At 38.2% G+C, this 120,398-nt stretch overlaps 3 protein-coding genes across 4 annotated transcripts; 2 read left to right on the forward strand and 1 right to left on the reverse strand.

Moving 5' to 3' along the window:
- Nucleotides 1–9,615: 9,615 nt before the first annotated feature.
- TMEM209 (transmembrane protein 209) lies at nucleotides 9,616–64,107 on the reverse strand. 2 transcript variants are annotated; one of them, XM_058297354.2, is made up of 15 exons: nucleotides 63,950–64,107; nucleotides 62,170–62,309; nucleotides 61,976–62,034; nucleotides 61,025–61,156; nucleotides 60,321–60,562; nucleotides 52,586–52,787; nucleotides 46,141–46,316; nucleotides 45,155–45,226; nucleotides 42,216–42,312; nucleotides 31,433–31,558; nucleotides 29,306–29,403; nucleotides 27,818–27,932; nucleotides 27,624–27,721; nucleotides 14,927–15,000; nucleotides 9,616–11,552 (listed from the first exon to the last, which is right to left on the reverse strand). In XM_058297354.2, the coding sequence occupies exons 2-15, from the start codon at nucleotides 62,307–62,309 to the stop codon at nucleotides 11,498–11,500; spliced, it is 1,686 nt and encodes a 561-aa protein (XP_058153337.1). In that variant the 5' UTR covers nucleotides 63,950–64,107; the 3' UTR covers nucleotides 9,616–11,497. The 2 variants fall into 2 exon arrangements, with proteins under 2 accessions (XP_058153337.1, XP_004463305.2); XM_004463248.3 differs by lacking the exon at nucleotides 63,950–64,107 and adding an exon at nucleotides 63,253–63,377.
- Nucleotides 64,108–64,983: 876 nt separating this feature from the next.
- SSMEM1 (serine rich single-pass membrane protein 1) lies at nucleotides 64,984–72,249 on the forward strand. Its single transcript, XM_058297355.2, has 3 exons — nucleotides 64,984–65,228; nucleotides 69,730–69,784; nucleotides 71,396–72,249. The coding sequence occupies exons 1-3, from the start codon at nucleotides 65,046–65,048 to the stop codon at nucleotides 71,890–71,892; spliced, it is 735 nt and encodes a 244-aa protein (XP_058153338.1). The 5' UTR covers nucleotides 64,984–65,045; the 3' UTR covers nucleotides 71,893–72,249.
- A 20,896-nt stretch (nucleotides 72,250–93,145) lies between these two features.
- On the forward strand, nucleotides 93,146–119,819 carry CPA2 (carboxypeptidase A2). Its single transcript, XM_004463250.3, has 11 exons — nucleotides 93,146–93,210; nucleotides 95,470–95,551; nucleotides 96,204–96,338; nucleotides 97,460–97,555; nucleotides 99,175–99,276; nucleotides 101,226–101,324; nucleotides 102,648–102,758; nucleotides 103,880–103,970; nucleotides 105,475–105,674; nucleotides 107,701–107,785; nucleotides 119,586–119,819. Exons 1-11 carry the CDS (start codon nucleotides 93,146–93,148, stop codon nucleotides 119,771–119,773), a joined length of 1,254 nt encoding a protein of 417 aa, XP_004463307.1. The 3' UTR covers nucleotides 119,774–119,819.
- The last annotated feature ends 579 nt before the right edge of the window (nucleotides 119,820–120,398 follow it).

Below are 120,398 nucleotides of genomic sequence, written 5' to 3' on the forward strand. Positions count from 1 at the left end.
TCTTGAGAAATAGCTGGTGTGTATCTTTTGTTCTGAGTTGTACTTTTGAGCTATCACATAGCAGAAAAGCTTTCAACCCTTAGATTAAAATCTGAAGGAGTCAGCAAAGCATATGCTATTTTTTTCTTTATTAGAGAAGTGAGTTTTACAGAACAATCATGCATCAAGTACAGGATTTCCATATACCATGCATTATTAACACATTCGTTGGCATGGAACATTTGTTACAATTGATGATAGCACATTTTTATGGTTGTATTGTTAACTATAGTCCATGGTTTAATTTAGGATTCCCTGTTTGTGTAGTATGGCCCATGGATTTTTATATTTTATTTTATTTTGTGACCATATATGCAATCTAGCATTTCTGCTTTTAATCACATTCAGATATATATTTCAGTGTTGTTAATTATGTTCATGATATTGTCCTATCACCATCCCCATCCATTACCAAAAGAACCCTGTACATTTTCAGCCTGAACCTCCCATTCTCTGTTCTCCCTCCACCACCTCCCAGCCTCTCGTAACCTCTATTCTAGATTCTGACTCTATGAGTTTGCTTATTCTAATTATTTCAAATCAGTAGATCATATAATATTTGTCCTTTTGTCATTTTGTGCCTGACTTATTTCACAACATGATGCCTTCCAAGGTTTATCCATGTTGTTGCACAGAACTTTATGTAACTGTGGATTAGCAGAGTTTCACTTTAATGTTCATTTCTTCAAACAGGAAGATGAGGTCACTGTTCTGTCTCTAAGGGGGATTCTAGTGGGGGGAGCAGATAATAAGTAGTCTCAGGTAGTGATATGAGCAATGAAGAAAAGCTAACAGGATAAAGGGACAGGTGCTATTTTAGGGTAGGAAGAAGGGGTAGGGACAGAGATCTGAATGAGAGACAGAAGGAGCTATTAGAGATCACTGCGGGAAGAACATTCCAGTAAAGAGGACAAATGTTTGACAAAACATTCAAAAGTCAGAAGTAGGGATCTCCTACTTAAGGGTCAGACATTTATTTCCAACTATGATGTCAAACTCCACCAGGATATCCCCGTAGCAACTTAACTTCAACATGTTGAAAATTTCTCATTGGCACCCAACCAGCTCTCTTCCTCCTAGTTCCATGTGTTGTAAGTGCCACTATCTTCCCAGTCACTTAGACCGAACTCTTGGGGTTGTGTACATCAAATTCCCAAATTCCCCTCCCCACAAATGCTCTCCAATCTTTCCAGCCACCTCTGGAGCCCAGACCGTGGCTGACCCCAGCAGCTTCCTCACAGATCTCCCCACTTTCAGCCGCTCCAGCTTCCGTCCATCTTCAGTACCATGATCAGATTAATCTTCCTAAAGCACTGCCCCAAGCGCTTCAGAGTCTCAACAAACAACGTTAGAATTCCTGAGCCCAGCACCCAAAGCCCACATTTCTTCCAGTCCTACCTTCCCATGCTTCTCAAAACCCCACTCAGTTTGGAATCTTTCCAGCCTTCCCAAGACATCTTTTTTCCCCCTCTATTCATGTTGATTCCGACTTTTTCCTCTGCCCCCTGAAATTCAAATGCCACCTTTTCCATGAAGTCTCTCGGCCTGATATTCAGCAGAGCTTTCTCTTTATTTGCACCATTCTTTTTTTCTGTTGTAAAAGCAATGTAACACTGAGAAATATTTGAAAACAGAAAACAATCATTCATATTCCCTTTTCAACAAGTGAGTTCACATTTGGATATTTTCTTCTAGTCCTTGGCGATATGCTTGCATATTTTTACATAATTGTAATTGCAGTACACATACAAATTTGATTTGTTTACACTTCTGCCCCAAATTTCCCCCATCTTTCTACATAGTCTTTTCAAAGCTGTAATGTTTTAAGAAGAGGTCAAAATAAAAGCCTAAAAGTATCTCATTCAAGGACATAACTCCCAGAATCGATGTACTATTAATTTATTAAACTGTTCTACCACTGAACATTTGGATGGGTTTTGTTTTAGCTGTTATAGACTAGAAGTTATTTGAAGGAAAAAAGGGTAGCTTAAATCTTCTTAGTATTCATACCATCCAGCAAAGTACTTCAACAAATATTTATTGGATGGATGGTTAAATAAATGAACATCTTTAGGCATAACGTTTTTTCCCAGTTGATTATTTTCCTAGGATTCATTTTCCTGGGCTCAATGGGTCAAAGGATATTAACAATTTGAGGGGGGCTTTGCACATTGTGGCAGACTGTGTTTTCCAAAATGGCCATTACAATATATGTTCCATTCCACATGGTGTGATGTGGGATATTCTTTCATTGAGAGGTGGAGTCTCCATTCTCTCCCCTTGAAACTGGGCAGAATGCAGTGGAAGAGACCTTGTGGCACTTCCAAAGCTAAGTCATGAAGGCAGAAGGCCTCTGCCTGGCGCCCTCGCCCTCTCAGGACACCTGCCCTTCAACTCAGCAACCATGTTATGAGAAAGCCCACACAACATAGAAAGGCCTTGTGGGAGTGTCCTGCCACCATCCCCAGCTAGGCCTGCAGTCGGTAGCCAGCACCAATGGCCAGATCTGTGAAAGAACAAGCTTTAAAATGATTCACCTTCCAGACCCAGATATGGTGGAGCCCACATGAACTAACTTCACTTTGCTCTGGCTAAATTCTTGACCCACGGAAAGAGACAATGATTATTGTTTTGGGAGGTGATTTGTTTTGTAGCTGGAGTGCCTGAAACACGCAGGTAGGCCCACATTGCACTCGTGGTTAACAGTCTAAGAATGCCCTTCATGGGAAGCGGATGTGGCTCAAATGCTGGAGCATTCACCTACCATACAGGAGTTCCAGGGTTCGAACCCAGGGCCTCCTGGCCCATGGGGTGAGCTGGCCCACGCACAGTGCTGCCGTGCAAGGAGTGCCCTGCCATGTAGGGGTGTCCCCCGCATAGGGGAGCCCCACGTGCAAGGAGTGTGCCGCAAGGAGAGCCACCCCATGCAAAAAAAGCACAGCCCACCCAGGAGTGGCGCCGCACACATGGAGAACTGACACAGCAAGACGACACAATAAAAAGTGAAACAGATTGCCGGTGCTGCCGAGAATGCAAGCAGACACAGAAGATCACACAGCAAATGGACACAAGAGAGCAGACAACGGGGGTGGGGGGGGTGAGGATGGGGTGGGGGAGTGGTGGAGAGAATAAATAAAAACGAATCTTTAAAAAAAAAAAAAGAATGCTCTCCTTTTACAAATGTTAAGAATATGGTGATACATGGGAAAATTACAACTAATATAATTTAGGGATTATAGTTAATAGTAATATTGTAATATTTGTGCAGCAATGGCAAAAAAGATATATCAATTCTAAGGAACAATAACAGGGGGTAAAGGAGCATGGGATTTTTCCTTTTAGGGTAATGAAAAAGTTCTGAAGTTGGCCAAGGTGATGTCAGCACAACTCTGATGAATACGAGAGCCCCTGAGTTTACACTTCGAATGGATTGCACAAAGCATGAGACTGTACAACATAATGGATCCTGTGGTAGAAGATTGTTAACTGAACAAATATGAGAACACTCTCTCATAAATTGTAACAAGTATATAATACTAATACAGGGTATCAATAACCAGATGGGTTGGGGGAAAAATACACCAAATGTGTATTTAGGAATGATTTTTTTGACGATGGTCTTTCATAGTTCGTAACAATTGTTTCACAACAATGCAAGGTGTTGGTTGGTGGCGGAGTAACGTAGGGAGCTCTGCATGATGATATGCACGTTTGTTTTCTAAGTTCACAACTTTTACTATATGTCACGCAGGTAGAGACGCTGGCCTGCCAGCTACACAGGTGGTCAAGCCTGACCAACGAATCTGATATTCCAGAGAAACCACACGGGAGTCCAGGGACGGTCATGCCTTTATTACTGCTCATACACAGACCCAGTGGCGGCAGGCTGGGGAGTGCTCAGCCTACTTACAGAACCCAGTGGCGCAGGCCGGACGAAGCTTTGTGCGAGCTCTGTGCCGCCTAAAAGACACGGTCAGCTTTTATAAGGTTACAAACAGTGGGACTAGCAAACAATTACCCAGACCTCTTTATTACCGCAGGTGTACCGTCTATGCTTACATCCAATCCCCTGTTTATGAGGGCCAGGTGGTTGGCCACACCAACCCATCCTTATTCCAGGCACTTGGGTTCACAGAAAGGGCATTCCATCTTCATTTACCCTACACTCTACATGTATTGTTTATGGATGTTCAAGTATGAATGATAAACTTCAATAAAAAACGTAATTCTAATGGAAAAAAAGAAAACAAACAAAAAAAAACCCTATTTGTTGCAGTTTGATTTTATTGATGAATTCCAACAAGAGATATAGATTATGTTTGTAAACTGGTCTTTTCCTCTAGGTGTGATAACCCTTTGATTGTATGAGATTCAGCTAAGACATCTGATAAACTTAGGTTAAGATTAGGGCTTTAATTCAACCATGCCATTAAAGTGCGACTCAAGGTTGCGTCTCAGCCCCCTTGGTGGGCTGATAAAATGGGTTCTCACACAGAAGTAGACACACAGAGAAGAACACCACAGAGGAAGACAGACAGCTCCTTTGACACAGCAGAAGCCCCTGGAAGAGAGACAGAGCTGATTGCCTGATAGCCTACAGCTGGCCTTGGGGACAGAGCACAGCAGCTGAGCCCAGAGAGAAACAGAGCCCCAGGAAGAGAGGAACCCAAGAAGCCTGAACTCTTGGCAGACATCAGTTGCCATCTTGCCCCAACACATGGCAATAGACTTTGGTGAGGGAAATAACTTATGCTTTAAGGCCTGGTAAGTGTAAGCTTCTGCCCCAAATAAATACCCTTTATAAAAGCCAACAGAGGGAAGCAGATATGGCTTAACAGATAGAGCATTTGCCTACCATATAGGAGGTCCAATGGTTCGAAACTCAGGGCATCCTGGCTTGTGAGGTGAGCTGGCCCACACGCAGTGCTGCTACGCACAGAGAGTGCTGGCCCATGCAGGGATGCCCCCGCATAAGGGTGCCCCCTGCACAAGGAGTGGCTCCTGCGCAAGATGAGCTGGCCCACGTGAAACTGCAGCCTGTTCAAGAGTGGTGCCCACACATGGAAAGCTGACGCAGCAAGATGATGCAACAAAAAGACACAGATCCCCAGTGCCACCTGATGAGAATACAAGAGACACAGAAGAACACAAAGTGAATGGACACAGAGTAGACAATGGGGGTGGGGCGGAGAGGGAGTAAATAAATCAATTTTGGGGAAAAAAGAGCCAAAAGATTTCTGGTATTTTGCATCAGCACCCTTTGGCTGGATAATACAGCTTTGAGGATGTCACCAATTGTGCATCCTACTTAAAACTTCTGGCCAAGATGTATTTAGATGGCTTCTTCTCCTATCCAAATGCATACCTTTTACTATTGACTCAATTTTCATATAGCCCATCAGAGAGGAAGCTTGGAAAAACAGAGAGGCCCATTGGCCTTCCCTTTCACAAGTTTAGATCTGGCCTTCGATTGCCAGCTTCTTGCGTCTTTTCTTTGCTATCAATACCCCAAATCAGAGAGAGCTCTTCATGGTCTTCAGTGTGGAAGGAATGCTCACACAAAATTCCAGTCCAAAAAAAAGGGGAGAGGTTGCTTTTCAAGTGAGTATTGTTTAGCCCAATTGTTAATTCAACAAATATCTATTGAGTGCATAACATGCACCTGCCCTCAAGAAACTCAAGCCTAGTAGAAGCTCCATCGTGCTTAGGACTTCCATCTGTCTGAGACTCTTGCAGTGGCCGCTGGGTATTAATTCTAGCATGGTCCCTCCATTGCACCTGCCAGGATAGGGTCAGGAAGGTCAAAGAAGATTAGCTGCTGGGGTGTGTGAGTGGAGAGGGGGTAAGTGTGGTGAAATGCAGATGTGATCAGGAAAAACTTACAACTTACTCAGGGAGAAACAGCAATTCAAATGAAAGGTAATTAATCTGGCTACGTAGAAAATATCTAGTGTATTATTTAAGAGACACTGTATTCTAGGATGTGGACTTTGCCTTTAAATTCTATCCAAAGCATTTGGTCTAAGTGGAGTTTAACCGTTACATTAAGGTAACGGTTTTAGGAGTTTTCAAAAGATGGCATTTAAAAAAAAAAGCATTTAAAGAACCCAGGCAGAACATTTAACTGGAAACAGAGCATTGTTCTGAATTTATTTTTAAGGGTGGTTAACCAACTTGAGATGGAAGCCATATAACACCTCCTCAAACCACTAGGTTTTGGGGCTGATGGCTTTAGTTCAGACTCTTCTGCCAAGTCTTTCTTTCCCAAGTTTGCTTGACTCCTCCTTCACCCCTCAGGCTGTCCAGTAGACAACCCCATCCCCATGAGAAATACAAGGGGCCTTTCTCTGGCGTTTCAGTTAGTAAGTTAATGCCTGTATTCCGGGCCAAAACAATCACAGAGCTGCCTGATTCCAGTCTACACACCATGTGTTTGAGGAAGAATCATGCCTGGCTGCAGCTCCTGAAAAAATAAGTTTTGCCCCCCACAGAACAGATCACCACCTTCTGACGTTCCTCCTATGGGATGTGTTCATGAAGAGTCTGATTCAGGGTTGTTATTTTTCCCTTCTAGTTTAGAAATGAGAAAGGAAGGTATACCAGAAAGCACAGCTTTCAGGATACAAGGGCAGTGCTGTCTAATGCTGGAGGATGGCCAGGACTGGGGTGGGGTAAGGAAAGAAAGAGCAGGGGGCAGATGCAGGTGGGTTGGGCGTGAGTGTGCCAAGGCCATGGGGATCTCCATTTCAGCGTGATCAGGAATAAGATGGTTGCTTTCCAATGCCAAAGGGGCCATTTCCTAGTTTTACACTAAGCAGTTATTTCAGAAGACTTTTTTTTAAATTTTTTTTTTTTTAAGATTTATTTTATTTCTTTCTCTCCCCTTTCTCCCTCCCCATTATCTGCTCTGTGTATATTCGCTGTGTTTTTCTGCATCCACTTGCTTTATCCGGTGGCACTGGGGAACTCCGTCTCTTTTTTCTTGCGTCATCTTGCTGTGTCACCTCTCCATGTGTGCTGCGCCACTCCTGGGTGGGCTGCCCTTTTTTCACACAGGGTGGCTCTCCTTGCACGTGGGGCACCCTACATGGGGGACACCCCTGCGTGGCAGGGCACTTCTTGTGCGTGGCAGCACTGTGCTTGGGCCAGCTCACCACGCAGGTCAGGAGGCCCTGGGTTTGAACTGCAGACCTCCCATATGGTAGATGGACGCTCTATCAGTTGAGCCACATCTGCGTCCCTCAAAAGACATTTTACAAGCCAGTTTTTCTTCACCTTTAAAAGCACTGTCACCTATTGTGTCCACTTTTAGCTTCTCAATTACGTGGAAGTGATGCAGAGTAACTTTATCTTATAATCAGAAACCACAGTGTAACAGATTCACTGTCCTGCCTCAGTTAGGGGCAGGGCTCAGTCCTCTCAAGTCTCAACTCACTTAGGCCATTGTCTCTTCTAGCCAGACTAATCTTGCAAGATGCAATTTGGTTTGGGGGCATGAATGGATTTAGTCATATCTTTAAATTGCATCCATAGCCTGCAAACTTGCTAAGAAATATCTTTGGGGTCACTGCACTCCTAGGTGGACAGGGCCCTGGGCATTCATCCCCATCCAGCTGCACTGGGCTCCTCTTCCTAACCCTGAGATGCCACCCTCTGTAGCATCAATAACTTGTCCCGTCTCAGATTAGTACAGTTCATTCAGTCTCGAAGCAGAATTACTGATGACTGCCCAGGGGTCAAATTAAAGATGTGGTTCAAAGCTAATGCCTAATATCCTGCAGACTCAAAAGAAAGCCACTGGCATATCCAGTTACAAGTGGCCCAAGAAGCCCAGGCACTGATTGTGCAAACCCCTCTCATTCTAACTGGGTAGACAAAACTCCACATAGAGCCTCCCCAGAAGCCAGCCCTCTGTTGTTTACTGTCAAGGACTAGGGAGAGGCAGTCCAGGGGCAGCTGTGACTGAAATCACTCAGAGAGGTATGTGGGCCAGTCAGCCTCTCCTGGTCCCTCCCAGTAGAACTTGTGGCACCTGGGACAATGCGCTGCGGCACGTGGTAGAGTGGCAGCACCCCCAGGTTACTGAGGAAGACCCCCAAGAGTACATGGAATTGGTGGCTTCATTTTCCTAACGCCTTCACCTTCCAAGCAGCTCCCCTGCTGCAGCTGTTCAGTTCTGGGAATGTTTCTTCCTCCTTATGTCTATTCTACCACAAAAGGAAAGCCAGTGTGGTTGGCTGCAATTCAGAAATTGCGAGGCTTTTCCCGAAAGGTAGTTTTAGCCTAGCCATCATCAAATCTCCCTGAACAGCAAAACAGCTCAGACTAGTGAAAAATCTGCTCTTTTTTCAGGCTGAGACAAGATGTGAGAACCCACTGTTAGACTAAAAAGTTATTTCTGAATCCATTCATATGCCTGCTGGGTGCCAAAGAAGTGGCACAGACCTAATCACTCTAGGGGAGAAATGACTTCTAGGTGGAGTGGCCAGGACCAGCTCCACCTGGTGGGTTTAATTAGAGTGGTCTCAAGGCATGGGAAGACAGCAGAATGGGATGGAGGCATCCCCAGAGAGTGATCAGGATGAGCAGGAGGCAGCAAGCAGAGAGCCCAGCACGCAATGAGCAGCCTGCACTGGGGGAGCTAAGGATTTGGGTGGATAAGGCCAGGTTTGGGCCAGATTGTGGAGGGCTTTAAATATCAGATTAAGGAATTTGTCAGGGGAATGTAATGATCAAACAGGTGTTTAAGAAGATGAATTTGAAGAGAATGTGCAGGATGAACTGGAAAATCTGGAAGCATGGCAACATTTAGGAGAATGTGAGATTAATTAGGTTGTTGCAGGAGCCCTGTGTGAGATGATACGGGTATAAATGAGCATAGTGCAGCAGAAATGGGAAGGGACAGCTGCAAGAGACATTGTTAAGAAAGAATGGATGAGGTTTGCTGCCTGATTGGATTGGGGACACAGGGAGCTCAAGGAATCAAAGAGGACAACAGAGTTTTGAGCATGGGCAACTGGTAGAACAATGAATAGAAAAAGGGATGTTAGAAGACAGAGCTTGTTTGGGTAATGTGAATTCAGTTTCAGACAGACAGTCTACAGGATAAACAAGCAAAGTGTATGCTGGGTAATGGGAAATGTAACACTAAAGTTTGGGAGACAAGTCATGAATGATGATGAATTTGGGAATCAAATGCTGCAATGCGACAAATGAAGTTGTGGAATGAATGAGATTTCTAAGGAAAAGCATACAAAGAATGGACACATTTAAAGTAATTCTACGCATGTCCTCTTCATTTAAAAGTAGGTATCAGTTTGAGAAAGCCAAGGAAGATAGCATTTTTATGTCTCAACAGGAGCTAAATTATAATTTAAACACCTCAGTATGCCCCTGAAACAAATTTGGCCCAAGTAATGGCTGATATATCATGGAGGAAAAAAATCGGTAAATAATGCAGTGAACATAATCTAAAAAGATCAATGGTTTCCATCTCACAAGGATGAGTAAGCAATGAAAAGAGAAACTTATGACAACTATCCTACAGAGAATATTTAATTAGAGAAAAGTCATCACTTTTTTGGGTACATGAATATTCAAAGCAGCTTTATTTGTAATTTTCAAAAGTGTAAACAAATACCTATACAATGGAATACTATACAGCAATAAAACAAAATCAACTATTGCTAAAAACTACAGCATGAAAAATCTCAAAATAATTATGTGTTGCAGTAGGATTTCATTTATATAAAATTCTAGTAAATACAAAGCATCTATACCGAGAGAGGTGCCTAACTGGTTGCCTAGAGATGGTGGTGGGGATGAGTAGGGATGGAAGGAATATAAAGGGTCATGAGGAATCTTTTGAGGGTGATGACAATCTACTCATTTTAACCCAAAGACCAAAATATTGATTGTATTTTGCTGTGCATTGTCTTTGTGAAGTATGAATTCAAATTAATTCACCAAAGAATTTTTATAAAAGATATATACCTGTTGTAAGCACAAACTTCTGTCAAGAGAAGTTAATATAGGAAAGCTACTTAAGAGTACTACAATCCACGTTAGACTTAAGATGCAAACACTTTTTCTAGTGTGTATCCCTAGTTGTTTGACATGTCTTTAGTGTATACTGTATCTTTTGATAGTCACCTTAAAAAATATTATAGCTTTGAATTCTTAGACTAAAAGCTACCTTAGACCCAAGAAAGAACATCTTTTGTTTTTTGTACTGTTAAAAATTTTTTCCTTATTGTTTTTAATAAAGTATATGCAACTGTACAGTGACTGTTGTTCCACTGTGTTCCATGACATCTTCAATAACTTTTGAAATAGAAGACTTAGATTTTAACATATTTATATATTTAACATTGTTGATATTTTTTCTAAAATAACATAACAAATGTATTTAACATATATCAAAAGCAGTTATGTGATTGGAAATTGTGACATCTTCCTTTTTTTTGGACATCCAGCTTTTGAAAAACCAAAAACAACTTTTTGAAAAACATAATATACAAATTACACAAAATGAGATGCATATATAAGACCGACACACAGCTATTCAGAAGATATTGTCTTTAGCTGTTTCTTGATTTACATAAAGTGATGGAAGTAGTCTCTAATATGTCAATAAAAAAATAAGTATATACATAAGAAACTAAAGGTGGGGAGCCGAGTGAAAATTACAAACTTGGTAATTTCTCACTCTTGGCTATTTTAAACAAATCTAAAAAAGTTAAACAGAAAGGATATCATTATGATCTTAAATATTTCACAATAATACAGAATAGTGAAATTCAGTTGTTAAAACTAAAAGCAGTGAAGTCTCTTTTGATGTCCTCAGACTCCTAATACCTAAATAGTTTATTTCTACCAGCTAAATTTAACCCAGGAATTGACTTTTTAAGCACCAATATTGTCGAATTTCTTTTAATAATATTTAAAAATATACACGGGCTAACACTATTTAGAAGTTAATCTCATTTCTTTGAATATGCATCTTGGACTGATGTGCAAAACAACGGAAAATAGAGAGATAGAAATACTAAATTAGCAATGTGTATGTTCTTTTTACTTTATACTAAAAATAACACTACTGAAAAAAATTTTGCAGTGAAAGAATCAGGTGGATGACTGATTTGGGGATTACAATGAAAAAGGAGAGAGAAACACTGTTTTTGGTCAATAAAAATCTGAAGGGTTGCAGTTTTGCTGGCAACTAAAAACTGTGAAATGCAATATAAAATTGAAGACAATGTATAGAATGTTGGCATAGAAGAGGTATCAGACATATTTTCACAAGGAAACTTCATAATAGCATCATTAAATCTAAAGAGTTTGTAACATATACACATATGCACTTTATTCAGAAGATGCAGTGACTAAGAGATGTTTAGATTCAACTTCTTCTGGTTCAGTCAAATTGAAGTCCAAATGTTTGGAATTGAAAGACCCATTACTCGCCAAAAATCCACAAAATATTTACACCAGATAGACCAAGATTAACTCTCCTATAAAGAGAAAAAAACAAGTTTTAATGGAACCAATTATCAAGCAATTAGTCTTTTTTTAATTACTAAAATAAGAGTCTTACAAGGAATACATGTGTAACTGATGACATTTAATGCTATTCTGCAATGTTACACAAAGTTTATCAGGTGAACTGTAGTAATACTAATTACTTTCTTCAGACATTGTGCTTAAACCTTAATTTAGAATAATGGATTTATGTGGTGTTGAAAATTAAAATTTTTAGTGGACTTTCAAAACTATCGCACCAGATAATAGAGTTTCCAAAATAATTTTAGCAAGAAGTAAGATTAAAGTGTAAATTAGGGAAGTGGATGTGGCTCAGGGGACTGAGCTCCCGTCTACCACATGGGAGGTCTGGGCTCGATTTCTGCTGCCTCCTAAAGAAGACAAACAAGACAGCGAGCTGATGTGATAGGCTGATATGATAGGCTGACATGATGAGCTGATGCAACAAAATGATGCAATGAGATGATGCAACCAAGAGACACAGTGAGGAAATACAATGAGAGATGCAACAAAGCAGGCAGTTGAGGTGGCTCAGGTGATTAGGGCACCTCCCTCCCACATGGGAGAGCCAAGACTCTGTTCCGTACCTCCTTAAAAAAAAGAAAAAAGGAGACCAGCCCACAACAGACAGACACAGAGGATATAAACAATGAGGGGTGGGGAGAAATAAATAAATATTTAAGAAAAATAAGTGTAAATTAAATTTAGAAGATGGGAGAGAGAATTTTACTTATCTAACAATATAAGAAATCAGCAGAAAATGCCCAAAACTCAAGAATCAAGGGAGAGCAGCCTACATCTATTATGTGGAAATAGGGAGTTGATATGAGAAGAAAAGTCTAAATAGTATAAATAGCTCATTAAGAGAAGTTAAGTACTTTAAAGACTACATCATGGGAAGTGGACTTGGCCCAGTGGTTAGGGTGCCCGACTACCACATGGGAGGTCCGCGGTTCAAACCCCAGGCCTCCTTGACCCGTGTGCAGCTGGCCCATGCGCAGTGCTGATGCGCGCAAGGAGTGCTGTGCCACGCAGGGGTGTCCCCAGCGTTAAGGAAGCCCCACACGCAAGGAGTGCGTCCGGTAAGAAGAGCCGCCCAGTGCGAAAGAAAGTGCAGCCTGCCCAGGAATGGCGTTGCCCACACGGAGAGCTGACACAAGATGACGCAACAAAAAGAAACACAGATTCCTGTGCCGCTGACAACAACAGAAGTGGACAAAGAAGAAGACGCAGCAAATAGACACAGAGAACAGACAACCAGGGCAGGGGGGTGGGTGGGAAGGGGAGAGAAATAAATAAATAAAATAAAATAAAATAAAGACTAATAATGGGGTTAATAATTAAAAATTCAAAACTGTATTCTTTTTGGCCTTCCATTTTTCTGCATATGACAAATTGCATATAGCACTTGACACAAGTTTTGACAATAACAGAAGCAGACAAAGAAGACAACGCAGCAAATAGACACAGAGAACAGACAACCAGGTCAGGGGGGTGGGGGGAAGGGGAGAGAGAAAAAAAAAAGACTATATCATAATAATGGGGTTAATAATTAAAAATCTAAAACTGTATTCTTTTTGGCCTTCCATTTTTCTGCATATGACAAATTGCATACGGCACTTGACACAAGTTTCATGCTATCATAATAAATCGCTTCTGCTTCAAAATATTAATTTGAATCTACACAAGATAAATTTTCAATTAAAATGAAAATATTGTCTATTTAAAATGTTTCTAAATTAATTCTTTACTTCAAAGTAGGCTTTCAGAAACATGGTTACCTGAAGAGTAATTACGAAACAATGCATTTATAGCATATTCCATCTTTCAAATTTACATATTTACGTATTTATAACTAAATATTCCTAGAAATTTTAGAAAAAAAATCTGTATGTACCGATATGGAAATGTTCAATATTTACCATAAAATTAAAAAGTAGGTTAGAAAGTAATGTTTGGGAACAATGTATTTTTGTTTAAAAAACAAAATCAACTTATTCCCAGAAAGTAGACTGGAAACGTAACCTGAAACGGGTGACATTGAGTACCTCAAAGTGGGATGACAGAGACTGAGCAGAGGGGAATTTTCAGTTTCTAGTTAATAGACTGGTATACTGTTATATATGATTTAAAAAGCTGATAAATGCTCATATTTGTTCATAATTTCTGTCCATGTCTGTTTTAATCTTTGTAATCTACTATGTTTAAGGACAGGAATCTTGCGTTCTCTAGCCAGCGCTGTCCAACAGAAACAAAATTAGAGTCACAAATGCAATTTTAAATTTTCTAGTAGACACATAAAGTAAAAAAGAAACAGGTGAAATTAATTTTTAGTAATATATATTTCATTTAACCCAATATATTCAAAATCTTATTTCAACATGTAATCAATACAAAATTATTAATGAGATGTTTTATATTCTTTCCTTTGTACTAAGTCTTTGAAACCTGGTGTATATTTCACTTATGGCCCATCTCAATGTAGACTAGTTGTATTTCAACTACTTAATGCAATATGTGGCCAGTGGCTACTGTAATGGACAGCACAGTTCCATGAATTAATCTCTAAATTACAAAGGATGCCTAAACAAACTTAAAAGAGGTATAGCATATCAGAACTGGAACTGACCAAATATTTTCTAGTCCAGGCCCTTCATTTTACATTTTGTTAGTATAAGGTTACTTAGCAAGGGCAGAGCTGAAACCAGAGCCCAGGTTTTCAGACTCAGAAGCCATGCATTATCAGAAGATTCTTCAACTTTAGCTGGGATCCACTTATTTCAAATATTATTTGACATAGTAACATTTAGAACAATAAAAATAATAATACAGTACTTCTAAATTTATTGTTAACATCATTTGAGCTTAATAAATAAGAAAGCAGACAATTTTAATTGACCATTTTTTCATCATCCCATTTAACAATTATAGTATGTAATAGGTACTGAGCCAATCTCTCTGGAAGTGGACACTTTTTGCAGAAGATTTTGTGCCTGAAATAGAATGACTTGAAAAAACAGACTCCAAGTTTCATTTTTTGTTTTGAATTTTAAAGTGGCAAGAACCTGATATATATCTATTTCAGAGTTGTTCCTCTGGGAAACACAATTTTAAAACAATGATATGGTCCAAATATTTTTTTACCAAGGAAAGAGGTTCTGAGGGGTTAATGGACTTGCCCAAGATCACAGAACTAGTTAGAAAGCGCTGAGCCAGTGCTAGAGCAGTATCTCTTGTTGTTCAGTCCTAAAATCTTTTCAGTATAGAGTACTATCTTCTGCAGAATCTTAACATAGGAAGAAAAACAGTAAACAAAATAAGTTGTGTTTAAAGCCTAAATACCTACCCAAGCATTCCAGACTCTTTGGTCTTTATGATGTAGAGGAACATTAACAATGTATGAAACATATTATTTCTACCCTGGAACAAAGACAAAAAAAGAGTGTAAAATTTAAACCAAATCAAAGATTAAATCTGATGGTTAATGCAGATGCTACTAATTCACATTCTACTATCTCAACTAATTCACACTTTGATTTACTTTGTGCTAAGAAGTGGGAATATTGTGGTGAATAAAATAGGGAGGGTCTGGGGAATCAAAGAAACTCTGACAGGAAACCAGGAATTATAGTGTGTTAAATGTTATGAGAGAGGAGGTGCAGGGTGGAATGGGACCAAATAGAAGGTATCTAACCTAGATTGGTGAGGCAGGAAATGCCTTCTTGAGGAAGAGATTGTTCAGCTGATAAAGATAAATAGACTGGGAGGGTCCACACATGTAAACAGCATTTACAAAGATTTGGAGAGTAGGCTTCTCAGGTTGATACCCTTTACACTACACACATGAAAAACCTCCATACCCAAAATTAAATAGCATAAACCAGAGTGTTGCAATTAAAAAAGTTTTTAGTCATCTGTCAAAACGCACTGTATACAGACTTCCAGGAGGATGGTGGATTGAAAGACACAGGACTCTCTTCTCTCTCAGAAAAGTAGCTAGAGGTCAGGCTGAAACAGTTTCGAAAAAGATATTCTGGGGTTTAGGACACCAGGTGAAGGCTGGACACCGCCCAGAAAAAAAGGGGGACAAAGGAAGAGAACTGCTACAGCAAAACTGTGCGCTGAAACCAGCGGCTGCTCCTGCCGGCACCCTCCCCCACACTAAAGACACATTAGAATTCTCAGGTCTCTGAGCCCGCTACAGACAAAGGGGGCTCCAGGGATCCAGCGCCCCAGGAAAGGGGAGAGAGACACATAGCCTAAGGCTGACTCAGCTTCTGACCCACAAATTTGGTCTGCTGTGTCCCACCAGCCCTTCCAGAACACGTCGGGTTGATCCATTGATTGCCTTGGGAGACGGCAAGGACTAAAAGGTGATCCACTACGAAAGAGATCCCACCTTCCTAATCTCTCTACTAACCCCGGACTGATTGTTGAAGACAAAGAGGGGAGCAGAATAATTTCCAACTCAGGAAAAGGGAGGGGGCTGCCAGAGAAGGCTGGAGAACTGTCTCTGAGACAGTTTGAATTACAAGGCTCTTAGACTCCAGGCAGGAACCTCTATCACATTGATCTGGTATGCGTTGCACCAAACACAGTTTGTAAAAAAGAATCCACCTGTGCAGGGAATATTAAAGGAAGCCTTAGTGCCTGAAAGAAAAAGACAGGAGAGAGAGGCTTGGAGGAAAGTATATAAGAATGAATAGCGGAAAGGATAACCAAGAGTAAAATGACAAAAATATAATGACATATGAAAACCAAAGAATAAAATGGTAGAAGTAAATAGTGTATTTACAAGAATATCATCGAATGTGAATGGATTAAACTCCCCAATTAAAAGAATAGGCTGAAAGAATGGATAAAAACTATGAGCCATCCATATGCTGCTTACAAGAGACACACCATAGATCCAGGGATACAAACCAGCTGAAAGTGAATGGATGGAAAAAGATACTCCACGCAAATAGTAACCAAAAAAGACAGGGGTCGCTATACTAATATCAGACAAAACAGACTTTAAATGCAAAAAAATTATAAGAGAGACAGAATACTATTATATATTAACAAAAGGACAATCCACCAGGAAGAAATAACAGTCTTAAATATCTATACACCTAACCAGGGTGCCCCAAAATATGAGGCAAACTATGGCAAAACTGAAGAGAGAAACAGATATCTCTACAATAATTGTTGGAGATTTCAACATACCACTGACATCATTAGATAAACAACTAGGCAGAAGATCAACAAGTAAACAGAGAATTTGAACAATATGATAAACAAACGAGACCTAAGAGACATATATATAATGTTGCATCCAAACTCAGCACTTCTCAAGTGCCCATGGATCATTCTCTAGGATAGACCACGGTAGGGCACAATGCAGCTCTCAATAAATAGAAAAAGACTGAAATTATACAAAGCACTTCTCAGATCATAATGAAATGAAACTGGAAATCAAGAATAGAAAGGAAAGGGGAGCTAATGTAGCTCAGTGGTTGAGCACCTGCATCCCATATATGAGGTCCTGGGTTCAATCTCTGCTACCTTCTAAAAAAAAACACAACTGTTGAATTTTGGGAAGTGGACTTGGCCCAGTGGATAGGGCATCCGCCTACCACATGGGAGATCCGTGGTTCAAACCCCGGGCCTCCTTGACTCATGTGGAGCTGGCCCATGCACAGTGCTGATGCGCGCAAGGAGTGCTATGCCATGCAGGGGTGCCCCCCCCCCCGCGTTAGGGGAGCCCCACACGCAAGGAGTGCGCCCCATAAGGAGAGCCGCCCAGCGTGAAAGAAAGTGCAGCCTGCCCAAGAATGGTGTTACGCACACAGAGCGCTGATGCAGCAAGATGACGCAACAACAACAAAAAGAAACACAGATTCCCGTGCTGCTGACAACAGAAGCAGACAAAAAGAGAACATGCAGCAAATGTACACAGAGAACAGACAACTGAGGCGGGGGGGAGGGATGGGGAAAGAAAGAAATAAAATAAATCTTAAAAAAAAAAAAAGAATAGCCAGGAAAAAAGTAAATTTGCAATGTGTGGAGGCTAAACAACACATACCTAAATAATCAGTGGGTCAAAGAAGAAATTGCAAGTGAAATCAGTAAAAATATTGAGGCAAATGAAAATGAGAATACAATTTATCAAAACTTATGGATTACAGAGAAGGCAGTCTTGGGAGGGAAATTTATAACCCTACACGCCTATATTAAAAAAGAAGCACTAACTTCAAAGATTTAACTGAAGTAGAGAAACTAGAAAATAGCAAACCAATCCCGAAGCAAGAAGAAGGAAAGAAATAATAAAGATTAGGGCAGAAATCAATGAATTGAGAAAAAAAAATTGAGAAAATGAACAACACAAACACCTGGTTCTTTGAGAAGATCAATAAAATTGACAAATCCTTAGAGAGACTAACAAAGAAAAAAGTAGGATGACGGAAATATATACAATCAGAAATGAAAGGGGGGAAGTAACGAATGACTGCACAGAAATAAATTTAACCATTAGAGGAATATTATGAGTAACTGTATGCTAACAAACCAGACAACCTAGATGAAATGGGTAAATTTCTAGAAATGCACAACCTACATTGATGCTACAAGAAATACAAGAATTTAACAAACCAATCACACTTAAAGAGATTAAACCTGTCATCAAAAATCTCCCAACAAAGAAAAGTCCAGGACCAGACGGCTTCACAGGTGAATACTACCAAGGATTTCAAAAAGAATTAATAATAATCCTGTCTAAACTATTCCAAAAAGTTGAAGAGGAGGGAAAATTACCCAACACATTTTATGAAGCCAACGTCATCCTAATACCAAAGACAGATAAAGATACTACAAGAGAAGAAAACTATAGACCCATTTCTCTAATGAACATAGATGCAAAAATTCTAAACAAAATACTTACAAATTGAATCCAACAGCATATCAAAAGAGTTACACATCACGACTATAGCAGTTTGATATGGTTATGAATTCCAAAAATAGATATTGGATTATGTTTGTAATCTGGTCTGTGTCTGGGCATAATTAAGTTATGCTTAGGGCTTTGATTGGGCCATGTCATTAGGGCATTGAGTCTCCACCCCTTGGTGGGTGAGGAATCACAGATAAAAGGCAAGGCAAAGAACAGAGCTGAGGGTTTTTGATGTTGGAGTTTGATGTTGAAGCCTTAAACTGGAGCCCCAGCAGACGTCGGCAGCCATCTTGCTCCAACATGTGAAAACAGATTTTGGTGAGGGAAGTAACTTATGCTTATGGCCTGGTATCCGTAAGCTCCTACCCCAAATAAATACCCTTTACAAAAACCAACAGATTTCTGGTATTTTGCATCAGCACCCTTTTGGCTGACTAATACAGAATTTGGTTCCAAGAGTAGGGCCTTGCTTTTGCAATTACCAAAATGCTGGAATGGTTTTATAAATGGGTAAGGGGTATTTTTTGGAGGAATTGTGAGTTAAGACCTACAGTGCTTTGAAGAGGCTGTTGATAACAATATGAATGCTAAAGAGATTTTTTATGATGCCTTAGAAATAAATGATGAAACTATTATTGGAAACTAGAGGAAAGGCGATCTGTGTTTTAAAGTTGCAGAGAATTTAGCAAGATTAACTCCTGGTGTTTTATGGAAGCAAAAATTGAAAATGGTGAGCCTGGGCATTTAGCTGAAGAAATTTCCGAAGTAAACCCAGAGAATGAGCCTTGGGCTTCTCCTTGCAACTTATAGCAAAATGCTAGACAAGAGAGATATACTGAGGACTGAACGGTAGGCACAAAGAAAACAGAAACTAATTCTGAAAATTCCAAGCCTCTGGAAATCAAGCTCCCAGATGAAAGTGCCCCATTGGAGGGTTTAACTGAAGTTGGAACTTGTAAATCAGGACTGAAGATGTAGTTATCTTAGAAAGACTTGTGGAAAGTCTTACTGTCTGAAGGCTTGGACTCCTGCTTCTTGCATGCTAAACCAACAAGGTTTTTAAGAGAACTGTATTAATAAAACCACTGTCAGCTTGGACTAAAAGGGACATGGGAAGGAGAGCGTAAAGGAGAAACAGCTTTAAGAGGAAAACTATGGAAGCTGAGATCTGGAATTAAGGTATCACCTTGGGCCAAGAGAAGAAACCCACTCGTGTACAAAGAGGGTGAGTTTGCACCAGCAGTTGAAGAGGGTGGATATTCCCACCCAATGTTCTGGGACAGTTTTGCTGCCCCAGGGTACAGGGAGGGTGGACCTGTCCTCCATGGATTAGGGAAGGCCAGGTGGTCAACTTCTTGCTCTGAGAGGGTTGAGCCTGTATGCTAAAGGTTAGGGAAGGCCAGGTGGTCAACTCGTTGCTCTGAGTGGGTTGAGCCTGTTTGCCAAAGGTTAGGGGATATGTTGTCTTCATGTCACTGTACTAGGGGGTTAAAACTCCAACCCAAAGCTTAAGTAAGGTGTGGAAATCACCCCAACACTCTTGAAGGGTGAGGTCTGGAGCTTGGGCGACATTGAGATGTTTGATGAGGGTGGAACCAAGAAAATGGCCATTGGAAAACCTGGTGGGAAGAGTGGGTCCCCATATGGCACCAAGGAGAAGAAACCATTATCTTAAGAGTGACTCTCAGACTGAAATCGAATGGAGGATGCCCTGCAGATTTACTGAACTGTAGAGGACCCGTAACTCATGTTTCCCTCCCAATTTCTCCTTATTGTAATGAAATGTTTATCCTTTGTCTGTCCACTTGTATATTGGAAACAGATAAATGGTTTCTTAAGTTTCAGATGTCTATAGCAGACAGGACTTTGCCCCAAGACAAACTATTTCTTTAAATTGATTGTGATATGATTTAGTACTTGCATTATTACTGATTTAAGGTTTTTTCAAATACTGTAATGTCTTTTTGGAATTCAGAGGTGGAGTATAGCAGTTTGATATGGTTATGAATTCTAAAAATAGATACTGGATTATAGTTGTAATCTAGTCTGTACCTGGGCATGATTAAGTTATGATTAGGGCTTTGATTGGGCCACGTCATTAGGGTGTTGAGTCCCCACTCACCAAGGGGTGGGGACTCACGGATAAAAGGCATGGCAAAGAACAGAGTTGAGGGTTTTTGATGTTGGAGTTTGATGCTGAAACTTTAAGCTGGAGCCCCAGGAAGTAAGCTCACAGAAGAAACAGAAGCAAGCCCCAGGAAGAGAGGAACCCTGAGCCCAGGAAGAAGCAAGCCCTGGGAAGAGAGGAACCCTGAACCCAGACAGGAGCAAGACCATAGAAGAAAGGAACCTAGGAAGTCTGAACCCTTGCAGACGTCAGCAGTCATCTTGCTCCAACATGTGAAAACAGATTTTGGTGAGGGAATTAACTTATGCTTACGGCCTGGTATCTGTAAGCTCCTACCCCAAATAAATACCCTTTATAAAAACCAACCAATTTCTGGCATTTTGCTTAAGCACCCCTTTGGCTAATACAATGATCAAGTAGAATTTATTCCTGGTATGCAAGGCTAGTTCAACATAAAAAAATGAATCAACATAATATATCACATTAACAAATTGAAGGGAAAAAAAACCACATGATCTTTTCAACTGACACAGAAAAGACATTTGACAAAATCCAGCATTCTGCCTTGATAAAAACACATAAAAAATTAGGATTAGAAGGAAAGTTCTTCAATATGATAAAAGGCATATATGAAAAACTCACAGCTAACATTATACTCAATAGGGAAAGGATGAAAGCTTTCCCTCTAAGATCAGGAACAAGACAAGGATGCACAATGTCACTATTATTAATATTATCCAACATTGTATTAGAAGTTCTACCTCGAGCAATTAGACAAGGAAAAAAAATTAATGACACCCAAATAGGAAAAGAGGAAGTAAAATTCTTACTTTTTGCGGAGGACATGACCCTATATTTAGAAAATTCTGAAATGCCTACAACAAAGCTACTTGAGCCATTAAATGAGTTCAGCACAGTGGCAGGAAACAAGACCAACATGCAAAAATCAATAATGTTTTTGTACCTTAGTGCTGAAAAATCTAAGAAGGAAATCAGGGAAAAAATTCCATTTACAGTAGCACAAAAAGACTCAAATATCTAGGAATCAATTTAACCAAAGAAGTACAGGACCTATATGCACAAAACTACAAAAATGTGCTAAGAGAAATCAATGAAGACCTAAACAAATGGAAAGACATCCCATGTTCATGGATTGGAAGACTAAATATCATGAAGATGTCAATCCTACCCAAACTGATTTATAGATTCAATGCAAAATCAATCAAAATTCCAACAGCCAAGGGAAGCGGACTTGGCCCAGTGGATAGGGCATCCGTCTACCACATGGGAGGTCTGTGGTTCAAATCCCGGGCCTCCTTGACCCGTGTGGAGCTGGCCCATGTGCAGTGCTGATGCGCGCAAGGAGTGCTAGGCCATGCAGGGGTGTCCCCCGTGTAGGGGAGCCCCACACACAAGGAGTGCACCCCATAAGGAGAGCTGCCCGGTGCGAAAGAAAATGCAGCCTGCCCAGGAATGGTGCCGAACACACGGAGAGTTGATGCAGCAAGATGACGTAACAAAAGAAACACAGATTCCCGTGCCGCTGACAACAGAAGTGGACAAAGAACACACAGTGAATGGACACAGACAACAGACAACTGGGGTGGGGTGGGGGGAGGGGAAATAAATAAAATAAATCTTAAAAAAAAAAAAATTCCAACAGCCTATTCTATAGAAATAGAAAAGGCAATTACCAAATTCATTTGGAAGGGAAAGTGCACCCAAATAACCAAAAACATTCTAAAAAAGAAGAGCGACAAGTGAGGAATTTTCTTGACTGTTTTTGAAACATTACAAAGCAAGAGTTGTCAAACAGCATGGTTCTGGAATAAAGACAGACACATAGATGAATGGAATAGAACTGAGAGTCCAGAAATAAACCCTCACTTCAACGGCCAACTGGTTTTTGACAAACCCACCAATTCCATGTTAACAGGACAAAATAGTCTCTAACAAATGGTGCTGGGAGAACTGGATATGAATAACCAAAAGCATGAAAAAGGATTCCTATTTTATACCGTATACAAGAATCAACTCCAAATGGATCAAAGACCTAAATATAAAAGCCAGGACCATTAAACTACTAAAAGAAAATGTAGGAAAGTATCTTAAAGACTCTGTGGTAGGTGGTGGCTTGTTGGATCTTACACCCAAAGAATATGCAATGAAAGAAAAAATGATAAATGGGATCTCCTCAAAATTAAACACTTTTGCACCTTGCAGGACTTTGTCAAAAGGGTGAAAAGGCAGTTCACTCAATGAGAGAAAATATTTGGAAATCACTGTCCAATATATAGAGATGTTACAACTCAACACTAAAAAGACAAATGACCCAATTTAAAAAATGGGCAAAACACTTGAACAGTTATTGGTCCAAAGAAGAAATAATTGGCAAAAAAATGCATGAAAAAAGTGTGCAACCTTACTAATGATTAGAGAAATGCAAATCAAAACTACAATGAGATATCATTTCAGAACTATCAGAATGGCCAATATTAAAATGCCAGAGAACTACAAGTGTTGGAGAGGATATGGAGAGATAGGGACACTTATTCACTGTTGATGGGAAGGTAGAATGGTACAGTCACTGTGTAGGACCATTTGGTAGTTCCTAAAGAAGTTGAATATAGATTTGCCACATGACCCTGCAATACCACTACTGGGTATATACCCGGAAGAATTGAGAACAGTGACACAAACAGACATCTGATGTTCATAGCAGCATTATTCACGCTTGCCAAAAGTTGGAAACAACCAGGTGTCTGTCAACTGATGAATGGATAAACAAACTGTACTGTATTCATATGATGGAATACTATGGAGCTTGAAGAAGAAATCAAGTAAAAAAAAAAGAAGAAACGAGTCATAAAGCTTATAACAGCATGGATGAACCTGGAGGACATTATGTTGAGTGAAGCTAGCTAGAAACAAAAGGACAAATACTGTATGACTGCGTTACTATGAACTAGGTATACTGTGTAACATATTGTATGACTCCATTTATATAAAATGTAAATATAAACCAATTTATAAGGATGAAATTAGATTAGTGGTTATGTAAGGCTGGGGGAAGGCATGCTAAAGGGTGTGGAGTTTTTCTTTTTGGAGTAATGAGATGGTTCTAAAATTTTTTGTGTGATGAATGCACAACATTGTGATTATACTAAAAGTCATTGATTATACAGGTTAGATATATCATATGGTATGTGAGTATATCTCAATAAAACAGCTGAATAAATGAATAAAATTTGTGCAAGAATAGCAAGAAATAGCAGCTATAAACAGCAGAGGAAAGAAACTGAGAGGGGAAGAATTTTCTTATATACTTGTTTGTTTTTTCTTTATTATTATTATTGAAATAATGAAAATTCTCTAACAGTGATTGAAGTGATGAATGCACAACTATGTGATTATACTAAATACCACTGACTGTACACTTTGGATGAATTGAATGCTTTACTAATATGTACCATAAAATTGGCTTGTTTAAAATAAAGTACTTTAATAATGATTATTTATACAGATATTTTAAAGCCTTGATAATATTCTGTGACCTGGAATTCCAGTTTTGGAAGTTTGGGCTAAAGAAATAATTCAAAATACAGAAATGCAGAAGGCTATATATATGAAGATGACTATTCAGCAATGTAAGAGTGAAGAATTAAAAACATACAAAATGTCCAAGAGGAGGGGAACAGTTGAATAAATGATGTTTTAATCTTATGATGAGGTTTTTTTCATAGCAATTAAAAAGTACGGGATTTTTTATGTTATAAAGTTGTTTAAAAAAAGGCTATAAAAATACATAAATATTTTGATTTCACCCCCTAAAAAAGGGCTGAGAAAGATCAAAATGAAATTTATCACAAAAGGCAATAAACCAAAATATTAACATTGGCTGCCTCCGAGTAATGGAAGAAAGAGTGGTGTGTCTTCTTTTTCTTTTATAATTGTCCAAATTAAGCACATATTACTCTTATAATTATAAAAAAAGAAATACATAAGAAATACCTTTTCCCTAATTTAAATTGTGGGAAGATGGTGACAGACTAAGAGACAGAACTAAATGCTTTCAAAAAAACAACAGAGAAAGAGCCAAAAGTTGTGCAAGGGACCTGCTTTGGGGTCATCAGACAAGGACAGTGCTATACAATTCCCAGGAGGGTGAGGGACAGAGAGACAAAGAATTCCAAATGACAAACATGAGTTACCACATTTGTCACATGTTAGCCGGAAAGGCTTCCCTTCCCCTACCCCCAAGACAGTAAGCTGGGGTGAAACACCTGGCTCAATGCAGCCAACTGAGAGGGGAACAGATGTCTTCCTCCCTCTCAGCAGTTTCAAGGGAAAAGGGAGGGGAGGTCAGGGTGCTTTTCTTCAGTGAATTTGGCCAGCAGAGCCTGCTTTGACTCTCAGCTCTGGATTCAAGACAGGAACACAGGAAAGCTGAGACTGAAACACCTCCAAGGAAAGGTGTGCTGACTAGTGTCATCTGCTGACCAATCTGGAAATTGCATGGCCAAAAATGGTTCGTACTTTCTGTATCCAATCCCTGGGAGAAAATAAAATCTCCACCCCACTAGTGAGTCCCAAGCCTGATTTTGAAAACTTAAGCTGGGCAATTTTAAAGGCTAAGAATAAGTTGAACCAAATACCAAAGAAAAATTGTGGAAGAAAAAATAAAACATTAGGCAAGAGAGAAAATTAGCCATCAGAGTAAATTCACCAATGTATTCAGGTGCCTAGATGTCAGCAAAAAATTACAAGTCACATTAGGAAACAGGAAGAGATGGCCAGCCAAAAGAACAAACGAAATATCCTGAAGAGATACAGGATTTAATACAATTAATCAGTGATAATGACACAACTCTGCTAAATTACTTCAAAGAATTTCAAGAAAATATGACTAAAAAAATAAAGGATATTAAGAAGACACTGGGAGAGCATAAAGAACAATGTGAAAGCCTGCGAAGAAAAGAAACAGACCTTATGGGAATGAAAGACATGATAAATGAGATAAAAAATACACTAGAATGTATGATTGTTTGGTAAGCTCATAACTTCTCTAATTAAAAAAAATACATTAGAAAATGGAAAAAAAACAAAAACAAAAAGAGAGTTGAAAATTGGAATAGAGTCTCAGGGAATTGAATGAAAACACAAAATGCACAAACATCTGCATTATTGGTGTCCAGAAGGAGGAGATAATGGAAAAGGGGTGGAAAGAATACTTGAGGAAATAATGACCGAAAACTTCCTAACCCTTACAAAAGACATAAATACCAATATCAAAGAAGGACAATGCATCCCAAACAGAATAAATCTGAGTAGACTTATTGTGAGACACCTACTATTCAGAATGAACAAATATCAGAGATAAAGAGAATTCCCAAAGCAGCAAGAGAAAAGCAAACATCACATACATGGGAAACTTGGTAAGATTTAAGTGTTGACCTCTCATAAAAAACCATGGAGAAGAGAAGAAGGTGGTATGATGTATTTAAGGTACCGAAAGAGAAAAACTGCCAGCCATGAATTCTGTATCTGACAAAGCTGTCCTTCAAAAATGAGGTGAGTTTGAAGTCTTCACAGACAAAAAAAACCTGATAGAATATGTTACCAAAAGACCAGATTTACAAGAGATACTAAAGGGGGTGCTACAGTCTGAAAGGAAAAAAACAAATGGATGATGTAAGTAATGCCTTTAAAGTAATAACACTGAATGTTAATGGACTGAACTCCCCAATGAAAAGACATAGATTGATAGAATGGATAAAAAAAATATGAGCTGTCTATATTGTCTACAAGAGACCCACCTGAGACGTAAGGAAACAACCAAGTTAAAAGTAAAAGGCTGAAAAAGGGTATTCCATGCAAACAGTAACCAAAAAAGAGCTGGAGTAGACCAGATAAATGTAAAATAATAATATAGTAAATGAACAATAATCACTCAGTGGAAATGGTAAATTGTTCCTGTGATCAGTATTTTGTAATTTTTTTCATACAAAATAAACACTTGCTTTTAATTGAGAAGGACTGGAGAAGAGATACATTTTTGGATACTTAATTTTTCTTCAACCTTCTCTTATTCATATTCTTTAATTAAAATAATCTATCTGGATCAAGAATGATTTAGCATGACTACTGTTGAACAAGATTTTTAGTTTTTAGGGCTCATAAAATTATGACTTGGCAAATTGTTATCTGCTGTAATTCATTCCAATAAGATGTGAAGAATTCCCAAATAGGAATTTGGTTATCTAGAAAAAATTATGGCCTAAATAGAAAATTAAATAACTAAACCAAGAACTTATTTCATTCTTAGAGATTATTATATCCAATAGTTAGAGCTGTAACATAAAAATTAGAATTGTTATAATTAATTTTTATTATATTTGAATTATTATTTACATTTATAAAGGTTTGTTGCTATGCTACCTATATTCATAATTGATTATATTAAACCTAACCTGGCCTTGCACTCTCTTTGAAAATTTGTAATTTCTTTCAATCTGTTTTTCTATTTATTTTACAGTTTTACAGTAAAGGCCTTTTTAACAGCTAAAAAAAAAATCCACTGATATACACTTTGGATAGATCGTATGGTATGTGAATATATCTCAATAAAACTGTTTAATAAACATAAATAATTGTGAAAGAATAGCCAGAAATAACAGCTATGTATAGGAGTAGAAACAGAGAGATTGAGAGGTGAGGAATTTTCTTGTGTTTGTTTTTATTATTGAAATAATGAAAATGCTTTAATAATGATTAAAGTAATGAATGTACAACTATGTGACTATACCAAATACCACTGATTGTACACTTAGGATAAATTGCATGCTTTATTAATATGTATCAATAAAACTGATTTGTTGAAAAAGTCTACCTATTCCATAAACAGGAGAATCTAATTTTTAAAAAAGTTATCAAAGCATATCACCCATAACATTCTGTAACAGCAGTTTCCAAATACAGATGTACCTTTGGAAGATTGTAGACATGGCGCTGGTAGATGAGCTCATAATGGGGAGGGTTAACAGTACTCTGATAAATGCAGAAAACATTCTCATTTGTAACATCTGTAAAGGAAATATCTTACATTAAAGAACAAACCAAAACTACTAAAGACATTTCACATGAAAATCTCAATTCATACTTTTACCAGAGGTTTATACCTGGTTTATTTGGTGTCTGAACAAAGTGCTGAGAAGTAAAGGTTTTTCCATCAGGGTACTTAGGATGTGGAGGTAATCTGGAATCAAGGTAGGTGCAAAATACATGCATGATGATCTGAAGATTAGGAAAAAATTTTCAAAGTCAGCATGAAAATCTATTATGGATATAGCCCTTAAAAACATTTGTATTCATAATGACCCCAAATTTTAAAATTTTTTCCTAAAAAGAATTAATTAGCACAAATGTTTTCAAGTAGTTATAGGTATAAGGTGAAATATATAGAACAAAAATATAAAAAAACAATTCAGATACTATAACTATTCATCAAGAATATTATTCCCTATAAAGATAAGGAATTCACTAATTAGAATATTTCCTTGCTTAAATCCTAAAAGAATTCAGTGTCCTTAATTCAAACAACACACTCACAATTTAAAATAGAAAAAAAACGTTTGTAAATCAAAGTCAAATCAGTTTATATTCTGATGGGAAGGTTTCCTTTTCATATTGGAAAAGAAAGTTCAGTTCTCTCTGACTGGAGGAGCCCACACCAATCTAATTGTGTATTTCCATCTTTCTTTCCCATTTCTCAGCAAGCTCTGTTCTTTTCCTACATATCCCAATAAATGCTTTTTTACTAGCCTAAGTAAAAAGAAAAAAGAAAAAAAAAAGAAAAAGTTTAAATACCCCAGACTACAGTTACCATTATCTGTATGTGTGTATGCTTAATGCCGCCTCTGTTCACTAAATATTAATATTTGATCTCCATTTTTGTTTTTTCACAGCAATCTTACAAAAGCAGGGCATCATTGTTTTCTGTTAAATGGATGATCGTTCACATCCATATAGTTAACAGCAAAACCAAGATAAAACACACATATATTCAATTCTCAATTTGAATATCAGCATTTAAACTTGCATTTTTATATGTAACAGTCACTATAAAAAAATAAAAACAAATATTTTGAAAAAATCCTAAGTGCTCAAGAACTTTTATACTCTTTGATCCCATAAATCTAAAGTTAGGACTCTTTCTCAAGTGATGATCCCAAATAAGAATGACATACGCATCCTGATATTCCTTGCAACCTTATTTAAAACAGAAAAACAATCTTCCCCCACCACAAGTTCCTCAAACTTTTTAGGTCCAATATAGGAGAATCATTAAATGCCACTGTATAATAATGAAAAAAATACTTAAACATGCAAAAACTTAAAAAGCAGCAAAATTTTACATATAGTAATGTAATAACTATGACTAACATAATTCAAAATAATGTCACCTAAGTAAACAAAAATAAGTAAAGAAAATACATCAAAAATTGGTTTAATAAGCTGCTGGTACTATTTTTAATTTATTATTTCCATTTTAGTTTCTAAATTCTTTTTAAAATGTTCTTTTTATAATAGAAAAATAAAGACACTTAAATCCAATAATATGTTAACCTGAAAACAAAAACAGAAACAAAATAAAACTAGGGACTTACAGCAGAATCTGTGGGTAGGTCTGTATCCCACTTGCGTCCTTTGAAGTCTCCCCCTCTATTCCAACGAAACGAGCTCATACAGCCTCCCTGAGAGAGTTCTGTGGCAATAAAAGTAAAATAAGAAAAGATATATATATACATAAAAAAATGCTATATATATATATAAAGCCAAGGGATTATAATGAGGGAAGTAAGAAATATAAGATACAATCAAGTTAACATCACCATGAAGAAAGAATCAGATAAATCCAAAATGTGAGATGAGGCTACTGTTTTGTATTCTTAGAAAAGTTGTTATCATGTATGTGTGTGTAGGGAAAGATGGGCTGTACTGTCAAGAAACAGGCTAAAAAATAAAATGACACAGTACAATGTATAAATGTATATTGTGTCCTGGTTAGGAAAAAAGAAAAAGGGCCATGTAACACTCTTCAGACAGCTGGGAAATTTGAATTTGGGCTGTATATTAGATGATATTATAAAATTATTGTTAATTTTTAAGGTGTGGTAATTGTTTATGTAGGAGAATGTTCTTATTTTTGGGAAAAGCAAGCTAAAAGTAATAATGATGTCTACAACTTAAAAAAAGTATATAAGTGTATGTAAAAAGAATAAAATATAGCAAAATGTTGGCAGTTGTTCAATCTATAAAGAAGTTACAGTGCTTACTGCACTATTCTCTTAAACTTTTTGTATATTTGGTATATAATAATACTTGATATATATTTTGTATAGATGTGTATAGGCATACACACAAACATAAATGCGTATTTATTCAGGGTATACAACTATCCTACACTACCTATGAAACAATCTTGCCAAAAAAATTCAAACCTAAATTTATAGGAAATAAAGAGGACAGAAGCTTATGTAAAACTATCATGGGGATGTAATCAGTGAAATTCAGGCCAGGGGAAAATCTACAGGACAATCTGGTTCTTTCAACAAATAAATGACAAAGAAATAAAAGATGGTGTGGAACCAACATTTAAAAGAAACTTAAATATATAAACGAATTACAACATGTATATATTATTTGAATCCTGATTCAAACAAACAATACCAAAAAAAGTAAATTATACACTTTATGAGACTGTGGAAATTGGAACGCAGACTAGACATGCTATGTTACAAAGGAATGTGTGATAATGGTATTGTGGTTATGTTTAAAAAATGCCTTATCTTTGAGAGATATATATGGGAATATTTACAGATGAACTGATAAATATATATAGGATTTGCTTCAAATAATTCAAGAAGGAAGTAGATGTGAGTACAGATAGGGCAGAGATGCCCATGGACTGATGGTTGTTGGGGCTGGGTGATGTGTACAACAAGGTTGAGCATAACATTTTGTCTAATTTTGTGTATGTTTGAAATTTTCCTTATAGAAAAGTATTTTAAAAGTCATGAAAAAATGCTTATTCCTATACAGAACCCCAGTAAAAACCTGGGGGAGATGGGAAGCAACATAGCATTTTCAAATTAAGATTTATGATCAATCTGGATACCAAAATACTATTTCTAAAACTTGTTTTAGCAATAAAAATATATTACAAAACTTACCCAAATAAAAAAAAAAGACTCAAGCTTTTTAAATTAGTCCTTTAAAGTACAAAAGCATAGAGAGAGTGTGGGGGAGTGTCTAGGAGGCTAAATTTTCTATTCACAAGCCAGTCTCCTCAGATCAGCTTTCCCCCAAATAATAAAAATATAACAGAAATACAAGGAAGCAACATATTAAATATAAATGATCAAAATTAAGAAAAACAGGGATTAGTTTGCTGAAATTATAAAGAATGACGCAGTAGTACCTCTATTCCTGGTAGTCAAAGAGCAGAAAATTGAATGAAATATTTGCTTGAACCCACTTAGTTTATATTTAAGTTTTCCAATATGGAATGAAAGTATTAACATTTAATGCTAATTACATTATTCTGACAATTCTGAGCACATAAAATATAAAACACAAAAGCTGTTCAAGCATCTTAATTAAGACATAAATACATATTTAAAAAATATGATACCTAAATTTTAATTTTTCAATAAAATGTTTCCTCATGTTTATTTATAAAATCTCCAAGTAATGGAAATGCTCTCATTATTTTCCTTCAAATCAGTAATTACCTTTGATCCTTTCAAACAAGTATTCCTGATTTGGTGTAAGGTCTAGATACTGCACAATTGTATTCAGCGTTGGAATGAGAGGGGCTTTGACCAAAGCAGCCTGTTTCAAGCTAGTAATACTAGCTTCTGTTAAAAATAAAACACACAGGACACAGATTATTCTTCATACAGGTCTCTGAAAGAACTTAAAAATGCTCTTCTCCACATATTATATAGCTAGCTCCTCAAAGCCTTCAGATATGTACACAAAAGTCAGTGAGATCTTCCCTGACCACCCTATCTAAAATTTTAACCCTCTCACAAACATTAATATAACATCCTTCTTTCCTTTTTTCACCTTTGCCCTAACCACTATGTAGCATACTTTATCTTGTTCACTGTACCTCATCTACTAGAATGAAAACTTAATGAATGTAAGGACTTGGGTCATTCTGTTTACCATTGTATCCCCAACATCTAGAATAGCAGAGGAGGCACTCAACAGATGTTGAATGAATAAATGAAAGCAATAATAGCTTTTTAAAAAAAGATTTGTTTCTCCTCCCACCCCCTCGTTGTCTGCTGTGTGTTCTTCTTGTGCCTGATTGTCTTCTCTTTAGGCAGCACCAGGAATTGATCCTGGAACCTTCTGGAGTGGGAGTTGCACTACCTCAGCTCCCTAGTATGCTCCATCTCTTATTGTCTCTTCTCTGTGTCTCTTTTTGTTCTGTCATCTTGCTGCACCAGCTCTCCACACATGCCAGTACTCTGCTTGGGCCAGCTCTCCACATGGGCCAGCTAGCTGTGTGGGTCAGCTTGCCTTCACAAGGAGGCCCAGGAATTGAACTCTGGACCTCCCATATGTTAGACAGGAGCCCAAATGCTTGAGCCACAGATGCTCTCCGATAATAGCTTCTTAACAAATGGTATTACCTAGCTCACCTACAGTTTATTTTATCATTTTAGGCAACATGGCCAGATTTACACACACACCAAAAGAAAGAACCAAATCCATAATGGCAAATCAATAAATAACTAATACCCAGGAAAAGCTTTATGGAGTATGTATAAAAAGATACACAGGCATTTTCAAAATTAGGTGGAATTAAAAGTTATCCATTATGCCAGTGACAAGCAGAAAGTTTTTAAATAGTGATTTTTCTTATCATACAAAAGGCAATTGGCAACTCTCCAAAGGAAGAATAAAAATTAAAATTTTCAAAATGTCCACTCTAACTAGCAATATCCAATGTTAGGAAAAACACATTCTCATATATGACTTGGCTGCTGGTATACAAACTGGTATAACCTCTTTGAAGGTTAATATGCATCAAAAATCTTAAAATATTGACACCTAACAATTCCACTTCTAAGACATTATCTTAAATATTTTGAATGTTTACAGATTTAGGTAAAAGGATATTCACTGCAGCATTACTTTTAAAGGGGAAAAGACCCTACATTTTAGATAACAGAGACAAGTAAAATATATTAAAAACATTTTTTTATATATAAAAAATACAATCTAGGGAAGCAGCTGTGGCTCAATCAGTTGGGCTCCCATCTACCATATGGGAGGCTCTGGGTTCATGTCCCAGGGCCTCCTTGTGAAGGCAAAAGCTGGCCCGTGCGCTGTGGAGAGCTGACAGCCCGTGCACCATGGAGAGCTGGCTCAGCAAGATGATGCAACAAAACGGAGACAAGCAGATACAGAAAAAATGCACAGCAAATGGACACAGAGAAGAGAGAGCAAAAGAAAAAGGAACAAGCCACAAGGGGGGGAATAAATAAATCAATCTTAAAAAACAACAACAACTACAAAAACAATCTAGCCATAGTAGTAGTGCTGGAGAATATTCAACAAAATGGAAAAAGGGAGGAAAAAAAAAGCAGGTTAAAAAAGTTCATGTTAGTGTTCTTTATTTTATTTATTTCTCCCCTTACCTCCCCTCCTCCCCCCCATTGTCTGCTCTCTGTGTCCATTCGCTGTGCGTTCTTCTGCATCTGCTTGCATTACCAGGCAGCACCAAGAAACCGCGTCTCTTTTTTATTGTGTCATCTTGCTGTGTCAGCTCTCTGTGTGTGCGGCACCACTCCTGGGCGGGCTGTGCTTTTTTCATGTGGGGTGGCTCTCCTTGCAGGGCACATGTCTTGAGAATGGGGCACCCCTACATGGGGGTACCCCTGTGTGATATGGCACTCCTTGTGTGCAGCAGCACTGAACGTGGGCCAGCTTACCACACAGGTCAGGAGGCCCTGGGTATCGAGCCCTGGACCCTCCATATGGTAGGCGGATGTTCTATCAGTTGGGCCACGTCCGCTTTCCAATGTTAACGTTCTTAAAGTGTGGTGCAACTTATAAGATCTGGCCTCAAATCACTGCTCTGTGACACTGGACAAGCAACTTAACCCCTCTGAGTCCCAGTAGCCATATCCACAAAATGGGTAAGTACAAGCTTTCAAGGTTAATGTGAAGGTTTTATAAATTATAAATGAAACACTTGGACACTCAGTAAATAGCTATGTGTTATTCTAGAAGACACTTCAGGGCTGTACATTTCTTTTCTTAGTCCAGAGAATAAAAATTGATTAAAAGATACCCAAAGTAAATAGAAAGTGCTAATTTGCAATCCAAGGACTTATATTTCAAAGAGAAATATATTCTCAAAAGAACTGGTTGAATAAAATAATATTTTTCACTTTAAAAATTAAAACCGTACTTTTGTTATGGGAAATAAGTTTTTATACATTTATATTTTTTAAACTCAATTTCTTAATGTAACAGAAACTAAATCCAACCTACAAAACGTTGTCATTCCCAAGAGTTTTTTTTTTTTTAGTTATTTTATATATTTTTCCCCCTTCTCCTCCTGCCCTGCTGTTTTTGCTGTCTGTGTTGTCTTCTCTTCTCATTTTCTCTTTTCTAGGATCCACTGGGATTCGATCCTGGAGACCTCTAATTGGTAGAGAGGTTCCCTGTCAATTGCGCCACCTCAGTTTCTGGTTTCTGCGGTGCTTCACCTTGACTCTCCCCATCTCTCTCTTTTTTTTAAAGACTTATTTATTTATTTCTCTCCCCTCCCCCCCCACCCCGGTTGTCTGTTCTCTGTGTCCATTGGCTGCGTGTTCTTCTTTGTCCGCTTCTATTGTTGTCAGCGGCACAGGAATCTGTGTTTCTTTTTGTTGCGTCATCTTGTTGTGGCAGCTCTCCATGTGGGTGGTGCCATTCTTGGGCAGGCTGCACTTTCTGTTGTGCTGGGTGGCTCTCCTTACAGGGCGCACTCCTTGCATGTGGGGCTCCCCTATGCGGGGGACACCCCTGTGTGGCACGGCACTCCTAGCATGCATCAGCACTGGGCATGGGCCAGCTCCACAAGGGTCAAGGAGGCCCGGGGTTTGAACCGCAGACCTCCCATGTGGTAGACGGATGCCCTAACTACTGGGCCGAGTCCGCTTCCCCCATCTCTCTCTTTTGAAGTGTCATCATCTTGCTGCGTGACTCACTTGCTTGGGGCACTGGCTCACCATGCAAGGATTCGCGTGGACACTCGTGTGGGCACTGGCTCACCAGGTGGGCACTCACATGGGCACTGGCTTGCTGCGTGGGCAAGCCTTCTCTTGTTCTTTTTTCACAAGGGATCAAACCCAGGTCCTCCCATATGGTAGGTGGAAGCTCTATCAGTTGAGCCTATTCTGCTTCCCATTCCCCAAGAGTTTTTAATCAAAGTAACTGATCATTTAATTGAGCTACCATTTGTTAATTGTTGCTCATGTGCAGAAACAATGCAATATAAAGATGAACAATGCATCATCTTTGGAAAACTAATACATATACCAAAATTATAGTTAAAATTGTGAAAATTTTTGCTGAGAATTTACAAGATATTGTACATTTCTAATTTTGTTTCTCTCAAAATGGAAATATTTTTAAAGATTTTCCCCAATAAAGAAAATACATGTTCATAATAATAAAATTCAAGCAATACTGCTGTGTATAGTAGTAGAGACACCTCTCATCACGAACTGCTCTAACTGCCTATTTTCTCCCTCCACCTTGCCATCTGCTCTAATATTCTCACTTCACAAGGGTAAAAATTTGGTGCATTGTTCAGTGTCCATCATGTGGTAAGCACTCAAGAGATGTAAGGTAAACTGTAACTGATATAATTCAACTGCATATTTGTTTTATAATTTTTTCTATAATTGATGTGCTTTTCCCAATATGGCAGGGATTTCTTTTCACATAAAATCACATAGAACTCCTTTATATGTTTTAATAGAAAGCTACCATTCATTTTACTGCTATATCCTGACTTGTAAAGCTAGTCCTTCTTGATAGACATTTCAATAGTTTAAAAATATATTTATGGGAAGCGAATTTGGCCCAATGGATAGGGCATCTGCCTACCACATGGGAGGTCCAAGGTTAAAACCCCGGGCCTCCTGACCTGTGTGGAGCTGGCCCATGCACAGTGCTGATGCGTGTAAGGAGTGCTGTGACACGCAGGGGTGTCTCCCACATAGGTGAGCCTCACGCTCAAGGAGTGTGCCCCATAAGGAGAGCCGCCCAGCGCGATAAAAGTGCAGCTTGCCCAGGAATGGTGCCACACACACAGAGAACTGATGCAGCAAGATGACGCAACAAAGAGAGACACAGATTCCGGGTGCGGCTGACAAGAATACAAGCAGACACAGAATACACAGCGAATGGACACAGAGAGCAGACAACTGGGGCAGGGGGGAAGGGGAGAGAAATAAAAAAAACAAATAAATCTTTAAAAAAAAAGGTATTTGTCCTATAATAAATATCCACATGAAGTATACTGTAATATTCTTATCTTTCTGATTATATTTCTATGGAAAAATGGAGTTCCTGGCTCAGAGTGTATGTTTTAAATTATTATTGATACTGCCCTCCAAAAATATTGAAATAAGTCACACAACAACAATCAATATATGAGAATACATTCTCACAATACTTGGTTTTACCAATACTTTTTATATCTTTGCTACTATGATAGAGGAAACTATGTCTTATTTAATTGCACATTAAAAAATACATTTTATTGAGATTTCATTTACATAAAACAAAACTTTATACTCATTTTAAGTATACAGATTGATGAGTTTTACAAATGAATTCACCCATGTAGCCTACACCACAATTATAATTTCCATCATCCCCAAAATTCCTCTTGTGTTCTCTTCTAATCAATAGTCAATCCTCCCTACTTGAGACCCGAGGCACCACTGTTTTGCTCTTTATAACTACTGATTACTTTTACTTTTTTTAAATTAAAGTATAGGTTTATAGAAATATCATGTGGAAAATACAGTTTCCATTGATATAGTCTTCTCTACTATTAATACTTTGTATTAGTGTGATACATTATACGACCAATACTACCATCCCTTACTTAAACTATCTCATCATCCCAAATAGAAATTCTGTATCAATAAAGCATTAATTTCCCATTCCCTATCCACAACCCTACCACTGATAACCTCCACTCTAGTTTGACTCTATGAATTTGTATATTCTAATACTTCATATAAATGGGATCATACAGTATTTATCTTCTTGCGTCTTGCTTAGTTCACTCAATTATGTTGTCAGAGTTCATCCATGTTGTTGCATGTATCAAAACTTCATTCCTTTTTCTGCCCAAATAATATTCCATTGTATATATATAACACATTTTCTTTATCCTTACACTTGTTGATGTACACTTGGGTTGCTTCCATCTTTTGGCAACTGTGAACAATGCCACTATGAACACCAGTGTGCAAAGATATGTTTGAGTCCCTGCTTTCAAATCCTCTGGATACATTCCAAGAAGCAGAACTGCTAGGTAATACGGTAATTCTATAAAGAACACCAAATGGTTTTTGACAGTGGCTGCGCATTTTCTCTACATCCTTTCCAACATTTATTTTCCATTTTTTGAATAGTAGCAATTCTATTGGGTATGAAATGATATCTTATCGTGGTTTCAATTCACATTTGCCTAATGGCTAAGGATGCTGACCATCTTTGCATGTACTTACTGGCCATTTGCATATCGTCTTTGGAAAAATGTCTATTCAAATCTTTTGCAATTTTCTGATTGGGTTGCTAAACTGTAGGCTTTCTTTATTGGTTCTGCCTCTTAAACATTTATTGGATTAAGTGGTTTCCAAATATTTTCTCTCATTCTATAGGATGTCTTTTTACTTTCATGATAAAGTGCTTTGACGCACGAAAGTTCCTTATTTTATCAAGTCCACTTATCTATTTTTTGTTATTGGTTGTACTTTTGGTATAAAGTCAAAGAAACCACTGCCTAACACAAGGTCCTAAAGATGTTTCCCTATGCTTCCTTCCAGGGCTTTCATAGTTTTGGTTCTTATATTTAGGTCTTTGATGCATTTTGAATTAATTTTTGCATGTGGTGTGAGGTAGGAGTCCGCCACCTTTCTTTTTTTTTATTTTTTATTTTATTTTTTCTCTCCCCTTCCCCCCACCCCCCAGTTGTCTTTTCTCTGTGTTTATTTTTGCTGCGTGTTCTTCTTTGTCCGCTTCGGTCGTTATCAGCGGCATGGGAATCTGTGTTTCTTTTTGTTGTGTCATCTTGCTGTGTGAGCTCTCCGTGTGTGCAGCACCATTCCTGGGAAGGCTGAACTTTCTTTTTGCGCTGGATGGCTCTCCTTACGGGGTGCACTCCTTGTGGGTGGGGATCCCCTACGTTGGGACACCCCTGCGTGGCACGGCACTCCTTGGGCGCATCAGCACTGCACGTGGGCCAGCTCCACATGGGTCAAGGAGGCCTGGGGTTTGAACTGCAGACCTCCCATGTGGTAGACGGACACCCTAACCACTGGGCCAAGTCCGCTTCCCCTGCTGCCGTTCTTTTGCAAATGGAGATCCAGTTTTTCCAGCACCATTTGTTTGAAGGGATTATTCCTTTCCAATTGAGTGGAATTGGCACTTTTAAGAAATTAGTTGGCCATAAGTGTGAAAGCTGATTTCTGAACACTTCTTTTGATTCCATTGGTCTACATGTCTGCCTTGTGCCAGTACCATGCTGTTTGATTACTGTGGCTTTGTAGTAAGTTCAAAACTTGGGAAATAAAAGCCCTCCCACTTTGCTCTTCTTTTTAAAGATATTTTTGCCTATTCTGGCCCTCTTATCTTTCCATATAAATTTGATGATTGGTTTTTCCATTTCTGCAAAGAAGGTTGTTGGAATTATGATTGTATTGAATCTGTAAATCATTTTGGATAGAATTAACATCTCAACAAATTTAGTCTCCTAAGTTGTGGGACACTGGCTTATCTGTTATTGTAAATGTTACACCTGCTAAATGTAGCAGTTGTTAGATGTTGCAGTTGTTCCCTGTTATTGTAAATGATGTTGCAGTTCAGATAACAAACAGCTGCTTGGTAGTTTCCTAATAAATGTGATGGGAAAACTAGGGTTGAGGCTCTCAGTTCCAGAGGCTGTGAGTCCCCTGGTCCCAGGTTTGTCTCCTCTTTTGTGTCTCTACCTTTATTTCTGTGTTGTATTCCCTTCAAGCCAACCTATTGTGAGCTGAATGCAGCACTAAGCCATGAACCTGGAATGTACTTTCATTTATTAAGGATTTCTTTAAGCAATGCTTTGTAGTTTTCCATGTACAAATCCTTTACATCCTTGGAAAAATGTATTCCTAGTTACTTGATTTCTTTAGTAGCTGTGGCATTTAAATGGAATTGTTTTCTTGATATCCTCTTCAGATTGTTCATTACTAGTGTACAGAAGCACTACTGATTTTTTTGGTGTTGATCTTGTTCCCCACTATTTTGCTTAAGTCTTTTATTAGCTCTAGCAGTTATGTTGTAGATTTTCAGTATATGGGACCATGGGAACTGCAAAAGGGAAAGTTTATGTTTTCCTTTCCAATTTGGATGCCTTTTATTTCTTCTACTTGCCTACTTGCTTTGGCTGGAACTTCCAGTACATTCATTAGTTTTTATGCATTTGCATTTTAGGACCTGTAAAAGGTGAGGCTACACATCAAAAAATACAATACAGTATTACTGGCATTTAAAATTACCCATATGGTTACCTTTACTGGAGATCTTTACTTCTTTATGTTGCTTCAATCTGTTGTTATGTCCTTTCCTTTCAGTCTGAAGAATGCCCTTTAGCATTGCTTTATGGGCAGGTCTAGTAGTGATAACTCACTCCACTTAGGTTATCTGGGAATGTCTTAATCTTTCCCTATTTTTAAAAGACAGCCTAGCCAGATATAAAATTATTGGTTGGCAACTGTTTTCTTTCAGCACTTTAAATATTTTGTGCCACTGCCTTCTTGTATTAATGGTTTCTGATGAGAAAATGACAATCTAACTGAGATACCCTTATATGTAACATGTTGCTTTTTTCTTGCGGCTTTTAGAACTCTCTCCTTGTTCATGGCGTTCAACAATCTGACTACTCTGTGTTTGGGTATCATTCTCTTCACATTTATCCTGTCTGGGGTTAGGTGGGATTCATGAATGTGTATATTCAGGTCTTTTGTTAAAATTGGCAAGTTTTCTGCCATTATTTCTTTGAATATTCGTTCTGCCCTTTTCTTTCTTCAAGTTCCATAATACTTACACTGGTACACTTGGTGGTGTTCCATAGTTCTCTTAGGTTTGGTTCGCTTTTTTTCATTATTTTTCTTTCTGCTCCTCATTCTGAATCCTTTCAACTGTCATATCTTAAGAGTTCATTGATTTTTTTTTTCATATAAAAATTTCACTTTTACTGTCCATTATACTTTATCTACTGTAGCATTCGACACTCCATCCTGGAACTAAAACCTAAGTGGGAGCTAACCTTGAAGAGAATCGAAATCATTTGCAGTTTAGAAAAACATTTTCTATGCAAATATCCATTTTGTTCTAAAATATCATTTGAAGTTTCAGGTGGATGCATTTACATTAGGTCAAGAAATATATTCTCGATTGGAGATAACTGTTATTAATTGGTAACTGGCCCAAAGTCTTCAGCAGAAAGTTTTGAGTCCAAAGTTGTTGGTAACATATCAAAGCTGATAGACGCCCTCTTACTGGTCACTCACCACCTTATACCACCTCAGTGGAAAATGTGTAGATTTAGGGGTGAGTTTATTAATTTATATCAAGAGTAGCTTACACTCCCAAAAGAGACAGGATAGCTACTATCCTCACCTGGAATGTTTCCTATCTGACCAAAATATTTAGTTGTTGCTACATCAAAAGAGAGAGAAATTCTGAGAAAGAACTGTTCTCAGAACATAGTTATTCTTTCAGTAGTCTGACAAGAGTAGAAGAGCTGATAGTTGAGAAAGGGCCTTACAGAGAAATACCAAAGAAAACTCCAAGCTGGGATACAGAGTTACTTTCTTAATTTTAGAGTGAGGCTAAAGAAAAACACTAAGAAAAATGTCCAAATCAAGGCATCATCAAGTGATGCTTTCTTCCTGAAGACTGGTTGCCAGTCTTCTCTGCCACATGGCAAGGCATATGGCAGTACCTGCCAGTTTCTTCCTTCTCTTCTCAGGTCACTGATTTTTCTTCTGCCAGCCCCAATCGGTTGCTGAAACCTTCTGAGGAATTTTTAATTTTAGTTATTGTAATCAGCAACACCAGTATTTCTGTTTGGTTCTTTTTAAAAATGTCTATCTCTTTATTGAGATTTTCATATTGTTCATTCATTTTTTTCCTGATATCCTGTAGTTCTTTCTTCATGTTTTCTTTTATCTCTTTGAGTATACTGATGATCATTTTTTAAAGCCTTGTGTGGGCCAAGTTTTGACTTCTTTCTTGATGAATTCTAAATCTTTGTATTGTTTCTTCTGGATGGGCCCTCATTTCCTATTTCTTTGTCTTGTAATCTTTTGTTGCATACTATACATTTTAATATATTAAGGATTTAACTGAGATTTAGTGTCTGAGCTCTCTGTTCCTTAAGTTTGTATCTAGCTAATGAAATGACAAGAGATTTCTTTGAATGCCAGAAGCTAACATTAATGAAATGTCCAGTCTAGAATAGGACAATCTATAAGGACAGAAAATAGACGGGTAGGGAAACGGACTTTGGCCCAGTGGTTAGGGCGTCTGTCTACCACATGGGAGGTCCGCGGTTCAAGCCCTGGACCTCCTTGACCCGTGTGGAGCTGGCCCATGAGCAGTGCTGATGCGCGCAAGGAGTGCCATGCCACACAGGGGTGTCCCCCACATAGGGGAGCCCCACGCGCAAGGAGTGCACCCATAAGGAGAGCTGCCCAGCGCGAAGGAGGGAGCAGCCTGCCGAGGAATGGCGCCGCCCACACTTCCCGTGCCGCTGACAACAACAGAAGCGGACAAAGAAACAAGACGCAGCAAAAAGACACAGAAAACAGACAACCGGGGGAGGGGAGGGGAATTAAATAAATAAAAATAAATCTTAAAAAAAAAAAAAAAGAAAATAGACGGGTAGTTGCCTAGGGCTGGGGAGAATAAGGACATTGGGTGGGGGTGGGTGACACTGTTAAAGGGTACAAGATTTCTTTTAGAGGTTATGAAAGTGTTCTAAAATTGATTGTGGTGGTGTCTGCACAACCAAAACCCCTAAACTGTACACTTCAAATGGGTGAATTGTATGATATGTGAATTATATCTTGATGAAGCTGTTACATTAAAAAAAAGCTATCATAGACAGTTTTCTTTCTTTATCTCAAGATAACAAAGGAAGCTGTTCTTTACAAGAAGGAGTTTTCCACTTGGCATATTTACTGAAGATAAATTCAAATGTTTGGCTCCATTTTCACATACCTCCTATTTGTAGCTCTGGACAACCCATTCGTCTCATCTGTGTGCTGACAGATTCAATCTCTTGTACAAGTGGCACTAATATAGTTTCATTAATCCACTAGGAAGAAATGAGGTATAGAGTTTGCATACAGAATTTCAAAGTTATTTCTTAAATAATTATTTTCATTTTTACACGCAATTCTTTTACAATTTCTTTATTGCCTTGTACTTAAGCATTAACAGTCAAAGTATAGTGAAAAAGAATGGAAGTAGCAACTAGCTGAGTCTAGAGAAAGTTAAGTAAATGTGCTATGGGAGTGTAAGTTAACTAAGTTATATTCTTAAACCATATGTGTCTATTTTTTTCCTGAAAAAAATACAAAACTTTTAGCTATATGTTCCTAAATTTTTCTATCTATGATTATTATACTTAGCTAAAAGGATAAATTGTCAGTTTACATTTTTAGGCTAAGTATTCACATATCTATTTATATTGGTTTGTGATCACAAATAGTTTTTCAAAATAAAATAAATGATTAACTTTTAGCAGGCTCATCCAATTCCTCAACAATGCAGAAAACAATTCTTATATTTGAAGATGGTTTGTGAATATTAATGTATTACCTCAGGACAAGAATTTCAAATGTGAGAAGATAGTTATATGTTCAAGAGACTTAAATCTTCGGGCTGTCCATGTGCCAGTTGGGCCCTGAATCTCAACAGACTTGCAACACCTACTCTCCAGTTCATTGGACTCACCCAGGACAACTAACAAGGAGAAGGTGATTGATAACAACCATCTCAAGAAACAGATAAAGTCTGCAACTACAAGCAAAAAAGGCCCATCGCATCTGCCCCAGGGGACCTAAGCCCTTCTCAATTAGAGGTGGAGTGGGTATCACCATAACAGAATCCTCAGGATTGGGGAATGGATGATGGACTCGAGTAGACTTACAGTGTTCTATTGTAGACTTGTGACCCTAGCAATGGAAGAACTTTTATCGTTGGATGTGGAGGCAGTGGCCACTGGAGGTTCTGAGGGGAGGGAGAGGGAAAAATAAGGGTAATTTGGGAGCATTTTTGGGCCTTGGGAATTATCCTGAATGACATGTCAACGACAGATACAGGCCATTGTACACCATGTAATAACTTGCAAAAATGTGTGGGAGAGAATGTAAACTACAATGTCAACTATAATCATTGCTTAGTGGCAATGTCCCAAGATGTGTACATCAATTGTGACAAATGTACTACACTAACGAAGGATGGTGCTGATATAGAAAAATGTGGGAAGGCTAGGGAGTGGGGAATATGGGAATCCCCTGTATTTTTTGTGTAACATTTATGTAATCTAAGTTTCTTTTAAAAAATAAAATTATTATATATTAAAAAAAAAAAAAAACAATTTCAAACTAGCTGTTTTCCATGGCTAATATCAAACTAATTCTGCAATGTGAAAATATTGCCCAAGGAAATATCCAGTTTGGTTTGTGTATGTTTCATGTGTGATGGTAGCAACAACTGCCACTTCTGATTAACTATAACATAAAAGGTTGAAAAAAGTTTCAGATATAATACAATCCCATAATTCTTAAAAGCAAGTTTAAACTCAAAACTTCTAAAAACAAAGTTTTCTTAACCCATTTAGCAAGTAAAATTTGATTTGTTGGCAAGACCTGAGCTGATTTCACATGGAGTTATTTATAGTCCTATATCCTGTTTAGGTGACTTTTCATATTTTATTGCAGAAATAGTAACATATTGCTTACTGGGTGCTACCTGAGACCCCACTGATGGTGTTACAAAATATATGGGGCACACATATTACGTTTTGAAAATTTCCAAAAAACTCTGAGTTTCAAAATGCTGTATGTTAAGCTAAGGAATTCAGAAAAGGGATTATGTTTATATTTCTTCTAAATAGCTAATACTCATGACCAAGACTTTTTATTTTAACTATATTAGCTAAGACTATAGGTGGAAAGTTTAAAAGAGTACATTTCCAGGACATCTTTTCACTCATTTATTCTTCTCATATTCATTAAGTGCCTCCTACTTGCCAGTCATACTTTGAATGCAACAAAATTACCTAAGGGGTAATTTGGGCCTTACTCCCAGAAATTCTGATCAAGTAGTTCTAGATAGAGTTAGGTCCTGGAATTTTTCTTTTTTTTCAAAAAGCTACCTAGGCTTTTGGTTTAAGAAAACAGGTTGAACACTATATTTTTCATCTCTCTCTCTTGATACCCTATTTCAATTAAGTAAAGGCATAAACAAGGAAAAGTAAAATGATTTCCATAAATTTATAATACATAATATAGTGGATGGATGAGTACTGAAGGACAAAACAGCAGAGCAATGGGCAGCTTAGAATTTAAGTGGCGCTACAAGCAGTGAAGCAGGGAGCCAATTTGTCCCAAAGAACCTAGAAAAATAGGTACTACGGAGAAGGGGAGAATTAGGGTTGAAATCCAGGAAACTAACTAACTCTGTAGGTTAGAACTTCCTAACCTCTAGACCAATTTTAGAGGGTCCCTCTAAAAGATCAAACAAATTACATATATTCTGAAGTATCTTCTAGTACATACAATCTTATCTCAAGTTTCCTGGGGACAAGGACCTCATCTCTGTTTGCCTTCACAGCACTAGGCACTTAACTTCCTCTGACAGAAAAAGCTCTTTGGAAAAAAAATGGTAAGTTAGGGAAGAAAGGAAGATCTTAATAACTAAACACACTGTGCCTTTATCCTCTCAAAACACACTGATTTACTAAATACGGAGGAAAAAAAATCCCATGAAAGTGGGCAAATGTCTTCTATATTCCTATATATGTACATTACTCATTATATTTTTAATTAATTTCAATATTCTAAGTAATAAATAACCAATCAATACTTGAATAACATATTTTGCATATCAAGAAGCACCAATATTGTCCAAAGAGTAATGTCAGAACTTACATTTCTGAATTTAGCTGTCCATGAATCCATATGATCAAGAAGTTGTCTATTCATAGTCACTCTTGCCCAAACCTACGAAAAATGTTTAAAATGAACAAACAGTAAGGAAAAATGTAAAGAAACCAGTCATTCTTTGCCCTATCCTCAAAAATATTTGATGAACCTTGAAAAATATCTTCACAAACATCAATATGCATCTGATTAATATGCAGTAATTTTCTTATTACCCATTATGGTTGATGTACAGATACATTTTTGTTTTGTTTTGTTCTTGCACAGACAGATCTTTAAAAGTAACTTTTATTGGTATGTTAAAAGATAATCTTCTTGCCTTTCAGAACAAAATTAAAATTCTGTATTTGTTATTACACTGATAAAGTTACAGACTGCCAAATGTTCTAATCCAAACATATTTTAAAAGCAAGAGTCTGGGAGCAAATGTGGTTCAAGCAGTTGAGGGCCTGCCTCCCACATGGGAGGTCCTGGGTTCAGTTCTGAGCACCTCCTAAAGAAGACAAACAACTAGCAGACAACTGGCAAAAACAAACAAGCAGACAATGAGCAGACAATAAGCAGACAATGAGCAGAAAAGCAAAAAAAGCTACACACACAAAACAAGACAAAAACACAATCTGCAGACAACTAGCACGAACAATGAGCAAAACAAGTAAAGAGATGAGGGAGCCATGGCGGGGGAGAGGGGAAGAAAGCAAAAGCCTTATATAGGCTAAATATAATTAGACTTGAGAGCCTTTTTATAACGAATGCAGAAAAATATTTTAGGCAGGATACTCATGTCTTCTATGTGCCATAAAGACTAAAACGTAAAATGTAACTCACTATTAGGTACACAAAATAAAATGGGAGTCTTTCCAATATTTAACATGAGCCAGATTTATGTTTCTATCTAGTAAAAGTGGGGTTCAGAAAAAATGTTCCAGAAGTAGAAGAAGAAGATAAATGTTAATAGTCATTTTTCCTCTTACCTCTTCTGCAGCTTGTTTAGAACTGAGATCAGCTTCATCTTTGTTAGCACATGGGGCCTGAGATCTGCAGGCAAGTTGATATTGAAACTTCTTTAAAGTTTGTGCATAATCCCCCACAGAACGACTGTAGTTCCAGAAAGTAGGACTGGTGGAAGGAGAGGTAGAATCTGGGCTCCCTACAATATTTAATATAAGAATATCAGTCTGTTGCAGTAACTTTTATATCTAGAGTTAACACATGAACACTGGGTATCTAGGTACCTAGGCAATGACAATCAAAGAATAAGAAGGCAAAGACTTAAGGGGGGTTTGTTCCCTACCCTCCTCTCACGTTATCCTTTTCTTTAGAGAACATGGACTTGCTAGTGTTAAAAACAAAGAGCATTTACTGAGCAGTATCAATACAACTGCCCTAAGAACTATAAATGGTGGAAAGTGTGTTTGTTTTTGTTGTAAAAGTAATCTTTTATTCTCCCAGATGTGAAATAATCTGCAATAGTATTCATTTCATTGTTCCTTTAATTTATTTCATTGTCCACTTTTTCCTCAACAAGATATTGGCTTTTTTTTTTTTAAGAGAATTACTAGTAGTGATTAAATATCAATTCATTCAGCAAGAACAAGAAACAAAGTTCTTCAGGAATAAATGCTAAGCAGGTTTCTAGCTTGAATTTTTACAAGCTCCTGAATGGTATAACTATAGCCTCCTATGAACAAATTACTCTCTAGCCTATAGGTTAAATTTACTTATCCCTGTACTATAATGTGTTCTAGTTAATAGCTTATAGTAATTTCTGTATTATATTAGAAGACTATCTGCTGGCGATACTTTTAGAAATTGTAAAAAAGTTACATTTAGGAATCTACCCCTATAGAGGCCTTACCAAAATACTCATCACAATTTAAGACTATAGTTTGTGTGTTTTCCCAAATAGAATTTGAGCTCCTGGAAGACAGGGAACATTTTTTCTCCCTAGCATATAGCAAGTTTTCAATGATAATTATGATAGTTATGAATGGCTTAAAATTTTCAGAGTTTAACTGATATTAAAATTATCAATACTTCACATCTACACACATAAATCATGAATGGAAATCGATTCTTTTTTATCTTAGCAGAATTTCTAAAAGAAGTGACTATAAAGTACTAAAAGTGGTTTTCTATTGATGTTACAGGCACAAAGGAGAAATCATGAAAGAGATATGTGGCAATATTTTAATTTGCAGCATTAAAACCTTGTTAAGTTAGCCAGTCAAAGCTAGTAGCTTTGGTGAATAAAAGTATGCTTTCTGCTGGCATAAAAATAAATAGTTATATACAGTAAAGGATTATCACACTTTGTGTGAAGTTAAATTTCCAAGTCAGAATTATGACAAAATTGACTTACAGGAGTAAAATAATGCCAAGAAAAGGAGTTTTGAATCAGCACAAAAGACTTAATAGAGAATAGAAGAAATGTAAGAGACATGGTCATGATAGAGCACAAAGTTATTGTCCTAGTTTTACTAATCATTTTGATGAATTTTATGAATGATAATCAAGCTTTGAGAGAAAACTTAAACTTGAGACAAGTTTCAATGAAAATTGGTTTTAGATCATGGTTTTAATATCTGTTATGCATTAGCCAAAGTACCAATAAAGATATATATCAACAAAATGGGGCTTCTCTGTGATAATCAACAACAACCTAACTGCGCAAAATCTGTAGCTGGAGAAACTCAGAGAAGAATCAAAGCACATAGAGGTTTGTAATTCTGGCAGCACAAATAACCTAAAACATTTCTCACTACAAATATCTACAGGTGCTTATTAAATAAAACCAACATATTTAAATAAATAGTGGAGCTTACAAAGAGGAAGAATAGCCAGTGGCTAAAAATGAAGAGAAAATTGAAAATTCAGAGTGGCCTATCTGGTGCACTGATGCTATAGTTGCTCTGGAGAATTTTGCAAACCTTGGGAAATTCATTACCTTGGATTTCAGGACCCAAGTGAGAACCAGAGATAAGGACTTGGACCCAGGAGAGGTAGAGAGTTGAACTGGGTTTGTTGTTCTTCCCTGATCCCAGACATAGGGCTAGGATCACAAAGAATCACAGTCTCAGTAGGTAAGAAAAAAAAAATCTGTCTACCAACAGTGGAAGGTAGTAAGGAAGGTTTGTCTCAATCAGGCTGTTAGGTTTGAAATTATAGCTCCATCTTCACATGGGTTTAGAGAGCTCATTTACACTACCTATGACATCCAGGAACTTGTAAGCCTAGAAATTACTCAAATTAGTTCTAAGTCAATGATACTCCTGAGGCACCTTACGTAGGCAAATATAAAAATGCTAGGAGTTTCTATCCAGGATAGACAGAGCACAGAGGTAAAACTCTATGAAGACATGTTTACCAAAAATAACAAAATACACACATATCACAAGGCAACAAGCTTCTAACACAAGAGTCAACAAGACAAAATGTTAATATTTAACCTCCAAGAATTTTAAGATAATTGAACTATTGGACAGAGACTTTTAAAAATGTGTTTATAAATGACTGAGCTGGAAAAAGGAACTGAAAACCTAAGAATAAAAGAAGATACTCTAAGAAAACAAGCATATTTGAAAAAGAATCAAATGAAACTTTGAAAAAAACCAGTAACAAAGTAAAAACTCAAAGTGTTAGTTAAAGAACAGTTAGACACTGCTAAAGAAAGCCCAAAGTGACTAAAACAAATTATAGGAAGGGGGTAAAACAAAACACTTTTCTTTACGGAAGGCCAAACTATCAAATGCTGAACAACTGAAAGTATTAGAAAATCTCCATTTTGCAACCACCATTGTATTAACTCATTTCAGGCAAAGATCAATAATGGATAAAAACAATGCGGTTAGAGGGCCACAGGATATTCGCAAGTCTCAGAGTATCACACTATAGATTATTAATCACTATTACGAAGAAATATGGTTGCCATCACCCTGACCAAGTGATCAAATTAACACCAATAATAGAACAAAATTATATCTTGTATCTCCTGATGCGATATACTGAAAGGGACACACCACCAACTAAGTTGTATTGTTTACAAAAAAATATTTAGCTTGAATCTACTAATGAAGAAATAATCAGACAAATCCAAATTGAGGGACAACCAGCAAACAACTTGCTTGACTTCTTCAAAATGCCAATATCATCAAAGACAAAAAAAGTAACAAAACAAAACTACACAAATATTCTAGATTAAAGAAGACAAAGAAGCATGACAACTAATGCAACGTGTGATCCTTCATCAGATCAGTAAAAGAGAAAACAAGCTATAAAAGTCATTATTGGGTCAAATGGGGAAATATGACTATGAATAATATTAGTATTCCACTTATGACAATCATACTGTAGTTATAAAGGAAAATGTCCTTGTTCTTAGGAGATTCATGCTAAAATATTTAGGGGTGAAATGGAATGCTATCTACAACTTTCATACAGATCAACAAAAAAATAAAAGAAAAAATGAAAGAAAAGGTTAAATTCACAGATAAAAATGCCTAAAAATGGATCAAATTGAAAACAAAATATAGAAGTACAAAGTAAAACATAAATCCATATGTATACACATCACAGTTAAACTGCGGAACACCAAAGACAAAGAGAAGATCAGAAAAGGACAGTCTATAGCCCACTTGGCCAGAAGATTGGTTACTTACAAGGGGACTATACATATAGGTGAAAACTTCAGGATTATAAGACCCTGCTTTCTCAATACTGGACAAAGGAGTTACAAATATGGAAAGATGGGCTAGAATAAATCCTGTGTAGGTGGACTAGAACTGGAGGTACAAGTATAAACTCACAGTTTTGAATATATACACATGGATGAAGAAATATAAATGTATGTGTACTTGTATCTCTCTGTGTATGTATTTATTTTCCCAGCTGCCCAAGTGAGCTTCGAAGCAATGATACTATGCTCTAATTGGGACACAGTGTCATTGTCACTGTACCAGTGCTCAGATATTAATTTTTAAATATCATTCTCCACTAAAAGGAACCAGAGCTCCTCAGAGAAATAGAGTGACTCCATGCTAAGACAGAGAAAAGTACAAGATGAACCTGGAGTATCTTGTCATGCCAGAAAATTAAAAATAAAATAAAATAAAAGGTGGCATGTAAAAGAACATAGGAGCCAGCTTAAAAAGGCTCCCACTAGCCAAATCTGGGACAATAAATGACATAAATGAGGGGAGAAGAAAAAGCTCTATCCTAGAATAGGATATCAACAAATAAATGTAAAAGGGATAAATACATAAAGAATGACAGAATTAGAAAAGTACCATGACAACTAACATGGTAATAATTAATTTAGAAAAGAATCTTCAAAGGATATTAAAGCTAGTAAGTGAAAGTTTGATGAGGAACAGATAACTAACCCTCAAAGGAGCCTCTCATAAAGTACTTATTATTTACTAATTAATCTGTACAAAATACTTCCAAGAACATAAGAAGGTTAAAAGTATTGGGATGGACATAGATATACTAGGCAAACACTAACCAAAAGAAAATTACTATAGCTGTATTAATTTCAGACAAAATAGACTTTAAGGTAAAAAGTCTAAGAGATTGGATCCCTACATAGAGATAAAAGGAGGAATTCACCAGAATTATGCAATAACTGAATTTATATGCACTTAAAAATCTCATCAGTATTTAGCAAATTTGACAGAATTATGAAGAAACATTTAGTGGGAGCTTTTGTTTCTTCATTAACACACTTATTTAGTAATTGATAAATCAAGTAAAGAATTTAAGAACACCATCAAGAAGCTTGATTCAATGGACAAATGTGAGTCCAATAATTAGAGAATAGGCATTCTTTTCAATGTACCAAGAACCATATACAAAAGTGACCATATAGCAGACTTGAAAGCAAGTCTCAAAAACAAAACAAAACAAAACAGAAAACCAAAAAATTGATAGGGATCTCCATAGAGATCAGACTCTCTAACCACAGTATAATTAAATTAGGAAGGAACAAACAAGGTAACCAAGCCTCTTCACATATTTGAAACAAAAATAACACTTTTAAATATCAAAAATAATACCTTTAAGTAACTCCCATGGGTCAAAGAAGAAATAAAAATCAGAATATATGGATGGCAAAGAAATGCAGAAGGTATAACACATGGGTTGTTCTTTGTATTATACTTTGAAATATGTCAAAATTTTAAAAAAGAAGAAAAAAATCATATATCAACGATAACAAGTAGAGATAATGTTTGTTTCTTTGACATTCATGGCACGTCCAGGCAAAATTAAATAAAAAAATCACTGGAGATTTCAAGTGACACAAAAAGCCATGATCCGATAACTGCCTTCCTCACCATGGTCATGCTTTAGCACCTAAGGTGCTTTCTTTCTTTTTTTTTTTTTTAATAGGAGATACCAGAGATTGACCCCAGAACCTCATACAAGGGAAGCCGGTGCTCAAACCACTGAGCTACACCCACTCCGCTTCTAAGGTGCTGAGGGGGGAAAATCATTACTCAGTCCAATAACATAATTTAGTCTCAAGTAATTGATTTTGTAATAATCAAAGCTACCTCAAATAGATTAAGATTTGCTAACACTGTTTCTTAATGTAAACTATAGGCTTTAAGGAAGTATGAAACGACAACAATAACTTGAACAATCTTTGCTATGCACTACTTCAAAAGCATTAATTTATAGCCACTTTAAAATGGAAACTGTAGGGAAACGGACTTTGGCCCAGTGGTTAGGGCGTCCGTCTACCATATGGGAGGTCCGCGGTTCAAACCCCGGGCCTCCTCGACCCGTGTGGAGCTGGCCATGCGCAGTGCTGATGCGCGCAAGGAGTGCCGTGCCACACAAGGGTGTCCCCCGCGTGGGGGAGCCCCCACGCGCAAGGAGTGCGCCCGTGAGGAAAGCCGCCCAGCGTGAAAAGAAAGTACAGCCTGCCCAGGAATGGCGCCGCCCACACTTCCTGTGCCGCTGACGACAACAGAAGCGGACAAAGAAACAAAAGCAGACAAAGAAACAAGACACAACAAATAGACACCAAGAACAGACAACCAGGGGAGGGGGGGAAATTAAATAAATAAATAAATAAATAAATCTTTAAAAAAAAAATAAAATAAAATAAAATAAAATGGAAACTGTAATTTACATTATATGAAAAATTTTTTATTTTAGATGAAAAGTGAAAGATGTTTCAATTAGTTCAGCAATATTTCCCTTTCTAAATGTAGTGAACTTAATTCTAACTACATAAAATGTATATTAAAATGAATATTACATGTAAAATAAAACAAATGTATTTCTCTAAGCTATAGAAAAGTCTATTGGTAAGACTTACATAAAAAGAGCGAAGTAATGAAGATAATAGGTTAAGCATTATGTAAAGTGTCACCAAAAATATGTGCATTAGATTTAAGTAAAATAAATATATACCCAGCTTTACTCTATGCTGTTTCTCTTCTTCATTTCTAAGAAAAGTGTCCAAAGTTCGTAGGTCTGTCATGTAATCTTCTTTGTCAGTAGGTGAGTTATAGACAGTGGGTGAAGAACGGTAGCGAGATCTCAATCCAGTGCTTTCCACTGGTCCAACAGTGGTAGGGTATGGACAAGAAGGAGAGGGACTATGGTTTGCCAACTATATAAAATAAAATAACTTTATTTTATTTTTCTTTAATTGAAATTTATTTATTTATTTTTACTATAAAAGCAACGTATGTATAGTTAAAATAAAAAATATTAAGAAAAATGTAATACATATAACCTCACCACCCATTGATAATATAATCCCTTTTTCACATTTAATATATTTTCAAATCTTTAAATTGTACATAGCTATGTCAATATCAATGTCTTTTAAAAAAATAATGGAGACAATACTGTTTAACTTTATCACTTTCTAGTTAACTAAGCATTTTCCTACAAAAATCCTTTACAAAGATTCTTACTGGCCGTATAATATTTCATTGTATAAATATACCATAATTTTACATTCTCTTACACTGAATGTTTAGATGGTATGCAATTTTTGGCTACTGTAAAAAATAAGAACATATTGTACATAAATCTTGAATTTCTGATGACTTCCGTTAGGGCAGATTCCTAAAACTGAAACTATTTGGTCACAGCATATGAACATTTTAGAAACATATTCCCATTCTACCAAATGAAAATGTGCCAAGTTATACTTCCATAAGAAGAGTATAGTCAGAGATGCCTATTTTGGCATATATCTATCAGCACTACTATTTTAAAATGTTTACATGATATATAAAATTCTAAAAAAAGTACATATAATATGCATTTCCTATATTTATGAAGTCAAACACTTTACAAACACAATATTGGTCCCTGGCATTTCCCATTTTGTTACCTGTTTACTCAAGTACAATGACAACTTTTTTCAACTGGAGTTTTTCACTACCAACTCACATTAGTTTGTAATAAGTTAAGGATTTAAAAGTCATATAAGGGAAGTGGATTTGGCTCAACAGATAGAGCATCCGCCTACCACATGGGAGGTCCAGGGTTCAAACCCAGGGCCTCCTGACCCGTGAGGAGCTGGCCCACGTGCAGTGCTGATGCATGCAAGGAGTGCCATGCCATGCAGAGGTGTCCCCCATGTAGGGGAGCGCTACGTGCAAGGAATGCATCCCGTAAGGAGAGCCGCCCAGTGTGAGAAAAGTGCAGCCTGCCCAGGAGTGGCGCCACACACATGGAAAGCTGACACAGCAAGATGACACAACAAAAAGAGACACAGATTCCCGGTGCTGCTGACAAGAATATAAGTGGACACAGAAGAACACAAAGCAAATGGACACAGAGAGCAGACGACTGGGGGGGTGGGGCAGGGAAGAGGAGAGAAATAAAAAAATTAAATAAATATAAATCTTAAAAGTCATGTAATTAATGTTTGAAAATAAAAATGTTACTTCTCTTCCATATCACTTATTTCTTTTTAATTAACATATTTAATCTTTATACATACTATAACTTTATTTGGGCTATTGCTTTGATTAATTGGTCTACTCTCGCTTAAGGGGCCTTTTTTTTTTTTTTTTTTGCTTGTTACTTTTTTCTTTAAGAGGCACCAGGAACAGAACCTGTGAACTCCCATGTGGGAGGCAGGCACTCAACTGCTTGAGTCACATCTGCTCCCAGGCCTAACGTTTTAATTCCTAAGATTTAACATCTATGGGGAAGTACCCCAACTCTCAATAAAATATTTCTTGGCTCATCTATTTGTCTAGATTAATTTTAAAAAAAAATCAATGAGCACCCCCTCCCCAATAACCCCCTCCCCTAATCTCATTGGGATTGACTGGAATTGAATACAATTTATAGGTTAACATGGGAGGAAAACCTTTATAACAATATCTTTTCATCCAAGAAAATGCCTCCCCATTTAATATCTTTTATGCATCTTGGAAATGTTTGTATTATATATTTTTTTCATAGAGGACCTACATAGTTCTAAAGGTTAATCATGGGATTTTACGTTTTTTTAAATATACTTGAAAAGGAATTTGAAACCCCTTTTCTATCTAAGTGAGAAATGCTGAATAGGACTATAAGTTATTTATTTTATAATTTTCACATTTATATCCATAAATAAGATTGTCCTGTTTTTTTTTTTGTGCTTTCTCACAGTTTCATTATAAATCATCAAATAAACTGAGTGAAAAGAAGTGCTCCTATCTTTTCCCATATTTGGTAGTAGTTTACAATAAATACTAAACATTTATTAAGCAGTTACTACACATATGTCAGATACTGTACAAATTATTCTTAATAAACATTATTTCACATCATCCTTTCAATAATGAGTAAATAACATTACAGTACTAATTTTATTTATGAGAGTTTAGGTAACTTGCTTAAGATCATAATAGGATTTCAATATAGTTTTCTGACTAAAGTTTATAAACTAGAGTTTATGCTTTTATCATGTTGCTTAGCTGCATCAAAATCCACTATTCATACACCAGCAAAGTGTTGATAACTGTTGAGGATGGGTAACAGACACATGGAAGGCCATTATACTAGTCTCATCACTTTTGTGTATATTTGAAAATTTCCATAATAAAAAATTAAAAAAGAAAAGTAACTGTTCCTTAAAAATTTGAAAGGAATCAATGGTAAAACTCTAGGGCCTTAAAGCCTTTTGGGGATGTATTTGATTAGCAGTTTTTAGATTTTCTTCCTTGATTTTTTTTAGGTTTTCTAATTCTTAATCGATTTTGGCAATTTCTCCACAAAACTATGTATTCATTTCATTAATTTTCCCAAATTATTAGTTTGGTTCAACCAACACTTACATAGTATCTATATTCCCTACACTGTACTAAGGAAACAAGATAAGTACAAATATATAACCCTTGTGCTCAAAGAAGACAATTAAACAAGTATTTTAAAAGATCATGCTAAGTGCCAATGCAGAATATAAGAAAAGTATATACCCCAATTTGCTTCCTCAAACTTTCTGGAGGAGATAATGAGTAAAGTGAGTCCACAAATATAAAAAATCGAGGGAAGTTTGAGATTAAGGATGTTTGAGCAGATAGAGTAACAAATAATGACTAGGAGCTTAGAGATATGAAACTTCATGGCTATTAGCAAAAAATAAAAATATTCACTTCCATTTTTAACAACTCTGTATCTTTTACTAAATCAAATCCCCTTTTTCAATTTCTCCTTAAGCCTGTGTCCTATTTTGCTTGATTTGATTTGACAGATTTGTCTACTTTATTGGATTTCCCTCCTAAGGCAGAAAAGCTCTTAAATCCCAACATACTAATACCTGCTTTTATAATTATTTTCTAAAAACAGCTTTATTGAGATATAACTTACATACAATTTGTAGCGGTTTGGTATGGTTATGAATTCCAAAAATAGGTACTGGATTATGTTTGTAACCTGGTCTGTACTTGGGCGTGACTAAGTTATGATTAGGGCTTTGACTGGGCCATGTTGTTTTGGCACTAAGTCCCTACCCCTTGGTGGGTGGGGACTCACAGATAAAAGGTATGGCAAAGGACAGAGTTGAGGGTTTTTGAGGTTAGAATTTTGATGCTGGAATTTGATACTGAAGCCTTAAGCTAGAGCCCTGGGAAGTAAGCTCGTAGAGGAAAGAGAAACAAGCCCCAGGAAGAGGGCAACTCTGAACCCAAAGAGAAGCAAGCCCTTGGAACGGAGGAACCCAGGAAGCCTGAATCCTTGCAGACATCGGCAGTCATCTTGCTCGAACACGTGAAAATAAGACTTTGGTGAGGGAAGTAACTTATGCTTTATGGTCTGGTATCTGTAAGCTCCTACCCCAAATAAATACCCTTTATAAAAACCAACCAATTCTGGTATTTTGCATCAGCACCCCTTTGCTAATACACCATTCAATACACCCAATTAAAGTATATTCATTGTTTTTAATATATTCACAGGGTTATACAACCATCACCATGATCCAATTTTAGAAAATTTCAGCCCACCCTACAAAAAGCCAAAACACTGCAGTCAATCCCCATTTTGCCCTCCACATGGATTTGCCTATTCTGGCATTTCATATAAATGGGGTCATACAATATTTGGTCTTCTGTGACATTTACTTAGCATAATGTTTTCAAAGTTCATCCTATTGTAGCAAGTATCTATCATTATTCTATCTCCTTTCTGTTCTGTATGTTTTCTAACTTTGAGTTGAATTCCAACTACATTTATTTTCATTCTCTTTTTTTATAACAATGAAAGCACATAAGGCTAAAAATTTGCCACTAAGTATAGCTTTTGTTATATCCCTAAGTTTTGTTATTTAAGCATTTTCATTTTCTTAATTGTAATTTTTATTTAACTCAGTAATTATCTAGGAGAGTATTTTTTAAATTGTTAAATTAAGGGTGGAGGGTTTTGAAACCTTTATTTTTAATTTCTAGTTTTATTTGTGTTTGGGTCAGAAAAAGTTACGTATAAATTCATGAACGTTTTAAAAAAGAAGAGTACAACATTCAATATATTTATTGATATAGTTTTATTAAGTGTTAATGTTCAAATCTTTATCCTTATTTATTACCAACTTTCTTTGACATAACTTGATAATGCTAAAGTCTCCCACTACTTGTGTTTATTAATTTCTCTTCGTATTTATAAAGAATTTTACTTTACATCTTAAGATCCTATATTATTCAACATATAAGGATCTTGGTTGTTATTATCTTCATTATCAATTATTTCTTTCATCAATTTAAAATGACCTTTTGGGGAAGCAGTTATGGCTCAATTGATATAGCATCTGCTACCATATGGAAGATCCAGGGTTCTATACCCAGGGCCTCCTGACCCATGTGGTAAGCTGGCCCACACGCAGTGCTGCCATGCACAAAGAGTGCTGTGCCATGCAGGGAGAGCCGCCTTGCATGAATAAAGGAGTGGCACCGCACACATGGAGAGCTGACATAGTAAGATGATGCAGCAAAAAAGAGAGTTTCCTGTTGCTGCATGACAAGAATGCAAGTGGACGCAGAAGAACACACAGCAAATGGACAGAGAACAGACAACGGGGGGGAAGGCAAAATAGATAGATAAATAAAAATAAATAAATAAAATGACCTTTTGTCCCATTTAATGCTATCTCCCTTAAAGTTACTTTGATAATACTCCCATTTTAATTTTTGTGCATTCCTGATATATCTTTGTCACCTTTACTTCCTTTTTATGTTTTCTTGATATATCTTTTAAGACTTAAAAACAAGAAAGGTCAATAGGAAGATAATTCTCAATTCATCATTTTTTTCCATCTAATATGTAAATGGAACAATGTTCAAGGCAGATGTATGACTAGAAAAGAGCAGACAGGAAAAAAGAGTTAAAGTGAGGAAAGATTGTTTCTTTAAAAATAAACATTTTACTTAATATTTTCGTAGTAGGTGTCATTTCTTTTATACAGACAGACTATACGCTACCATTTACCCATTTTTTAAACAAACAATAGTGTCTGATCATTTTTTAACTCTTTAACAATGGTAATCTACAGCAAAACTGCTATATACAGCATTAAAAGAGAAGGATCAAGAAAAAAATGGCCAAGAAAAAGATCTTATGATACATAAGAATATATATAATATGAAGGAGGAATAACAAGTAAGTGAAGAAAAGGGAAACATTATTTAATATGTGGTACTGGGACAACTGGTTATCAACTTTAGTGGGAAAAAAAAAAAATTCATCTTAAGCCAGAGGAAAAACAAAATCAACTCTCAAAATAAGAAAATTTCTAACGTAGAATAAAACAAACCACAAGGGAATGAGACATAGATTTGACTACTAAAAATTAAAAACTTCTATATTTTTTAATCCCATATTTAAGACAGCAACCAGGGCAGAGGGGAATCAAAGAGAATACAGGCTCAAAAGACAAGTGGGCAAAATGAGAACATAATATAGTTAAGTGGTTTTATAAGAAATAAATGTTAGGCTACTACAGATTTTCACTTTTCATATTAGCAGTGATTTATAAAAAATAACTCAATGATGAGTAAGAATGTGGTAAAATTAATATTCATATATATTTCTGTGATATTGTAACCTGGTATAATTCTTTTGCAGAGCCATCCTCCCAAATTTATCAATAACTCTGTATACAGAGCTATTCAATGCAGATTAGTAGCTTTTTAAACATGAAAAAACTTAAATATTCAAGAGTAAACTATAGTATGTCCATTGTTTAGTATTAAACAGAGATTATGTTTTGGTGGTGGAACTAAAAGTGATTTTCCTTCTATTTTATTTTTTAAATTTTCTATAAAGACCATATATTAATTTTCTCAAAAAAAAAAAAAAGTCATATTTACCTTGCATTATGTATTATCATTCCATACCCATTTCCTCATAGTTGACTTACACAAAATTCTAACTTCTATTACCTGCCAAAATTAGATTTAATATTGGGTAACAGGTAGTAAGAATTTCACCACAACGAAATATTATATAAAAGGGTAAGCGCAGGGAAGTGGATGTGGCTCAAGTGATAGAGCTTCTGCCTACCATAAGGGAGGACCTGGGTTCCATCCCTGGGGCCTCCTGGTGAAAAAGAAGAGAAAGCATGCCTGTGCATCAAGCCAGTGCCTGCATGAATGCCTGCGTGGTGAGCCAGCGCCCCACGCAAGTGAGTCACACAGCAAGATCATGACGCATCAAAAGACAGACAAGGGGAGAGTCAAGATGAAGCACAGCAGAAACTAGGAATTGAGGTGGCACAATTGACAGGGAACCTCTCTCCCTATCAGAGGTCTCCTGGATCAAATCCCATGAATTCTAGAGAGAAAATGAGAAGACAACATAGACAGCAAAAATAGCAGGACAGGAGGAGAGGAAGGGGGGAAAATAAAATAAATAATAAAATCTTAAAAAAAAAAAAGTGGGTAAGGGCAGACAGTGTGTTGGTTTTATTTCCATACATTGCTTTTTTAACATGTAGTTCTAGGGATCGATATTAAATCAACAAAATAGTGAAAGCATTTGAAAGTGTAGTTACCCCCCCTTTCAATGTTCCTTTTATAGTCTTATGCTTCAGGAAGGAGACACAATTTCAAATCTGTCATTTCTCCTTCTATCAAGCCTACAGATTAGAACAAAAGCTCACATTACTGAAGTAATGAAATTCATTGCAGAATGAAGGTGTCTACTCATCTGATGGAAAGTGTCCAGACTCAAGAGTCAAACTACATGACAGTACGTTTTCAGTTTAGAAGACATTTCAAAAACAAAAAAGAAAAATAAAAAAAAAAGAAGATATTCCAACATGTTGAAAAGCATTAAAATTCAATAAGGGCATGCAAAGGCATCATATAAAGCAAAGAAAGAGGGAAAACATGAGTAAAGGAAACTAAAGTAAAAAATTATCATAGTTTCAACTTGTTTTAAAGACCTGCTGAAAAATCTAGATGTTAAACCTCAGTTCATTTTCTTTGAAAATGATAAATCTGGTGTAAAGAACTTATGACTAGCTGTCAGGAAATCTGGGTTCTATTTGGGTTCCTTCTTAGAAGATTTAGAAATTTAATTATCTACTGCTCTTCAGTTTCCTCACCTATAAAATGGTTAAGTTTCAAATCATAGATAAATTTTCAAAGCACCTCCCAATTTTAAAATAATCTGATTGTCCAAGAGAAAGAGCTATTACCTTATTATAAATACTGACGGGTGAATAGGTGACTCCAGGGCTATAAGATCCACTGCCACCTGACGACAGACCTTGCAGTTGAGGGCTATATCCAGTCATACAGCTGGTGGTGAACTTGGGGCTGGTACTAGGCGAACGAGATGGACTATAACTCAACACACTCTGACCCTGAATTGAAGGTGAAGGTGGACAAGGAGGGATTTGGGTTGCTGACAGGTCATGTGGAGGAGTAGTCTGTATAACTAGAAGGAAAAGCATACATATATATAAATAGTCAAAATTTTTTATGAAAACAGACTTAAGGAACTGAGTCTTTTTCTTCAGGAAAAGTAAAAGTAAGAGTGATTTCATTGTTAAATTTCCTGAAGCATCATTACCAAAGGCCACTAATCAGTTGTTTATCATTTTCATAGTTTAATAATTGTCTTCAATGCAGCAAGAATTAGTCATTTAATTTTTGTTGTAATTAAACAATGGAACAAACTTCCATAAGGTTGTTGAACGTTATAGCCATGCAATCCATTCAATTTATAAAAACAGGAATATTAATAACCAGACTTAAGATAACTTGAGATCTGCTTAATACAGTTGAACAGATTGTCCTACAAGTCTCTCCCAGCTCTGAATCTATGAAAAGGTAAAATTAAATTGAAGAAGATTTATTGGCCAACCCCTTACCCTTTTACAAGATATAAAACACTTACCAGCTGTTTTCAACCCTAAAAGTGTTTGCTGTCCAGGGCTAACAACAAGACTTGTTGGTGCCACAGTATATTTGAAATATCTCCAAAAGTCAAATAAGGCATTCAGGCTGAAGAGAGAGGCAAGGGCAAGCTCTGGAAGATAATAATTTATTTTTAAAAAGAAGGGGGGTGGCTTAATAGGGGGAAAACAAAATCCTTCATACTTTAGCAAATGAACAATAATTTAAAACTACTTCTTTATTCCTTTTAACAGCTGTCATTTAATGAATGTCTATTATGTGTCAGGCAATTATGAGTGACTTTCAAAGTAATACTCCTAATCCTTACAATCTTCTAAGGTAAGTATTATCACCTTCATTTTAAAGATGAACTGAGAGTACTGGGCTGGTTAGGCAAGCCACAATTCTAACTCAGGCCTGCAGATTCCAAAACCCTTGTTCTTCCACTTGCCACATTATTTCCTTATCACAGACTTTAGATTAACATGTATATTAGACCATGGAATTTATTTTTGCATTCACAAGGTCTGTTTATACCCAAGGCTATGGAAAAGCAGACAGAGGAGAGAAGGAAATTGAGGAAGGCATCACCGGAGGAGATAAGTGGACTGGCCTTGAAATATGTCAAGGTATTCACTAAGTAAAGAAGTAGGAAAGGCATTTCAGGGAAAGCAACAATACAAATTCCATTACCCTAAACCTTTCTTTTTCTTCACAGACCTCATGATTACTTGAAATTCTATTGTTTATTAATTTGAATATCTATTTCCTCTACTAGACTGTTATATGAGGGCAGGTTTTTTCTTGCTTCCTTCCTGCCACATTCCCAGTTCTTCGAACATCTGACACACTCAAGTATTTGTTGAATGAAGGAAAGAATACTACACCGAACTAAATTTGAACACAATTTTTCTTTGGTAGTAAATCTAAATTGCAGTGAAAATTTACTTACCAATATACCAGAGGGGCCAGTATGTCACATTATAATATGAACTAATCAATTTTCCAGTCCTGAAAAAATTAGAAAGGCTTTTTCAGTATCTCTAAACAAAGAAATAAAAAACCATACAAAACAAACAAAAATCTGTAGAACTGGTCACTGGCTTCTTAAATATTTCCTTTTGTTTTTTTGGTTAATTAACTTACATTTCAGTATATATCATTCCAGCCATAGATACATTTAGGAGTCCCCAGGCTAAGACCACTTTCCTGGCTTCAGTTTCTTTTCTCATCCTGATGGTTCTGTCAATAAGGGAAGTACTAGGGTTTGACTCCCCTTGCATCATCTATTGAAGACAAAAAGCCCAAGAATTAATCAAAAGCCACTACTTGTCTATTTAAGAAATTAAAGCTGTTGATTTAAATAAAGGTAACTAAAAATAGCATATAACTATTCCTCATCTTTAAAATGTCCTAGCAAAGCTTTTTACAGTATTAGTATAAGAAAAGGGAACCCTTTTAAAAAATTATTATGCTTGTGTTGGCACCATAGTGTGATTAGGAGAGAACTGACTGGTTACTTCAGAGACTAATTTAATGCTTCGAATAAATAAAAATGTCTTATTTTGTAACCTAGGACCTGGTGAGTAAGCCTGCAATTACTCCATATTTTGTTTTTGGAATACATCACAAGGGTTAGTACAAGAGCTAATTTAATAAACTCAAAACACCAACCGTGTGGGGGGGATATTCCATATTTAAGCCTCAATCTACATCCACGACTTAGCTATTAACTGTCTACGATTCTAAACAACTCTGCACTCGATTGGTGTACACCAGGGATTTCCGTTTTGTGTTGTTGGTAAACTATCCACTTAAGTTTTAGGAAGGGCAGGTACCCATGATGTGAAGGGAATCAGAGGGAGCGTGGGGAAACCGTGCGTTGTTTTGGTTCACATCGGAATATTTCCTTTGTTTTGCTAGGCCTCAACTCTTGTTAACAACTGTAAAACGTCTTTCAGCTACACGGAGCCGTGGTCACTGGCGTACCCTTCCGTCCATCCAGCCCCGCATCAAAACACCCCAATAGAGTGAGCTTCCCTCCCTGGCTCCCTCAGCACAAATTTTAGCTCCCGCCATAGCTTCCTTCCTCTCTCCCAGTACAAGTGGCTGGACGCTTGACTATATCCTCCCTCAGCTGAGCTAAGGACAGATCAGCTAGCGCGGAACTCCCAGAGGCCGCGTGGACTCCACGTCCGGGAGGCACAAAGGTGACCCGGGAAAACGCACCATGTTCTTCGGCGGGAAGCCGCAGGCTCGCGCCACTCTCTACTGCACTTGCGCAAAGCCAGGCAAGCGCTACGGCGGAGGCAAACCGCTCTCCGGCAACCGGAAAGACGGAGCTACGTCTTCTCGCGAGAGTGGTGCATGGGTAGGGGACGGGCGCTGGGAGTGTTACTAGGGAAACAGCTCTCTGGTTTGTGGCTCCTGTTCAGCTTCGGGGGAAGAAAGCTGAGCAGCACTATTCAGACCTGGTTCTGAACCAGCAGTGAAAAGTAATAACTATAACAAGCTGACTTTGTATATATTAATATAATTTTAGTTTCCTTAGAGCATTTATGGACTCACATTTTTCGCAGATTTTATTAAGTAGGGTGGCTGTAGGATAACAGAGTACGTGATAATGTGTCCAGATACCATCAGCAAGGACAAAGAATTTCTTACCCCTCTGTGTGCGTGTGGTTTTTTTAAAGCAAATGTTCTGACCTTATGTAAATTCTTAAATATTCGTGAAATGAGGGTGCAGGAATAACAAACCCAAAATCTCCAGATAAACTTGTTTTTTTGTTAAAATTGTTAGTGTTTTTTGAGGATGAAAAAAAAAACACTAAAACTTTAGTTTCCCTGCATATTTGATCGAATTTCTAATCCCGAGGTTTCAACAGAGAGTTCAGTTTGGTTTTATTTAGCAAATACATCGTTGTACCACTAGGCCAGGCCCCCGGCTTAAAAGACTTCCTTGGTTACTGCCTGGAGATTGGCGGCCCTGGAGAGGAGGTCTACAGGTGCACTAGGAGGGCAGGTGAGGTGGGGCGCGGGGAGCCTCGAGGAGGTGCGTCCAGCCCATTCCCTGCTTCCCCATGGGCTTCCTGGAGGAGGCGACGTCCAACCGCCGGTATGCCGAGGCCTAGGGACGCCCCGTTCCGGACACGGAAAAGTGTGTCCCTATAAGAAACATCACGCCCTGTCACAATAAGCTGGTGGAGTGTTGCATCACGCACATCCCAATGACCAAAAGTGTTCCTAAAATGCTTCTAAGGTCAAATGGAAGAAAATGAAGTTTCCTCGGGGTATTGCAAATTAATGAACATTTCAGGTATGCTATGCTCTTAAAGACCTAACGAATTTTTTTTTTAAAGTGAGGTTTTTATCATTTTAAGATTGCCTTAACAGCAATGTGTTTTGTTTAGTTATAGTCTTAGAAATGAACTAACTTGAAAATTTTCTAAAATGGAAGAGTCCTATGTACAGTCAAAATTAGAATATCAGGTTTCCCCCCCCCCCCCCCCCCGTCTCTTTCCTTAGAAAAAAATTGTATACATTTCATGTAATTTGTAACAGACATCTTTATTTTCTCTTTTAATGTAATCTCTAAATTGTGCATCTATTCAAGGCTTTAAAAAAACCACTACCACCCAAGTTTGATATATAATTGGCATTAGAACTGTGTATGTTAATTTATAATGGCATTATACATATAAAGTATGTATAAAAACTGATATCTCTGACACTTAGATTTCAGAGACACAGAAATACAATATATACAATAAATTTCAGGAAAAAAATAATAAGGCAGAATGAGCCACATGAGAAGCAGGCTGGAGTGGGGAGATTATAAACTTAAGTGAAATTCCTCCAAAAGTTTTTAGAAATCTAAGAAGCATTTGTCAGTTCCTGCCACAGTTGCTAAAGTTTATGTCATAATAGGTCGCCAAGGAAGTTGTCATACATCTTGGAGTGAAGTACTTCCCTGTCATCCTCATCCCTTTTAGCATGTTTTATTTTCTAAGCAAGAAGCCACAATGGGAGATCTTTTATCCTTGTTTTGGGAGGTTGACCCTCCCCCCAAACCTATAAGTTTTACCACTTCAAATCAAGATTATGAATGCCGGAAGGATGACTCCTGTGGGGCAATAGGGAGCTTCCTACTTTGGTATTTTGTCATTCTATTGGTTCTGATGTTCTTCTCTCGGGCTGCTCTCTGGGTAGGATATACTTTTTCATTTTAAATAATATGTTTACTGTATACTAGGGAAGTTTCCGTAATATAAATTCACTCTTCTTTGATGAAACTACTCTTTTTAAGTTTTCCAGATTTAAAAATAATGCATCCTCATTCTAGAGAATCTAAGAATATGGAAAAGCTGAAGAAAATTTTAAATTACTGTTGTTCTGTTACCCACAGATGACCACTGTTAACATTTTGGTGTATGTCCTACCTTTTCCCCTTTACGCTAATCTCTATCTCTCTTTTTGATTTGACATAGTTGGTATTATATTGTATATATTAAGTATATATTTAATGTTATATTGTAAGCCCTTCCCCAAATTGTATTCACACAGCAGCCCTTTGTATGATGGCATAATTTTATGTCTTGTGGTTGCACCATAATTTTTTAAAATTATGCAGTTTTGAGACATTTAGATGGTTTGCAGTTTGCCCATATGCTATATAATGCTAGGATAAACTTTTCTACTGGCTAAGGACCTCCAAATTCCTTTTGTAGCCGTATAATTTGATCACAGATAAAAAAGATGTTATATTTGTAAGACATGTGTCTTTGGATTTGGGGCTTTTTAGAAAGAGTCAGTATTCCCTCTGCATAAGATGCAGGCTAAACAGAGCTAAAGTCACCACTCTAGACCATCTACTAGCAGGTAATCTAGCAGGGATGTTTTAGGAATGAGATAGCCTGCTGTATCAGGACTATCTTATTCTGTATGTGATGCCCCAACATTATTATGGATAACTGAGCTCTTATAAATTGCTGACATGGAATCCTTGCTGGCCATTAATACCAGGCTGGTATAATTAATCAAACACCATCACTTAGCATTACAGCCACAATGCCAGACTGGCAATGAACAGCTAAACTGCATGCTATTTCAACTCTAGATGGAGAGGAGAAGATTTGTATGTCTATGCCATCTGGATTCCATTTTAATAATCAAAGACTCTTCCCCCTCCCCCCTCAACAAGGAAGTTTCATGTAAAGTCTAAATGCTTCTTAAGGTAGATACTTTGCCAAAAGAAGAGTTAGAATAGTGATAGCTTACATATCTTAGACTTCCTAGCTAAGCACATGGACTTTGTCTGGCCTGGCAAGAAAAGTTACTTTAGAAAATTAAGAAAAAATTGAAATTGATTACAACAATTTCATCATGAAGAATGCTTAAAGGTCTAAATTTTTCTGCTCCCATGCTTGCATCAGCTCTTTAGAGTCACAGAGCTCTGAGCTGCAAGGATCTCAACAGAGTGTGTGGTCTAGCCTCCTGTTTGTAGGCAAGTAAAATATCATATGTTTTATTGAGAAGGCCCACAGAAATTGAGTGACTTATCCAGTGCCACACAATTGGTTAGTGGCAGGGGGAGAATGGACGCAGGTCTCCTGCCATATTATTTGTTTCAAAGGATAGTTTGAAATGTTGAATTAAATCTACTCAGGTCTGAGTAAACCTTAATTACCTTAGAGGTTTCATCTTTCACTGTGTACCCTTATGGCAGCTACAATAGACTGGACTGCTTCTTTCTGAAGGGTCCCAGGTTTGAAATCTGAGACCCATATAAGAGCTAATCAAGGAGAATGGAATTTTCTCTTTACTTTGAACTTCTTCATTTTTTTCTGCTAAACTATGAGACTTTATTTACAAACCTTGAAGTAATGGTAAAAGAGTGACGGAAATCTGGTTGTAATTATCCTCAAAGATGAAGCAAGCTGATTTCCTCTAGATTTACCACTTTTAAAGATGCATTTACCCTTTGATTTCATAGACTATAAATACTATGCAGTATTTGTTTATGCATTTGTTTAGTATTTATTCAGTCTGCCAGTGCCAGGTATTTTTCCACATGACATTGCCCAAACTCCTCTTTTTGCGTATGTGGAGACTGAGCTTAGGAGGTGTTAAATGGCTTGGTAAGAATTGTTTAGAAGCAGAAAGATAGTCACAGCCCAGATTTCTCCACTTTTCTACACTGCTGTTTTTATGCACTGAGTAACACAGACAGGTAATAAAAGCATTTGGTAACCACACTTCATATGATTCCACTTAGCTTGATACAAAACCTTTCTTTGGACTTAGTGATTATATTTTGATTTGACATCAAATCAAATGTGGGAACTTTCTGTGAAAATGATATATACCTAATAAGTGGTTTTAAACACTTCGTTCCTGCTTGATTACAAAAGTATATGCAGAGATTATAGGGATATACAAAGAACAAACGAAAAATCATTCCAGAGTATGTAGCAATGACCAACTACTTTTAACTTTTAGGTTTATAAACTTCCAATCTTTTAAAAATAATCATCTCTATGCTTATTCAATTTTAAAGTATTTTTTAAACCCCAAAAAGCATTTTAAAAAAAAAAAAAGTATCTTAAAAGAGGACTCCAGTTTTAAGGTTTCAGAGAATGGTTGCAGTAACCCAAAAAAGCAAGAGATGAATTATTAAGAAAGGAAGGGGCAAGGATCTAAATCTCAGTTAAGAATATCTAAGTAGGGCACTTTTCAACCCAAAGTAAGTTTGACTTTCCAAATGAACTCATTTTTCCCTTCATTGTAGACAATTTGAAAAATTAGAAGGAAAAAGAGTTACTTTCACCACTCAAAGCCAACCACTGCTAACACTTGTGTACACTCCTTAAAGTATTTTTTCTTTTCATATTTTCTGCTAAATTGTGATATACTGCCTATGCAAATTTGCAACTTGATTTTCAACTTAATATTGTAACATACTTATTTCCTCATGCTATGACATACTTTTATTATTTTTTTACTATACATTATATAATTGTATGATTGTACTATAATTTACTTAACCCTTTGCCTACTTTTTTTTTTTAAAGATTTATTTCTTATTTATTTCTCTCCCCTTCTCTGCTCCCCCCAGTTGTCTGCTCTCTGTGTCCATTTGCTGTGTGTTCTTCTGTGCCCGCTTCCATCCTTATCAGCAGCACCGGGAATCTGTGTTTCTTTTTGTTCCGTCATCTTGTTGTGTCAGCTCTCCGTGTGTGCGGCACCATTCTTCGGCACGCATGGGTCAGCTCCACACGGGTCAAGGAGGCCTGGGGTTTGAACTGTGGACCTCCCATGTGGTAGGCAGATGCCCTATCCATTGGGCCAAGTCTACTTCCCTGCCTACTTCTTAATCTAGAATTTTGTATTATCCTAATTATGCCTCATGATGAATATTTCTGTTCACAAAGCTTCCCCTCTTTTGGGGGTTATTTCCTGGTGAAAATGTCCCAGAAGAAGAATTATGTGTCAAAGATGTTTTGAATATTTCTAAAGTTTTTTATATATTCTGAAAGAGTTGCTTTATATTTGTGTCTTTTGACATAACTATTTTCAGCTGTAAAATTTGTAACACTGATCCGAAAAATGGAACAAATATATTTTTAAAGTGTTGGAGCAGAATATTTGAAATTGGAACTATTCATAGATATCCATTTCTTCTGGTAGCCATATTCATAGATAATACATTATGTTTACCTTTCGGAAGAAACTGATGGATTTATGAGCTATTAAATATATGAATTCTGGTAAAGATCTTGAGCATATGTAGATGTCTCAGATCAGACATCTTAAAGACCTATCAATAATGTGACCTGATCAAATGTCCTTTTTTATTTATTTCTCTCCCCTCTCCCTGGTTGTCTGCTTTCTGTGTCCACTCGCTGTGTGTTCTTCTGTGACCACTTCTATCCTTACCAGCGGCACTGGGAATCTGTGTTTTTTTTTGTTGCGTCATCTTGTTGTGTAAGCTCTCCGTGTGTGCGGCACCATTATTGGGCAGGCTGCACTGTCTTTCGTGCTGGGCGGCTCTCATTATGGGGCACACTCCTTGCACGTACGTGGGGCTCCCATACGCGGGGGACACCTCTGCATGGCAGGGCACTCCTTGCACACATCAGCACTGCACATGGGCTAGTTCCACATTGGTCAAGGAGGCCTGGGGTTTGAACCGCAGACCTCCCATGTGGTAGGCAGACACCCTATCCATTGGGCCAAGTCCGCTTCCCTCAAATGTCCTTTAAAAAGGTAATTTAAAAGTAATTAGTTTTTAACCAAATTGCTCCAGAATGTAAATGAATCCAGGAAAACTTTATAACTTATGGTTTTATTCTCTTTCAAGATTTTATTTTGGTTGGTTCAAAACATTTTGGTAGATTCTGTTATCAAAATTTGGTCTTGCTGTTGGACAGAAGTAGGATTACTAAAACAGGAACTCAGTAAGCAGGTGAGCCTGGTGAGCAGGTGTAGCTCAGTGGTTGAGTGCCTGCTTCTCATATATGAGGTCCTGGTTTAATCCCAGATACCCTCTAAAATACAAACAAACAAACAAACAAAACTTATTGAACTGCTCTGAGTATTTAAAATCAGACATTATTGAAGGGCTTAGGACAATAGTGTTTGTTAATGAGGAAATGTTTATGTAAAACAACCGAGAGTCACTATTATTAATCTTTATTTCTGACACAGATGTCTGAGAAAAAAAAGGACGAAGACAGTGAGACAAGTGCTTCAGCAAGTAAAGGTGAGAGCCAATGCATATTTAGTCTGTCTGTGATGAGAAAAATATGTACTGAGTGTGGAATGCACAGAAGAGAAGTTAACAGCCAAGAGTGTTTTAGGGCCTCTCTATGCCTGTGGAGGCCTGGGATGGGGGTGGGGGGGCGAGCTCCTTGCTTTTCTTCTCCCTGGGGCAGAAGGACAGTTTAGCTCCTTTAGCAGAACAGTCAGAGGTTATGAATGATTAGTAGGCAGAGTTCAGGTTCTCTTCATTCCTCAGTATTCTTCCTTAACATAACTTGCTCTTTCACCCCTTTATTGTTAGTGTTACTACAGGATTATGAGCTGCAGATGACAACATATTTTTTAATATGTTGGAAGCAGTGGTGTGCTGGTAAATGCTTTTAACAACCAACTCTTCAAAATTTGTATGTATGTGTATACACACATGTTTATCAATATTTTACTGATATAACGGATGCATATCACACAGTTTACAAATAAAATATACAATTTCTTTATGGTAAATTCCATATAGTCAATTAATTCTCACCAAATGCTTTCCTCAATTTTTGTCTAATCCTTGCATCACTAGCCAACATATGGCTGCAGTTGACAAAGTGCAGTTTCGACATGAATGTTATTTTCTTTAAGTTAAGGAGTAAGATGAAAGTAAAACAGGAAGATGTCTATTGGTAATTAACTTAGTTGTCAATGATAGAAGTGACTTCTCTGCTGAATTGGATAAAAGCTTTAGAATATTGGGAGACTATTCCCTTTTTTTGTTTTTGTTTTGTCCAATGTAGTGGCTACAGACATGCCACTTTCAAATGTAATCTGCATTAGTAACATGTTCTCCATCACTTTAAACTAGAAAATCAACAAAACCGTAAATCAAGCCCTGATTTTTAGTGTTTGCTAATTTTCATGGTGTAAATATACCTACCAAGACTAATTTCATGCTGCCAATATGATGTCACCAAACATTTAGTTGGAAGAGATACACAGTAGCACACTATGTCATAGTATTTCCATCATTCATATACAACAGACATGAATAACATCAAAAGCGTAAATCATAATAAAATGTGATAAAATGTTTAGGAAATGATGGGTTTTGAGTACTTACTACCCTTTTAATACATTTGATTTAATTGTAAGTTTGTATCATTTTTTAAAACAATGTCTGTGTTTAACAACCATTTCATAGAACAATAAGCTCTTATGATCTGATACAAACTAATTCCAGTGCACCACCTCATAAAGAAAGAGTGTTCTTAGTTTCCTGCCACCCAGATCACCTTCATGTACACACTTGAATCAGGGCAAAGGAAAACAAGGTACTTATCTGGAAAAGTTTGGAGACCTTGTCCCTTGATCTCTTATCAGGGGTCCTCAAAACTTCACAAGTGATATATGTCAGGCGTCTGTCTGACCTCACTGCTCTGTAGGAGATGGGGGAGATACTGGAGAATGCAGATCAGCCAGCACACTTGCAGATGACTGGAGAAAAGCAGTGACTTAGCAACTGGCCACTGAGAGTAAACCCACAGGTGCCTTAAGTTTCCTTAAGTAATATGAGGTTATAGTAACCAACAGTGTACCTAACTTGTTAATTTGTTTTGTTGGTTGTTAGCAAGCAAAGATGATTCCCGTAAGCGGCAAAACAAAGGTGATGTCTGGGACTCTTTACAAACGATGAAGAAACCAAAGCATATCCAACTTGCCCCTGTAACAGACTCAGAGGCGGCTTTGGTCAATGCCTATCTTGAACGAAGACGAGCCAGGCTCCATTCTCATTTCAGCCAGATGAATCAGATCCAGCATGACAGTGATACTACTGAGTATGACAGTGAAGAATCGCATTCAGGAGCTTCCTCATGGAAGGAGAGTGAAAGTGAACATCACCCATCACCAGCTAATATTAAAAGGAGAAAAATAGCTCAGAAGCAGAAGAATCTGGGAAGTTACCAAATCAGGGAGAGGCCCTGCCTCCACTGCAAAGCCATGAGAACCAATGAGTGGTTGACCCGCCATTTCCTTCAAAACACTTTAGTAACACCCCCAGCGAAGGGAGATATTCAAGAGGAAAATTCTGTACCTGACATTAACACAAAATTTAGTAAATTTTGAATTTTATCAAGTCCTTACCTTAATTGAAGCCAAATGAAAGAGATAGATACAATATAAAAAATCACCAGATCTCTAGGTGAGGAGGCTTTTACAATAAAGCCTCTTAACTAATAGCAAATATACTTGGAACCCAAGAGGTAAAATTTCAGACAGTTCTTTGTCAAAAAAAAAAAAAAAAGAAAAAAAAAGGACAGCAGATTTCTTTATGGCACCATTGGAGTATCAAAGACCTGCATCCACTGTAATTTTTATTCAAAAGAGCACAAGACATGTTTTATGCCTTGAGAGTATCTATTTTGTTTATGCCTATAGTACAAACAAGGAGGCTCTTTGCAAATACATTATGTTGAAAAACTATTTAAAAGTATTCATATATTTTGATTATCTGAATGAATGAATTAGGTTAAGTTAGTTGGAATAGAATTGATCCATCCTCTCTAGTATCATATTTTCAGGTGACTCCCCCAGTGCTGCATTTCTGCACAGGTATCTGCTATTGGCTGGTGAGGAAGAGATCAAGAACCTGGAATATCTGATTCCTGGAGTAGAGCAAACTGGGGAGGCAGCATGACCCAGAGGGGCAACTAACCTATGGGTTGTCTAAGGTTGTTACCCAAAAGCCACAATCCAGGCCTAGTTGGGGCTGGGTGTCCCAGTTAAGTGGGGATACCAGCTGTGTGGAATTCAGGCAGGCCTAGATAAATGGGTGGCCTTTGAGGAGATCATTCTGTGGATGGCAGGACCGTAACTGAGATGTAAAACTAAAACAAAGATCCCAGAGGAGAGGGCTAGTAGGGACAAGATAAAGTAGTAGGAACTCTAGTTTTTGGGCTAGAGTTCAGAGAAAGGCTTAAGTCTTGGAAGATGACTTGGTACTATATATGATTAGACTAAAGTCTAATACTGAGATCTGAGCCTTTCATGGGGAATAAAAGGGGTGGGGAGAGAGACAAGAAATCTGTGATTTGGAACCAGGTTTCATTCCTGATAACTGCAGATTCCTTGACTGATTGTAGCAAAGAGACTTGGGGGCGGGGGGTGGGGGGCAGTGTGGGAGCCCAGACCACTGGGACTAGGCCACTAAAGTCCAGGATGTGGCTGACATTTCTGAGCCTATCTGTGGGATTGTTTCAGGATTGGAATGGGTCTGAGGTAGTAGGTGAGAAGCATGAGAACCTCAATATTCAGCTCAAGCATCACCCTTTTCCATGAAGACTTTTCTTTACTCTCTCACACACTCCTCTACCTTGTTCCCTCAGGCAGAGCTCACGTTGTCCTCCCTTATGCCGCCACGTACCCGGAAAACTTATTTATTTCAGCATCCTTAGCATTTTTAAAATTTTCCCACCCCCCCACCCCCCGCCACGGCTTTTTGCTTGCTGTCTGCTTTCTGTGTCCTTTCGCTGTGTGTTCTGTGTCCATTCGCTGTGCGTTCTGTCTGTATTTTATTTATTCCCAACCCTCCCTTGCAGCTTGCTTGCAGTCTGCTCTCTGTGTCTATTCACTATGCATTCTGCGTTTTTTTTGCTTGTCTCCTTTTTGTTGCATCACCTTGCTGAGTCAGCTCTCCGTGGTGCTTGCAGGCCAGGCAACACTCTGCGTTGCTTGCGGGTCGGCGGCTCTCCACAGCGTGCGGGAGAGCCTGTGTTCAAAAGGAGGCCCTGGGACGCAAACCCAGGCCTCCCATATGGTAGACGGAAGCCCAACTGGTTGAACCACAGCCACTTCCCCATCCTTAGCATTTCAATGAATATTTTTTTTCCAAATCTTTTTTTTTCAAGATTTATTTTTTATTTATTTTTCTCCCCTTCCTCCGTTGTCTGCTCCCTGTGCCCATTTGCTGTGAGTGTTCTTCTGTGTCTGCTTAAATTCTTGTCAGTGGCACCAGGAATCTGTGTCTCTTTTTGTTGCATCATCTTGCTGTGTCAGCTCTCCATGTGTGCGGCACCACTCCTTGGCAAGCTGCACTTTTTTCACACAGGGTGGCTCTCCTTCCGGGGCGCACTCTTTGCACGTGGGGCTCCCCTACGCAGGGTCACCCCTGCGTGGCATGGCACCCCTTGTGTGTATCAGCATTGTGCGTGCGCCAGCTCACCACACTGATAGTGGAGGCTCTGGGTTTGAACCCTAGACCTCCCATCTGATAGGTGAACGCTCTATCATTTGAGCCAAATCTGCTTCCCGCAAATCTCTTTCTGACCTCTATATTTATCCACCCTTAAAGGTAGCATCTCATTTGTCATCTTTCTCTGTGGCCTAGCACAGTGCCAGACAACATGGCAGATAAGTAATAACAGTTGAATCAATAAATGGATTCATGAATGCAAGAGGGAGGGGCTGGGAATAGCAGAGGTAGAGAAAGTAGGGTAGGGGCCAATATCCAAAACTTGGTGAGTGATTCTGGTATTTCTAGTTTGATATGCTCAAGCTGTTTAAATTTTCCTGTCAATAGAACCAAAGAAAACAAGCTCAAAATACAAGGCAATTTTTTCTTCCCAAAGACTGACTCCTGGTGATCCTTGGCTCCTCTACTGCTGATCAAGGAACTTACATGGCATCTGCTGGTCTCCCTTCTCTTCTGGGTTTTGTAGCTTTTAGCTTCTTGCTTCCATGACTTTCTCTTTCTCTCTGTATTCATTCTGTTTATAAAGGACTCCAGTTATAGGATTAAGACTCATTCTGAATTAGGTGAGTCACACCTTAACTGAAGCAGTTTCATCAAAAGGTTCTATTTAGAATGGATTTACATCCACACGAATGGATAAGGTTTAAGAACATGTTTTTCTGGAGTATATAAAGCCCATTTAGGGCCCATGCCCTAAAGATTTTGCTTGCGGGTCTAGATATAAACCATTAATGTTATTACCCAAAGAGTCATTTATATTGAAGACTGCTACCTTTTCTGGTCCATTGGGCTAGAACAGACCAGAATTGGGGATGGAAGATGTTTGCCTATTTGAAGAAGAAATCTGTGTTGAGTTAATGCAGGGACTCTTAAATATGGGGAGGCTTAATTAGGGTAATCTGTGAGTACAGAAACAGGGAAGAACATAATGGGGAGGATATCCAAAACCAAGGAGGGAATTGCATGAAATCAAAGGGGTAAGGTAAGGATGTAGAATGAGGAGCAGAGCCTTGGTCAGATGTGTTGGGACTGAATTGAGTGAGGTACAGAACTGGTAAGGTGGGTGATCTTTTATGAAACCAGGGCTTCAGACCCTAGCCATGGCAGGTATATTGTTTTTATGGAGAGCCTGGTGTTAGCTGTCAGGGTGGGACCCCTGACAGCTCTCAATTTCTCCTTTCAGAATGGGATAAGGCTAGCCTTTTCTGCTTTATATGGTAGAAGACTATAACCTATTTGGGTGGCTTACTTGAGGTGAGTCATGGGAATCTTGGACTTGTCTCCTATCTATAATCCATCATGTGGTTAAATATCACAACGGACTTCTGTGGCAATATCCACCTACATCAAGTATCAGAATTCTTATCAGAAACTGGGATGCAAGAAAACTCCTGGGTGCAGGTAATGGTCCACCTGAGATGGATGCACAAGGTATGAGAGGATATGTGTAGGTAGTCTTTAGAGGGGTTGGGGAATGGGGGAGCCGGGAACCATGCACCTAGGGGAGACAGTTTCAAACTCTGAACCAGTTTAGGAATCCGCTCTCGTGGACTAAGAGATATGGTTTTGGAGGGAGGAGCAATGAGCCAACAAGTTAAATCTAACCCAATAATAGCAGCAACAATGATTACACAGATTTTTTTAAAAAAAGGTAACATTTAAGGAGTGCTTGTCATATGCTAGGCCCAGAAGCAAACATTTTATAAGGATTATTTACCCTTCACAAGCCTGTGAGACAGGACTTTTCCCAGTTTTATGAATGATGAAATTGAGGCTTAGGAAATTAAATAACTTGCCCAAGTTCATTCAGCAGATAAGTGTGGGGAAGCTGGAGCTTAGGTGTTGTCTGACACAGATATTTTGTTTTTACTATGATGATGATCCATTATCCACATATGGAGATATGGATAGCAATTAGAAAAACTTGGGAAACCAAATACCAAACCAGCCCAGAGACCAGAGGAAGACTGTTAATGGAAAATGAAGCCAAGAGTTAGAAACCCTACAGCTATGGGAGCAGTCAGAAGTGAGGAGGAGCAGGTTCACACGTGAAGCCTCAGCTTGCTTCATCTGCAGGGGCGGGCTTGAGAGTAAGTCAAGCAAACACCAGGGTGGTCTGAGAACACTAAAGAAAAGGGGGAAATGAAAACTTGTCTGGAAAGGTTGGTGAGGGCAGGAAGGTGTTTGCACTGAATATGGAGAAACAAGAGGCTGTAGTAACTACCAGTGAAGTTAATAGCCAAGTGTTTGAGAGAATGGGAAGAGGATCCAGTTTCTGAAAGGGTAAGCAGGGACAGTGAGAAGGCTTGTATGAGTGGATTACCTTGCTCCATCCCTGCAGGTTGGCTCCTGCAGGCACTGCATCAAGCCACGCATCATGAAGAAAACCAGATGGCAACTATCGGTCTCCCCCCAGCACCGCCCCTTTCTCTTATGAAGGAATACTCTCCCAACATACTCTAGTGGAGGATTTTCAAAATGGTGACTCATTACTAGATTGTGAAATCAATTTAGTGCAGTGGTAAAGATAAATAGAAAATAGCAGTGCATTGCACATAATAAGGGTAAGTATTGTTTTTGTTTCAGTGCGTTCATGCTGAATTGCAATGCAAAATGTGTTTCTTACTACTGGTGAGATAAAAAAAGCCTCTGCTCTAGGGTAGTTTTCTTCATAGATTGTCCCCGTCAGTCAGCTATAGCACTAAATTAGTGAAAGAAGTCACTCCATGAATTCCTAATTCTTGAATGCTGGTAATTAGTTAAAACCACAGTCAGACTATAGGATGAACCAACAGTCTAGATGAGTGAAAAGTCTGAATTAATTTATATTACTATAAAAGAACTTCAGGTTTATTATTTCCAAATAGGGTAAGTGGAAGCAAGCTAACCAACTGTTGCTGGTACACAGGGCTGGGTTTTACCTTGGTGAATAGACGAGAGTAATTTTTAATTGACATTTCAAAGAAACCCAAGAAACAGGCTAGCCATTGTTTAAATCATAATTACTCTGTATGTAAAAGGATACTTCTAAAGCTTTTCAAAACAACTGGTTCTTTTAAGTAGATAATTATTCCCCTTCCAATCTTGTTTACACTATTCAGAGCTTCAGTGAACTCTTTTTTTCACAGATAGTGCAAAGGTCAATTTTAGCCAGCCCTTTCTCAAATTATCACAAATTCTCAATTAGTGAATTCTAAACAGGGCTTCCCTGTAACAATATACTAAAGACTCGTGTGATGTATTCTTTATTGCCTTGAATAACATCTGACAAGTTTCCAAGTACCAGGCCACCTGGATATTCTCTATCTGTCATGAACATGTGGTCAAAGGGGTGGACGGGAGTATGAGGGGGAAATACAAATCAGGCACAAACATGCAGGGTTGGTGATGGAAGACAAAGGAAGAAATGTGCTTTTTTTTCTTTAAGTAACCATTACATGCCAAGGGAATATTAAATTATAGGTGTTTTTGGTGTAAAGAAGAACTGCACTTTAGATCTAAATTTAACAAAACTACAGATGTACTTGAAAATAGAAAACTGAGCTTCTTTTGTATTTAGACTGGAAGTTATTAGAGAGGCCTAGGGAATTTGGCAGAGGAAAGATGTATTACAAATAAAATTGGACTTGTGCTTTTTCGAGTACCTTTTATTTCTCGTTACACATTTCTGCTCAGTGCACAAAATAGAAATGCATGAAGTACTTTTTAAGGCACAAATTTTATAATCTGGGCAATAGTGTTTTCCAGTTTTTAATTTTCTAAGCTTGGCCTCTTTCACAGGCAGTTTCTCAAGCTGCCTTATTACAGGGGGCTGTTGTCTATAATAGTCTATGTTTATTAGGGAGCTCTGTCACCATGAAGTTTCATGTGTTCAAAATCTTGATTTAGCAGTGAGAACACCAGGCAGGGAGCCAACTCTGTTACTAATTAGTATAAATCAAAAAGGGGGCAGACAGGGAGACAAAAACCAAGTCCCAGTGGAAAGGTCTGCAGCCAGGGTTAGTAAGACTGACTGGCAGGTCAGAGAGTTGAGTAAGAGACAAAAGGACTTGGAAAAATGCCACTTAGAGCCTGAATATTTTTGACTATTTTCTCTGACTGCACCCCTTTACAGAACGGGTCTGTAGTAGCCACTGTCGGTTGTTTCCTTTCTTCCAATCTAGCAGACCCCCATTTTCTCCATGGTCCTGTTTCCATTACATGACGTAGAGTTGGATCCTGATTGGTCTAAGTCAGTGATGGTGTTGATCAATGAACGATTCAAGCATAGGCATGTAATCTAATTCTGGGAAGGGAAGTTTGCTGGTTATTGAAGGGAAATTTGTTGTTACTGAAGACAAATTTCTTCAGTCTTAAGACACGCACAGGAAAGAAATGGTTCCTTCTCTTCTGGTGGATGATGCTAAGTCTTCACATGACTGAAACTGTAGCAGCCGTCTTGTGTCCATGTGTATGACTGAGTGAAAATATGGAAAAGACCAGGTCCTGAGCTGCTGACTTGAAATATTTTGGAGGCATTCTACTCTTGGACCTCTTTTTTAAGGCGAGATAATTCTAAGCATTTTAAGCATTTTAAGTTGATTTTTCTGTTTTTTGCAACTGGTATAGGGTCTTAGTCTTCTTATCCTCTCTAATTTCTAGAGCTGCTCCTTTGATGTAAAGGTGCTTTATAATGCTTAAGGTGTTAAATAAATACTGATTAAAGTGTGTGTATTTCCTTGATGGGGCCTGTGGCTTTGCCTCTGGTGGCCACAGTGGTAGGGTTGAGAAGTATTAATGCCTGGGAAAAGGCCTTTATACATGTTGTGGACCTTTTTGGGTTGACTGCCTCATCCCTTTTCGAGGAAACTTTTCTTTTCCCCAGCTTCATGAATATCAGTATAGTGTGATCCTGCCCCCTCCTGCCCCACCCTTACCTGGACCAGGCATTGATTGGGGTAGAACCCTTTTCCAATTTGAGTCTCTTCCAGAAATTTTAGATTTGGGACCAGAAGAAAGATAAGTCACTCTCTGGGTGACTGGACCAAGAGCAGGTTTTCAGGGCCCACATTTCCCTCCATGTTAACTGGGAATGAGCGAAAACAGGTTGTAACTGAAAGAAAAGAATGAAAGAGATGGAAAGTTCTGATGCTTCTCAAGTTCTTGGTTCCAGTTCATTCCTAAGACCTATCTATTTACCCATTCATAGGTGCCATTATACTTTACTAGTATATTCTTACAACAAATTCCTCCTTTATGCTTAGATTGCTATTAATTGAAACCAGAAGAATCTCTAAAGCAGTGGTGTGCTGGCAAATGTTTAATAATGGACTCTCTAGGAGAATAAAGCCCTGATTTTGTAGCATTTTGCAGGGTTCCACAATATAAATACTTCCACTATTGCTTACTTCAAGTTACCAGAATGAATAAAGGAAGGAAGAGTTGGGAAGAGATGAGCACATCAGCTCTGGTAAGATGGTCTGTGATGGTGCCACCACGCCACTTCCTGAAGAATACAACATGTAACACTTTTCAGGAGCACCGTTATGTAGGAGATTCAGGGATACATACTGATGGCAGCTAAATTGGGAATTTGGGTATAAAAATATTTTAATTTCAAATGTGCAGAGGCTTGGGGCCTAGGGAGTAGAGGAAGTGGGAGTAAGGTTTTAATCATATTAAAATAATTTTTTTCATAATAAATAATGCTTTTTTCTATATTGGGAATATAGGGGTGGTAGGGGACTTGTGTCAAGGAAGAGAAAGAGGCTGAGCATGAGGAAGACAGTAACCTCTGTGAGAGCAGACTCTAGGCCTTTACCAAAATAAGATTATCACCTTTTCCAGGTAAGGAGGGACATTCTGGGGCGAGAAGTCACAGGCTACCGAGTACCCCTAGCCGCCACATCCACAAAGGACTAAATTAGGACTTTCAGCCTTTTCAGACAGGCCATTTCAAGTAAAATCTCCTGACCTGCTTTGCTTTTGCTGAAGTTCCTTTAGTCCCAGGGCAAAGTCTTTTATTACGAAGAGATAAGATAAGAAGGTGTACAACACCTATGCCAGTTCACGTAACACTGTCCCTGTGAATGAGGACAAATAATTAGCAAGAGTAAAGAGGCTGGTATTAGATCCTTCCCTACTTAGTTGAGGAAGAGTGGGAGTGGTTGAAAAACATATCAAGAGCCCTTTCTAGCCCAGCTACGTTCCCAAACTGGGTTCCTCTGTCTGAAATGCCAATCTCCAAATCTTCGAATGATGAACTTCTCAATTTTAAGACCGATCTCAAAAGTCAGCCCTCTGTAACATTTTCTGTGGTCTCCCTGGACAGCTCATACCCTGTCGCAGCATTGATCACATTTTACTCTAATGAAAGACAGTCCCTCCTCTCATAGGTTTGATATCCAAATAACTGGAATTAGAGGGCATTATATATTAACAACCCTAAACTCCCATTTTTTACTTGAGCTCATTAATAAACATCTCAAATGACTGCAATATTTAGTTCCAACAGCATCAAGATCTTTGTGCATCAGGGTTTGTACACCTATTTGAATATTTAGAACTTAAGTTCTCTTTATACACAGCAAAAAGAACATGGTGTTAGTGATAAGAAGAGTAGATCTCATAAACTTAGTTCAGTTGAGACAAAGCTGGAAATCATTAGACATGCTGGAAAGGGTGCATTTTAGCATCCATCACATACTTGAACTCAAGTCTGTTGACTGTTCATTTGTGAAAAAATAAAAGATCAAAATTAAAGAGCACATATAAATTATTGAAAATGTATCCTTGAAGAATATATCCAAAAGGCAATGTGAACTAATTCCTTACATAAAAATCAATTCCAGATGGAAAAAAATTGAAAGATAAGGCAAGGAAACCATATACTAGGAAAAAGCACTTGTAAAGTTTCCTAATATTGAAATAGGGAAGATTTTTCCAAGCATAATATAAATAAAATCCAGAACACTTAAAGGAAAAGATTGATACTTTGGACTGCATAAAAATATTTAGACTTTGGTAGAGGGAAAAAAAACAGCCAGTAAATAAAGACAAATGGAACATTTTAGGCAAGCCCAAATTTCCCTAATATACAAAGAATTTTTAAAATAACATACAGAAGAATTCCAAATAACTATAATAAATACATGAAAAGATGCTAAACTTTACAAATTATTGAAGAAATACAAAATAAAACAATGAAATAGTTTTCTCATTTTAGATTGGCATATACCCAATATTTGATGATGTGGGAGGCAGGCCTTTCAAATGCTTTTGGAAAAAAAATTGGTATAATTTCTTTGGAGGGCAACCTGGGAGTATCAAAAATGTTTACCTCATGCGATACAACAATTCCATTACTAAAAGTTTGTCCAACAAAAGTATCTTTTCAGATGCACAAAAAGATATATACCTACCAATATTCTCTGCAGAATTGCCTTTGCTAAAGTTTCCATATTCCCAGAATCCACTTTTTAAAAAATTACATTTTGTATTGTGTTGTTTTTCTGATTATAAGTATGCATGCTTATTACAAGAAAATCAAATATCAGTTATGCATATTATTTCAAGACCATTTTAGTGCATAAGCAAATGTAATAATCTAAACTCTCATTTTCTAAACCTAGGAAATGAATAGATTCAGATAAATATTTTGAGAGATATTTCTCCTCAACCAAACTGTTGCTATTTACATCTGAAACTTAGGAGATGAATATATTTGGAAAACTTAGTGTCCTTCACTATCTCAATTCACTATACAAAGTTTAATTCTTTCCATATGAACAAACAGATTTGGATAGCCAGGTATAATTGTATAAATATTTTTTCTCTTACAAAAGTTGAATTGTAATTTACACCACTCAACAATTTACCTTTTTTGTTTATAAATATGATTTGGATATCCTTGCATGTTTGTTCATAAATAAAGATAGATCTCACTTCTTTTTATGGCTGCATAGTATTCTATTGTATAGACATATCATAATTTAACTACTTCCTTATTAGTAGACATTGATTGGTAACCCAAGTATATATACTGCAATGGAAAGGTGTTTAAATAATATTTTTTAAGTTAAAAAGTAAGTAGGACAGTGTGTATGTAGTATGACTAAAATTTTGTAAAAGAAAAAAATAAGCTGGTTAATATATATACCCAACTGTTAACAATCATCAGAGGCACAGATTGGGGTAGGGGTAAAGTTTAAATTTTTTTATTATGAGAATATTATTTTAGAAGCAGAAAAAATAAATATAAAAAGCATACAAAAGTATGTATAGCAATGTTCTTTGTAATGTACTTTGAAGTAATGCAAAATTGGATATAATTCACACCAATAAGGGATTGTTTAAGTAAATTATAGTACATTCTTACAGTGGAATACAATTCATCTCCCTGAAAAATGAAATATAATCCACTTTTACAAAAATAGCCAAAATAACAATATGCTTTTATATAGGTCAAACTGTTAATGGTACTTTTGTGTAGGGATATCTTAACTTTTTTGAGTTATTGCTGTAATTTTTTTTTTTCAGGTACCAAGGCCAGGGATTGAACCTGGAATCTCATATATGGAAAGCCGCTGTTCAACCACAGTGCCATATCGGCTCCCCTGAGTTGTTTTTTATCGTTTGTTTGCCTGTTGTTTGTTTTTCTTTGTTTTTAAGAGGCAACGGGAACTGGCTCTGGAACCTCCCATGTGGGAAGCAGGCTCTCAATCACTTGAGCCACCTCTGCTCCCCTGTAATGTTTTAATTCTTAATAAACAATATAAATTCCTATTACAATTGGTATAAGATGCTATTATTTAATACAGGTTGAAATTAGGGGTTTTATGATTTTTTTTTAGCCCTTGGGAATTAACTCTACCACTCTGTTTATCAGGTAAGTTTATTGTTTAACTTTTATACATTAGACTTCTGTATGTGCTTCCAGAAACCAGTTATGAAAGATAGTAGCAGACTATTTGGACGTTAATTTTTTTCTTTACATCAGTGCTGCCCAACAGAAATATAATGCAAGCCACATATGTAATTTTAAATTTTCTAGTAACCACATTAAGAAAAGGTCAAAGGAAATAGGTAAGATTAGTTTTCATATTTTATGCAGTAAATCTGAAATATCATCACAATGTATAATGAATATAAAAACTATTAATGATATATTTCATATTCTTGTTTTCAAGCCTTTGAAGTCTGGTGTGTATTTTACACTTATGGTTTATCTCAATTGGATGCTAAATTTCCAACAGTTAAAAATGCCCTACCAAATATACATACATGGGAATATTATTTAGCCCATAAAAAAGGAATGGAGTTCTGATACATGGCTACAACCTGCATGAACATTGAAGACATCATGTTGAGTGAAATAAGCCAGATGCAAAAGGACAATTATTATATGACTTCACTTAAGTGAAATAATGAGAATATGGAAATTTATAGAGATAGAGGTAGAATATGGGTTACCTGGGATAGGGGGGTGGGAGTATGCAATGTCATGGTGTAGGGGTAGTAAAGGATGGGGAATGGGGAGTCATTGCTTCATGGATACAAAGTTTCTATTTTGGATGATAGAAAAATTGGGTAACAGATGGTGGTGATGGTAGCACTGCATGGTGAGTATAATTGATGCCACTGAATTGTGTTTGAAAGTGGTTAAAATGGGAAACTTTAGGTTGTATATATGTTACACACATACGCACATGAAACAACCCTACCCAAACAGTAAGGTGTGTTTAAAGGAAATAATATTTTACATTGCTTCAGTTTTTAAATTAAAATTAAACTAAATAGGGAAGCAGCTGTGACTCAAGCAATTTGAGCTCCCGTTTACCATATAGAGGACATGGATTTGATCTCAGGAACCTCCTGGTAAAAAAAAGAAAAAAAAGAAAAAAGGCGTCCCAGACCTGCATGGTGAGATGCAGGCCCCCGTGCAGCATGGAGAAGCACAGGGCCCCAGTGTGGTGAAGTGATGCACCAAAAAACCGATGATGAAACCAGGTAGAAAAAAAATTTAAGCAAATTAAAAAATTTCCGTTCCCCATCACAGTAGTCTTATTTCAAGGGTTCACTGGCCACATATGGCTAGTGGTTATGGGTTTTTTTTTGTTTGTTGTTTTATTTTTTATCTCCCCCCTTGCAATTTTTTGTGTGCTGTCTGCTCTCCGTGTCCATTTCACTGTATGTTCTTCTGTGTGTGTATTTACTTATTTTCCCCTCCCCTCTTGCGGCTTGCTTGCTGTCTGCTCTCTGTGTTCATTCGCTGCTGGTTCTTCTGTGTTCTTGCTTGTCTCCCTTCTTTTGTTGTGTCACCTTTTTGCTGAGTCAGCTCTCTGTGGCATCTGTGGGCTGGGCGGCACTCCACAGTGTGCAGGTGAGCCTGCCTTCACAAGGAGGCCCCAGGATGTGAACTGAGGGCCTCCCATATGGTAGACGGGAGCTCATCTGATTGAGCCGCAGCTGCTTCCCCTGGCTACTGTTTTTGACAGTGCAGATATAGAATATGTCCATCATTGTAGAAAGTTCTGTTGCCCAGTGCTGGTCTAAACATTGAGTTCTTAGTAGATAAAATCTGTCTTATTAATCTGTGGAGCCCTACAACTTAACAGTTCCTGTCACATAACGAGGAATATATTCGTGGATCCTGGACTGGGCTCATCAAGAATGGAAACATGCAGAAAGGAAAGGATGAAAAGACAGACCTTTACAACATAGTGTCCGGTGGCCCTTTTTACCTCTATCTGATGCAGGAAAAATAGTTGTACTTAGAGAGGTCTTTGGGGCTTGCTATTACTGCAAACAGCAAATGATTTGTGGAGTCTCTTCTTCACATCTGAATGGATATAAAAATGAATTTGTATAATGGACTTTTAGATCCAAGCAATTTGTAAATAGAGGCATCTTTGCAAAGGCTCTTTGAAACACAAAGGCACAAGCCCAGGATAAACTGGTTCCAGCTGGATTGACACAGAGGTTGTCTGCTGGTGGCAGAAGGGGGCAGCAGAGAGCTGCCAAGGTGGTGAGCTCTGGGAAGTCCCAAAGGATCCTTGGACCCTTGCCTCAGTTCTAAGAGTGTAGGTAGAGGAAATGGAGTATTAGGGTGAACACTATTCAGAAACTTCTGGGCAGAAAGGAAAGCCAGGTTGGAAATCACAGTATCAAGAGGAAAGCCAAACTATGTTGGGACCAAGGAAAAATGTTGGGAATCCATGGTTCCTGTCTGTCTTAGTTTGCCAGGGCTGCTATAACAAATAGTATAGACTGGTTGGCTTAAACACCAGGAATTGATTGTCTCACAGTTTTGGAGGCTAGAAGTCCAAAATCAAGGTGTCAGTAGGCCATGCTTTCTCTGGAGTCTGTAGCATTCTGGTGGTGGTCTGCTGGCAGTCCATAATTCCATCTCTGCCTCTGTCACATGGTGACCTCTTTGGTTTTGACTCCTCCTCACTCCTACTGCCATGTCTAAATTTCTTGGTTGGTTTATAATGATTTCAGATATTTTGGATGAAGGCCCACCCCAATTCAGTTTGGTCTCATCTTAATAGGCTCTTTGAAGATACTAATTAACATAGGACTTCACATCCACAGGACTGGGGTTCAGAGTTTGAATGTATCTCTTTAAGGGATGTGATTCAATCCATAAAACCATCCCATTTCAGTAGGAAATTTGGTCTTTTCTTTTTTTGGTAAATTATAAGCCAAAGAGAAAAATTAAAGTTACTGTTAGCCACACAGAGATTTTGACAATTTGCTTAGCCAATCACTGGTTAACTTTTTGATGTATTTACTTTTAATATAATCACAATTTGAACTCATATTTTGTTTCATAGGCTGTTTTTTTTTTTAAGTCTAATGCTCTGTGAATATCTTTCCATGTCTTTAAATAGTCAGCATTCTTATACAACATCATTTTTTTCCCATTCTGATTTATTTATTTCATTTTTATGAATTACAAAAAGTTGCAAAAATGGTGTGTGGTGATAAAAATCAGAACAGGCTGCATGCATATGGAGAGAGTATGTGTATTGACTGAAGGTACAGGAGGTAATTTCTGGATTAATGGAAATGAATGATTCATATCTTGATAGGGTTGTTGGATACTGGGGGATACGGGAGTGTGAAAAGTTTTTAAAAATTGAAGGGCATGCCCACTATATGTTTTTTTGTATGCTTTCTAGCACAGTTGTGAAGCCATATGATCCTGGGGTGCACACTGCACCCCATCCAGGGTAGGTGTGGGGCCTTGGCCCGACCAATCAGTATCACATTTCCAAAGCCATGGTGACTATTTTTGGGGATGGCACATGAATCTACTTAATCCAGTTTGACTCAATTTGGGGACTTTTGTTCAGAACTCTGGGGAGGAGAAGCTCTGTGAAGATGAGGTGGGAACTGCAGATATACATTTACAACATCATTTTTAAAGCTTAAAAAAAAAATTCAAAATTCTTTCAAAATTACAAGACAAATACAAAAATAATACAAACCCTATACAGAGAACTCAACATATCCCTATTCTCCCAGATATCTAGATCCATAAATTTCAACATTTTGTAACATTTACCATATCATTCTATCATATCCAGCAATCCATCCATCCATCCATCCATCTAGCCATCTATCTGCCTATCTTTCTATCAATCCATTTTCTGAACACTTGGGTATAGGTTGTGTATTTTAGTGTCCTTCAATACTTAATATTGCCATGTACATTTCCTAAGAATAAGGATATTCATTTATATAGCACCTTAAGTTCAGTTATCAAGTTCAAGAAATTTAATATTGTTATAAATCTTATAATCTATATTCCAGTTTTTCCATATGTCCCAGTGTCCTTTTGAGCCTTTTCACTTCCCTTGATAAACTCATCCAGGATCATGTATTGTATTTAATTGTCATTGTCTCTATAGTTGCTTGTTCTTTTTTTTTTTTAGTTGTGGGACCATATACAACATAAACTTTCCCATCTCAACCACTCCCAAGCACAACATTCATTAGAGTTAATCATGTTCACAGTGTTGGGCTACCCTTACCACCTTCCAGTACTAAACCCTCCCATCTTTTGAAACAGAAACTCTACACCCATAATATATTCCTATACCCGATGATCCCCCCTATTTTTATGTAGTTCCTGCTTCAAACTGCATGCTTACACATTATGAGACCCAAGCCACTGACATCTCATTAAATTCTGTGCCTTTGGCTTTCAGATTCTGTAGGAAGTAAAAAGTGGAGTTACATACCAAAAATATACTAGTTCTGGCATTTATCTTTATCCATGTCTTCACTCTTATAGGAGATGTTTAATTCTTCATGCAGCTTTGATCTATTACTATTGTTCTTTCCTTTCAACCTGCAGAACTCTTTTTTTAGCATCTCTTATGGGGCCAGTTGTGGTGACAAAATCATGCAGCTTTTTAAAAAAAATCTGGGAATGTCTTAATCTCTTCCTCATTTTTGGAAGACAGTTTTGCTGGATATAGAATTCTTTGTTAGCAATGTTTTGCTTTCTGCACTTTAGATGTGTCTGCCCACTGCCATCTTGTCTCCATGGTTTCTGATGAGAAAGTGGCATTTAATCTTATTGAGACTCCCTGGTATGTGACACATTGCTTCTCTCTTACTGCTTTCAGAATTTTCTGTTTACTTTGGCATTTGATGGTTTGATTATAATATGTTATGGTGTGGGTCCATTTGGATTTATCCTCTTTGGAGCTTGTTGAGCATCCTGGATGTATATAGTTATGCCTTTTATTACTTTTGGAAGTTTTCAATCATTATATATTTGAATATTCTCACTGCTCCTTTCTGTCTTTCTTCTCCTTTTGGGATTCCTACAATGTATATAACAGCATTCTTTATGGTCTCTGTTCACTTTTTAAAAATTCTTTCCTTATTCTACTCAAACTGATTTATTTTAATTGCATTCTCCTTAGATTCACTGACATTTTCTTCTGTCAGCTCCAATCTGCTTTTGAGCCCTTCAAAGGAATTTTAAATTTCTATTACTGTTGTCTTCAGCTCTGTTTTCTTTTTATAATGTCACTTTCTCTACTGAGATTTCGTTTGTGTTCATCTGTTTTTTCCTGTTTTTCTTTAGTTTTTTGTCCATGTATTCCCTTAACTCTCAAAGCATGTTTTGGATCATTTAAAAAAATATATATCCCATGTCTTGTCCTCTTCATTGATGGTTTTTAATACTGTAATTTTCTCTTTTGCCAGGGCCATCACTTCCTGCTTCTTTGTATATTTTGTAATCTTTTGTTGAAACATGGACATTTTGATAGTTTAGTGCAGAGACAGCCCACACTTCCAGTGTGGATATTTGGTCACAGTCTGGAGGGAACCATACTGAGCCAGTGAAGGGTGGAGGTGGTGCCAGCCATTGTGCCATAAGTCCTACTGCTTTTTAGTTATCTTTTACTTATTTGGTGCTCACTCTGTTACTGCTGACCTTTACCTATTTTATGGAGCTTTGAGAAAGATATTTCTGCCAGTTCTTGCTGGTTGTTCAAAGTTTCTGTCAGGGCATTAGTGCCCTGAAGTGTCTCACTCTATGATCTTGTTCTACAGCATCATTTTTAATGGTCATCACATCTTTATTGTGTGAATTTGCTCTGCTTGATTTAGCCAATCATTAATGAAAAGACACTAGGATTTTTCTAATTTTTCACTATTTTAAACAATGCTACAATGAATACTCAATAAATCTTTGCATGTATCCATGATGATTTCCTTAAATTCCTAAAAGTAGAATGGTAGGGCCAGAGGTCCATATCTGTAAGTATTTGGATTTGAATTGCCAAATCCTTCTCTAGAAAGTCTGTAACAGTGTACACTCTTATAGCAGTGCTCATATTTCCAAATCCTCAACAACTTTGAGTAATAATAAAAAATAAACACTAGCAATGAAAATTATCTCAACCAAAAAATCCAGCAATTTTGCTAATCTGATTGGTGAAAAAATGCAATCTTGTTGTTTTAAATAGCATTTATTTTTTCCTACAGATTTTGAACATTTTAAAAATGTTTGCTTATATCTGTGTGTATGTGTCCTGCCTATTTGTCTATTTTCTGCTGTAATTTTTTAAAAAAAAAGATTTATTTTTTAAAATTTATTTCTCTCCCTTCCCCCCGCCCAGTTGTCTGCTTTCTGCATCCATTTGCTATGTGTTCTTCTGTGATCGCTTCCATCCTTATCAGTGGCACCAGGAATCTATGTTTCTTTTTGTTGCATCATCTTATTGTGTCAGCTCTCCATGTGTGCAGCGCCATTCTTGGGCAGGCTACACTTTCTTTCGCTCTGGGCGGTTCTTCTTGTGGGGCGCACTCCTTGGGCGTGGGACTCCCCTGTGTGGGGGACACCCCTGCATGGCAGGGCACTCCTTGTGAGCATCAGCACTGTGCATGGGCCAGCTCCACACAGGTCAAGAATGCCCGGAGTTTGAACAGCAGACCTCTCATGTGGTAGGTGGATGCCCTATCCATTGGCCAAGTCCGCTTCCCCTGGAATGTTTTTAGAATTTTTTGGTTCAATTTTGTAAATACTCTCTATGACGGAAGAATATTATCCCTTTATAATACCTGCTGCAAATATTCTTCCTTGTACAATGTTTACTTTTTAATTGTTTTTGCATGTGCCTTCCCCTAAGATTTTATTTTTTAACAAACATTTAAATTTTGTAATAATTTTTGTAATAGTTTTAGGTTTACAGAAAAGTTGCCAAGATAGTACAGAGAGTTCCTATATACTTTCCCCCCAAATGTTAACATCTTACATAACCATGATATTATTTATCAAAATTAAGAAATCCTGTAGAGTTTCAAAAGCGCATTGTTCGTCTGTGGCAGAGAAGCAAGCAACCCTGATGTGATCTTCATCTTCCTGTGATTCAAAATTTTGTTTAAGGTTTGAAATATGAAGCACATTTTTTTGCCCACCGTATCTATGATTTTGTTTGTTTCCCAGTCAGAGCACAGAAGGCTATTTAATTCATAACATTTGGAAATTTATTACTTATGGCTTATTATTAGGGCTGTAGATCTTATTTAGTTATGAGTAACAATGTTTCTATGGGCAAAGAGTTTTGATCTGGAAGTGCTTTGGAGTCCAGTAACTCTATTGAAGGTTTTAATTTTTAGTTGTTTTTCCTATGATTCCATATAATGTCCTAGTCTACCTATTAGGCTATTTCATTTTCTGGCATTAAAGGGCAAAAGTGAGACGTGTGGCTAACATCTCCTTCACAGGGAATAACATGCCTTTAGAGCTCTTTTCTAAAGAGAGTTATCATCTTTCTCATTCTGAATTATAGTTTCCCCAGGGTTGGGTTGATAAAGGGATGTTTGGTTAAAATGGTCTTTTCCTCAAGCTTAGTAGAAGTACCTTGGATAATTGGACAATCCAGAATGAAGATGGAGCTTCTAGTGCCTGCTACACCCTGACTAGCTCTGGGGCTTTGTGTAAGTCACTTACCCTCTTGGGGCCTCATTTCTTCATCTGCAGAACAAGAGGGCTTCAATGATCTCTTTCTAGCTGGGTATTTTCTCAGTGATTGGCAAAAACAGATTTTATTGGGGATGATAGATATGTTCATAATGCTAATTGTAGCACTAGTTTCATGGGTATAAATGTATATCAAAACTTACTGAATGCATATCTTAAATATATGTAGTTTATCGCATGTCATGTATACCTCAATAAAGCTGCTTGAAAAATAAAAATGGATTTTACCTAGATTCTCTAATGATGCCTGGCACATAGTTAAATGAATAGAGGCTTAGAAGTATTGTGGAGTTGGAAAGGAGATGCCCAATTCTTATATGGATCTGTTTATATTATAAGTAACACAAAGAAATAAGAGTCCTTTCTAGAGGCTTTGATACAGACTTCTACTAAGGCTTGTGCTTTCTCCTCCAACTTTCTATTTATTTTTTTAAAATCTTTTTTTTATTCATTTCAGGGAATGTTTATTTTCCTCACTTCAAGCCTCATCCTGGAGTCCCCTCTTTTCTTTGGACTGCCTTAGACTCAGGTGTGAGGTAAAAGCTTCTCTTAGACCTCTTTCCTTTTGCCCCTCTTCTCTCTTCCCCAGCTGCAGCTCTAGGCTCATCCTTGTTTTCCTTTTTCATGAAGAAATGAGAACAATTATGTCCCTAATACTTACAGTGAATTCAATTCATTGGATAGTACTTCTTCACAATAATTTCTCTTTGAAAGCTTATCTGTAAGGGAGATGATCAAAATAAACTCTTAAAGTGGAACTTCACACAGTGTAACAACTGGGTGGGGAAATGTTGGGGAGCAGCCAGGAAAGTGGCTATCTGCTCCTCCTTTAATAATACCCACCAGAAAGTGCCCTTTCCTTGACTTCTTCTATAAGCAGTCAGGTACAAGTTACTCACTATAGACTTGGGATTCTACCACTGAAGTACCTTTGAGTCCATCTGCAGTCACTTTGGACATTTCATCTTGAAACTGAATTTTTTCAGGAGGCTCCTCACTTGGCTCCCTGCTTACAGAATCTCTCCACCACAACCTATCCTGCAAGATTCATCTTTCTCAGTACTGCCTTCATCAATCACTTACCTGCTCAGAAACCTTCTCAGGCTTTCCCCCCATGTTTAAACTCCCCTGCTTGGAGAGGCCCTCTGCTTTCTGGCCGCATCTTCTCTCATTTTACCTTTCCCATCATGCCCAGGTCATCTTTGCTCAAGTGGGGTAAATTTCCTCCTTATCCCAACAGCACACCATGCTCTTTCCTAGATCCTTATCTTTCTTATATTTCTCTGCCACCAGAGATCCAGGCTTTCCTCACTCTTGCCTTGGCAAATCCTATGTGCCCTAAGACTCAGCTCTAGTCCCATTTTTCCAAGAAGCTTTTATAGACTCTCCAAATACATTCATTTCAGTTCATTTGGCTGTTTATTTGTTAGGTGCTGGGTATGTGAGGATGAATTATGGCCTCTGTCTCTTGATTTGTCTTCATTAGACTCCCAAGAGAATGAAAAACCAAGTTAGACCTTTCCCCTTCAATTAGGTTCTTCAGATCTCCTAACCCTGTGTTTTAAAGTGTGTGCAGGTGAAGAATTTGTACACAAAGGACAGATAAAAGTTTCCTTGCAACTGTTTGTATTGATTTTTGTTAAGCTGAATATAATGCATATAAATAATTAAAACGCTATAAAGTATGATACCCCAAAAGAGGTAGGTGTATTTTCTCTATATGCAATGAATTATAATGATGTAAATTGACAAGGAAGATCACCTTTGTTTAAAAAGAACCTTTTTTTAAAAACAATTTGTATGACATGGTCTAATCTTCAAGGAAAGAATTCTAAAGCCTAGAAAAAAAGTTGAAAAGATATACACCAAATGGTTTTCTTTGGGTGAAGGTATTATCGATGATTAAATAAAATGCTTCCTTAGCCAAATTTTCTATAATAAGCAATTTTGTTGTTATAATCAGAAAGAAAGACATTTTCATTTTGGGGTAAAGCACAGAAACAGGGATATCAATTTGGTGCAAATGCAGATGGATCACTTTAGAGACAGTTCAAAATTGAATATTAAAAGACCTTCTGTTTTTGTTTTAATATAGAGTGAGTTCTGGAACAGACCATATCTTCAGGGAGATTCAGCAGATGTGGACTGAGTGATTGCAGTCCTTTAGGGTAAACATTATAAAAATAAACAAATGAGTGAACTAATGGAATGTGATAGACAGGATGCTAGAGTAATTACTATAAATGCTATGCCCCCCCCCCTTTTTTTTTTTTTTGGGTCAGAGACCCAGAAAGGTCTTTAACCTCTAGGTCTATTAATCTGGTTTCTGTCACTGGGCAGATCTAGTGGCACTTTATATTCTAAATCATGAATATATGATTCGCCTTTGGCATGGTCTAAAAATTTTGTTTTCTTTCCATCAAAGTTTGTTATCACATCATACAAATGGAAAATGTACGGATTGGTGATTTCACACAGGTGGGTATCTATAGCCTTGAAAATTTCATGTGCAGGTGGGAATTTTACCATCTGGGAATTCATTTGAATTCTCAGAGGGCCAGCAGTTCAACCATGGCCTCTATAAATAAAAGTTCAGGAGGGACTCTGAATTCTGGACTCTGGGAAAATCCTTGACCATGAAGTTGATCCTGCTTTTTGGCGCCCTTTTGGGGCATATCTACTGTCGAGAAACATTTGTGGGGTAAGTTATGCTTTCTGGTGCCTGTGTTGAAGTTTGCTTACCTGATTCATGGAGCCTCTCACTTGATTAGTGCAGGATAATGGATGTAAGTGTCCTCAGCACTTACAGAGCTGAGAAGTTCTTTTAAATTTGGATGGATGGGTGGGTGGTGGAGATAATAGGAGTGGTGTGATAAAAAAAAACATAAATGGCATTTAAGGGAAAAAACAAGAATGAAAACTAAACACACAAAACCCTATTTCCCTCTGTCCTTACTCATTTTTTCCCTCTGATGATCAGAATGTAGGGATGATAGCCATCAGTAAAAAGGAAGCTATTTGGCATGTGTCTCAATTACTCTCTGACCTCTCCTCCCCCTTTACTCAACTCCATTCTCCATGTCAGTACTTGTCCTCCCACTCTTTAGATCTAGGGCCCAGGTGGTGGAACCTCTTGGAGTGGGAGGACCAGGGCTGCACCTTTCAGCCTAATTCCTCTAGGGGATTTGGAAGGGCCTGGATGAGGATTGTTTCTTGTTCCAAAGTACTTTGGTTCTAAGATTCTGTGAATGGCTTTAGGCAGCATTACTTTGAAGAGTGATCCAGAGAACTAACGAAGTAGTCTAATGAATTTGATCCAAAAAAATGGGTGGTCAAATTTATTTACTGCAGTCAAATTTGAGAATCAAAGGATTAAACAAGATACAGAATTTCCAGGAATTTTTACTATATTAGTATGCTTTATAAATCTCTAAGAGGGTATCTAGAGTGCAGCATTTACACAATTTTTGTTTTATTGTCAAACTCCCCCACCCCTTTTTTAGTTTTGCACAGCAACCCAAAGGGTTACTATTCCTTTGAACATGTATCAGGAAACATTAGCTTAATGTGTTATTTTTCTCAGTGCCTTCCCATTTTAAAAGAGGACTCCTGAGAGTCTATGCATTGACCAAAAGGAATGAAACTCAAATGGAGGGATTTTTAGACCATCTGTGGAAGGTGGATACTTTAAGGCAGGAGACCCTTGAAGATCTAACATTCTGTCACTTATGTATTCCACTAGAGTTCACTGGAAATTGCATGGGGCTTGGTTTCAGAAGACCTGGATTTTGGTCCCTCATCATACCAATCCATTCCCCGCTGCACAAATGGACTAGGCAGTGACTCAGGAGAAAGATAGAGAGGCAAAACTTCTCTGACCAGGAATAGGGCTTGGAAATGGAACTCTGATGTTGACAGAAAAACCCAAGGTCTACTCAGATATGAATTTGATTCCTTTTACAAGCACCAAATCAATTATTCCACTTTTTAAAAACTGTATTTATGAAAAACAGGTTTTAAGGGTCAGTGCTTTATTTTATTTTTTAAAAAAGATTTATCTGTTCCCCGCTCCCACCCTTGTTTTTGCACTCACTGTTTGCTCTCTGTGTCTGTTTATTGTGTGCTTGTCTTCTTTTTTTAGGAGGTACTGGGAACTGAACCTGGGACCTCCCATGTGGGAGGGAGGCACCCAGTCGCTTAAGCCACATACACTCCCTGCTTGTTGAGTCTCTCGTTGTGTTTCTTGTGCCTCCTTGTTGCATCATATCATTGCGTCAGCTCACCGCATCAGCCTGTCTTCTTTAGGAGGCATCTGGAACTGAACCCTGGACTTCCCATGTGGGAGGAGGGTGCCCATCTGCTTGAGCCACATCCGTTCCCCAGGTCAATGCTTTATGAGCAGCAGTGTTATTTGACAAATAATCATCAGTTAAGGAAATGTAACTTTAATGGCAAGCTTCCTGCTAGGAGCACATACACTTCTTAATTATTATTATTACTATAATAATAATTATTATTATTTTTATGTACTGGGGTTGGGGATTGAACACTGGGACTTCATATGTGGGAAGGCAGCACTCAACCACTGAGCCACATCAGCTCCCCTGAGTTGGTTTCTTCGTTTGTTTGCTTATTGTTATTTTTTATTTGTTTGTTTTTGTTTTTAGGAGGCACGAGGCACTTCCTGTGTGGGAAGTAGGTGTTCAACCATTTGACCCACATCTGTTCTCCTTAATTATTATTTAAGTTATATTTCCTTGGGGAAATACGTCCATTTTATCAACCCCTCATTCTGGGGATGTGGGTCCACAAACTATTTATTAGTTTCTGGATTGTCAAAGGAAATTACTGACTGTTGCATTAACTTTTTACATGCAGAGACTGCCAGAAGCAGAAAGTAACAGGAAACAGTGTCCAGATTTTGCTTGTAAGGCCATGTCTGTTGTTTGATATTCTTTAGAGATCAAGTTCTTGAGCTTACACCAAGAAATGAAGAACAAATTAAGAATCTGGTGGAATTGGAAGCCGAAGAACATCTTCAGGTATCTGTCCTGGTGGAAGTTTCTGTTTCCCAGAGTAAACACAGACACGATGAATAAGATCTTTTACTTTGGACTGTATCTCGCCTACTCTGATGCAGAGTGGAATGCTAACTAATGAAGCTAGGGTTCAGAAGATTTGGGCTCTAATCCTATTTGTGTGATGGACAAGTCACCTACCTTCCCTGTGTCTCATTCTTCCATTCCGGAAAATGGGGATACATATAATATTCATATATATCACAGATTATTTTCAGAATGAAAAGAGAGGTCAAATGTGAAAGTTACTTTGAAAAATTGTTGAACACCCTTAATGTATTATTTCCCTCCTAAAACAATTTTTAGTATTAATATCTTGTTATGAAATGAATTGGAGCCCTTGAATGCCAGCTTTTAAAAAACTGCCACAGTTTAAAAGAATCTTTTCTTTCTGCCAGTTTTAATACCCAGTGATGGGGTGGAAGGAAATATGATGAATCCTGGATATTTAAAAACTCCTAGTGCATTATCATAGTGATTTCACAATGATTCTGGTCTTTGAGGGCTCAAGATAAAATAGATACAAATTGACTTCTTAAAACATTGGATATAATGAACTGTTCATGTCCCTGGAATGACACTCATTGCCTTGACTTGGTGTTTTTATCCCTTGCAGCTTGATTTCTGGAAATCACCCACCACCCCAGGGCAGACAGCCCATGTCCGAGTTCCCTTTGCCAGCATCCAGGCAGTCAAAGTTTTCCTAGAGTCCCAGGAAATTGCTTATTCCATCATGATTGAAGATGTTCAGGTAATTACCCCACAGATCATTCTTCCAGAGACTTGCTGGTCCACATGAACTGAAGGTCCATCCTCTTTTATCCCTGGTCACCCTTTGCCAGGGAAGGGACCTATGAATGCCATTAGGGCCTTCCTGTGGTCTGGGCTATCACAGGATAGACAGGGATGCTCTCTCTTGCTCTTTCAGGTTTGATACAAGTTCTATGGTAACCAAGAATTTAAGGGAAAGGGCAAAGGAGAGGCTATAGTATGAAATAGAAAGTACAACCCGAAGGGTATGGGTCAAAGTAGGGAAAAGCAAGCTGCTCTTGCTTAATTTTTAATTTATTTATTTCTCATCCTCCTCCCTTTCCCCCGTTGTTTGTACTTGCTGTCTGTTCTCTGTGTCTGTTCATTGAGTGCTTGTCTTTTTTTTAGGAGGCACCAGGAACCGAACCCGGGTCCTGGGGAGGTGCCAATGGCTTGAGCCACCTCTGCTCCCTGTTCATTGTGCCTCTCATTGTATTTCCTTGTTGTATCTCTTCATTGCATCATCTCGTTGTGTTAGTTGGCTATGCCAGCCTGCCGTGTCAGCTCACTGTCTTACTCATCTTCATTAGGAAGGACTGGGTACTGAACCGGGGACCTCCCTTGTGATAGGCAGGTGCCCAACTGCTCAAGCCAATCTGCTTTCTTTAATTTTTTTATTTTTATTTTTTAATTAATTTATTTTTAATGTTACATTAAAAAAATATGAGGTCCCCATATACCCCCCCACCCCTAATTTTTAAAATTGGAGTTATTTCAAGCCTTGGGTTCCCCAAAAGGTAGAATGAACCATAAAACAAAGTCAGGACCCCCTTACTGTGCCAGCAAGCCCACCATGGGACTGACTGTCATCCTATATGTGTAGCATCTGACTGGCCAGAAGCCCCATGAATGCTCCATCTCCTTTTGGATCAGGATACTCTTCTTGATATAGTTCCTGGAAGTTTGATCAGGGCTCTGCTAGAATAAGGGAGAGGCTGATCCCAAAACCTACATGACAGAAAGAGGAAAGCTTGGCAAGAGAGACTTGAGTGTCACTGTTTCTTCACAATTGTAGAATGAAATGGATTGCTATAATAAATTATATATTAATTTTTTTCTTAGGTTCTGTTGGACAAAGAGAATCAAGAAATGCTATCTAATCAGAGAAGAGAACGAAATGGTAACTTCAACTTTGGGGCCTATCATACGTTTGAAGAGGTAAGTGTTTCAAGATGAGGATGAGAGAAATGGGCCATTCTTTCCTTTCGTGACAAAGTCAATACTTACACTGGTGATTTAATGACCTAGAAATTATTCTCATTTTATTTCCTAACTTTTCCAAGTTTCTCTTGGATTCCACAACCTACATCAGTGTCATGGGCTTTATGCCTACTTCTGCTTAATTGCTGGACCTGAAGCTCACCTGCCTATCTCAATAGCCACCTAGTTATTCTGGAAGTGTCCAGGAGTCCCTTAAATGAGCATATAAATAGTCCTCTCATGCTCTTCTCCTCGAGGTCTCTTGTGGTTCACAAAGCCATTTGAACGTTGTGCTTCACGGTTGCCATTGAGGCTGGGACCAGGGGCCACCTTGATGCATCTGACTTCCAGCCAACATGGGGTTGCCCAATGGGCCAGAAGCTCCAAGAACTCATTGGGAACAAAGCCTGTGCAGTCTCTTCAGTCTTACCTGAGTTTTGTTGGGTGGGTGAAGAATGCCTGCTTCTTCCACCTGGGTCATACGCTGCCACCCGGGCAGGCCTGCTTTTGCTCCTTTGTGATGCATAATTTTTTTGGAGGACCCACAGGAGTCCAGTTGCACTACATGATTTGTGACGTGTGGGTAGAGGGTGTGGCTGGGTTTTGGGGAGGAGTAGACTAGAACTCCAAAGGAGGTATCTGGTAAATGTGGATCCCCCAAACCAGTGACTATAAAATGTAAACTGCTCTGAAAACTTTCCCCCTAATTTATTTGGTGATAAAATCTGACCTGATCTCATTTGGTGACAAAATCTGACCTGAACTGACATGCCACTCATTTGTTTCATGGCCAGAAATATTAACGTGTTTGAATATGGAACAATGTTATGCATCTCATGTACAACATATGCTTACCGTTACCTTTCTCAAATCCTCCCAAAATTCTGAATATGAAATATGTATGGCCCCAAAGTTTTCACATAAAGGGACAGTAGACCGTCAAGAGAAAAGTCTGTGTCTGCTGAAGAGCAAAGGATGGTAAAAACTGGAAGAGTGGATTTCATCCTGTTAACGATCCAGACAGACCCAGACATGTCTCAAATCCATCTATGGGCACAGCTTGGGTGTCCCTGATGCACAGATTTTCAATTAGCTTTGAAAATAGGCACCTGAGTAGCCAGGGACTGACATGCACCTGAGGCAGAGGCTCCATTGTCCCCTGGCCTAAGCTGGTAGCCCTGCTGCATCTTTAAGTGCTGATTCTAGTCACCTTTTTTTTGTGCCACCACCATTTCTGTTCTGCTAGTGTGGGCGAGAAGCTTTAGGATAAGGCTGGAAGAGCTCCGATTCATTGGTGGGGTTGGGAACCCTTTAGGCAGACCAGCAAACTGTCATTTTGTTTTTAGCCCCAAATTGGGAAGAGCCAGCGCTCAGGTAGCAAAATGGCTTCTCCTTTTCCAGCTCCAGCAGATGCGGAATGACTCATCATCTCTTAGTTTTAATAAAAACAACCCTGATCCTAAACAATCAGCCAGCTGCCATCTCCATTTTTTCCTAAGGGAATTTAAATAGAAGGGAAAAAAAATCACAAATGGATGAATTTTTTAAAAGCCTATTTATTCACTTAAATATTTCAGATTTCCCAAGAAATGGATAACCTCGTTGCTGAATACCCTGGTCTAGTAAGCAAAGTGAACATTGGCTCTTCTTATGAAAATCGGCCCATGAATGTGCTGAAGGTACGGCCGAGCAGCGCCGGTTGCTCCTCCTGATTTCTCCTAGAATCCCGCTCCTCCCAGGCCGGCGGCCGGCGCATTCCGCCCGCACAGCAGTTCCCTTTTTTTCTTTTTTTTTTCCCCTTCCAAACCGGTCCTTACTGGTTTTGAGTATCCACCTCCCCACTCCCCCTTTCTTTTTCCTTTTTTCCTGTGCACGCTGACGCAGGTCTGCAGGAGTGAATTAATGCTTGGCTTGAGAGGAACGAGAGCCGAACGCGCCAATAGGAGCCGGGGACGGGGGAGGGGGCGCGGGAGGGCGGGGAGGCACTCCTAATTAACCAAGATAGGAGTTCTGTGCGTTTTTTCTCTCCATTTTTTTTTCTTTCTCTTTCCCCCCCTTTTTTCTTTCTCTCTCCCCCCCCACCCCCCAAACCGGGAGGAGAGGGGTGGGAAGGGAGAGAAACAGCGCCGAGTACCTGCTTGAGCTGCCCTTAAAAAAAGGTAGAGTCCCCGCAGCGTGCGGAAGGATGGCTGGCCTGGGAAAGAAATGACCTGAAACGCAGGCATTTTTAATGCCATTGCTGAAAAGAGGTTAAGGTTTTACCCTAACCGGTAGCCTTTCACAATCTTAGTGCTGATGATTTCAAGCTTATCACATTGCCCTGAAACAGAAAAAATTATTTCCCCGGATTTCCTAGAAAGAGTTTGATACGGGAAAAAAAGGGGAGGTAATGTCACAACTCCCAACTAAATTTGGAAACCTTATGGCTGGGAATCAACTGAGTCATTAGGACGATGGATTTCTCAAGAGCGTTTTTCCCAAAGCAGGCCTGAGGGGAATGGTTTGCCAACTTTTGACACTGGGATACATTTGCTGTTTACTACCCTTTTTTTAAATTTAGTGTTTCCCTGTTTCTCTTACAACTGGGTCGCCTAAGTCCCAGATTTTCCTTTCCCTTGGATTTTCCTGGCTTTCCCTTTTTCTGGATGGTTCGGTGGCTGAGAATGTTAAATGCTTTTGAAAGTTTCCTGCTTTTTACATTTGCGCTCTTTGGAGGAAAAGGCACTTTGAACCAAACTCTCCAAACCCATGAAATGTAATTTTTAGTAAGGATTTGCATTTTTTATTTACCTTAGCTGTTATGTGTAGAATGCTGAACAGAGCTAGAAGTTGATGGTGCAAAAATAAGCTTTTCCTCCCCATTTACTGATCCAATTGGTACAGCCACTGTTCCAAATAAAACTAAGTCACTTAGATGATAAAAATTAAAGTCTGGGAAGTGCCTCTGGAGCCTTCCAATCTAGTTTTTATGAAGGACTCAGGTTATCACAAATATTTTTTATTGCTAAAATAGCACACTCACTGCTTAAATTTGGAAAATAGAGAAATTACACATACAAAAGCAAAAAAACCCAAAACAAACCCCAAAATCCTGCAATCCTAATTTCATGAAAATGGGATAATAGCTATTAACATTTTATTCTCTTTTTACTTCTTTCTCCCTCTTTTTTCTTATTCCTTCTCTTCTTCTTTTCCCTTCCTCTTGTGTTTATACATATATATGTATGTGTGTATATATATGTGTAGATATATGTATATATGAACTAGTCTGTCTTGGAAATAAAAATGGCATCGATACTATTCTGTAATCTGTTTGTTTTCCATTTACCACATATGATGAACATATTTTCATATCATTACGTTATTTGCAATGATTTTTTTACGAACATCAAAGGAGGAAAAGTCTATTGCCACTCTTGTTAGTCTGCATTTAATTTTACGGTAAAGAAGGGAACAAAAAAAACCTTCTGAAATGAGAAGAATTAATCAACAGGATCGCTGTTGAAAACTCTTCATTCTCTCTCGATGCCATCAAATACAGAAAAGGGGACAGAGAAGGACGGGGGAGGGGACAGCATGAGGCACCCCCAGCAGTGGAGCGGTTCACATTTTGAGGCTTGTTTTGCAGTTCAGCACGGGAGAAGACAAGCCGGCCATCTGGCTAGACGCTGGGATTCATGCTCGTGAGTGGGTTACACAAGCTACCGCATTGTGGACAGCAAATAAGGTCATTTTGCCTAAAATTCCTCGATTATTTTTTCTTTCTGGAGTTGGGACCCATCTCATACAGCTGTTGTCCCTGTGGTCAGAATCCAATGGTGCTCGCAATCCCAAGCCCTTGTGTCACATAGGCAGGAGACAGACCCATCCGACCTTTTTTTGGTGTTGTCCTACCTAGTACCCTGGAACTCTTCCCCTGCCCCAGCCACTGCTTGCATCCCTAATAGACACAGTGAGCTAGAAGAAATCAACAGAGAGGCAAGTAAGGACCCCAGAAGTATGATTTCAGTGTACCAAAAGACTAGAGAAAACTTGCTTTGCCGACTGGAATTCTGAGGGCTAAGGCATGATGCTAGAAATCTGTAAAATCACATAGGAAAAATATAAACTGGTCACAAAAGAGTTCATTTTGCCATACACATCCAAAGTGGAATTAGTTAAGGGTGTTTAGGTGTCTAAAAATTTCCCCAATTTGATTTTGAAGTCAGGGTGTTGCAATACCTCTTTCTTCAACTTGTTCCTTGGGATTAGAGTCAGGACATGGGGCTGGGTGTGACCTAATCTGGTGTTTCTTAAGTATTTAAAAAATGACATACTATAAATCAGAATGTTAATTCATGAGCAAAGGAAATCAATTCACATCAGATCATTCAAGCATGTGCAATCACGTGCATGCCGACTGATACATTTTTCCCTTCAATTAAAGTGTGGTTACCTTTAGGGTATAATGAAACGGATATTTAACAGTTGAATAATAATGCCTTAGGATGGCTGAGCACAGGAAATGAATAAATTTTAATCCAGCAGAAACTTCAACTACTGCAATTGATTGCAAGTAAAATGTAATTTTCCAAATGGAATTTAACTGGTTCTTTGTATCTTTAGAAAAACCTTGGCATATTTAAGCATATTGGACATGAGTTTGGGAAGCTACACTGAATGGTGATTAAGGAAAACTAAAAATTTTCTTTGGTTACCCAGGCATGGGGGTACCAAAGATCCCCTTAAGCCACATACATCATTGCCAAATGCCTCTCCAGAATTAATAGGGAGAACGCTTCTGTTTTAGAGAGAGAATGGATAAGTGATATCTGATTTTTACTTAATATAAGTAAATTATCCAGGCCAGAAATAAAAGTATAGACACTGTTGTATTAAAAACGTTAAAACTGCAGGAAACTGGGCTGCATTGTAACTGGAACATTCTCATTGACGAACAGTGATTTCTGGTTCACATTTTGAAAAAAAATCACACTGCCTTAATATTTTATTCCTGTGTGCCCTGGCCAAAGGGGAGTGTGAGGTTGACATGTATGTTTTCTCTTCTCAGATTGCCTCTGATTATGGAAAGGATCCATCTGTCACTTCCATTTTGGACAAGATGGATATCTTCCTGCTGCCTGTCACAAATCCCGATGGCTATGTGTTCTCCCAAACTAAAGTAAGTGTTGACTTTTTCTTTTCTTCAACAAGGATCTAAGGAGATGTGTAGGCACTTCAAAAGCAAAATGAAAGTCATCTTTCTGCTTTTGATTTACCCTAAATAGGATGTATAATCTCTCAGTAGTGGCCTTGAATTGAGGTGTGTGGAGTTTATAATCACTTCTTATTCCAGCACACGATGGCGTTACATGTTGCCTCAGTCAGAGCTCGTTTCAGCTCTTCCGGTAGGCTATTAGAGCTCAGTGTTCACTGTGAGTCACCTAGGAGATTTGTTCCAATTATCTCTGCATTTTCCTGGTAGGATTGATAGAAAAGAGGAGGCGGATGTTACCTGCTGACAATTAGATTGTAGTAGGATTTAGGTAGGCAGTACAATGCAGCTAGCATTTCACTTACAATCTGTAGTAGAAATCCTCTATAACATCACTAAAAGTGATCACTAACATCACTAAAAGGAGATTTTCCCCCTTGAAAATCTCATTACAAAATACCATTGTGGCAACCATGACCCCACGCATATTCAAGGTGAGTCAGAGCTCATGTTTATTTTTGGTGAGAGTTGGCTATGGTAGCATTTTTCAATGCTTGTTCCAAGACACTCATACTGATACTACTACTATCCCATGATATACTTTATGAATAAAGGGTTCCAGAGTCAAGTCTTGGAAATAACGTCCACTATATCACTTTCTTGGAGATTCATAAAAAAACATTAAGCATTAAAAACTCTTAGAAATTCTGAAGCAAATTAACCTATTTAACCCCTATGTTTTTCCATGATATATAGTCTGTCAGAGAAACCTCGTGACCCCCACCTTCTGCTTTTTTTTTTTTTTTTAACATTTAGCGGAACTAGCGTGCTGTGGAACATGGTTTGGCAAGTGTTCATTTGAGGGGATGGGGGAATATTCACTTTTGTTCAGGCTGTAGAGTAGCTCCAAGCAGAACCCCGCCTAAGGACAATCGGAGCCTCTTGTGGGCAAGGGAAGTTAGTATAATTCCAGAGGGGCCTTCCTGGGAGGGAGCAAAGGAAATTAAAAGAATTATGAAGGGACCTTCTCTGCAGGCTGAATGACTGTCTTTCATTTTTCCTTACTCTTTTTCGGTTGGATTTTTAAGAACCGTATGTGGCGGAAGACCCGGTCCAAGGAATCTGGAAGCTTATGCGTTGGTGTTGATCCTAACCGGAACTGGGATGCAGGTTTTGGAGGTGAGCATAGGGTCTTGCCACAGGGATGGTCAGACCTCTTGTCTGGCCAACTAGCTCTGGTATTTTGCATTACTCTGTAGTGCTCTCAGTCTGCTAAATCCATTCAGGATTCAAGTCATTTAAAAACCTATTTGAAAAACACTTAGCTAAATTCCCTTCACAGGCGCACAGTGCTGTCACAGACTCTGAGCAGCATTTAATATATTTGTCTCACATCTTGATTTTCCCACAAGCTGTAGTCTGGCTCCGCTTCTGAGCTGCAGGAGCAAGACTTTGCGCAATGGTGGGAGGCCTCAGGAAGCCCTGAACCAACCACTAGAGGGGGTTAGGATCTATTTGTAGGAGAAGCATTACATCATCTATGGATGCTTCGGGAAAGAAAACTAAAAAGAATTACAAACGGGATTAAGAAATTGATTTTCAAAATGGATTTGAAAATAAAGTATTTACTTGCTGCTCTGGTCTTATTATTTTTCAGAGTTCAGTGGCAAGCAGGTTAGTGTGTCTCCTTTGTGCTTTCAAGCACCATGTTAAAATCCCCTATGTTTAACTGCAGAATTGAAATTTGTTTTCCTCACTTGCTGTGATAACAGTGAGGTTAGGAACTGTGTCTTTTTCACTCTAGTATTCCCAACAACTAGCCCAGTATCTGGAAGACAGAAGGCAATCACTAAATATTTGTAAAACAAATGAATTAATTAGTGCCGTGAAACCAAGTAAGGACACACCAGGGAGCTGTGATAGGATACGGATGAGTGGCAACTTCATTCATTGCCTTTAGATAAAAAGTTTTTAGTGCAAGGGAAAAAAAAGTCAAAGCATCAATCAGATCCAAATTATTTAAAAAGTGTCAAAAATTTTCCTGAAATGCTGTTATTCCTATGAACTTAAAATAAGATGACAGAGGTTGTATCTACACTTTGTATTGATATCATTTAGAGATCCTGGGAATCCCAAACCCTGCCTATCCCATTAGAGATTCTCTGGCATTCAGAGCCCTGATTGGGACTGCACTGTACCCACTTCAGGGGTCATGACTTTATTGTCAAATGTAGATGTTTTTTCCTCAGCAGAGAAAGGGTATCAGAGGCCCTTGCATGTGTGGCTTTGTGACTTAGAAATACAGATGCAGGGAATTTTCTACTCTTGGACTCTAAGAACTGGAAGAGATCCCAGAAATGAACTTGCTAAAATCCTTCCCGATACAGGAATTCTGCCCATAATATTAAATCTAGCTTCTCTTCCAATGACTCCCACAAGGAGATGATCTAATTTGATAGCTGTTTCTGTCCAATAGAAGAACCATATATATTTTTAGAAGAGAGTTGTGGCAAGAATCACTTCAGTTAGGCTTCCTGACTGTGGCTTAGGTAGTGACTCAATGTAACACAGAGACAGTCTTGCTCTGAATTTCAGAGGAGGCACTCGATGTGTGGTAACTTCCCCTGCGCAGTGTGTTCTTAAAGCTCACTGTTGTCACTGGACTTCTTCTGCATCCCACCAGGACCTGGAGCCAGTAACAGCCCTTGCTCTGATTCATACCACGGACCCAGTGCCAACTCTGAAATTGAAGTAAAATCCATCGTGGACTTCATCAAGAGTCATGGAAAAGTGAAAGCCTTCATTACCCTCCACAGCTATTCCCAGCTGCTGATGTTCCCCTATGGGTATAAATGTACCAAGTTAGAGAACTTTGCTGAGCTGGTGAGTTTTTGAAACCTAATTTCAGTTCAGCAACAAACATGCAATGTTTGGTTAGCTAAGTTTCAGTCCTAAAGTTAGGTTTTAGGATGGGGGTATACAAGTGTATGCTACAAAGATGAATGAGACATAAGTCCAACCATTGAGAAGATTGTATTTGAAAGACTGGATATGGACTTCCTTAAATTAGGCTTCTTTGGGAAATAGAATTCATGAAATTATTGTTGTCTGAATCTAGATGAGCAGAAGTCTGATTAGACCATAAATTCCCAGAATGTGCTTTATGTTGCTTAGGGAATAACCACTTGAATTTGGATCTGAGGCTCTTGGATCTGTAGTCAGATAGTCTATGTTAAGCAATGCCCTGTCCAGCTCCTTGCCTACTACTTTCTAGGTGTCTTTGTCCCCGTCACTTGCCATCATCATGCACTAGCATATGATGTTGGGGATAAAACACTCACTTCTTGAACTTGATACTTTCCATCATCTTTCCTGTTTCAGGAGTACGCAGACTGGTAGCAGCCTTGGGTTTATAATTGAGCAAGAGCTATCCCCAGCTGAAGAGTATGTGTAAATATTTCCAATTTGGCTTTTAGGTTTGGATTTTGAAATCCATTTATTAGGGAAAAATCCTCTGATGGGGCCTTTTAGTCAATTTCACCTTCAAATACATTTTTGTCAGCAGCGCCAGGCAGAAATGGAATAGATTATTCCAATTCAGGTGTATCTTCTATCTCATTATTTGGATTTTAGTCCAGTGGGGCAGTTTTCAGGGTTTTGATGGTATTATCACTTAAGGTTGAATCAGGGAAAAGGAATTTCAGGGTCAGAAGGAATTTAAAATGCAGTTTAAATAGACCTGTATAACTTTAAATTATCCAAATCTGGTGCTCTAATCCCTACCAGATAGTCATCCACCAATGATAGAAAACCTCAAGGCTGGACAACTTCCTGCCTCCAAGAGAGCATATTCCATGTCAGGGCAGGTTTGTTTGTAGAATTCCTTCTTCCTGAGAGCCAACACTTTCTCCCTATAGTTTTTTCTTACGACTCCTAGTTTATTGATCGGCTCCATAGAGTTAATGTATTCCATTTGAGAGGCAAATCCATTAATTACTTGATGACCAATAATCTGGTTCTCCTAAGTCTTTCCTTATCCCTACCAGACATCCCCAGTTCCTTCAACACTCGTAATATAGTCCCAAGTTATCTTACCAATCTGATTGCTGTTTTCTGAACATACTTTGGTCTGTCTGTATTCTTCAAGGGTAGCTTCTGGAAGTGAATGTAAAACCTGTGTTGTAAGTCGACCAGCACAGAGAGGAGTGTGACCATAACTGCCCTCATCCAGACAGTGCACTTCTGCTAATGTAGTTGAGGCTTACATTGATTTTTTGGCTGTAGCACCATGCCTTTGACTCATGTAGGCTCTTTGGCAACTGAAACCCTCAGGCTCTCTGAGGATTCTGCTGAGCCAGGCTTCCTTCATCTGGAAATTGTACAGTTGTTTTCTTGGACCCAAGTTCAAGACCTTACATTTAGCCCTAGCAAAGACAGTAAAGCCACAATCAGTCAAAATTGGAACCCTTAAATAATGGAAAACATTTTCCTGAGCTCTACTTCTTGGAAAAAGAGTCAGTCTTAGGGAAATAAATGAATGTAGGGATCTGGTTTTTAAAAAAATCAACTTCCTGGGTGCATCCTGGGGTCAGACACATTCTCTTTAGCCTTTTACACCCACCCTGTTTTCATCCATATTGCTAAACAAAGAGAGCTGAGGGCAAAATAATGATTCTAGTGTATTGCAGACACCTGGGTTTTTATCTTGTATTTTCAAAGCCAACAAAAGTGAACTTCTGCTTGCTTCTCACTGAAAATGGTTGAAACAAGTAGGGTGTTGTGCTGAAGTCTTAATTATCCATACTGTCTGGTTAACCATACCACCCCATTCCCAATTCTGCTATTGGGCATCCATTCTCCCAATAGGTAAGTGTTATCCATCTACCTTTCCTTGGTTCTCTCACTCTAGGATGAAGTAGCCCAAAAAGCTGCTGAATCTGTGACAAGCCTGCATGGCACAAACTACAAAGTGGGACCTATCTGTTCAGTCATCTGTAAGTATCTAATATGCTGGAGGTTTTTTTTACAGATGATCCACTAAGATGACAGGCACCATGAGAATTTGGACCAAAGCCTTTAAATGACCTGATGTGAAAGGCATAGGCCTTCATGCATGGAACCTAGCCCCTACCCAGTTTCCCTCAGTAGAGCTACGTCTGCACGAGATACTTACTGTGTGATATCTAGAACAAAGAACTTTCTAAATATTTGCATTTTGTGCTCTCTTCTGTGTCCAGATCCTTATGGCTCACTCTTATAATGCAGAATATCTGCCTAAGGATGGGCCTTTTTTGTGTGATCTATGTATCTCTAAAAAAAAAAAAAAAAAAGATGGACTTTATCAACAGTTGGTCCTAAGGCATGGTCTTTTTTTTTTTTTTAAATACACTTTTAAATTAAAAAAAAAAGATACTTAGATTACAGAAATGTTACATAAAAAATGTAGGGGATTCCCATATACCTTGCTCCCTACCCATCCCACATTAACAACATCCTTCATTAGTGTGGTACATTTGTTACAATTGATGAACACATTTTGGAGCATTGCCACTGAGTATGGATTATAGTTTACATGGTAGTTTATACTCTCTCTGGCACAATTTTGTAAGTTATAACAAGGTACAAAATGGCCTGTATCTGTCATTAAAATGTCATTCAGGACAATTCCAAAGGCCCCAAAATGCCCCCATATTACACCTTTTTTCCCTTCTCCCTCCCATCAGAACCTCCAGTGGCCACTTCCTCTACATCAATGATAAAAGTTCTAAGGCATGGTCTTTAATTTCCTTTTCCTTGGCTAAAGGGGCCCACACTCTAGGTAATCCCATGAACTATGCCTGGGGACAGAATGATTGTAATTCTTTTTTAAGAGGATTCAGATGTTCCATAGTAGACTCTATTGTAGCCATTTGTAAATGGGGAATATGGGAGACAAGGTGGACTAGACAGAATAAGGGCAAAATCAGGACTTAAGTCTGGGGAGCCCACATTCAGACTTTTTGAGACTCCCCTTTCTCAGTGTAGCAGTGGATTAAGATAAAAACATGCAACTGTAGCAGTGCTGTGGGAAGTCCTAAGGTGACCTCATGTAGATTCTAAATTCCCCAAAGGCACAGTCCCTTCCACATGGGCAAAGCTAGAAACGCAGGACCCCACAGCTGAATGCCCAGGAGTTCATTAGGCCTCTCATGCCCAAGGATTTTTTGGCAACAAATGTCTCTTGCCAGCACTCATTCTGTTCAACACACTTTTGTTAAGCATCTACTATGTGCTAAGCATTATGCCAAGTACACAATTAACCCACAAAGAACTCACTGATTAGTAGCGAAACAAATGAAGCTTAATATGATATGTGCAATGTGAGGATGGAGGGAAGGTATTTAGGAGGTAAAATCAAAAGGCTTTTGTCTTTTATTGGAAGTGGAGTTTCTCACCAAAGGACATTGAGTGGTGCCATTAACGAAGAGAGAGAATCCAGGAAGATGAATAAGGGGTGGGATTAGAGAGATAATGAACCCTGTGTGTTTTCTCCCATTGTGCAGGTTGTTTTACTTTCATGATGAAGTTTTTTTATGTGCAAAAGTTTAAAAAATTTTGGTGAGGTTCCATTTATCTGTTTTTTATTTTTTCTTCTTTTATTTGTGCTTTCGATGTAAAGTCTAAGAGACCATTGTTTAACACAAGGTCCTGAAGACGCTTTCCTGTGTTTCCTTCTAGGAGTTTTATAGTTCTGGTTCTTATCCTTAGGTCTTCAATCCATTTGAGTTGATTTTTGTATGTGGAGTGAGGTAGGGTTCCACCTTCATTCTTTTTCAAATGGAGATTCAGTTTACCTGTGCCATTTGTTGAAGAGTCTATTCTTTTGCAGTCGAGGGGCCTTTGCTCCCTTGTCAAAAATCAGTTGACCAGAAATGTGAGGATTGATTTCTGAACTCTCAGTTCTATTTCATTGGTCTATATGTCTGTCATTGTATTGTTACCATGCTGTTTTGATGACCATGTCTTTGTAATAAGTTAAAAGATTGGAAAGTGTGACTCTTCCAACTTTGTTCTTCTTTTTGGGGATGGCTTTGGTTATTTGGGGCTTCTTAACTTTGCATAAAAAATTGATGATTGGTTTTTCCATTTCTATAATAAAGGTTGTTGGAGTTTTTGATTGGGACTGTGTTAAATCTGTAAATTGCTTTGGGTAGAATTGACAACAATATTTAATTTTCCAATCCATGGACACAGAATATCCTTCTATTTATTTAGGTTTTCTTTGCTTTCTTTTACAATGTTTTATAGTTTTCTGAGTGTAAAACTTTTACATTCTTGGTTAAATTTATTCCTATATTTGATTCATTTAGTTTCTATGGTAAATGGAATTTCTTTTTCTTGTTTATTCTTCAGATTGTTCATTACTAGTGTATAAAAACACTATTCATGTTGGGGTATTGATCTTGTACCCTGCCATTTTGCTGAATTCATTTCCTAGCTCTAGGAACTTTGTTATGAATTTTTCAGAATTTTCTTTATATAGGATAAGTCATCTGCAAATAGGGAACATTTTACTTCTTCCTTAACAATTTGGATATCTTTTATTTCTTTTTATTGTCTTGCTGCTCTGACTAGAACTTCCAGTACAATGTGGAATAACAGTGGTGACAGTGGGCAACCTTGTCTTGTTCATGATTTTAGAGGAAAAGCTTTCAGTCTGTTACCACGTTGGCTGTGGGTTTTTCATATGTACCCTTTATCATGTTTAGAAAATTTCCTTCTATTCCTAGTTTTCTAAGTGTTTTTTTAAATTTTTAAATTTTTGTTTTTTTTATCAAGAAGCATATTGTATTTTGTCAAATGTCTTTTCTGTGACAATTGAGATAATAATTTTTTTTCTTTCATGTTAATATGATGCATTACATTAATTGATTTTCTTATGTTGAATCACCCATGCACACCTGGGATAAATCCTACTTGATCATGGTGTATAATTCTTTTAATGTGCTATTGGATTTGGTTTGCTAGTACTTGTTGAGGATTTTTGCATCTATTTTCATAAGCGATATTTCTCTGTAATGTTCTTTTCTTGTGGTATGTTTATCTGGCTTTGGTATGAGGGTGATGTTGGCCTTGTAGAATGGATTAGTTAGTATTCCCTCCTCTTCGATATTCTGGAAGAGTTTAAGCAGGATTGATGTTAATATTTCTTGGAATATTTGCTAAAATCCCCCAGTGAAGCTGTCTGGTGATGGGCTTTTATTTTTGGGGAGGTTTTTGATTATTGATTCAATCTTTTTGCTTTTTACTGGTCTGTAGAGATCTTCTTTCTTCTTGAGTCAGTATAGGTAGTTTGTGTGTTTCTATGAATTTGTCCATTTCATCTAGATTATCTAATTTATCTAATACAGTTGTTCATAGCATCCTCTTTTAGTCCTTTTTATTTCAGTGGGGTTAGTAGTAATGTGCCCCTTTTCATTTCTGGTTTTAGTTATTTGTGTTCTTTCTTTTTCTTCATCATTTTAGCTTAAGTTTGTCAATTTTATTGATTTTTTCAAAGAACCAACTTTTGGTTTTGTTGATTCTCTATTTTTAAAAATTCTCTATTTTCTTTATCTTTGCTCTAATCTTTGTTGTTTCCTTCTTTCTGCTCACTTGTGTTTGGTTTGTTCTTCTAGTTCTTTCAATTTTGAGGTTAGGTCTCTGATGTGAAATCTTTTTTTTTTTAAGGATTTATTTATTTATTTCCCCTTTTCCCACACTCTGCTGCTTTTGCTGTCTGTGCCCATTCTCTGTGTGATCTTCTGTATCTATTTCTCTTTTTGTCTTCTCATTTTTCTCCTCTAGGGTTCACTGGGATTTGATACTGGGGACATCTGATGTGGAGAGAGGTTCCCTGTCAATTGCGCCAACTCAGTTCCTGGTCTCTGCTGTGCTTCACTTGACTCTCCCCTTTGTCTCTGTTTTGCTCTGTCATTATCTTGCTGTGTGGCACACTTGCGCAGGCACTGCCTCACCACGTGGCCACTTGGCTTGCTGTGCTGGCACTCGGCTTGTCCCACAGGCACTGGCTTGCCTAGTGAGCACTGGCTCACCATGTGGGCGCTCATGTGGGCACTCAGCTCACCACGCAGGCACTCGGCTCGCCACAGGGCACTCCTGTAGGCACTTGGCTCGCCACATGGGCACTGGCTTGTCATGGGGCACTCAGCTCACCACGCAGGCACTCGGCTCGCCACAGGGCACTCCTGTAGGCACTTGGCTCGCCACATGGGCACTGGCTTGTCGTGGGGCACGTGCTCACCATGCGGGCACTCGGCTCACCGTGCAGGCACTTGGCTTGCCATGCAGGCACTTGCGTAGGCACTCAGCTCACATGTGGGCACTCGGCTCACTGCACAGGCATGCTTCTCTTCTTTTTCACCAGGAGGTTCCAGGGATCAAATCTGGGTCCTTCCATATGGTAGGCAGAGGCCTTATCACTTGAGCCACATCTGCTTCCCTCTTTCTTCTTTTTAAATATAAGCATTTAGAGCTGTAAATTTTCCCTTCTAGCATTGCCGTTAGTGCATCCCATAAGTTTTAGTATGTTATATTTTCATTTTCATTTATGTCAAGATATTTCCTTATTTCCCTTGTGATTTCTTCTTTAACCCATTGGTTGTTAAAGAGTACGTTGTTCACTTTCTACATATTTGTGAATTTTCCTTTTCTCTGTCTAGTTATAGATTTCTAGCTTCATTCCATTGTGGTTGGAGAAGATACATTGTATGATTTCAGTATTTTTTAATATATTGAGACTTATTTTGTGACCTAAGATGTGGTCTATCCTAGAGAATGAACCCACGTGCATTTGAGAAGAATGTATATTCTGCTGTTATTTGGTATAGTGTTCTATATATGTCTGATAGGTCTAGTTGGTTTAGACTATTGATCAAGTCTTATATTTACTTAATGACTCTCTGTCTAGATGTTCTATCTATTATTAAAAGTGTTGTGTGGTTTTGTTTTGCTTTTTTTGGCATTTAACATTTTCTTTATTGTGTGGGTCTCCACCTGCTGAGATAACACACTATGACAAGATGAACACTTTCATATACCATAGAACATGCTCCGCGTGCACCCTATCCTGCATATCCCCCCACTCCCAAGAGAACATTCCCACCATTGTAGTTTTAAGAAAGTTGTATATTAAAGTCTCCTGCTATTAATGTAGAACTGTCTATTTCTCACTCTAAATTTGTCAGTATTTGCTTCATATGTTTTGGGGGTTCTGCTGTTAGGTACATATATGTTTATACTTATTACACCTTCTTGTTAAGTTGACCCCTTTATCAGTACATGATGACCGTCTTTGTCTCTCGTAACAGTTTTTGACTTAAAGTCTATTTTATCTAATGTTAGTATAACTACCCCAGCTCTCTTTTGGTTACTACTTGCATGGAATATTTTTTTCCATCCTTTCTCTTTCAACCACTTTTGTCTTTGAATTTAAGGTGAGTCTCTTGTCAATAGCATATAGTTTGATCATGCTTTCAAAATTTATTGTTTTATTTAAAAAAATTTTTTTTAAAGATTTATTTCTGGCCCCTTCTCTCCCTACCCCGCCCCCCCTCCAAGTTGTCTGCTCTCTGTGTCCACTTGCTGTATGTTCTTCTGTGACCGCTTCTATCCTTATCAGCAGCACTGGAATCTGTGTTTCTTTTTGTTGCATTATCTTGCTGTGTCAGCTTTCCGTGTGTGTGGCGCCATTCCTGGGCAGGCTGCACTTTCTTTCACACTGGGCAGCTCTCCTTATGGGGTGCACTCCTTGCGTGTGGGGCTTCCCTACGCGGGGAACACCCCTGTGTGGCAGGGCACTCCTTGAGTGCATCAGCACTGCGCATGGGCCAGCTCCACATGGGTCAAGGAGACCTGTGGTTCCTCCCATGTGGTAGGCGGATGCCCTATCCATTAGGCCAAGTCCGCTTCCCTAAAATTTATTTTTGTTTTATTTTTACCTATCTGTCAATCTCTGCCTTTTGACTGGGGACTTTAATCTACTTAAATTTAAAGTCATTACTGATAATGCAGGACTTTCTTTTGCCATTTCATTATTTCAGTCTTTGTAAGTCATACCTTTTCAGTCCCTTAATTTTTCCATTAATGCTTGCTTCCATATTTATTTGATTTTTTGTATTGTACCATATAAAATCCCTTGTTATTTCTATATGGATATGTTTTTCATCTATTTTCCTTGTGGTTACCATGGGATTAAAATTTAACATCCGAAATATATATCAATAATATTTGATTTGATACCAACTTGACTTCAATGCACATATACTGTTCCCACATCCGCTCTGTCCCCCTGCACCTTTTTATGTACATTTTACAAATTAGATCCTTGATATTGTATATCCAAAGCCATAGATTTATCATTACTTTTTATGCATTTGTGTTTTTGCACCTGTAGGAAATAAGAAGTGGAGGTACATACCAAAAAATACAACACGATAGTACTGGCATTTATATTTACCCAAATGTTTTCCTTTACCTCAAGGTCTTTATTTCTTTATGCTTCTTTTGAACAACTGTCTAGTGTCCTTTCCTTTCAGTCTGAAGAATCCCCCTGCTAACAGGGCAAGTCTAGTGGTGATGAACTCCCTCAGCTTTTGTTACCTGGGAATGTCTTAATGTCTCCCTCATTTTTGAAGGAAAGTCTGACTGGATATAAAATTCTTGGCTGACAAATGTTTTCTTTCAGCACTTTAAGTATTTCAACCCACTGCCTTTTTGTCTCCATTTTTTCTGATGAGAAATGGGCACTTAATCTAACTGGGACTCCCTTGTATGTATATGTTGCTTTTCTCTTGCAACTTTCAGAACTCTCTCCTTGTCCTTTGCATTCAGTAGTGTGATCAGCATATTTTTCTTCAAGTTTATCCTGTTCAGTGTTCTCTGGGCTTCTTGGATGTGAATATTCATGTCTTCTGCTAAGTTTGGGAAGATTTTCGTCATATTTCTTTGAATGTTCCTTCTGTCCCCCTCTCTCTTTTGTCTTCTTCTAGGGCTTCCTTAATGCATTTATTGGTATGCTTGATGGTGTCCCAGAGATGTCTTAGGCTACTTTTGCTTTTTATAATTATTTTTCCTTTCTGTTCTTCAGCCCGACTCATTTCAATTGTTTTGTCTTTGAGTTCACTGAATCTTTCTTCTCCCAGCTCCAATCTATTGTTGAACCCCCCACCCCAAGAAATTTTCATTTCAGTTATTGCAGTCTTCAACTCTTGTAGTTCTGTTTGGTTCCTTTTTAAAATTCCTATCTCTTTATTGAGACTCTCATGTTGTTCACTTACTGTTTTCCTAATATCATTTAGTTCTTTCCTGATGTTTTTCTTCATCCCCTTGAGCATTTTGAGGATCAATTTTTTAAAGTCATTGTTTGGTATGTCTATACCTTTGTCTTCTTCATTGATGTTTTCTGGATTTTCATCATCTCTTTTGGATGGGCCGTCATTTCCTGTTTCTTTGTCTTGTGATTTATGTTGCACACTGTACACTTTAATATTTAAAATGTTAACTCTGGGATATATTTCCTGAGATGTCTTTTTCCTGAATTTGTGAACAGCTGGTGATAAGACAGAGATGTTCTTGTGTTTCAGGATCTAACAAAATTAAGCAAACCTAAGCAAAAAACATATTTCATCATCTTTGCAAATTGACTTTGTGTTGGCTGCTGCTTTCCATCAGAGTTCAACCCCTCACCCAGATTGTGACCCAAAGATGGATACAAAGTGCAGGGTCCTCTCTGTCTTTTCTGGGTCTGTGTCTTGCTATGGGCTTGTGCTTGCTAGTGGCCTTAGGACTTCCCTTGTTTACAGGAGTTTGAGTACCCTGTCTACTTCCCATGAAACAGACCTCCCTCTCCCAGGTGTTCCACTGCTGGACTTAAAGCAGGTAAGCCTTGGAAGACAAATTCTAGAAGGCGGGGAGGGGTGCTAGAGAGGGGTCCCCCATGTCAGTCTTTCTCTGGAACAAGGCCAAGGACCAACAGAGGGAGCATCAGCTGGTTTCAAACTGCCCTTGGGATGGGATGATGGAAGAGCCAGATAAGGTGCCAGAAGCTTCTTCCACAGCCCCCCAAAGCTGCGCTTTCTTTACCTGCCCAGTAATGCAGCCCTTCAACTAAATGTCCTCCTCAGCTCTGAGAAAGAGTACTGCCTTTAATTTTCCTCTGCTGCTGCTTTTGTCCTGGGTGGGTTGGAACAATGGCAGCCCTCAGAGCTGGGCCCCCAGTGATCCAAAGTGATCAGCGATCAATCTGTATCCTCCCTCCATCCCATCCCACCCTGAATCTTGAGGAATTGGATTTTATTATTATTGTTTTTTTAGGTGGTACTTGGGATTGAACCCAGGACCTTATACATGGGAAGCAGGTGCTCAAACCACAGAGCTACATCTGTTTCCCATTTAAAAAAAATTATTACTATTAAAAAATTTTTTTAAAAATTCTTTATGTTTTTTGGTGGGGGAAACTGGATTTTTATATCCCATTCTGGCACTATCAAGCTATGCCTTGGGCCAGATTCCACTGTTGTCTGCTGCAGGTGTGAGGGATGGGTGCTATAACTGTTGTCCCTAGAAAACAACTTACTGGTGTTTACCATAATTTACCGATTCTTCCTCCTGCTCTTCCCTGAAAGCTGTACAGTGATCTACTGGATTTTTGAGTTTTCAAATAGTTGATTTAGTCAGTTGTTGCCTGTTTAGTAGTTCTGTGGAGGGAATGATTTCTGGGGCTTCCTATTCCACTATCTTCCCACAATCCTTGTCTCATTTATTACTTTTGCCAATGAACACAAGTACATTTATCTAGTTGTAATTAATGTCTTTGTTCTATTTTGTGACCAGCTTTATTTCAGTTAACATTGTCTCCTATAAGATTGTAGGTATTTAAAGTTTAGGCTTTTGTTACTCCATTATATTGCTGTATGCCAGTTATTGGGCCTGTGAATTATTTCACCAATTTTGCTAAAAAGTGCTACTGTGAACATCTTCATTTGGATTCCTTTTTCTTTTATGTTATTTCTTTGGAGTGTATTCCCAAGGCAAGATTACCAAGTCAAATGGAATGAACAGCTTTGTAGTTCTTATTCCATATATTTTAGGGTGTGCTCTGGGAAGACTGATTTGCTTACACTTGCCCATGCTCCATGTGGGATAGTCCTTCACTTCAACTATGGGAATCTTTAGGTAGGAGAGCCCTCTGAATGTGGAGGTAGAGAGGTAGCAGTGGACCTAGCTCTAAGCCTGAGACCACAGTGGCAGCTCAGGCTGAGAAATGTGTGACTTTCTAGGGTTGGAAGCTTCTGAGTGGAGTCTGGAGCCCAGAAAGTCAGCAGGATGGCACCATATACCCCCAAGACCCTTCACGTGAGGTCGTTGTTTACTCTCCTTATCAGGAGGTATTTACACATAAGATACATCTGGGGAAACGGACTTGGCCCAGTGGTTAGGGCGTCCATCTACCACATGGGAGGTCCGCGGTTCAAACCCCGCGCCTCCTTGACCCGTGTGCAGCTGGCCCATGTGCAGTGCTGATGCGCACAAGGAGTGCCCTGCTACGCAGGGGTGTCCCCCGCGTAGGGGAGCCCCACGCGCAAGGAGTGCACCCATAAGGAGAGCCGCCCAGCGCGAAGGAAAGTGCAGCCTGCCCAGGAATGGCGCCGCACACACTTCCCTTGCTGCTGACGACAGACAACAGAAGCGGACAAAGAAACAAGACACAGCAAATAGACACAGAGAACAGACAACCGGGGAGGGGGGGATTAAATAAATAAATAAATCTTTAAAAAAAAAAAAAAAAGATACATCTGGGAAGGCTGAGGCTTAGTATATTTTCCTTGGTAACATCACAGTTGAGTAGAGGAGATTAAAGAGCTTTCTAATAGACAAATCTCAGACTACCAGTGCGGTTTGGAATCTGACCACTAATGGTCAAGCAAGTACTGGATGCACCTGTGCCCAGAGCTGACTCTTATCCTTGGCCTCATTTCAACTTGTGCAACCAGTGCCTCTAAGAACCAGCCCCAATTAAGTACTCTTTGCCTCCTGCCCCAGGTTGGTATGCAGCTCTGAGCTGAACACTTGCCTCCTCACTCCACCCACAAGGTAGCCATGCTTTTTTGGGGCATGAGACATTTCCTGTGCAGTTTCCCATCTGGAAAGGGCTTTGAGCAGCTGCATTACAATAGGTGTTTGGTTCAGAAGAAGTTACTTGTATTTTGTCACAAGGAGGGCTAGGGTGGAGCTATAGCTCTGCTACTTTGGGACCAAGTAACCTTGGGCAAGTCACTTATCCTATCTTGGTTTCTTCATCATTAAAATGAATTGTTGAGAGGCTCCAAAGATAGAATGTAGAATAAAAGTGTTCACTAACTCTAAAGCGCTATATAAATTTTCGTGTTTAGTTTTCTTGGAGAATTGGTTTCCTACAGATACCTCTCATCCTTAATGTGATCCTAGCCATTTATTTGATAATGACTGTTATAATCATAACTGATGTTTATTGCATGTTTCCTGTACACACATTATCTCTGCTCCTTCACTTAATCCTTTTGAATCTCAGTTTCATCATCTATAACATGGGAATAATATTAGCACCTGCCTACCTCATGACCAAGATGGGGAGTAAATAAACCAGTTTCTAATAAATGTTTAGCTTAATGCCTAACACATTTAGTAAAAACTCAACAATCATTATAATTATAGCCATTATATTTTCCCATTTAATTTTCATTGCTATGTGAAATAAATAGTATTGTTATCCCTGTTTGACAGATGAATCATCCAGGCCTCAGAGAGATTAAAGGACCTGCCTCAGGTCATCCTGCTTATGATTTGCAGAGTCAGGATTCAATCTGAAAACACTATTCTGTCCAATATGGATCTCTACTGGGATTGCTTGTGTCATGTAGCCATACCAAAAGTATGAGTCTGTGATTTGGTACCTCATTAAGATTTAGTTCAACTCAGCAACCACTTAGCTTTTGCTGTTTACCAGGTACTACCATAAACTGCTGTGGCTGAAGGCAAAGACAACTCACAGTAGCTCACAGTATTAATTCACAGTATTAACCACTACCTCTAATCTCCCTGGTACAGCCTCCCTGCTCCTTCACTTCACCCAGCCCCATTTTTCAGGAACTAGGTGGCTTCCTCCATCTCTGCCCTAGTCATGCCCTCTATCTTTCCTCCCTGGGAGAGGCCTCAGGATTGATCCCTTGCTCACCTCTTTAGAGTCATGATTGCCTCTAGCCTTTCTAGGTTCATGCTGTCTTCTTCCATCAACTGTCACATCAGCTGTCACATCAGCAACAATGAAGTGTGTCTCAGGTGCACATTGCTGTGGTGGTTTAACTTATCATGCACAGGTGCTGGGCACGTTATTTGATATCAGAGCAGTGCCCATCCACCCTTATACTGAAAGTCTTTTGAGAGGAGGGACCAAATCTCTTACTGCATTTATCACCCCTCACTGGAGAAAACAATGTCTAAGCCTAACGTCAGTCTAAAGAAGGACTTCAGAAAGTGGTGCAGCCTCCCTGGCATGTAGAAGATGCCAGTTAGGAGAGGGGGCAGGATTCTAAATAGGTGGGTGAAACCAGAGGCTCCTAGGAACAGCAGAGGAAGGATAAGTAGAGTGTCCATTTAAATGAGACCTTCGGCTTTTGGAATTATTCTTATGTTTTTTCTTACCTAACTTATCCCTGCTGTCATGGTCCCCTGTAGGACCCTGAGCATAACCAGATTTTATTCTTATTTTCCTTGCAGACCAAGCCAGTGGAGGAAGCATTGACTGGGCCTATGACTCTGGCATCAAATACTCATTTGCCTTTGAACTGAGAGACACTGGTCGCTATGGCTTCCTCCTGCCAGCCAATCAGATCTTGCCCACAGCTGAAGAGACCTGGCTTGGCTTAAAGACAATCATGGAGCATGTACGAGACCACCCATATTAGGGCTCAGGGGAATAAACCAGCACCATTAAAATCTCTTTGGTTTGAAGCAGAGTTGGGTTGTGATTATTCCCTTTTCTCATCCTGATCTGGAAGCCCCATTTCTCCACTTTATACTCCCTAAAACACAGAAAATCACTGCTTAGTGTCCCTTCATCTTAATCATGTATCATTGTAGATTTAGAAAGGGTCTTTTGAGTTCATTTATTCAGTGAATACTAATTATGCAATGATGCTGTGCAGGCCTTGTGCTAGGTGCTGGGTTCTCTGGTTGCATTGTTGTCTTCAGGTATGTTGTATTGTAAATATAGGTGGGGACCCAAACCAACAACATTCCTTTCTCCTGCTTGCCCTGTTGTAACTGGGTCTCAGATTCTTAACAATTTCTCTTTAGACATTCACTTCCATTAGGCATTTAGATTGTCTGTATGTTGATGATTTTCTCTGGGAGACATGGTGGGACATGAATTTCAACTTGCCTGGAATTCTGGGTATTTGATTCTTATCTTCACCTCCCTTGCAGATTTAGGTCTCAGTATCTTGTTACTAACCTCAAAGCTGAAATTTCTCGCTGTGAAGTAGAGCCCAGCCTTTGTGGGTACCAGATGGGTATTGAAATTCATTTTAC

The sequence above is a fragment of the Dasypus novemcinctus genome, chromosome 5 (genome assembly GCF_030445035.2).
Source record: "Dasypus novemcinctus isolate mDasNov1 chromosome 5, mDasNov1.1.hap2, whole genome shotgun sequence".
In the NCBI taxonomy this organism is placed as follows: domain Eukaryota; kingdom Metazoa; phylum Chordata; class Mammalia; order Cingulata; family Dasypodidae; genus Dasypus; species Dasypus novemcinctus.

Bases quoted from the DNA above. Each gene is read 5' to 3' on its own strand.
- CPA2 (XM_004463250.3), top strand. From the start codon at position 93,146: ATGAAGTTGATCCTGCTTTTTGGCGCCCTTTTGGGGCATATCTACTGT. The intron at 93,211-95,469 runs GTAAGTTATGCT...GATATTCTTTAG, and splicing joins TGTCGAGAAACATTTGTGGG to AGATCAAGTTCTTGAGCTTA. The intron at 105,675-107,700 runs GTGAGTTTTTGA...CTCTCACTCTAG, and splicing joins TAGAGAACTTTGCTGAGCTG to GATGAAGTAGCCCAAAAAGC.
- SSMEM1 (XM_058297355.2), top strand. From the start codon at position 65,046: ATGGGAGATCTTTTATCCTTGTTTTGGGAGGTTGACCCTCCCCCCAAA. The intron at 65,229-69,729 runs GTAGGATATACT...TTTCTGACACAG, and splicing joins TCTCTCGGGCTGCTCTCTGG to ATGTCTGAGAAAAAAAAGGA. The intron at 69,785-71,395 runs GTGAGAGCCAAT...GTTGGTTGTTAG, and splicing joins AAGTGCTTCAGCAAGTAAAG to CAAGCAAAGATGATTCCCGT.
- TMEM209 (XM_004463248.3), bottom strand. The intron at 60,563-61,024 runs GTAAGTGTTTTA...TTTTCCTTCTAG, and splicing joins TTTAGGGTTGAAAACAGCTG to TTATACAGACTACTCCTCCA. The intron at 31,559-42,215 runs GTATGTGAAAAT...TATTTTTAACAG, and splicing joins TCCAGAGCTACAAATAGGAG to AAGCTAGTATTACTAGCTTG.